The sequence below is a fragment of the Ciconia boyciana genome, chromosome 9 (genome assembly GCF_034638445.1).
Source record: "Ciconia boyciana chromosome 9, ASM3463844v1, whole genome shotgun sequence".
NCBI classification, from domain to species: Eukaryota; Metazoa; Chordata; class Aves; order Ciconiiformes; family Ciconiidae; genus Ciconia; species Ciconia boyciana.
The window spans coordinates 28,768,257-28,912,435 of record NC_132942.1 but is presented as its reverse complement, the minus strand read 5'-3'; the positions used below and the strand labels follow the sequence as shown (position 1 = coordinate 28,912,435).

The window sequence follows — 144,179 nt, the reverse complement described above, 5'->3', positions numbered from 1 at the left end:
CATACCAGTTTGCCATCAGGGAATAGACTGCAGCTGAGTTCCCCATTTCTAAAGACTTTCATTTTGTGGTCCTTTAAGATTAGGGCAGATGACCCACCCACAACAGCTGATAGTACTTAGCAGTATCTCCTCTCCCTCATTTCATCCCATGAGTACGCATTTCAGAAGCTCTAGACTGGACTGAAAAAAACACAGAACTGAAAAGCATCTAACAGGAGTAGCAGAAAGCCTGTAAAATCAATGCAAAAACCACATAAAATAGAATTGCTAACAACTGGGCAGTTGCAGTGGTTACTCCAGTGAAATGTAACTAATGCAGAATATTCTCCAATGCTGTTTAATAAAATGTAGCCCTGTAGTGTTTGCATAAGAGTGGATACGTACAGTGCAACCTCTAAGACTTCTCCTGAGGTTCTCTGAGTCATCTCCTACAATGCTTCCCATAGCCTTTTCCTTAGGTTTGCAAGAGGCAGAACACATTTAATGACCTAAAAATTAGCAAAGAAAAGCTTTAATTATATGATAATTTGACGGCTGGGTTAGGGAGGGCTTGCATTAAGAAACTAGATGTCTTACAGGAGCACCCTGGTGAAGCACACATTTAAAAATTAATCCATTTTTATTTTCTATGTGCTTTTTGGTCTAGATTATCCACAGAGCCCTGCAGAAAGGATGAGCAGTTGCTGTGGCAGCCTCATGATTATAATCAAATAGTATAAGGAAAAGGGACCGTCCTGCTTCTCTGAGCAGCTGCATAAGCCAAGAAGCTTTGTAGTATGGCATATCAATTACCCATTCAGTAATTACCCCCTCAGATTCCACATACTTAAAAAAAATATTAAAATCTTTCCATCTAGTTTTCATATAGAAAAGGTGATGCTAGAGGAAGAGGCCAGCATTTTCATGTGGTTTTTTTCCCCTCAATAATAAAAGGCCAGATTCTGTCATTTTTTGACTTGTATAAGGGTTTGGATTCACTAAAGCTTCTGGAACAGCTCAAAATAAAAGTTGTAGAGCCAGGCACAGTATAGTAGAAAATAACCATAATTCAGAATAAAGAAAATCAGAGATGATACATATATCTCTGTAAGAAGCCACTGCCTGGCATTTTAATACAAAAGTTCATCACGGTGCTATTTTGTGGTATTTTCAAAATCCAATTCTTTTACTCAAATTTAACATTTTTTGCTATAGTACACAGTTCATTATATTTAACTGTGATGTGAGGGAAAGCAGTCATACATGAGTAATACATCATCAATAACAGATGAAAAGACTACTGGTGGTAACTAGCTTTCTAAAAAGATTTTGTGGGTAAGTGAACGTATATTTAATCTCTGTTAACTTTTTTCCCCACAATTTAGAGCAGGAGCTTCACTATCATTGCAACACTAAAGCATCATCTATCATAAGAGGAACAAAAGACCAAAGCACTATTCAAAGATGATAACATGAAAGGCTTTGGGGGCCTTTCATGCTTTCAATCACATAGCTCTGAATCCTCCCTTTCTCAATTATTTCTGTATATTACTATATAAAACCGTGCATCTATCCAATGGCAGATCTCATCTGGAGATCAGGATTTAAAATAATACTCATGCAAACCACAAATTGTTCGGATGCTTTCTCAACTTCAAGCCCTTTTTTTGTACTTTTCATAGCAGTTATACTAAACAGGTGAAAGTACCTGTCATAAAACAATTTATCCTTATGTCAGTGTATTTAGGCCCCATGGCTATTTAGTCATTAAATCTTTATTAAATAATACTTCCTTTCATGTCTTTAGTGCTTTTCTCAGAGGACCTCAAAACATTTCACAAGTTAAATTAACAACATCCTAATCAGACTCATATTTTTATTCTCATCTTACCAATAGAGAATGAGAAACATGGGCAGTTTTTTGCAAGATTTTTTGAAATCTTAAAATAAGCCTGTGGCAGACTTCAGAACAGAACCCATAATTGCAGATGTCCAAATACTGTGCTTTGAACACAAAAGCATTATTTCAGAATGTGTCTTGTTTAGAACAATTTTCTATGCTAGTAATTTTGGAGACAAAATGCAGCAGAGCACTGAAGTCTCTCAGTGTTTTTTGTCTAGACATAGGTACATGAAGTATTTATTCACATATTGACATGAATTGTGTCTATGTAGCCTATGAGAATTCTTTCTTATTCTGTTTTCTTTCTACTACGTCTTCAATTTTTCCACCTCTCATCAATCCTCTAGAAGTACAGCACATGCATTTTAATGGAGAATACATCAAAGGTCCACAATGATGCCTGGCTACTCAACAGAATGCCAAACTGGTGAATCACAGCTCACAGACAAAACAAAGACAGATCTAAACACTTTACATGTGCTCGATTTTTAATCTCTGTAGGCAGGAATATGCTCAATGTATTTTCCTGGGCTCAACAACATTCAGCGGCGCTTCTACCATTCACACACAGTTTTTACAGCCTTCTAGAAATATCAGCAAAATCTCTAACACCTAGATCTGTTAGAACCTTGTCTTTGCCAACCCTCCTGAAAATGTCTTTAAACAACATATTAAAATTCTAGTTGAAGAATTAAAGCAAAAAATGAGGTGGAAGGATTTTTGCAGAACAGTGTATGAGAGATTTAGATTCTTGTACTTGCAAAAGAGCATGTAAAGGGAATACGGTTTATCACACAATAGAGGAAATAAGCTATATCTTAGATGAGGTCAGCTCTATAAAGCATTGTTTGTCTGCTGGAATTAGAGGCAGGGATGAAAGAACAAGATGGCATATAAGACAGTTCAAGAATTTCATCCATATCCAATATGTTCCATCCATTCAGTAATAGTGCTGTTGTTGCACAGTGCCTCTCCCCTCTGCAGAATCATTTCATTTTTAATGGAATAAATACATAAATTTAAAATCTGAAAGCTTGCCTGAAGCCATTAGCTGACTATTGACAATGTCCATATATTTTCCATGAAAAGACCCTTCCTTACATCCCTCAACATTGGCAAGTCAGAAGGCAGAATAAAATTAGCGAAATGGAAGCAAAAGTTGAAAACCAAATTTCTAATCCATGAAAATGTTGGGTTACCCTTATTTTGTGTTGATTATTGTCCCTTTTCACATGATGTCTACTATCAGAGCCTCACAGTACTGAAGACAACAGTTAGCTAAAAATAAGAAGACCCACATCTCCAGAACACAGCACCTGTTTTACACCAGCGTGACTCCCTGGCAGTAGCAGAACAGTTAGCACTGCAAAGCTGTTGTGATGGAGTGATGCTTCAAGCACAAAAATCTACACTTATGGCTGACCAGAAATGCCAGAAATCTAATGGCAGAAACCATTCTACAGCTATTTTTCTTACACCCAGATGTGCTTGGCCCAGGATGAACACATTGACACATAAACACCAATCCCATGCCAGCAGTGACAGTAATCCCAACCCTTCTCTCCTCACCACTGCTGGAGGTACGGAAGAGGGACAGGTCTGTGCCCAGGACAGACCATACGAACAAGGATTCCCATGGCTGGGGGACAAATTCCCCCTTCCTTATGTCTCCTGAGTGCCACTTAATTATCCCTGCTGCTGACCAGATCATCAGAGGGGGCTGCCAGGATCTGATGGTGAACAAACGGAGCATCTTTGCTGGGCAAGTCTTCAAGACATTGCTCACAGGATGCCAAGAGACCTCATCAGAGAAGATCTGATCAATCTTAACAATCTGACTTCATAGCAGCTTTTGTTTTCTTTAGCCAGAGACCCAACATTATCTACAAGCCTAGCAGAGCTCTGATGTTATTTGTGCATCCCATGCTGCAGATACTGTTTCGCATCACAAGCTAAAAGATTCTTCTTTCTAAGGCACATAGCTTGTTAGGAGCTATTTGGACCTGGAGGAATGAGACAAATGTAGAAAAACTAAAACATTCACATGTTTTAAAGTGTTTAGAGTCCAGGCAGACCCACATCCACCCTCCCTGCTTGCAGAGAGCAAAGCAGGCTCACATTCATTCCCATTTTTACCCCGATACATTCCTAAGTTAACTGGGAAGTGAGAGGTGTAACCACAGCTGAGTGGAGGCTACAAAACCAAAGCTTTGGAGTAGAGAATTTTATAAGAACTCATCCTCGTGAGAAGACACACCTAAGTATGATATTGTCATGGAGACCGCATCCAAGCAAACTGAAAGTAAATAATACATTAGAAATAAGATAGCAGGAAAAAAATGATGGGTTGGGGTTTTTTTTTAATTAAATACTCTTGCCTAGTTTTCCTTAGCTAATTAGCATCCCTTCTTAGCGGTTTAAGTAACTGCTCATTTAGATCAGTGAATGATTGCTCTGAGATTAGGGTGTGGGAAAAATCTTTCTGTTGGGAATAATCTACTTATGCTACTGTTTATTTGAAGCAGTGATAAACATAGAGATTTTCCTTCCATATGTGCCAAGTATAAGAGAAGGCAGAATGATTAATGAACCCTTGCATTTTACCAATAAATTACTAACTTCAGACACAAATTTATAGTTTTCATTAGTACAAGGCATCACAAAAAATCATAACTAATTTAAATCAGTTTCATTGCAAGCTATTCTTGGTTTTTTAAGAATGTTTATATTATTTCCATTTGATCTGCTGTGAATGACATTTTGCACACCATTATTTATAATCTACAAAAATTAATTATGCTTCTAATTAACAGCATGCAAATAAATTATTGCTCAAGGAGTTATTTATTCAGTTGTAAAGCAGGAGCTTTAAAACTGTATATATACACATTTCAGTCATGCTTCTAGGGTTTTCTATTTTTTCCTTTCTTTTTACTTATTCATTTCTTCCCAGATTTCTGAGGTCCATTAAAGTTTGGCTTTTGTGAAAGTTTTCAGATGCTCATATTTATTTGTTCTCCAATAAACAAGAACTGGATATACACCTTCATATGCATTTCCTTTCCTATACAAAGGATAAGAACTCTAAGAAAAAATAATAATGGGAAAGAAAAAGTGAAACTATATTGACTGGTTAATATACTCCCTTCTTGTGCCATTTAATGAAATTAGCAGTTGTGGAATATGCCAAAGATAGCTCCAGAGACTGAAGTCTCATTATCTAGAGAGCACATAAACGGGACAACCACAATGTGAGCTACTTTCTTTTGCCCTACTATTTTATTCAGGTGCAATTAGAAGGAATTACCTTGTGATGAAGGTAGGACACCCTGTCCCACTCCATTCTCACCTCCTTTTGTCAGGTTCTCAAAAAGCTGCCATTTAGGGTCAGTTCGTGCTGCGGGTTTGCACTGGACCTCAGCAGCTTGCTTCTGAGGAGTGGGTCTAACACCATCTATCTCTTTTCAGAGAGTCTCCCAATAGCTGTTACATGACAGAAACACCCCATTACAAAAGGGGCTGAGTGAATGCAGCCACACAATTACTCCATTTGTGCCTGTTTTCCATACATTTACAAATTACTGGTAGACACAGTCATAAAAAATATTTTGAACTGATGTTGGAGAACATTCAGAGAAAATGCACTTTGCATCATAAATACTCATGCGCCCAAATTTAAGAAGTAACTACTCCACATAAGGTGTCAGGGAGATTGTAGGTGGTGTTATGTCCAGGCAGAACACCTACAGTTTTGAAATGCAAACAGCCAGAAAATAATTTGAAAACATTTTATGGACTGCACTATGCTCACAGAAATCATTTCAAACAGACAAGCAAACCCACCCTGTCTGCTCATGGGCAAACACAGGATAGAGAAAGAAGGTAACCATCAAATTCATAGAATCATAGAATGGTTTGGGTTGGAAGTGACCTTAAGATCATCTGGTTCCAACCCCCCTGCCATGGGCAGGGACACCTTCCACTAGACCAGGTTGCTCAAAGCCCCATCCAACCTGGCCTTGAACACTTCCAGGGATGGGGCATCCACAACTTCTCTGCGCAACCTGTTCCAGTGCCTCACCACCCTCATAGCGAAGAATTTCTTCCTTATATCTAATCTAAATCTACCCTCTTTCAGTTTAAAGCCATTACCCCTTGTCCTATCACTTAATTGTTAAGCCAGAGATAGCCTAAACATTTTTCTTTTTTAAACTGTCCTGGTTTCAGCTGGGATAGAGTTAATTTTCTTCCTAGTAGCTGGGATAGCGCTCTCCCAGCCAAAACCAGGACTAAAACTAAGATAATAATAAACTACTGAAATAATTTATCAATGAACCATTCATAGCCTTTAAAAATAAAGATTAAGCCATCTAGGACAGTTTTCAATAATATGCTCACTGTGTGTTTTAGGCCATGGTGCACATGCACATCTAAAAAATGAATGCTCCTTCACCATGGGCTGTCTGTATCTCTTTCCTTTTCCCAAGCCCCTAACGTCAGCTGAGGTTTAGTACTTCAGCAAAGATGAGAAAGCACCACCTCTGTTTTCCTGCAGACACTGTCACACCTGCTTCTGCAGAGCTTGCGTCATGCTTTTGCTGTTCATATTCTGTGGCCAGAGCCACCGTACGGCTGTCCACGGCAGCTCCTCTTCTCTCCACCGTGTGAGTCAGAGCCAAAGTGACCAGCTCCACATCTCTGGCAGCCAGTCTGCATTAATCTGCCAGCTATTTTCTAGAGAGCTGCTCTGGCACAGTCCACTTCAAAGGAAGCTGCAGAAGCAGCTGGAGGTTTTTGGATGCAACCACAGACTAAATTAATAAGATGATTAAAATGAAACAGATTTTTAAAAGACACAGCCTCATATTTATAAATAGGGGCAACTGCTGTTGAAAAAGTCTATCACTGTTAGCAATGAGTGTTTTGTGCACAGCAAACACAGTGATGGCCGATGGTGCCTGATCTGTTCCACCGCAAGATCTGTCAGCTTCTACTCTTGCTATCGGTGAAGCCAGAGAGGGCTGTTTTCTCCCTGGGGAAGGGACTTCATTTCTAATATCAAGTTTTTATTAGCTGCCAGTGAGAGTCTTGCTTCAGCCACTCATTAGCTACGTAGCATCTGCCGCGGTGACATGCCGGGGCCCTCAGCAAGAAGGGGAGTGCAGGTTGCTGAAGCATCAAAATAAAGCAGAGCATGATGACAGCTGTGTGAGGGGAATCTGGTGGCAGCAAGAGGGAGAGGAGACTCAGACTTCTGAGGGAAATACTTTGTGAACCTGTTGCATACAAATGTACTTCTGTAGGTCAAAACGATTTCAGGCTTCATGCACCTACCGCAGCCTGGACTTATGGCAGAGATGCTCCTGCTTCATGAGAGACTTCCCACTGCAGAGGTGAACATATGAAAACCCTCACGCAGAGGAGAAGGGAAGGTCCTCGTCCAGGCCCCGCTGCTTGAGGACTGTCTGGATGAGACCCAGCCCAACTGTTTTAACAGAGGGGCAATGTATGGAATAACTGAATATAAAGCACTATCAGGGACCAAATGCATAAAAGAAGGATCTTACTGAACCACTGAATACTATGGCGGTAAGACCATATTGATCTGAAAATTTACAATAATGGTACAGCAATTTTGCTTTAAATATACAGCATGCACAGAAGGGGAAGTCTTCCTTTTCAATACTGGTCCTTGATCATCTGTTTTTCTTGGTAGTTGCCATGTGGGTCATGTTGAAAGTGTAATGAGACTATCAAAAGGTATGTTGGACAGTTTAATAGAGAAGTCTAATAAACAGATGTTAGTAATGAACAGCTACCAAATATATTAACATATCTTCTTTCTAATAAAACATAACGTAAAGTAGATGGATTGTGATACTCAACAACCTCAGTAGTGGAGTTAAAATTGAATTATATAGAAGAAAAAAGAGCTCTGTTCTGATTTCAAAATTATGATGATCTACTATTATGATCCATCACTAGCAGAGCAGTAGGTGAAACAATAATAAATCACTGTTATTTCTAATGCAGCAAATCATAAGAAGTATCAAGAGGAGTTATAATTCATTTTCACTTCAGGTCATAATTAGACATCTACTGCATTGTATTTTTGCATAGGTATATGAGTAGCATGGTAATTCATAATCCATTGCACAGAATCAAAACAAATGCAAACTGAGTAAAAAACTATTTCTCTCCCCAGTGTATGTAATATATGCATTAAGTAACTGGAATAAGTACAGATATGCAGTACACACAAGTGATAAGCAGTATATTTTTTCTATTATGCTAATGTATTTCAATAATTTGTGCAAAATTCCCTAATGGCTTTTGAATTTGAGAACTTACTAAAAAACCTGCATGCTTCCAAACATACATTTACCAGGTTTTTGCCATGCTTTTTGGATAATACAGGTGGTGATTTGCCAGCCAGATAGTGGCTGCTGGTTTCCTTCTTGGTTTCTGAGTGCACAGATGTTCAAGGGAGCTTAGTAGCAAACTGGTATGGATTTGCATTTGAGGGAGGAATTCAGTTATTCTACCTTCTCCCTTTTCTTGTTTTTCTCCCAGTGTGAGAAATTCTGCTCCGTGGATCACGCAGGAAGCGCTGTGCTGCTGAAAAGCAGCAACTGTGATATACACCTGTTCGGATCAGTGGAGTTTATTATAACAGGGATTAGAGAGTCTTAGTTGTATTTACAAAGAATTTCTCTCCAAAGCAGGGTGAAGCCCGTGCAGCTTATTCTTCATAAATACATTTTTTTAAAAAAAAAAGCAGCACAAGATTAGTTTGGACATAAAGACATTGAATTTTTCTTTGAGATACTGTACAAGAAGCCTAGCCTGCTGGAAGCAAAGTGCTAGGTTTCCTAGATGCCAGATCCAAGCATCTAAGGTCCGGGATAAGCATACTTGTTTTTTAATATATATCCAGGTTTGTACGTGCAGGGGTTTCTGATGCACTGGAGCTGTTCATTAAAGATGAAAATAAGACACTACATTGTATATTTCTTAGTGGCATAGGCAGCCTAGGCGGCTCCAAGGCAAATGGATACCCAGCAAATGCAAGGCATAAATTCAGAGACATCTGGAGAAAGTTATAGCAAACTGCTTAAACTTCCTATGGGTTGTGGTATTACTAATGCCCTGTGTTACTCAACCTGTCACCTCTCCATCCTCTCCTGCTACGATCTTTCCCTCTAGCTCTGCCCCTTCACTCAGGCTCCTGACACCCTGACCTATTCCCGGCAGTAACAAGCAGCACATTTCAGTTACAATTTACAGCTGGCCAAGGTCAGACTTTAACACCTCTAAGCATTATTCTACAATGCTGTTGATTATAGAATTATTTCGTAAGAACATCTGTCTTCCACTTAAAATGTATCCTCACATTATTTTTTCACTCCTAAGGCCACAGCTGGAGAAAGAAGCCACCCGGTATCAAAACAAGGCAACTTTTGAAGAACACTGTAGGAAACGTGAAGGTAACCTATACATAAGAAAAGTTACTCGTGCTTCACAAGTCTTTATTCAAGAAAAAGTTATTAGTGTTATGTCTCCTGTGGTGGAAAGGGAATTCTTCGGCAGAGCTCCTTCACCCCACACAGCTTTCGGAGCCAGCAGGGTTAAACACATCCCCTCCCCAGCGGGTTATCGTAAATAAACCCCTGTAGCCAGGAGGGGATCTGCCCCTCCATATCTATGTACTCCAGGTTTGGTAGAGACATCTGCCTGATAAATAGCTCATTTTGCAATCACTATCATATAATTTAGTATTTTGACAGGTGCATAAACTTAACATGAGCTTTATATAAATATTAAACAGTCTTTCTAAAAATGAAAGCTCTGAAATGAACACAGTTCCCTAGGCCTGTGTTAATAATTATTCTGAGGAGCGGTTTTTCTGAAGAAGAAAGGGAACAAGATTTCTCTGCTGAAAGAGTATTGGAGTAATTTGGTTATATTGTATCTGGGTTTTGTGACTATCAGTTTCAGGTGCTATCAGATGGTACCAGTGATGATAGCTTTGTACCAAGCTTTCCTTTCTTCCCTTTGTTTTTAGTTTTTTTGTTGGGTTTTGTTGTTTGGGGTTTTTTTTTTCTTTTACAGTTCAGGCTTATCTCTTTTTCACTATCCTGAAGGGAGATGTTTACTATAAATCTGCAAGGATATCACAGAATGGGATCAAGGATGAGTGAACACACAAGAAGATTTAGGAAAGTAAATACATGATAAAATTAATGAAGATGTTCCCTCCTGATGCTCTTCCTGTTGCGTTACCCCTTTCACCCTGTGATAGCCTTTCTATTGTCCACCTTCTTCCTCCTGGCTTCTGTTCCTGCCCTTGCTGGGCACCGCTTTGTTCCCGGAGAGGCACTTAAAGGATAAATCCTGAAGTCTTTGTGCTGCTTCCTCCCCCCCCCATTGATTTTACATATAATGCACTCTACTCTCAGCACTTACTGCAATCAACATGAAAATAGTGTTGTACCACTTCTGAGGGTATCTTTCTTGTTTTGTCTCCTATTATAAAAGATCATTTAAAGAGAACGATACAGCTGAAACCTGCTGTTTAACTTCTTGTAAAAATGTTATCTGCTTTTTTGTCCTTAAATACAGTATTTAAAGTAAACTTTTAGGAGGCCTTCCTTTTGTCATAATGAAACATCTAAAAACTAGTGGTCGAAACATTCTCTTGCTCTGCCCTAATAATGACAATTAAAAGTTAGACCAAATGTATGCCTTATTTTAAAGATGTTTAATAGTCATCAGTTAAACTATACCATCCAATCTCTTTAAAGATAATTAAATAACCTATTACCAACTTCACACTTACAACAAGGAAAATGGCTCTGAGCAGTTATAAGTTGTCCAACACAACTGAAGGAGCCAGTCTCGGGACTGAAAATTAAGAGCGAGGAGCGCCTGGCCCCTAATTCTCCTCTGTGGTTATATCTAATGGCTCTTCTTGGCCAAACATTGGGTGTGTGCCTCAAAACCCTGACAGGGACACACTATCCAAGACACCACAATCTCAGTGAGAGCCACCACATAAATCACAATCCGACACTTCTGCCTCCGTTACTTTCTTATACATCATTTTTTTAAAACACCATCACATTTACATGTTTATAAGCTATTTTCTTACTCATTACAGCTTTCTGAAATTCTATACATTCCATGCTTCACTAGATTTTTTTGCCTATTTGTTATTTTTGTAGTATAATGAAACACTTTTAGAGTAGATTTAGCTTTGTGATGAGGATTTTCTTTTTTTTTTTTTTTCCCCTATAACATCAGCTGTATTTCAGTCTTTTATGTCCCTACTGAAATCCCTTGCTAATATGCAGATACAAAGAGAAAAGAAATATTCATGCATCATTTCTATTAAGGACTAAGTTCTGCTGGGTATGACATTGAAGGTGAAGTTTTCAAAAGATAAACTTTCCCACAGGCGTGAATCACATAATTCTAAAAATGTTTTCTTAAAATGGCAATTTATTAATAATGGCCTTATGCATACACAATTACTGTGGAGCTGATTTTTGTGACATATCAGAAGTAAAGCGAGCCCATAAAATCCAGAATGTTCTTTTAATTTATTCTTTAGTATTCCGACACTGAATATGTTTTATTGTCTTTTTTTATTTTAGACCGGTGAGTTGATCAGATAAGCTCTGATTCACGATATTGGGCTATAGCAGTCATATTCCTTTAATATGCAGGGCACTGCTTTGTCTCTGAACTGGATACCTGATTCTGCAGTGTGTCATCGTGATGCTAGCAAAGTAGATGAGGAAAGCCAGCCTGAACTGTGCTTTTGAAGTCTGGTCAAATAAATCTGATATTTAATCAGTTTAGTTTATTTTTTAAAGGAAGGTGCTAGTAGCTGCTCACCTCAGGTTTAGGTCTTGTGTGTGCTATTTTTATGCACATGTGTGATCTCATCTATGGAAAAGGGTGAATTAACTATAAATAAATTTCACTGCAATAAGTTAATATGCATAACTGCTCCTAGCATCACATGTAATATTCTAACACCAGAAAATACAGCCATGGGCACACGAGTTGAAAATCTAGATCAACTATAAATATAAGATACTTTGAATTCAAAATCAAGTTGATTAAATGCAAATTCAAAGAACATTTACCAGAAGTTTTCAGGAAACCTAAATCCATTTCTTGTGACTACTATATCAAATCCTTTCTAATTCCTACAAACCTCTATTTGAATATTTCTATACCATGTTATGTTGCCGCCTTCTTTACATGAATAAATCCCCTGAAGTCCCTCATTATTATTTTACCAGAATGACTCCAACTAAACAGAGTATTTACATGTGTTGAAGAAGTGACTTTTAAGGACAGATTTTTCCAGTCAAATACGGACCTCAATAAAGTAAGAGAACTCCCAAAATATTTAGCAGTGGTTATTTTTAAGACCCATCTGAATTTCATGGACAGGTTTTATCATGTGTGATTTCCATTCCATTTTCTTCATCTCTGTTATAGCATAAAATTTCATCAAGTGTAAATGTCAGATCTTTTCTTTATTATTTGCTAATGTCATAAAAAGCTGAATTGTTTGCTTTGTTAAAGGGCTTACTGAGCATTGACTTTTCATTTTACTACCAAAAATGTTTTAAAAAATAAAATAATAAAAAAAAATCCCATCTGACATGGGATTTAAATAACAGAGCGAGGTTTGCCATTATCATAAATGTATAAAGTGCTTTGTGAGTAATAAAATGGATCATGGATTCTGGATAATTCAAACTGAAATGTTATATTCAGTATCAAGATTAGATTACATTAATGTAGTTCATTTTAAATGGTTTAAAGGCCATCAGATGCATGTGAAAAGAATCTGTATCATAACTTATAATAAATAGACTGAGACATTTGTTTATAATGTCAGTGCTAAACAAATCTATTACTACATTTCTGCGTGTAACATAATGTTACCACTGTTATTAAACAAGCAGAACATGAAGATAAATTATAGCTTTAATTATAAACATTACCTTTGCATATTTATTAATTTAAAATGAAACAATGTTCACTAACCTTGGATTATTTATATTTGCTAACATTTTAATTAAATTTGTTTTATTTATGTAACTTCTTTGCTGCTGCTGGTCATACATATCCACTTAACTTGTGTAATCTAATTTATCGTACTACATATTATCCAGGAAATCATACAATGCTGTTATGGCTAGTTTTGCTATAAGATACATAGAAAAAAACCAGAGTTAATGACTGATAGGAACCCCCTTTAAGCTCACTCTTAGATAGAAACTCTAGCCTTGCTTTTTTTTTTTTTAAATTACACCCATCTATCCAAGATGGCAGCCATAATTCAAAGAAAACTCTGCTTACCCTGAAATGATTCCATTTGACAGTATGTCCCTTGATTCAATATTGCTAGCATTCATTCTTAAAGTGATTTGGGGAGAAAAAAGTCCTTGAAGGACTCCATGTTTATTATATCTCAATAATGAGCAGATAATGGGTTATATGGAGGAATTAAGGTCATAATACAGCCTGAAAATTTTCTTTGCCTAGCTGAAGTGTATCAGAGGAAGAGAAACTGCTGAAGTTTCAAATCCCTGGATGAGTTTCAAATCCTTCCAACTTCCAGCTAGAAAATGGGAAAACAAGCTTAACAGTGAAATTCTTACTGCTGCTTTACAGTGAACCTCTTTAGAACTTCCCATCAGCCAAACTTAGCAAAAGCCAAAATAAGACTCAGCTGACTTCAATAGCAATTCTGTTGGGCCCACCTGCAAAAATCAGCTCTCAGGAGCATGGACTTTGTCTGTCTCTAATCTCAATGATCTGGTTATACCAGTATTTGTCTTAGGATAGAGGTTTATGTATGGCTGGTGAAGCGGATAAGAGATGAGGGCATTCCCACATAAATGCTTTTCAAATTCATGTTAAATTCTGTTATTAAATACTGGCTTATACTTATATGGATTCTCTTTGTCCCACATATCTGGGAGAAAATTTGTTTAATGTTGTCTCTAATTTAAATATAAAAGAGAGTAGTAAGAATTTGTCATATTTTGTATAATTAAAGTTTATAAAATAAATTTTATAATGAAAATGCAATAAATATCTTTAATATCAATAAATATCTTTAAATAAGAAACGCCTTTAAATTTAAGTAGATAACATAAATATTTTTATTGTATTCCTCCCTCCATTGCTGTAGTTGCCTTAGTAACCATGAGTCAGAGACGCTAAAGGAAACCAACTAAACAGGCCTTAGAGTGGAAAGAAATACTAATACATTTTTAATATTAAGTAGAAAGCTTAAATTAAGTTTTATAAAGGATTTACAGTCTGTGATACTTCTCTTTATTACACTACAGCATCTTATATTCTGAATAACTGGGAAGCTCAAAATACCCCATCTTCTACATGTTACCACACTCGGACCCAATTCTGCAAAATTTTACTTCCAAAAGTGCTGAAGATGACTTGAAATCAGCATGACCTGTGCTGAGATTTAGCCAACATTCAAAGAGAAGCTACTGGTGTCCTCCCCATCGCAACCAGGTGCACATTATTAGCAAAACAGGGGTTTGTAGGACTCTGGTCAAGACCTATCACATCTGAAATGAAATAACCAGAAGGAAGTCCAGATCACTCCACTCCTTTTAATATTAGAGTAGCAGAACAAAATACGGGTTATTTTTTTAAGCCTTTCTAACTGGCACAAAAGAGTTGGACTTTGTGGACAGTTCCCCAAAATTTCAGTTCCCCAGCCATAACGTAGTTGTCTAACTGACCATATGTCCAAGATTTTCCTGTTGTTTTAGGAAATTAACTTTTTTTTTTTACTATGACCCCCAGAAAGGATTATGCGGTTTTAATAGATGCCTTAATTACAAATAAATGAGCCATTTTCCTACTTTTTACATCCAAAGCCAAAAGTCTACTTCCATCTTTATCTAGGACCATCTAAATTTCTGTGTCCTTAAATGATATGTATCATACTGAGTTGCCATCCTAGCAATGACAAAAAATACCCTTATTAATTGTAAACTGTCCCCTTTTCAAAACCTTATCAGTAATCCCATCTAAAAGCAGTTGAAACTCTTTAGTGAGATCACTTATTAATTTCTGATAGTTATCACTAAAACTGTCTAATTATTCCAACTCATTATTGATTATGATGACTGAAACCTCCTTTATCAGCTCTTTTGACCTCTATAGTTTTATTATTCTTTAAATCATTTACAGCATGTCTCTTGCCATAGCTGAAATTGTAATTAACCTTAGCGATATCATCAAATCTTTTATCAAGTTCTTCATCCAAAACTTTGGAAAAGGTTGAGAGTAGTAGGCAGAACTAAAAATAAAATGTCCTCAGTGGTGGACCTTGTTCATCCAAAATTTGTTGTGAAAAAATGATGTAAAATTAAGGTTATATATGAATGATAAAGTAAGAATCAGCGTTCTTCCTTTAGAAGAACATTGTCTTAGTTCCTGCATAAGAAGACAGTATTTTTAATGATATCCAATTAAACTCAATAAACCAATTAGCATTAGCTCTCAGGGTAATTACATCTCTGGGCTTGACAAAGATCATACTTCAACCAACATGCTAGCAGAGCTTAGAGACTAAATAAATGTGTGGTTTACCTCACAAGGTCATCTCCCTGATGTTATTATCCCTGACAAAGGAGTCAGCACTGCAAGAGCAGAGCAAGATGGCAAATGTGCACACTTGTCTGATCATGCTTTTGGCCAATTTTCTTGATAGGCAAGAAACATCTCCTGGCAAAGCTTAGCAAAACTCTGCACCATTTTCACCCTTCTTAACAAAAATGGAGGAGAAAAACAATCTAGCCATGCAGAAATTAAAATAGGAAGTGCCAAGATAATGCAATTTTACTCTGTATATGCTGGAAAGGGTGGCAGAGCAGAAACAAAAGCCATCCATGCGTGGTGTACCTGGGGAGATGCTGCAACTGTGAGACTCTTGTATCTGCTTTAGAAACAGTGAGTTATGCAATTCTTGGGCTGTATTGCCCAGCAATTCTATTCCTGTGCAAACATCTTACAGAAGAGCAAAAAACCAAATCAAAATCTTTTGCATTCATTCAAAAAAAATTTCTGCAAATCATACAATACCATCTTAAAACATCTCAGAAAATGCTTGAAGACTGAACAACTATTCATTTCACTGAGTCTAGTTAAAATTTCAAACACAAGCATTTTCTTTAGATTTGATTTAATTTAGGTTTTGCAGAATCAGTCTCCTACTAATCCAAATATGCAAAATTTTATTAGGAAATGACAAGGAAAAAGAATAATCTTATTTTGATCCATTTTTTCAGGTGGATGGAAACCCTGCAAGAATTATTTGCTACACAGCGTTATAACTCTTCCTGCCAATGTTAACAGATGTCTCAAAATGCAAAACCGGAAAAAGGTGATGTATATTTATTATTAGAGTGTATAAAATAAATTTATTTCTGATTTAGTTCTAAATTGATGCACAATTTAGTTACATTTTCTTAACTAGTTCACTTTTCCCTAATACCTTCAGTTGTTCACATCAAAAAAACTTAGGAAAAGAATTTGAGAAGAGATAATATTAATTCTGCTGTGACACATTTAATATTGTTCCAGATTTGACAGTTGAAAAAAAAAAACTATTTCCAGCATGAATCTTTCAATTGAATCTTAACTACAGGATTTGATTGAAGATTTTAAAAGTTACATTTGAACTCCAATGGTGAGCGCTTCCTATTTGGGAAAATAGAGAAGAGATGAAGTGGCGCTCATGCTTGTGAACCCCTGAACGTCCAGGGCTAAATCCTGCTCTGAGATATGGCAAGCACTGATTTCAAATGCTGTTGCCTTTTCCCTGACTGCAGTGAGAGCCTACCCAGAGGCACAACCTTTTGATGAGGAAAGGGGGATAACTGCACCTAAGCACCTTCCACCCAGGTCTCCTGCTGTTTCTCTTAGTGGCAGCTGGTACAAATAAATATGAGAAGATGCAGATCGCCTATGTAGGTAGGTAGGACAACTCACAGGACTCGCTCAGACCAGACAGTCCAAAGGTTCAGGGTTTGTATTCAGCACGTGGGAGCCATGTCTGCGTGGCTGGGACTCCAGCAAACTTCTTTTTCAATTTCACAGCACATATCCGAGATGTTGTTCCGCGGATGTTGTGTATATAATCTTAATAACACACCAATTTAATCAGGTCTGCCGCAGTACCTTAGCTATCATTTAATTGACTGTGGTTTATATCTTGCATATTTAATAGTTATGTGATTTATCCACTTAACCAAAAATAGACAAATATTAACAAATGTTATACTGTGAGCTCAAATTAAATCTGATGGTTTTATTTCTCTGGATTTTTCATTGTACTAAGTAAAGCTCACAAGCTGAATCTGTAGAAGAAAAAAGATGTTCCTAATTATACCTTTCCAGTCTCTTACAAGAAAATCGAAGCATCATTGCTGATACAGCTAAAAAAGATCTCATTATCTCCCATTCATCCTTAGCACCGGGTCTTTTTCTAGTAGCAGGTGATCTTTTGATCTCCCCCTTTTTTCCTCCAGGTTAACTGCATTCAGCATTTGTCCGAAAGGCTGCAACACATCTCATGACATTTCATAAGCTTTATAAATTCCATTTTCTTCTTTACTTGTTTCCTCTGGTAGTTTTAAATCAGTTTATCTCTCCCACAGAGCAGAGGTCCTGACCTGACATGGACCTTTGACCGTCACAGTGCTAACACAAGAGCTCACTTATCAGATCTGAATGCCTTGGAAACCCAAAGACAGCTGGCACTTACTGAGAATGGGAGGTTAGTAAAATTAATGATGTACTGAAATGCACAAGGTAAATATTTTGATATGTTAGAAGGACATATATACCCATAAACCTCATCCATATGGACACCGCACATGAGTGGGGGCTGAGCCGGAAAGGGAGAAGCAATACTGAGTGCCAAAAAGTGGTTGCTTCCTCTCCAAAAAAAGTTTGATTTTTTTCTTCCCACATTTCTATTTTCTGTAATTGAGTTTTAAAATAAAAAGGAGGTCACTCTGCTTGTCCTTTGGCTTCCTGGAAAATTATAGAAAGTCAGAGATATGTGGAAGATATCATAACTTCTGCACACCCCATGAAGGGGCAGCCAGGTGAAATTGTTAACTCAATTTGTCATCTAACTTATGACAAACACTTGAATTAAATAAAATATTTTTATTTGGGGGATATTTTTATATGGGGGTAATATCACTAAACTGAAATTTTGATATCAAATGCTAAGCAGAGGTAGATGTTACTTTAGCTGACATATCAGTTTGCTCATTTTCAAGAAATGAGTTAGGAAACAGTTCCATTTTTTGTGCAGAAAAAATAAACAACCTTCAGGAATTTAGAGTTTATTTAAGGGCTTATAAAAGCAAGGAATACATAGCATGAATGATGTTTTCCTCAGAAATTCACTTAATTTTCATCATTGGAGAAAAAAGAACTGGAATATCCGTGGAACAATCCCTGTTTTAATTATAGCTCTATACGGGTTCATGTTTGCTGAAATGTTTTCTGGGTATCTGTCACGAATGAGTGACTTAGCTTAAAAAAATCACCATCAAAGGTATTAGCAAAAGTGGTTTTAATATGATTTCATAAAAGTGTGACTTAAAGTTCAATGTCAGGGTTCACTCTATTAATTACTGCATGGAAGAAACATACAAAAGAAAATTGGGTTACACTCGAGGTAGAATGATTCACAGAGAGACTGGGGACACAAAAGAGTACAGAAGACCCTCCCGTTGAGTCACGAGGTTCAGAGTAGACCCCCTTGCTTTCTAAATTCCTGATGGAGCTTAGGTGTGGCTAGGTCCAATCTTAGTCTCGGACTTGGACAATGGTTTATGTCTAAGGGATTATATATGCAAAATTTATCAATTCAGCATGCAATCAAAGTTACCAAGACAAAATCAAAGTTACCATACTACAAGGTTACGCTTGGTATCAGTCGCTTACCAAGGATCTGCCGTTGGTAAAAGGTCTCTCTGCCTCAAGGAGCAACCTTGAGAGGTGTCCCAGCTCAAGGGGAGATCTCCACCATGCAGCCATGCTGCCTAGTATGGGGAGCTCCAAGAAGGCCCACTTAGGCTGTCATATTTATAGATAAAGTGGTTGGCTCATAGTCAAATTACATGTGATAGGAAAGGCATGCATGAGGCTCCTTGTACCCACAACTTCCTTTGTTCCTTGATAAAAGAGTCTTGCAAAAGCCACCCGCTATTCATGTGTCAGTCGCATGATCGGTGTTCCAAGCTCACGTGCATCAATGCTCTCCGTGACACTTGGCTCCTTTGTGGGTTCTCAGAGAACAGATCAGAGCTAGAGGAGTTCTTGGCCCGGCCATAGCTCAGGTCTTTACCTCCTTTGGAGCCTGTACCAAACTACTGCTGCTTTGGTTAAGAGGTCAAGTGCATCCGTCACAGTATCTGAAGGAAATTCCTGGATAATTATGTAATCTTGAGAAATTTAAGAGGGAGAATTCACCACCTCCAAAATTAGATCACTCTAAGGAAATATATCTGGAATGACCAAAGATAATTCATTTGTAGTTTGATGGAGTAAATTTCAAGGTGTAAGTTAGGTAATCAGTCTTACTCACTGCATTAGCTTGATTTGAAATTTCATATTCCTGCCTTTCTCCACCATCTGTAGGTCTGCGCTGGGGCCAAGACAAGGAAACACCTTTTTGGGTTTGGATTTAGAGCTGGGGAATTGTGGCTATGGTCAGACTCGGCACAGCCCCATCCCAGCAGGGATGCACTGAAAACTGGAATATCCGTTATTCAGCAGGGGAAATGGACCTTGGATATAAGGGTCACACTTCTCTTCATCTTCGTGGGGCTTCCTCACGTACACATATATGAAGAGTGACACAGTTATCTGCGTAGCAAGTAAGCTGCTTCCTGAAAGTTGTGAAATATCTGTAGCTAATGTTTCCACACAAGTTTTGTAATTGTGAGCAGAGCAGAGGCCACCAAATCTCACCCAATAATCCATCCAAGTAGTTTGCATTTGTACCAGCAGATACACTGTGATTTAACATTAAAGAATGGACAGATTACTTATTCCTTGTTAATAATTTCTGTTGTTTAATTGTCCTTATAATATCCTGCTGAGAAGTGGCACCTCAGCTGGATTTGAATTCCACTCACTTCAAGAAGAAAAATTAAACTAAACTTGCACTGCTTAGCAGAAAGGAGGTGGGGGGAATACTGAGGGAGGATCAGCAGTAGTCTTCAAAAGCTTGTAGAAGGCATTGGCACAAAGGAAAGAAATCATGTGTGATGGTTATGGTGGGGAGCACTGGGCTGCCTGTGCAGCAGAGTCTGGGCGGCCCCTTGAGGAGTGGAAGATGCAACGGCTCTCCCTGCTGAGGTTTTTGAGGACAGATTCAAAACATCTGACAAAAAAAGAAAACCTTGGCATAGTGGGTCTGCCCTCAGGAACTGGAGCAGATGACCACTTGAGAAGTTTTTCCAGCACAAACTTATGCCAGTCTTTATTTTGAATCTTGATGGTCATTTTCCACCTATTGCATTATGACTTGGGTTTGTTTGCTGGATTCATGAGCACCGTAGTGTCAGGTCTCCATTTCTAATACATGCCCATAACAACATTTTATTTTAAGATTTTCACTCATAGATGCAGCATGTCTTGCCTTAGGCTAGTCTTACCAAAAATGCAATCTTCATTTTCATGAACACTCCTAGTAATGTTAATGAGAAAATGTATATGAGTAGGAATACGCAAACAGGTTCTTTGTTCTTAAATCTTGATTATTCTAGTGAAAAGTATCTTGGCACATAGTAAAACTGGTGCTATTAACATGTTAACAGCAATATTAATATTATTGGTGCAGTTAAGATCCCAAAGGTTTCAATAGTTTTTTAACAATGGATTATATTTTTTCCACCAAAAGGGTATAATTCAACACAATCACTTGCCATTTACAAGCAAGCTGTGCGTGTACTTTAGTGAGAATTTTCCTTTTCCCTAAGCACAGAAGAAAATCAGGCCCTGATGTTAATAGGTAACCACCTGGCTTTATTAAATATAATGGCAGTTTTGCCATGGGCTTCAGTAAAAATAAATAATTAATCAGGATTTAGTCCAGTCCTTACATGTCCATTTTGCTTTTCCTTCTTGCTTCTGTAATTAAGCATGCTCTAGTTTGCTCGATGCAGTTCATATTATTTCACAAATAAAGCTTTCATTGGCACTATTCTACAGAAATGGACTAATCGCAATTTAAAACATAAATTATGGGAGCATAAATAAGAGAGCATCTCTTTTACCCCCCACTCATTCCATCTTCAGGTTTGACTTTGATTGGAATGGGAATGCCAGTATTGTTGGACAGTTTACAAGCTGTCCCCAAAACCCTGAATGATGTGTTTCTTGCTGAGTCTATGCCCCACAGGATCCACCAAGCAGGCATCACACTAATCCAGTATTGAACTATTCAAGCATGTGGGAGTTCAAGCTGTCAAGAACTGTAAGAATCATATGCGAGAAACTCAGCTTTTCTCATTCTTGCCCATTTCATATATGTAACTACATTTATCAATATGTTATGTGTTCATCTCACCACTAGCCTATTTTGATTTTTTGCTTTGAAGAAGCCACTACAATCAATATAAACAGTTCAAGGAGTCTCATATGTTCATTTCAGAAAGAGCTTCTGTGAAGAAAAGGGTTTTACAATTCACACAAAATGTGAATGCAGGGGTAGGTATCTGAAACAGGACAAATCTCAAAGCAGTCACAGACTTTCACTGAATCCTGAACAGTTCTTCAGAATAGATATCGGAGCCTCTTTTTCCCCTCATCTGCAAACATTCTCAATATGGCCTCAGAAATCAGTGGATAGTTTGACAATCAAGAGTTTACACAAACCATTAACAACCCCAGTTCCGCCCCCCAACCCCAACTTTAGACAGAGAGAAAGAAATGGGCTCATCCAGTGCAGTGGGATTGCTGGGCTGCGTGGTACTCCTGCGCAGGCTTGCTCTGTTGCTGAACGGTTTGCAAATGAAACAGCATGATTTGTTTTAAATGCATGGTTTGGCTTGGCTTTAAGGTTACTATATAAAATTCTGAGCAACTCTTCAGAAATTCCTTGACACAGATTTACTCCTAGGTTACACGGTGTAATTGACCCTGCATTTCTGAGAAATGTCTTCAAGAAGGAAGAAAAAAAACCTCTAAATTTTTGGTCATGCTTAGTGTGGAGATCAACTGTTGCGTATCACACAAAAAAAGGCTAAGAAAAGCAGATCAAGAAGGCAAACATTCCTCAGAGTTGTTATGTGACCACATGAATGGAAAAGATCCCAGCTTGAGCTCTCTGTAGCAAAGTGGGCAATATCTGTTTCAAGAAAATGTTTTTATCATTTATTATGTCATAAGCAAAAGAGTAAAATAAACTGTTTATTATTGTGCATAAAATGCTTCTGACCAGCCAACTGAAAAACTAATTTCATTCTCTCATTACACTGCCTCGGGCATCCTTTAACGTCAATTTTTATTACAGACAAAGAAGGGAAATTAAAATGATCAGTTACAGTGGAAGAAAAACATTTGTTTCAGAATTTTAAAAAGTAAGACTAATAAGCACTGAACCTGCTAATCATTCTTGGTAATTACCATTAATTTAACAAGAAATGGAAGAGAGGTCCTAGGGATCTGTATTTTAATGCCCCAGAAGGAACTCTCCTGTGTGGAAGTATTAAGGTTTCTAAGAAAACTTGAAAGAGTAAAACCAGGAGTCTCTGCAGGGACTGCTAGGTCACGGTGCACTGGAATAGGAAAGTTAGTTATACAGATGCTCCCTAAAGGAGAATTAGAGGCATTTTTCTTGCTTCTAGGTGGAATTTATTAGTCTCCTTTGGGTACGATTAAACCAGCTTCACCAGCACAGTCACATGCCTTAACATCTTTTATACTTCTAAAGTGCATCAGATTGCAACAGGTTTAGGGACTTACCAAACAAGACAAGAAAATGCCCACAAGGGAGGTTACTTGGAGCCCGCCCTGTCCCTCCAATGGGTCATCTCAGCCCTTTTCCTCCACAAAGGAGCCACGCTAGAGCAATCCAGACTGAAAGTGACCCCGTAGTGATCCCTGAGAGAGACACAGGAAAAAATTTTAAAAATAAATCTGCACTTACCAGTGGCCCAGTAACTCATTTTGTAGTCTGGCTTTTCACCAGGTGTGAAGGCCTTTTGGAGATATGTGACCAGGAATTCGATAAGCAGCAAGACTGAAACAGTTGACATAAGATAGGTATTTACCATTTTGTGATTTGTTTGTAATTTATTTTTTTTCTTGAAAGATTCAAAGAGTGCTGTCGAGCTCATCACCATGCAGTACCTGGCAGAGCCTACAGCAAAACATTTAATCACCTGGTTCTTCCAAGTCCTTCCATGTGCTTCAGCTACTGGGGGACTGGCAGCAGGGAGGACCTTCACGGATGTAATGTCAGCTGCACAATGATACCAAAAGTGATGTGCTTCTTACAAGGAGCTTCTGCCATAAACTCTACCAAAGCAGCATGTTCCAACAAGACAGTAACACAGTAAGACACTTCATAAGAAAAGAGAATGTCACATCTTTTTTTGTAACAATTTCATAGGCATTTCCAATCCAATTCCCAAGCTACTCACAGGTGTAGGAGTTCAGGCTATTTGTTTTCCTGGGACAGCTTTAGGAGCCATCCCGTTTCTTTTCCTTCCTTTTCTTTTTTTTCCCCTTTCCTTTTCCATCTTTTTTTTCCTTTTCGCAGAACACCCTGGACTTCAATGGGAATGACAAGTTTCAAATGATGACAGAATACTACCTTAAAAGGCTATCACTGTCTTCCATGGAAAAGACTCCAGGGAAGTATATGTATAAATATATGAAGTTTTAATTTCCCTACATATTGAACAATCATCTTAAGATAATGGAGTTGGTGATGGGTGGAAGAATGACAGCAGAAGTGTGCTCTATGAATGTGGTCAGCTCGGTCATTTTCTGGAGTCAAACTATAGGGAATAGATCCTTACCCATCTGCAAAAATCAAATTAGAAGCCTCTTAAACTCTGCTAAAATGCTAATTCTTAGGGGACGTTTACTTCAAAGCATCCTCCAGGACAGCCCTTCCTGGCACCCAGGTGAGATGGATTGCTATGGCCAGTTCAGGCCTGATCCTCAGCTGTTGTATTTTGGTGGAGTTACTCTAATTTATTCAGTAATTAGGCCATTTGATATCAGTTCAGAATATAGTTTGTACATGCCTGTTTGCAGTGATATATGCAGTGTCAAACATGAGACAAAAATTTCCTAATTTAGATCGAAGCCCTAGACAGGTGTTTTTCTCTTTTGTTTCCTGAAAATTGTTTAAATATTTCAGGCAGGTGCTTGAATGATCACCATTAAAAGCTAACTTACCATCTATCTCCTTTCTAAATGACATGTTGATTTAGGACTGCATGGCACATCAGTTATAACATGACTAAGCCCATCTTAATTATTCTTTTATTTAAGTCTACATGTTATCTTTAGGTGTTTCTCTGCCAGGCTAGCACTGAGATTGTGGCAAGTACCTTTCACTTTAAAGTTATTCTGGCTTGTATCAGGCAAAATTAATGTTATTATTTAGCTGTTGAATCCTAATGTAATTCATCTTAAAAACAGGCAGTAGCAAACAGTTAATGCATAAAGATGATGAGCAAAGCTTGCTCTTAATACGCTCGCAGGAACATACCACTAGCTAACTGTATGCAGTGCATTTTGCTTGGATCTGTAAAACAATCTAGTCTTCCAGGACATAAAAGTAATATAACATTGGATTAAGGGTACAAGAGGTACTACAATAATATTTCCAGAAGGCAGGAAAGACAGTTAAAACAGAATGCAATCACTATACAGAAGTAAATACAGTATTTTGAGAATACCTTCTATTATTCTTATGAATATTCTCAGGGGATAAGGAGGCTTTATATCACAGATGATTAAATGCAGGCTCTTTACTATTATATCTGTTGTATTCCAGAGAGCAGTAGGTTATAGGGCAATAGACTGAAATTAGATTTTAGCAGAACATGTGTCCTGACCTTTCTTTAAAGCAGATCTATTTACTTTATAATGCAGTTCATCTTGTAGGAACTGATGTACTCATAGCCAGTGTAAAGGTTAAGACATATGCGACTCTTAAACTTTCTTGCTTCTAACTCTAACATAATTCTCTTTGTTTATATTGTGCAAAGAGATATTTTAAATAGGCAGTATTGAAAATAATCTTTTTTGTGGTGATGTTAATTTCAGCTGTCCTAACGTTTATACATGCAGTGGAGCAAATGCATTTCTAAATTGCAAATCTAATGGACCTGATCCTCTCAGCGTAAATCAGAGTAGCTCCACTGAATCAAATACTGAAGCCAACAAAATTTCACTGATTTATATCTAGGTACCTAACTCGGAGCTTAAATGGATTAAAGCCAGATTTACATGATTGTAAGTGATAAGATCTTGGCCTCATGTCTTTTGATACATTATGGGCCAGATTGTGAATCCCTCATGTCAGTGGCACAACTTGCATGAGTAAGTGCTCACTGATGTGACTGTGGGCTGCACAATCTGGCTCTGTATTACACAGATGTAAACAAGTAACCAAGAGAAAGTTATTAAGTGGCTTTGATGATCTCATAAATAAACACGTCATGACACTTAAGTAGCTTTAATAGTATCAGAACCACAAGAAATATGTACAGTCCTTTATTACAGATGCCCTGTGTTGTGGTCTTTAAACATAATGGATGAGAGCTGATTCAACTATATCATGCCATGATTCTGGATACCATTTGATTTGCAGAGAAAAAAATAGCATAAAATAAGACAATGTTGCACTATGCAATGCAAATAGGAGGTTTTGCACATTCCTCACTACTCTTAGTGTTGTTGTCTATTGATCACACAAAATCTTTTTCCTTTGGCTTGTGATCTTGGGTTTTTTCCCCCTTGTTCTTATTTTCTCCTCCTTCATGTAATTTATTGTCCTAGCGAGACCTTCACATTTGAGCACTACCCTTTTTTGCAGTAGGTAAATTTATCCATGAATACTGCTAGCAATTGAACACTAATGCATAATAGACATTATACATGTGTGTACATGTTTGTGTGCACATACACATTTTGCAGATATTAATACACATATACATATATTAACAAATGCTGATTCTATGTACATCATGTAGGCTAATTTACAAGAAACAAGTCATAAATTTAAGTGGTGACAGCATACAAAGTCTCAAGGCAGTTACTGTGTAGGGGATCTCTCAAAAACACATGCCCACCCCTGGAGCTGCTGCTATGTCCTAGCAGAACGATGCTTCGTGATGTGAAGTTCTGCTGCCATTTAGGACCTGTACAAACATGTTCCCATAACACATCACTTACTCAGCAGAGGGTGAGAGTAGTGAATTAGCTCATTGACCATGTCTGTAGCTCTTAGCCACTAAACACTACGTAAATTATCACAGCCAAACGCACAGGTCTTTCTCTACTAACAGTACCATGAACAATAAATACAAAAGAAATGGAAGAAAATAACATTTTACTTTCAGACAAATGGTGGTTTGGTTTAGGGAAGCTTCCTTTAAACCTAGTCTGTTTGACCATTTGGATAACGATCAAAATTTGCAACATACAGGGATAATAGTTGAACCTTCAATTGGGTTGGGAGGGTGAAGTGAAGAACAGCACCTCAGAACTTCTCAAACATTGCAGGAAGCAGAACAACAGAAAGCTTTTACAAAAGAAGCATATAGAAACAAAAGAGCAACTAAGAGACTAGCTAAGAGGGCCTGCTGGAGATGCTGTGGGCTTCAAACTCATCCCACCCCAAAGCTGCTTGCTCCTTCCAGTGTGGATTTGTCATGGGCCAGGAATCAGTCACTTCCCAAGGGGCAGTATTCAGCTCATAGCACATTCACCAACAGTAGCACCTCATGGGACTGGAAATACAGTTCCCAAGCAGTACTCTGTCTATCTCAACATTTATTCTGAAAAATGTGTTTCCATTTGGGTCAAAGGAGATTCCCAACAAAGTTAAAGTAATCTGAACAAACAAAATAGAAAGGCAAAAGTATAAAATGTGTTGTGCACCTACACAGCAACACAAAATTTTACCTTAATCTTCTTGAGAAATATAAAAAATTATATGCCTTAGAGAAATAATTAATTTATTTTTTAAAAAAAATAATTTTCCACATGTTAGTTTTTATACTCCTTGCTATTGCCATTCCTCTCATTCATTGTATGGCATTCATATGAATTACAAATTCCAGTTTTAGAAAACATAGTAAAAAGAGCAATAAGTAGTAAAACTAGGAGGTTTCAAGGGTTGACTCTGGACCAATAGCTCTGTTCTGACATGATATGATAAATATCGATTCATCTGTCTGTTAGGCCTTTCTACCAGATTATCTCAAGTCTGGTTTTATTACGGTGTGCACAGACACATGGAGCTATACCGCAGGTTTTAGCAGTTAGCAAATAGTAGCAATGTGGAGTCCCAGCCTGCGCAAAGGGGATGCCTCAGGGTGCGAAGAAGGGTCTGTGGCTTGGGGAGAGGCACACCAGCAGCAACAGACCCAGGAGCCCTCTGAGTAACCTGCCTCCCAAATACACGGCACCTGGGATCATCCAATTTCCTGGTACCAAGTCATATACGTAGAGTACACAGAGAAAAGAAGGGTTGGGGGAGGGTGTTTGGCAGGAATATTTGCTCACTGAACTTTTTGTTCAAGGACCGGGGAGTAAAAGAGGATTTTAAAGGATGACCCAGAGTACGAGTTGCACTACTGCCTGCTCAGCTCTATGGGCAACTGGGCTCTCAACAGGTGCCCCAGTTCCTCTGATACTCCTGTCCTTCATCAAACTTGCTTTGTTTTATGGCCTCTCAAGTGAGGAAGTATGTCTTGCTAATGGCATTCAGGGAAGAGGAAAACAAAATATTCAGGTTTCTATGTGAGAACTAGACTTCAGAGTAGCCCTTATATATTTTGATGGGGCAGCACTCGTTACCAGCAACAGTACCAGGGAAAAAAGTTACAATGGCTAGTAAATACAGCTGCAGCCTAACCACTATGACATCTGCTGTAGAAATGGGAATTTGGAGGGCTGCAACCACTAATGTTGCTGTTGGTACCATGAAGAGCTGAAGAGAGGGGCCCCTCACAGTGAAGCAGCAGCGCGGGGGGGGGGTGTCCCTGCAGCATCCTCTGTGGGTACCCAGAGACTCCAAGGTCTCTGGCAAGACCGTAAACTCTGCCCCTGCCATAAGAAATGGGAGGCAAACTGGCAAAGAGAAGCTCCCTCTTTTCCCCCCTCAAAGTGAAGCTTTCCTGCGCGACCTGGTGGGAAAAAACAGCTTTGAAAGGAGAGCGCCCGTATGGTGGTTGCTCTATGCAGTCCACTTACAGGAGTGAGAAGTAGCTGAGAGGCTGTAACAGAACATACGGCACGCTGCGGTCTGCACTTCCCGGCACTGCTTCAGAGGCAGCCATGAGATTGTCCCTGTGAGCACTAGTATATGCACAAACTGGCTGTGGGGAAGTTCTTGCCCTGGCACGGGCACCTCTCCCCTCTTTTCCCTGCTCTCCCCCTTTCTCTTCTTTTGTGATATTTCCCTTAAGTTTCTAAACTCTCCTTTCTTAGACAAATGCATATAAGGGCTGCATTATGCACAGGAAGATAAGGGAAATGGTGACTCATGAAAAACAGTAATTAATGCTGAAATGCCATATGCGGCACTTTTTTGAATACATTGCATGAGATTAGTGTTTTATATGGATTTTTTTTTTCCAATAAAAGGCTAAGCTTTCTATTACAACTAAATTAAAAGCAAACTACGAAATAGCACCAAAACTACAAGCTTGGTAACTATCCTCAGTAATGTAATTTCAAGTCCCACAAAAATTTACTTATTCTGGCAATCTCAAAATCTGTGGAGCAATTACCACTAGCATAATAAGGGATATCAGCACTGATTTTAATGTGAGTAAAATGGCTTCTGCAGTGTTCTTAGAGGAAAAGTAGATATATTATGGAAAAGGCCTTACATAATAACCTTTTTGTAAAGCTTGGATGGCAAGATGATTCTGTAAGACACTGAAGTCACATGTCATTAATCAGAAATGACAGTCTTTATTCATGTATATTTGACTGAAACCGCATAATTTTAGCCTCCAATAGCCCTGGATGAATGACCTTAAGTATAGCACTTTTTCAAATTGACAGTGATTGATGATGGACCAAAAAATTATGAACACAGAGGAAATAAACGTGAAAAATAGACAAACCCTTTAGCATATCACACAGATTTCTTGTTCTCACTTTTCCAACTTTTTCTCTCATTTTTTATCTCTATAACCTTGCTCACCATGTTTTAATAATTTTTATGCTACCGCATTTGTATACATTTTGCCTGCAGTGCCCCCACACTAAACCCTGAATTTGCTGAAAGATTCATTCAGATAAATGGAATTGATTTCATATTTTCCCATTCGTGAAAAGAGTCTTCAAAGTTAGAAACTCTTTATGCAGTACAAAACTAAAGAAACTGATTACTTCTAGGAAGCATTTATCTACATCTCTTGACAAAACTGCAGAGCACTTACTCATGTGAGCAGCATCCCTTATACAATGAGTGCTTAACCAGCCTCACCGGGGCTGCAGCAGCCTTGCAACTTCCAACTTCCTTCTATAAACACAAACCACCTGACTGACCATGGGATAAATAATGTAAATAATGTTCTCTAAGTAATTAAAACCCCACCCTATTGATGTTTTTACAAACCACTATGTGCTTGCGCTAGTTGATGCCATAGTGAAGAGAAACCAGCACCTAATTAAATTTGTTGTGCATAAACTAGTTCTCGTCTGTAACAGTAACCGCTGCTGGAATTAATTACTGACCCCACCTTGGACCCAGCACAGCTCTGCACTGTGCCTCAGCACCAGCTGATGCTCCCTACGTGGTGATGACACAGGTCTGAGCCTAGAATTAAATACAGTTGATTTTATACCTTCCTCAAAGTGTCTGCTGTATATGAGCTTGAGTTTATGGCAAGACATCTGTACTGGGGACAGCATGAACAAGCACGCTGTGGCAGAGGGGGTTCACCTACTTGCTGACAGGGCAGGTCCGTCTCGCTGTGACCCACCAGGATGGGACCAGCTGGGAGATGGGAGAAAGGCAAGCACTGCCCTGCACCTATTCCCTCCGCCCTGTGCAATCAGTCATATGGCAAGACATGGTTTCTGATTTCAGATGGGCTTTAGATGCTGTAGTCTACAAAACAGATTTCATACCATGAGCAAAATGACTGAGCCAGAGGAAAGGCAGTGGCTTGCAAAATGCGTAAACGTTTGGACTTATGTTGTAATTTATCTTCTTACAAAAAGCTTTAAGATCTGAAGATTAAATTAGAAATAGATGGTGGCCCTATTTTTTTCTCTTCAGATCAAGTGTTGGCCAAGTATGAGCACAGTCCAGAAATCACCATAGCCCTGCTATTTTATTTTGCTACTGAGGCTGATGGTTGAGCTGATCCATCACACACTGTTTGATTTCCCTGTTGCAGTCAGCAGGGCTGAGTGTGTGGCAGTGGTTAGTTGTCCTAGCAACTGAAATGCAGTTCTAGATGCTGCTTTTATCTGGAGCTATACGACAACACAAATCTCTTCTGCCTGTCAGGCTTAAATGAAAAGTTTCGGGGGTTTTGTTTAGTTTTGTGGGGTTTTTTAAACCAAATGATTCTTGATTTTAGCAAGTACTGGCAGTTGTTATGAAGGTAAAAATGCACCTTTAAAACTGTTTCCATTGGTATTAATTCACTGTACTCCAAAGCTTTGAACTGATTCTGGGAGATTAGAATTCTGCATCATTTCATTAAGAACACACTGGTGCATGTGCTGTTAGCCCGTACAAAATTAAAAGCATTTATTGGCACTTTTCTCTATCATGAGAGTGACTTTCATATTGCATTAATAAGGCTAATATTGCCACTGCATTATCACTTTATGAAAATTTGCTAATGAGATTTGAAATTGCTTAGTGAAAATATCCCAGTTCTTCCAAACACCTACCCTGCTGATCACCTGCTGAAAGCTGGACTGCATGGCCGCTGCTGAAATGGGGGGCGAGTAGTCGATGCCAGGAGAGACAAACTTTGATTTTCTCACACACTGCATCATGTAATGTCATTCCACATCAAGGTCCCCTGAGTTACACCATGTCAGCCCAGCTTAGGGCTTCACACAGTGTAACAGAAGGCGACACGGTGTAATCCAAAGCAATAAGCTCGAAAGAGCCTGTTGCCTCATTAAAGAACTTGTGCAAAGGGCTGGGTGCTGCCACAATTGATACTCCCGGTCTGCTGAGCCCTGCACCCCACTTTGAGCAGGGTCAGCACAGGACCCCGCACCGGTCTCCACACTGGGCGGCCAGACCATGCTGCGACCACCTGCCCCCAGCAGTCATGGGCAGAGGGAGTGGCTGGAGTACGTGGGGATATACCCTAGCACAGACCTGCTGACAGTTCCCATATTTCAAAATAAAAAACAACCCAAACCCAACCGCAAAAAAAGTTATTCCCTGCTGTTTACTTTGAACAGCTTCCACTTTTGGGTTGAAAATGAATGGCGCTTTACCAGGCATGTAGTTTTAAGCTTAGGTTGTCCCACTTTGCTATTCCTTGCACTGAGGAGGCAAAGCGATGGTTTGGACACTTGCAGGAAGGAGCTGCAGTTGTGGATTTGCAAGTGGGAAGATCTTGGAGGCATTTACCCTTCCGACACCCCCAGGGAGCACTTTGGGACTAGGAGAACAATCGCAATAGATATGCAGACCAAGTCCACAGAGTTGCAACACATCCATTAGGAGGACCAGTTCTCACTTCTTACAATAATTGCTGAAAGCCATCTGACTAGTCTGGAAAGCAATAAAGCTCAATTTTTTTCCTCACTTCCAGCTGTCACAATTTTCTACTGGGACATGAAGACAACGAGAAGGAAAGCTGGAAAAGTCTCGGTCATAATTCTGCATTCCCTGGCACATTTCTCAGCCATGGAATTATGCAACAGAGGAATCTGTCCTCGAGTGTCTGCTCTTCTCCTGCCATAAGTCATGGCTCGTAACACTGCATTCAATACCCAATAAAACAAGAAGAACCTCTCTCTGTAGGAGGCGTTTGGGTCGACATTAGCTGTGCGAATGGCTCTGTGCAGGGAGCAGTGTGCTGTGCTCCAGGAAGCGCTGAATGCCAGTGTTTATCCAGCAGGAATCTGGAGCATCTGAATTTCTCTTTTCTTTTTCTTTTTTTTTTCTTCTTTACTATCTTTTCATCCAAGTGAAAAGCTTACGGAGAAGAGCCACTGTGCAGTTTAAAAACAGATTAGTGAGCAGATGTTCATCTAATCCGAGCACCCACCATGAATTTTTGTTTATTATTAGATCATGTTTAGACCACAAGAAAAATGAGGCTGCTCCTAGAGTGTGCATGCATGTGTTGCTCATCAGGGCCATCCTACTGCAGGTTTTAATGCAGAAAACCCAATCTTGGAGGCATAGCCACAATAACATTAATAGGTAGCCCTTAGGTCAAGCAGTTTACTTTCACACTGGGCTCCTGGTGCCATCCAGATTTGCACCAGCTGAGAATCACCAACACTACAGAGACATCTGATGTCCAGCTGTGGGCCATTAGGACTCATTTCCAAGCTTATAGCCCAGACCATTTTAGATTTACTGTTCGGTTTCTTTTACTTCTCCACAGGTTGGTATTATTTCACATCACATCTGGGAAATGTGTAGACCTTGATTTGAGCGCTATGCCAAAGGCAGGTGGATCTATTGGTTAGGTCACTAATTAGTCAATCCCCAGCACAAAAGGAATAAGCAAAGTTACATGAATCAATGCTAATAAAATATTAAAACAAGGACTCCCAAACAGTCTACGTGTATTGATCAGACAAGGAAAACCACAGAAACAAGCAAAACCCCAGCCCCTGAGCCAGCTTCCAACATGGCAATTGAGGGACTTGGAGCTCCTCATTCTCATTCACACAAAGGTTACTGAGGCATCACTCTGGCAACATAAAGGTACCTCAAAGGGGATATAAATATTCAAACCTTAAGGCCCATTTATATTGCTAGAAGGGGGTAAAATGGCCTTAGGGTAAATGAGAATTAAAAGAATAGATTTTAAGGCCGGAAGGGATCACTGTGATTACCTAGTCTGACCATAGAGTTTTACTCAATAATTCATTTATGGAGCTGATGTCTTCTGGTAGCAGGAGTGCATCTCAGTACCACAGGTGTCTACTGCACAGTGAACCATAAGGATATTTTGCAATGAATATGCCAAGGCTTCACAGTGCAGTGAAGCACTCTTGCGATATCCTGACGTCCCATTTGTAAGAGCTGGGTCCCTTGTGTTTGGACTAGATCCCACCAGGCTGGGAGTGCTCACGCTAATGGCTTTAGTATTTTGGCTGAGGTACAGCAACAGAAACAGCAGTCAGGACAGCCATCCAGGGAAAGTACTTCTTAAGAGGAACTCTTTCTTCGCTGGTTAAGGCAACTGACTTTACACATGTGCAGAAGTCACAGCCTCAATCCAGAGAATGTATTTATATTAATCCCATCCTTCTGCTGCTTTTGGTCACAGTCATTGGTGGAAAGAAACATGGTGCTGCAAAACACCATATTTTGTGCTGAGAAACATGGTTCTGGCAAAATGTGAGGAGGTGGGAAGACTTCAGCTCCAAGGTGGATGCAGTAGTTCCAGTCTGAAACATGAGAGGATGCAGTCCCTGACCTTGGGGCTCCTCTCCCATCCTTCTGGGTACAGAAGTTCACATGCATGGCGCTGGATCAAGCTCTTTGTGCTCTAGATGACCTACTTGTAAAAAAATTGGGTTCAAATGTAGGCCCTTGCAGAAAAACAGATGCTGCAAGTGAGCTGAACAATCTTGGGTAATTAAATTGTAATAAAAAAATTGCTTCATTCATTAACTATGGTAATTGACCAAAAAGCAATAGGACACCTGCTATTTTCATTATAACTGCCCCAATATGATTCAGGGTGCAATCTCCATGTGGAACGGGTCATTTAGATTTAACATGGCTTCAGATTATGGTATTAAACAGCTCATAAATATCCTCACTTTTTATTTCCAATCACTGCTTTCAACAGAGGTTGACCAAAGATGAATCCTTAGCCCAGGATTTATAACAAACAGTGTTTCATCGGATTTCTAAGAGTGTTCTCATCTTCTTTTGCCCATTTCTGTAGGCCCTATCTAGCATGTAATGTAGTCTTTAGAGATCTCTCAAAGCTCTGTGAGTGTTGTCTCCTATTTTCTGTACTGTCTTATTGTTATTTTTATTATTTACAATGTGCCAATACATGGAAGTGTCTCCCCTGCAGAGTACAGTCTGACAGAAAAATGTACTGGAGATGCAAAAGAGGACTTCTATTTTTCAGTAAAGGGCTTTTTATTTTTTACATCCTGCACAATAAGGATTTATTGTCTAACTGTATGGATGTCAATGCTGAGCCAATTCTGTGTCCTAGTCGGACAGGGTTCTTACTACAGTAATGTATTTAACCAAATAACAAGCGCTGTGGCAATTGGTTGCAAGGATCCAACCAAACACATTTCTCCCGGTTTTAATTTAAGTAGCAATGGAGTAGTGATAACTAACAAGAAAAAGAAAAGATGAATTCATCTGAAGTAACAATTTTGGTGGTTTTTTTGTACTGTCAAAACTACCCAAAGCTCCTAAATCATGTCTTGAGAATTTTAGCTAAGCTGCTTCTTGGCTGTGTTTTGTAAGGGCTCTGCTTATTTTCAGTTTCAGCTGTACAACTTGTACAGCACATTGAATGACTTAACCAAGCAGATTTAGAGTTCAGTAGACAGTGTTCTTTGTTAGATTTTAGTCACATACCAAATTCAATAGACTCTCTGCTGCAGGCGTACGTCAAAATGCCAGGAAGGCATGAGACATTGTTGAATATGTTGGAGTTTATTGTTTAGAAAAAATTAAACTTGGTCTCTCATTCAATCTTTAATTAAATAGTCATACTCTAAACCTCAAGGGACAAAGAAAAAAACAGAATAAAGACAGTTGTTCTGTAAAACACAACAGATATTTCTTTATATCTGTATTGAACAAGTCAGTATATGTCATCTTCTCTGAAAATAAATACAAGTATTTTGGGTAAATGTGTTCCAAGCAATGAATTACCATCACTACTGCTCGCTATTACCTACATAAGATCATTAATGAACAGACAGCTTTTCTGCATAAATAGAGCTGTGTTTGTTTCCTAATAAGAACTGCCATCATATTCTCTGCTGGTGAGTTTTGGAAAACGAGTCTTAGATCTCTCTGTAAAGACCTCAGACAAAAACTGACCAGCCATATGTGATAGCTAGCTAAAAACCAAGTAATTTCTCTGCTCCCTGTCTGCAAATTTGTCCTTAAATATGAACACTGAGCAGACTGTATGTTAGATCCTAGGCATCAGGCATCAGGCATCAGCATTAAATTGCTTAAGCCCAAAGAACTGCCAGGAGTCTGCCGAGCCTCCCATTTCAAGGAATCCTTTCAAAGGCCACTATTAGTGGTCTGACCACAATCCCACCCAACTGGATTCGGAGTGGGAACACTTGAAAAGCGCTCGAAGTGTGGGGAACCACACCACAGAAAACCAGCAGCCATTAACTATGTCACCCCTGCGATGCTGGAAGTATGTGCACTCTCCAGGGATCACTGTGGGAAGCATGCTGCTCTCCAGCAGATTTCTTGCTTAATTTTGTTAAACCATGGAAGCAAGACTTTCACTTCATGCCCTCCATGGGACATGGTCCTTACCACTCTATGCCATGTTTGCCTAGACAATAAAGCATGTCATCCACCTACATTAAAAATAACAATGGTTTTGGCTGCTTTCTGGCATTGACTGTATGATCATCAAAATAACTAACAACAGAAAAGATAAATCTCTTTTACCCTAGTAATTTCTAAATTGTGTGACAGAAGTCCTTTATTCCTGCAAATGTAATGAAAATAGGAAATGGTACAAATTCCAACCCATTTAATTACAATATTGAAATTGTAATCTTGTTTTTCTCCTTGCAGACCTTATTCGCAGTCACTTGCAGCAAATCAACAGTAGCACTTTAAATTGGGCTTCTTAATATTCATATTGTTAATTATCTATTTAATGTGGGTTGTGAAAATTCATTATTCGTCTTCACTCCAAATATTTTTAAATGCAAACTGAAGTTTTACAGGGTTATGAACAAAATATGTACTATTTTCTTACACTGAATAGTGAAGGTCAGTAAAGGCATCTGAGTAGCAGTGATCAAGCAGCAGCCACAGTCTTACAGGCAGGAGCCTCCATCTGTTTCCATCAAAACTGAGACTTACTCGGCCAGTTCAGCAGGGCAGGGTTAGGTCAAAGCTGAGTGGTACTCAACTTTAGTAATACTTGAAAAATAAAATAAGAAAAAACTCCTAATTTACTTACAGTTTGGTTAAAAAAGAAAATTAGGAGTTACTGTTCAGTGCTTGACAATTAGGCTTAAGGCTTGGAAGAGACTAACAACTCAATATAGTAGTTTCCCATTTTCTTAGCCTCCCATTTTCACAGATTTTGCCTGTAGAGTTTGTTCATGAAACTCAGCTTTGCCTTCCCCATTCGGAAACTTCCCAAAGCCGGAGTAAGCTTTGCAGTGTTTTTAAAATTAGTCCTTTAAATACAAGCCCTAAAAATAGGCATAGCAAAGGTTTACCCAGCCCATTCTCCAGGGTCCAAAACCAGCTGCTGTGGGACGAAGGTAAGCACAAGACACACACACAACATAGTATTTTCTCAGCTTGCCTTCCAGTCTCCAACAAATTTTATCTAGGGGGCTTCCCGAACCAGAAACGGCATCTTTGTGTTGAATAAACCTGTATGGATTTTCCTTGATAAGTTTGACCTGTCCATCCTTTGAACCCACATAAACTTTTACCATCCTGTCAGGAGGAGTCCCACAGTTTGATTACATGTTCTGCAAGAGCAATGGGATGGCTGGTACAGGTGCTCTACAGGCAAGGAGTGCAGGATTTAACTTTTTTCATGAATATGTCAGAGCAGGTCTTTAACTGAGAGAACAGTCGCTATGTGGCAGTTTTGTTCTTTTTTTTTTAAGGCAGAAGTTAACTTTTTTATTTAGTTGAACAGGTTTGAAGTAAACTCTACCAACTTTCAAACTACAATAGCCAATAATCACTTACAATCCAGGTGCTGGGGAGGTGTGCAAGAACCTTTTTAAATGTAAAATAACACGATTCTGTGACAAATAGAAAGGAAATAATTTTCAATCTACAAGCAGTTGGAAAATTCATGATGTGTACTCATTAAAAGTGCCTTCAAGATATCAAGACAGGCTTTCTCTATAAGCGCAAGATGAATAAAAATGGTAAGTAGGAGCTATGATGTACAAAACACTTCAGTGAAAACAGTTGGTTTTGGTTTATGCTGCTGTGTTGTTTTTTTTTTTAAAGCAAACCTGTATTGCTTTAAAGAGCTGTATATGGACCAAAAGTGAGAAGAGGAGCAGGGAAGAGAATCTAATCCCACCGCTATATGAAGACAAAAAAACCCAAAAAACTGATTGATTTAGTTTTGTGACCAAATATCGGGACAGTGGAGACAGCATCTGTTTTTATAATGACTAGCTGCTTACTTGCCTAGGTGTGGAAGGCGAGACACCACACTCACAAATATATGAATCAAACTGTACTTCAAGGGGAAACAATATCAACTCTTTCACCACCAACTGCATCCCCAATTTTTCGCCAAGCTCAGTATTGCTCACAATCATTCATGCAGAACTGCAAAGCTAAACAGGGCTGCACTGGGCTCTGAGCCAAAACGGCCTTCACCTTGCTTACAGCAGGCATTTAAGCACAGCTCTGATTTATAATAATTCTTTTACTTAAGAAAAGTATTGAAGCTGCTCTGTCAAGATTTGGTCCAGTAGCACCAAAGCCATTGCAAGCTTTACAATTGATTTCAAGAGGTGATGGCTAAAACCCCACTGGCACTAAACTAAAACCATAGGATGGAAATGCTATATGTGATACTGAAATGGGTTAATGAATCTTTATTCAAGTGCTGTTTAATTCACAGAGGAATCATCTATCTACTCTGCTCCAAGGACTCAGTTTCTTTCAGTACCAGACCAGCAAATCTGAGCCACAGCAATATTTGCCCTGAGCTGCAGACAATCAGCCACTCACCCTGTGCTTTTCCACATAGGAAACCCAGGAGGATATTTTAAAGAAACAGACACAGTTATCAGCATTTAAACATCCCAGACTTTAATTAATCACCAAGAATAATAGCGACCTGGTTCAGCTTTTCATGAAGTCACCTATTTAATCTGCTACTTCAGTTTTAACAAAAACCTCCTTAAGAAACTTTTCTTCTCACTTCACTTTCATAGAATGAAATCCTTAACAGAACCAAAAACTAAAATAAAAGTAAAACACAAATCCATTGGGAATTCTCATTATTTCTATTTCCAAGGCATGGAAAAAAATGAGATGGATTATGAGCAGTTACAGGCTTTTCTACTGCTCTTAAATCTGAATTATGTTTCCTACTCAGGAACATACTTCATAAGGAGCTTAACTTTAAGCATGTGCTTAAGAGTCATTGAATCAAAGAGGAACAAGATAGAGTCAGGATGCTGGCAACCAGAAATGGTCTCTGAGCAGGCCACAGATACCATTAGTTTATCTCCAGGTTCAAAGGGTGACAGAGGCCATTGGTGCCTGTGGGACACTTAGGCTGGTTTGATTTGATTGGAGCTTTCATTAGTGTTTATAATTTTTCTGTAATTAAAATCTTTGAAATTTAAGCAGATTTTTACATCTAAACACATGCCGAATCAGTATCACCTGAATATCAATAGGCTTGAACACATGCTTTTGCACTGAAATACAATTAGGCCAGCCTGCAGGGGTTAGTGCCCCATACTCAATCCCAAACCCAACATCCGTCACAAAATCAGCCAGCTCAACCTGCATTTGGTAATGCCCTTCTCACTAACCAAACTGCACCAACAGGGAGGATGGCAGTGAACTGCCTGGAACTGTTTTCCTTTTGTGGGCATTTCCAGTCAATTACACTGCGTCCCACCTTTCTCCTCATTGTCTTGTTACCAGTTATTTTTCCGTAGCTTACAGTGGCCGCTGGACAGATCAGTGCCACATTACAGTATCTACCATCCCAAGAGCAAACTATCCTTGACCCCAAGACGTTGCAATTTAAACAGCTAATGCTTTGCAACAGAAACAGAAAAACATCAAACAATCGAAAGTGCAGGATTACGGGCTGGAAATCGTCTCTCTCCTGTCCCTCCTTCTCCTCCCCAGGCTTTTAATCTTACAAGGGACACATAATGTTTTCAGCATGTGCATTAAGCTAGTCCTTTCCAATAAATTCGTCTTGGCTGTAGCTTTGGATCCTCTAGTGAAGGTGTTTGAAGGCAAAAAAAATCACCGACTATCACTTGTTTCTTTCTGCATATCTGTTGACGCTGCTGCAAGGTTCACAGCTTGCCCACTTTCTGGTGTTTTGCAGGCAGCCTCCGCTGGGGCTGCCGACAGTGCCTGCGGCTGAGCCAGCGCAGCGGCCACAGCAGGGCCCCCCTGCGCCAGCAGTTCCCTGGAGGCCACCAGCACCCTCGAGCACCAGCACAGTGGACGTAGCTTTCCAATTCAGGCAAGTTTTTCTTTCCTACAACGCCCTGCTCAGGCAGCACCTACAGAAGCAGCTTAAATCAGCAGGACAGAGAGCTTGAAATGACCTCCCAGGTAAGTGCTCAGAGGAGACCTGCAAAGCGGGTGCATCTCTAAGCGCCTGATGCAGCCAGCAGTCAAAATGCCCTTGACCCACAGCAGGGCCAGCACGAGCCTATGCGCCCCGTTTCGCAGGAAAGGTTCCCTCAAGTCTCAGGGGCTACCTCTGATGGTCCTGAAAGTCACTTTACCATCAACTGGCCGGCTGTTGAGAACAGGCTTCAGAGACTAATGATACGGCCTCAAGTCTGCATAAAAATGAGAGTACTGACCCAGTGGTAACAAACAGAAAGTAATATTTGCCCTCAAGAACATAGCATGGATAGTGCCTACATGTGCACTGCGCCCTGCAGGCACTCTGCAAGTCTGTCATCTAATTCCCAGTTGAACATTAGGAGCAACAAATACAATTCTGGAGGAATTTTTACTGCACATAAAAGCTCATGCAGTCCATAATTTGGGGGACTGGCAGGAGGGAATGTTCATTTTTTTGGTACTTTCAAAGAACCTGAAAGCTATTTTATTTCTTCTTTGTATGGTTTCTTGACTTATTCAACTTTTATTTGCCTGTGTTCTCTGTCAAGACAGTACTATGTGAAATGCTTCTGGTTTGCTGAACCAGATGATGCCGATACAGAGTGCTCATGTACCCTTGCATTTCCTTGGCTCCCAGATGTTGGCTGGAGATCTGTGTAGTTAAAATCATGCTTCCCCATACAAATGCTTATTTGGAGTCTCTGCTCTGAGTAGGGCAGCAACTGCTCCTTGTTGAGTTTCTTAAGGGTGCAAATTATCCCAGAATACATAGCATATGTAGTCTATCCCAAGATATGTAGATGAGAAAATATCTAGTAATTTCCTTTTCCTAAGATAACTTCCATTTCATGGCTTTACCAGGAGAGGGGAGGGCTTGTGCAGTCCCCACCCTCTCACCTGGCAGCACCCGAAATTACCCCACATGAGAGCCATGGCCCTGCCATGGACAGGCTCGCACAAGAACTGTATAACTCTCCGAAGAGGTGACCTTCCTTTGCTGCTCAGGTTCGTGTTATCTCGGTCCATCTGTTTGGTCCTCTTGTGCTCCTGGCCCCCTTGGAATGGCCCTGGAGAACTGTGAGTTACTACCTGAGATAAAAAAGATAAGGCCAACAGTCTTGCCAACTGGGACGGAAAGGACTTGAAATCCACCTTTACTACATTTGTATGTTAGCCAAAACTCATGTTCAGTTAGGAATACTACAAGTATTTTGCATTTTTTACAAATAAGGCACCTCATACTGTTAACAGCTATTACCAAGTATAATTGCACTGTAGTTCTATAAAATGTAATATAATACTTACACTTTCCAATTACACAATAGTAATTGTGAATAATTATACAAAATCTCGGGCTTTTTTATGGCTATTTCTAACACTGAGTTTGTGTACACTATATAAACACCATCTGTAGAGAATGTAAGACACAACTTCTGTTTGAGCACAGATATATAAAACTGTATCATCAACTTTTCAGTGAGCATCCAGTTAAACAGCTATTGTCTGTATCTTCCTCTAAACAACATTAATTCAGCAACTTACCCATTTTGGATTCACACTCCCGCTTCATTGCATCCAAGCTTACATACCTCGAGTACTTTCTGTTTATTGCAAGAACATTGATGCATATGCCCCGAATCCCTGACTTCACCTCCATCCAGTCCTCCCTGGGCTCCATCCGGCACGTGTACCACCACATCCTGCCCCAGCCCCTCCATGCGCGGGTATGATTATGCACCAGCGGTTGACACAGAGCAGTGGTTTCCAAATTCTTGCTGTGAAAAGCTTTTGAGGTGTTTCAGTAGAAGGCTGCTAGTTGTGAATACCAAAGCAGGGGCTTTCCCCTCTGCAGAGGCCCCTTCTTAAGTATAAAGTACAAACAATGAAAATGAAAAGCAATAAAAAAAGAGAGATCTGGGCTTTGAATGCTTCTTAGGGTCAAGCACTAAACCCTCTTTTGACAGCTACACAACCCACACTTGTTCTCCTCAAGAGAATTTGACCTCAAGTAAGGAATAGAACAAAGTGCGTATTTTGTCTACAGTGGACAAATACGGTGTTCTAAAGCAACAAACAAACTTCAGATAAAATATACAGATAACGATAGGGAAAAAAACCCACACTCCCAGAAATGAAACCCCACTATAATTTATGCAAATTTAAAAAAAGAACAAAGTATTTCTGATTTCATTGACTTTGTGTTGTATGGCAGAAGGTTAATCAAACTAAAGTGTTACATTTCTCCTCTGTTATTGATTAACCAAAGTCAAATAACATTATCATTTTGCTTAATGCATTTAAATCATGAATATTTTCCCAGATGCTCTGCACAGTCACTTTGCAGATTTCAGTGGAAGTTGTTTACATGCTGAAGCATTGAGCCTGGCTAGAAACACTTTGCTGTGATAGCAACACATACCCAACAGTTTTCATTTTCTCAATTCAGGAGGAAAATTGCTGTTCCTCCCTCTCCTTCAAATTATCTCTCTTTCTGCAAGAATTATTCCTACATCATGTGAAAAAATTACAAGCATGCTCATAATGGCTGCATTTTTGTGCCCATCTTCAGCTAAGCCCTGGCCCAAAGTCCCCTGAAATCACTGGGATTATTTCTACTGGCTTCATGACCTCTTATTTAGCCCTGAGTACACTGTGAAGTTGGTTTTAATTTTTAATAGGTCTGGTGCTCAGTGGAGTTGCTTATGCAGAGAATTTGGCCTAATGGCACAGAAGTGATCTCCTGCCCCGCTAAAGTGACTGCAGTTACACAACCGATCACGACAGGGCCAAGAAGATGCAGTGGTCCACGACTGACTGATCTTCCTCCCGTTGAAATTATCAGTTAGATCTTGCATTGACTTTTAACACTAAAATGACTGAAATGAGATCAGAACGGAGCCCGCGCTAATGGGCTCGCACCCACTGCCTGCCATGTCCATCAGCTGTGCTGTGGGCACCGGCCCTGGCACAGGTTCCCAAGGGGGATCTGCCTGTTGTGCACCCAAACTGGCAGAGATGCAGAATCATGTATCAATTAACTTTTGCTGATCAGCAGCTTTGAAAATTGAAAGAAATAATCAGAACAAACTCAGTCTTGGGTTTAAAGCCAAGTACAGCTTCAGCAGACTTGAACAGAAGTGAATGTGAGAATATTACATTTTTATTACTATTTTTGTTCAAAGATGTTTAATTTGTCCAAGTCGGCTAGCAAGCTCTGCCCATTTTCTGAAGTGATGGATAAGGATTTCATTTGCATTGGGATAAAAAAAAAGGAAGGAAAAAAAGAAAGGCTGCTCATTCCTTATAGAAATGCAAGTATCTCTGAATTGGCACTTGGAATTATGTGTATTCCACCAGGAGCTCAAGATCTGCTGTAATACACTATCTGCTGTAAATGACCAAAACACTTATAGATTTATCTGCCACAATATTGTAAGGGAGAAGGTCTGTTTATACAAGGATGATAATTATCACTAGCTTCATCTATATTCTGCCACTGCCACAGTATGCTAAGCAGTCACCAAATCCTTTGGCAGCCCATGCTGCGAAGCACCTAGAATATTACCCAAAAAGTCCCCAAATGCATGCCTCATTTTAACATATATTTTAGACATTTTCCACATAAAATTAAGTGCATACATCTGGACATCTCTTTATTTAAACAACTATGTATCATGTATGTGGACTATTTATTCATTTCCTTGTGATCATCAGGAACAGGAGGAACAAGAAGGGGGTCTGGAAGAGGAGAAACTTCAGGAGGAGCTTTCCATAGGTGGTGAGCAGGTAGGAGCAGGGTGCAAGAGCTGGCGTGGGCCCAGTAAGCCCTGGCTGCTACTGTGATTAGCAGGGCAGAGAGAAATGCGGAAAGGGACAATAGGAGAAGGGAGAAGAAGCTGGGAGGAACAGGGAATATGATGTGGTTGATGCCACAGTGCAGCTCTACAGCTGTTTGGCCCCGTATCACTGAAGCCAACAGCAAAACGCTGACTACCCTGTGCTAAGGGCACATATGGAAGGGTGCTTTTGTGTAAGGCTGGAGCACATACATGGATTGCTCACTACTACCAATTTACACTTACATATACACACATACATACATACATTGGTGCAGGAGTGAGAATCCCCCGATCAACAGCTGATACGGCATAATTTTCAGAAGTGACCTATAATTTTCGGCACTTCCAAAATTAGGAACAGGAAAGAAATTAAGCAATGGTACAGCTACTTATTTTTTAAATATCCATGCTGTATGGTCAATTCTCATGATTCGTGGAACACCAAAACCAATTCCAAAATTAAGCACCTATAACCACCAGTGAGAAAAGTATAGCACATGGGATTTATTAGTTATGTATTTTATGCTAATGCAATGTATATGTTTGTTATCAGTACACAATGGGATATAGCATTAAAAATAAACCAGCCTGCAGTAACTATACGCTTTAGGTTTCACAAATATTGCCAGTAGGTATAATGGTGCTTTGTTTGCCTGCATTTAGTCTCTGTTTTGTAAATACAAATATTTGGTCAAGGCATCTGCTCAGTCAAGAGCTGTGACTGCTGATCCAGGTACAGGTTTTCCGACCTGTGCGCAGTAGAAACCCATCTAAATGACTGAGTATACAAATCACCAGTCAGGTGGTTAATTCTTTACACATTTATGATGATGCACAGTCACTGAACCAACACAGAGGTTAGATACCTGTACTTGAAAATCAGATCCGTGACTTGTTTAGAATAGAAGTTAATAAAAGAAAATGCAGAAAATGTAAGTTCGGTTATATTACCTTTAGGTTCTGATTATTCTTATTATCGCTACTTGGAATTGTTTGGAAAACAAATACAACACTTTGCAATTAGACCCCTGATCTATGAAAGCACTTGAACAACTGTATAACAGAGCATATGAGTAGTCACTTTAATGAAATTACTACTTATATACATGAATTATCCACTCATTTTAAGTGATTTGCTGGATCAAAGCCTTTCTGTTTCAATTAGAGCAGCAGAGTTAAAAGTAATGTAACAACTCCAGTTTGGAGAAAATAACAGACCAAAGGTGGCTGTATCAATAAAGATATTCCCAGAGGGGAAAGAGAATATACGATACCTGTAGGAAGTGCCCATATAACTACACCACCTCGAGTATAATTATCCGTTCAACCTTGTAAGAAAACTCTGCGCTACTTTGGTTTGTGTAGGGGCTGAAGATGCTAATGGTCCAAGAACTTGGACAAAACCCACTATTTAAAATACCACTTCTACTTTTTAACTGAGGTAAACAGGGTACATTATAAATCTCCAGCACAGCCTATTGAAATGTCAGAACAGCTCATTCAAAGCAATACATTCTCTTCTGAAAGATTTTAGTATTATAATCGAAAATTCTCTCCCTCAGATGCACCTGAGAAGCATTAACTTCTTGGTGACTTTAAGAACCAAATCCTTTAATACAAACTTAGCTTTTCCCACAGGCACTTGAAAATATTTAGCATTTTTTCAGTTGAATGCAATTTTCATAATAAAGTAGCTCACTCGGCTACCTGACACCACAGACAAAGACACCGAGTGAGCAGCTCCTGCCAACTTAGGCAGAGCATGATCGCAACCCCCAGTTACCTACAGAAGTAGGCTTTTAAACATCCAATTGCTGTAACAATTCAAGTAATTTATGTATGTTATTGTTATATATTTTATTCATTATTTGTAACTGTATTTGAAATACAATATGTATTTCATTCCTTAACGTCCAGACACAACTCTTCCATACCCGATGTCTTTCAGTCAACCTTAATGGAGGATACAACAGATCTTAAATTTCTGTAACATTTAAATTCTACCTCTATGGCCAGTTTTAGGATACCAAAGCAGCCCCTTGCTACTCTACACCCAATTTGGATGCCTAATTTTGATTTCTGTGTTTTAGGGGCTGCTAATCAGAATTTACTTAATATAATATCCCTTCTGCTACAAAATAGATTCCTCCACGTCAACACACACCCCTTTCTGAACGGCACTGACTCGTCACTACTGATGCTGCTCCCTACTTTTAGTCAACTGTTCATTTAAATTTCACTGGCAAACCTCTCAGAAAAGTATGGGAATGAGGTATATTTTGTTCTGTGCCAAAATACTCAGTCCAGTCTATCAAATCCAAAATGTTCATATTTAACTGCATCTCTGGCAGTTTCAAGGGTATAATTTTAAAACTACAGTATATTTTGTTAAACCAAGCCCTCCAATGATCCTGTTTTACTTCCATCCACTTAGCCTATTAATGCAGGCTAACACTGCATGTTCTTGTGGCAGCAAAACCTAAAGTGTACCAGGAGACTACAGTGATAGATTACATGTACATGCTGTGTCATATCCAATTAACTCAAATTGACTGTGTACTGCATTATGCTGTTAGTGCATGGAAGATCAATAAATATGGAGAAAATCCAACGAGGCTCTCTCCATTCCCATCCAATTCTAGTAGGTCTGAGACAGATCATGCTCCTATGATGTGTATGCTGCTGCTGAAGAGGGCAGGTGGTGCATAGACACCATTCAAACTTGGCCTATTCAATCTAAACTCCTCTAACTCGCCATTCATGCATAGCAAAACACCATCTGGTCCTATTTTGCCTCTAGCAATCACAGCTGACCAAAAACGATAATAACAGCTGTTGCAAAACAAAAGCCAAACAAAGGGGGGAGGGAAAGGTTAGAATGAAGTCCAGTGCTGCAAAATACTCCATGAAGTGAGAAATGGAAAAGGAGCCATTCAAATAGCCAACCCCATTGAAAAGAGTCAGTGCAAGACTTCTGGTTAAACTTGAGATATTTAATCCATCTGTCCTGCAAACCACAATGGTCAGGTGATAATATAAAATTGAGATTATGTTGCATAGAGGTATTTAAAGCCTTTGTTCTCCAAGTTAGAAACTAATGACCCTGTGTCAGCTAAAAATTAAACCTCCTTATGTTCTTTCATCATGTGTCAACCTGGGTTAATGTGAAAGTAGAATGTGGTTAACCGAGGTGATAAAGCATCTGAAACCTCAGGAAAAGAAGGGAGCAGTTAAGTGCTTGTAAATGATAGGAAGGAAAACATTCTTTAAACCGTGCACGACACTGAAATCATATGGATACTGCATTTTTTTCCAGTATAAATTGCCTATTAAGCAATTTAAATTAACAGTTTTATTTATGACCTACGATAGCAAAGTTATTCACTTAGACTTAGGGAATATGAACACCAACTTGCACAGTTTGAAACACAAGATGTTCTGCAATATGCTATTGTGGGCAATGTAAAATATAATTTTGTAGCAGGCAGGGGGATGCTCCAGTTTTTCAAGATTCAAATTTTGATATTTAAAATGTGCAGTCCTGCTTGACGATTACTTTTTTTTAGCTGCAGTAATTAAAACTATTTTTCCTGGAATTGACCATCAGTAGTTCAGCAGCTCTTAATCAAATGTGATAAAACCCAGGATTTATGAAATCATTTAATGAGTGTAATAACACCTGCTTCTCGCTGCAAATAGTTGAAAACAGACTTCAGTTGCAATTAACTCTTATCACTAGTGACATTTTTCCAACGATACTTCATAGGTCTTCAAAATGACAATTATAGAACTAATACACAATTACTGTCACATGCGGTTTAGCAATTATTTCTGAAGACATTTGTCTAAAGGTTTCAAAATGACTATAAAATGGTTCCCTTTGTTATGTAACATTGGTTAAAACCGACACACACAAAAATCTCTCCCAGCCATTCTCTCTCTGCTGTGCCATTTCTAATGCAGGCAGGCTTCCTGGTGCTTGGAATAAACATCCGCCATCCCAGACATTATTAGATATCATACTAAGGCTATTAAGAGCATGGGTAGCTGTCAACTAACACCTATTATGAAAAGCTTCAATTTATACATGATTTTTTCTGCTCCAAGAAATCTATAAATTTATAATTACAATCTCTTGCTGTTCAATATTTGTACCTAATAAACAGAGTACCTGAGGATTATGAAATATTGAAAGCCGAATTCATTATTAATAAACTCACACAGTATAGTACCTCTTTCCTCAAGTCTGGCTGCAACTTTTTGGGGATCTATATTCCATTATTTTTTGGTTGTGGCCTGCGCATGGTAGCCATGGACACTGCCTCAAACAGGATTAGGATTCTGCTCAGGTTTGACACTTGCTGTTTTTAATTTTCATTTTATCATAAGCAGTTTAAGATTGTTGCCAGTGGTAATTTGCAATTTTTATCAAGACCTCTTCATTATAGCTTCTGACAGGACAGATGCTGTAATTAATCATGCAAGACAACTGGGGATAGTGGTCAGACTGCACTCGCAGTACAGCTATTGCAGGCAAAGAAGGGAAAGAAGAAAATAAAGGATTTCTCCTATCTGTCAGGAGTAAAAATGTATAAACAGCACTAATATCCTGACAACACATTGGATGTGAACGTTTCCAAATCCTTCATGTGAGATACCTGCCCTCTCCACCCCTCCTCTATCACGTCCTACTTCTACGATAAAATACAAGTCAGACAGCTTGGGATCAGTCGAGTTAGGGGCTTATAGATGGGACGCCCATGGTAGTAGCTGCGTTTACATCTGAAACTCAAAGGTACAAAGAAAACTACAATTTGTGCTTATTTGCATCTCTGAACACTGCTGCTGAGAGACAGGTTCGCTGTCCTGGTCCTGCGGATAAATGTAACAGAGGGTACCATGAATGCTTTGTAACGCTACCACCTGCTTTCTTTTTCTGAAGTAAGGCACAGAAACCTCGGAGAAGTTGTACGCGACTCTTCAGCAGCGCATCTTTACGGATACAAGAGCTGATCGCCCACTCTGTTCCGATCGGTACCTATTTACCCAGTATGTTTGATAAAATAAAAATCGAAAAAGTTAAATAAATTTTCCAAGAAAGTGTTTTCATAAGGAAACATTTCTGGTTTTTGTATCAAAGACTTATGCCCATCAGTTTTACTGAAATGTGTTTATTCTATAGCAAGATAAAAGCATTTATTTTAGATAAGCAAAATACAAACAACTTAATTGCTGCTATCATAACTCATAAAAAAGTATAAAACAGCATAAAAACACAATAAGCAATGTAGCAATTAATAATTCATGTTACCAGTGTTTACATTAAAGCCTCATTTATGAAAACTTTACAACACATGATATGAAAACTTACAACTTTTAAAGAAAATATTTACATTGATTATTTGATTGTGGAGTTTCATTTAAATATTCTACTGGTTTTACAGTGTATTAAAAACTCTTGCATTTTTCATCTTAGCTTTCTGTAATAACAGTTTTATTTAAGTGCATTTCCCTTTTAAAAATACAGTGTATTAAATCTGAAACTCATCACTTCGACACAGAATATAATATTCACATTTGTTCTGTAATTGGAATTAACGTAAGAGGGTAAATGTCAATATATATTTTCTTACAAACTATGGTAGGCTTATTTGGAGAAATGAAGTGAAAGGTTGGGTCAAACATTTAAGTTCAGTTACTTGCATTTGTTTTTCTGAAGACAGTTAGGAGAGAAAAAAATTAAGAGCTTTGGCAAAAATCTGTGATTTACTCTATTTTTTCATGACAAAAAATGCCATCAACTAACTCATGTCATACAAGTATGATTGTATGAAATCCAATCATAATTTTACAGGTAGTTACAACTGTGCTTTAAGGGCTTCATGAGTTCATACTGCCTTGAAGTGCACTATTCACTTTTAGAGAAAGATGGGTTATATCATATAACTCTGAAAGGCCATTTTGCAGTCATAAGGTCCAGGTATTTGTTAGGCCATTTGATTCACATATTGTAGGTAAAGCTTAAATAAATTAAAAAGGCATCACATGAAAAAGAGCACAGCTTTTTTTTTTTTTTAAACAAAATGATTTATAGTCAGCTAAAAGATGATACACAGCTACATTGTAGTTCTTTATTGCCTATCTAATAGACACTTTAGAGGATCATTTGACCTGTTATGCATCCCTGCATAACTACCATCAACAATTTACAGTTTTCAGCCAAATATGGTTTACCCCTACCCCCTCCATCAACACAAAGCCATGTTGCAAGATCATTTATCTTCAGAAAATACTGACCTGTGATAATACTTGAGTCTGTGTCTGAGATTGTATTTGTGACTGGTGCTGCTGAGGTGCTGGCTGAGGGCTCCCAATGGCAGGGATGGGAGAAGTGATCTGCGAGGCTACCGGAGAATGCTGCTGAGGAGAAGGCTGTGACTGGTGTTGCATATGCTGCATTTGCTGCTGCTGCATTTGCTGAAGCTGTATGTGCTGCAGTTGCTGTTGCATTTGCTGTTGATTAATTTGCTGCTGAAGATGCTGCTGCTGCTGCTGCTGCAAATGTTGTTGCATGTGGTGCTGAAAATGCTGCTGCTGCATTTGTTGTTGTATTTGCTGATGCATTTGATGCTGATGTAGTTGCTGCTGTTGCATCTGCTGCATCTGTTGCTGCTGGAGCTGCTGTATCTGGTGCTGCTGGCTTTGCATTGAGGGACTTACTTGAGATGAAGATGGTGTTGCCACCATACTTGTTCCCATAGAGCTTATCAAGGGAGCTGCAATGTTTGTTGGCATGTTTGGTGCAATGGTAACAGAAGCTACAATCTGATTCATTGGCAGTCTCATGGTTAAAGGTTTTGGAGCAATTGCTCTGGGAAGGGACTGTTGAAGAGTTTGAGGAGATGCCGATACTGTTGTGTGCTGAGAAAGAGAAGTATTCAGAATAAGGGAGGAAGACAAATTTGTGGATGCCAATGTTTGCTGAACAGAACGAATTGTCTGGGCCTCAGCAGATTCTGCAGCAGCCTGTGTTTGGAAAAGAAATTCATTGTATTTTTAACGGAAAAAATGTTGTTACTGTTTACATGGAAATAAAAGTCACAGCTACTCAGGGAAAGCTTTTTCATCTTTTGTTTTCTATCAGAAAACATCAATCAGCAATCTGAAAAAGATCACTGATTCACCAATCCATTACATCACCTCTTCATCCGTCTCTGTGTACAGTACCTCCAGTTCTTACTTGGACAAAAAACTAACTCGTGCCCTTGTTCAACACCAGAAAGTCACAGAGCTCACGTACATTGTGTGGCTGAAAGAGCTAAAAAGGGCCTAACACTTTCTATGTTTTCAAAACCCCCTGTTCTTTGGGAGACAAATCTGAGCAGAAGCATATCCCCCTGCACCAGTTATCACGGCATAAGAGTAGTGTACAAACAATGAAACTTCTCAAACAACTTTTTTAATTTGCTTGTTGCAGTTCTTCGCATCCAAGGCATCAAGTCCCAGGTATCTACAACAGACAAAAGTCTAAGGGAACATTCTCAAGGCACCCAGCTGAATACTCTGGAAGCACTACAGTTGCATCAGCAGGGTGCCCTGCTCAGGGAATCCTGCCTCCTTCCAGTGTCCTGCAGGTTTCTGATGAGACACACCTGTGGGAAAACTACAGTCCAAAGAGGCCTGTTGCAATAAATGAGGTGTTCTGGTGCCTTTGAAGGCATAGTTTTATTAGGTATATTTAAATATATTGTGTATATTTAAATTAGATATATTTAAGCACCAAAGGTAGGCTTCGTCTCTCAGTTTTACACATCTGCATTGTACACGACATGTAGAACAGTTGTCTAGAATCTGTATATAAAGACAATTGAAAGAAAAAGTCTCTGCCAGCACAATTAACTGACATGTTTTAGACATTTACTTCAGAATGTGTCAAATTATGCTGCAGAAGTGTCTATTCCATCCCTACACTCAGCAACAACTTCAGATGAAAAAGCTACAGCAAGGATGTCTTAAGTTAAGGGAGATGAATTCTGGACTTGAGTGTAATTTCCACTTACAGTCTTTCCACAAGTTACTTGGCAGCCCAGGTCCCATGGATTTGGGGAGAAAACATGATTTCTGATGTTTTTGGAAAGGGAACTTAGGATTGACAAAATAAATTCCCTCAAAGATATTTACAATTCCAGCTGCCATTGAACTTAGCATTGTGATACTAAAGGCTTTGAGAATATTCTTTAAGTCCTAGAGACAACAGAAAAATGCAGCTTTTCAACACAAGGAGAAGAAATTTTCCATCTTTCAAGAATGCATGTGTCTGATTTCTGCTGTTGTATTTCTAAGCATTCATTAAAATACACAGCAACTTTCTGTGTGATTTACTAATGCTCTGCAGTTGTACATTCAAATAAGTATTCTCAGGAGTTAGATATCACTTTCTTCTGTTGCCTTCTTGTGATCAAAGATATTTTTGTAATTGATCTTTATGAAATACTACTGGAGAAATAACCACCTTGATTAATTTTTAGCCACATTTTAGATGGTCATAGGCATATGTCCATTTATGGTATTCAGATGCAACAGATCTACCACCAGTGTAATGCTGCCGGTTAAAAAGGTAAACTCTCAAATAAGACAGCAGAGCTTTATTTTCTTCATGAGTTTTATTTAACTCAGGATCCCCTAAAATACTCCGTGTGGCTCACTGCCAGCTAGTCCATTTGTAAGTACTCTCCAAATTCAGAGCCACCACACTTTTTTTTCCCCTCACCTGCAAGAAATACTTAAGCTTTGTCATACAATAATGGCTCTCCAGCTCCACGCAACACAAGTCTGTCTTTTGAGAAGTAGCACTTGAGGAAAAACAAAACTCTGTGAATAGCTTGCAAATGTTAATGTCAAAAGGTAAGTATATTTTTCATGACTGAATTTTACTTTTGTTGTGAAGTGCATTATTTTGCCTCCATAGATAAAGGAAGATGTACATTTACAAAGTTATTGTTTGGTAATCATTACTGTGCCATTAGAGAGATTAAATTTTTTTTGCAGAGACTAAGCAGGGTTCAAGCAGCAGCACAACATCTTGTAGAGCTGTATTACAGAAATCCTAGGATTCTACTTCTATTTTGCATAACAACCCCCACCCATATTTAAACACCATTGCCAAAAGCTAACTTGCATTATACTGAAGGCATTATTAGGCTTACCTTAGAAACAAGGCTTGCTCTATAGGCAGCAAGTGCCTTTAGGTATTCTTTTTTGGCAGCTTCAGTTTTTCTTTTATACACCTATTAAAAGAGACCACAATTTCACCAACTTCAGTTACTAAGACGTTTCTGCCAGAATGCTCTCAAAATCACTTTACCTCCCCAGGAAGTATTTTAATGACTCTAAGTAACAGGGATATTAGACCACTGAGTATTTTAGATGCTAAAAAGTATCTGCAGTAGCATAAAATAGCAAAAAAATGCCTATGCAATATATTTTTTTAAACAAATATTCGAACTATGTATAAAAAAAAATTTTTATACCTTTAGAAAAGGTGGTTCATAGAGCTTGGACAATTCACTTTCCCCAAAGCCACTATGAGGGAATCTCATTGACTTAAACAAGAACAGTTAGGCAAAAATGAATTAATCTGTATTTTTAATCATCAGTAAATTTAAAGTTCACCTTTAAATCATGGTTCACCATCATCTGTCCGATCAGACTAAAAGTTTCCAAATGTATTTCACAAAGTATCATTCATATCTTGCCAGATGGTGTCCTAGACGGGAATCTACTCTTCCACTGCAGCTTCCATTAACTGTTACTGGGGGCTGCACAGAGTATCAACAGGCATACAGCCTCAAAGAATTTATTTTTTTTTCCTTCAATCCGTGTGTAGGAGTAACGTGTATAGAAAGAAGAATAACCCTCAAGGAAGAACAAAACTCATCATTCTGTACCAAGTTTGAGTTGGAGATAACATTTCACACACAACATTGTAATGAGGCACAGAGGATTGGCTTCAAAGGTTGGAAATCAACATGCTTTGTAACAAATTCATAAGACAGATCAAAGGAAAATGGTAAATGTGCTGTACCTTCCCCTTTTCTCTTCTAACTTGTGATTAATAGCAAACAAGAGCTTTGAAATAGGAATCATCAAAAGATGGTCTAACAGGACTCTAGGACAATATCACCTCAGCTTTTTTACAAACTGCCCTTTAAAATTTAAAGACAAATACAGACGTTTAATACTACCTACTGGCTCTTATAACAAAATGCTTTTTAGATGCCAGGTCTTCAGCAAGTTCAAAAATCATTGTAGCTCTACAGAGTAAGAGGTCTACATCAGCAAGTCGCGTGGTCCACTCAGAGCAGAGGTAGGAGGATTTTTTTACAAAGATTACTATTTTACCTCTTGTGAGACAACCCTGCATCAGTTTTTTACCTGTTTTTGTTCTTCTCCTAGACTGTCCCACATAGATGCCACTATTTTTGAAACGTCTCCAAATGTAGCATTCGGGTTCTGCCCTTTAATTGCAGCTTGTGTATCCCTGAAGAAAAGGGCATATGCCGACACTGGCTTTTGTGGCTCATTGGGATCTTTCTTTTTCTTTTTCTTTGGAGTCTTGGGCTTCTTGCCAGAATCCGGGGCAGCTCTTTTTTCTCCAGTAGCCTAAGAAACAGTAATAACAAGAGCAGTCAATATATGCATAAAATAAGTCAGATTAACTCCAAAAAATTATTGTCAATCTGGCTTAATAATATATGGATAAAGCTACTATGTAGGCAACATTTTGGAGACTCCTGTTGTGCAAGCCTTTCTCCTACCAAGTAGTACTTAGTCTCAGCTTAATCTCATCAGATCTACTGGAACTAAATGCATGAATAGTTACTACTCATTGTAAGCATGGCTCAGAGAGTCAAATCCTGCGAGCTTGACCTGAAAAAGTTCACCCCAATGCTAATTTGTATTAAAAAAAATTAAGATTTAATCTATAGTATATTTTGAATAGGCAATCTGTGTTTTTCCATTAAGATGTAATTTCAGCAGCAGACACTCAAAAGACAAGAACTTGGAGGCATTTCCTGATTCCCAGACTTAGACTGTCAACTTAGACATGGGTCAGGGGTTAAAAAGCCCACCCTCCAGGCAAAAAGCAGTAGCAACTCTGCAGTTTCTATCCACCTGCAGCGAACACCCACTGTGTCCGCCACCCACCTCCACCGCTCCTCGTGCAGGGTCAGGTGCCTGTGCAGTAGTGCTGGAGGCTCTGTGTTATTGCCGGGCACCAGCCCTGCACCTACGTCTCCCTCTTGCCTCTGGGATGGGGAACCCCCAGAGCAGCACGCCCAGGATTACAGGTAACTCTGGTCCCTGTGTGCTCCTCAGGTCCTGTACCCTCTTTTGTTGAGCTATGCAGAGATTCTTGCAACAAGGGGATAAAGGGACTCTAAATATACCTCTATGATAGTCATTTTGCTTTGGTATTTTGAGGATCCTGTACAGTGATCTTTCCATATGCACAATTTCCATTAACTTAATGAGAAAACCTTTCATGGAACAGTCTAAATTAGGCCCTTTAAATATACTGCTACAATAACATTTGTGCTTTATTTTGTTGATACGATTTTCCTTTTATAACAGACTTATTTAAAGCAAAATGTAAATTAACTAAACTTTCAGTTAGAAGAAAGCTTGTTTTATTTCTATCTAAATGCATCTATGCTTTATGACTCCAGAGAATACCGAAATGACAAAACTGTCCAAAGTTGATGAGTAAAGAGATTCGCCAGATCTATATTGGTGAATGAAACAAATTATGAATGTATTAGATCAAATATACGTATATGTATATTCTTACATTTATTATTATGGAGGTATTATGGAAACTTCTTAAGTAGAGAAGCTAAACAGCAAATGAATCATATTCCACTATACTGTAACATTTGTGTTTTATATGACCACATTGCAGCTGAGAAGATACTGCCACGTTCATGAAAATATAGGATATAGACATGTAAAGCTTACTCACTAGAGAGCATGGAATAACTTACTCTGTTTGATTCATCTGCATCTTCTTCATTTATAGAGCTGGATGGGGAAGGAGTGGCTGATTTACTTGCAGGAGGAGAGGGAGAAGTGTGTGGCAAATTAGTGCCTCCTAAATTTAGCCCCAGCTGCGCACTTAGCTGAGACTGGTTAATGGTGGTTAGCTGAGATGGAGGCATAATTCCCGAATGAGCAGCATCAGTCATATGGACAATAGATCTCATAATCAGAGAGTGATCCTGGCGATACTGGGAAACCTGTGTGTGACTCTGATCCTAAAAGAGATTGAAACATTATTTAGTCATTAGCAGTTACCATATAGCATTACCTGGCAAAGTTATTTTCACAGGCTTACAGAACGATACTGTCAACTTGCAGTTTTGTTTAGTTTCTTTTTAATGAATTAAAGGCATTTTTAATAAATTAAATGCAGCAACAGTTACCACACTTGCCCTGGGGTGGGTGGGGTGTTTCTGTGGAATAAAAATTGCATTTCCCCATTTTTAAACGTTTCTTTTCTTGATGCAGTGTGAAATACCCACGTAAACAACAGGGAAACAGGCTGACTGACAATAGAGGGAAAACACTGCAACTGAGAAGACACAAACTGCTGTCAAACGCAGAAAGTAAACAAAACTGGGGCGGGGGGGATATATACATAGAGAGAAAAGCATCTTCCTTTACTGACATTCAATTATTCTTAGCTGTTACTAGTAACAGTAGTAGGTATAAAACAATCTTGTTTCAGTGGGATTTTAAAGTTGTTTTAAACGAAGAACACTGCCCTGCCAGGTCTCGAGTGCAGACACTGCAGCACGCTGGAGAACTGTTCGAGTAATCCTAATCACGCCTAAAAATCCTTGTTCACAAGTACCAGACAAAACTACACATTTTTATCTTTAATCCAACAATCACACACATGTGGAAGTAGCAAGCTATGTACCAATCACCAACTTTATTTTTCTTCTACTTCATGTCTCAGAAACTCAAGTACTTGCCCGGTTTTGTTTCTACTGTTTCTTGAGGGCACAAACTATGTCTTCTTCTACATCTGCACAACACTTCTCACATTTGTAAATAAAAAGAAGCGAGACCCTGAAGGTAAAGTCAACTGGAATCTGCCTATGAACAACTCAGTTTTGTTATTTTTAACCACACACGGATCAATACACAGTGAAAGAACATTTAAACAGAAAATAAGATTTTAAAAACAGTTAATAAGTGAAGAGAATAAATAGCTCACAAATTGATTCAGCAACCTGATTAATCTATAGCCATTGTTTGAACAGACAGATACATGAGACATAAATTAGATTTTGAAAACTCTTTCATTATTAATAACCTACATTGCAATTAGTAGCAGGTGCAATGATTCCTAATGAAATGACACAGAACAAAACAGCAATGCTGGGAGCCCAGCATACAGTCCACCAGACTTCCACAACAGAGTTTGACCTTTCCAGGGCTCTCTTATGAAGTCTGGATAAGCCCAAACCAGTTTTCAAAAATCTGTGTCAGCACGGAGGTAAGTTTAGCCCAAGTGACTTTCCTCTTACTTTCTACGACCCTTCTCTCAACACAGGCACTTGTTCTGTGCTCCTGAAAACCTTTTCTTGGATGGGACAAGTGCAGCCGTACAAAGAAGCAATACATGTGTTAGAGAAGATGCACACCCTGCCTCATCCATCTTATGTACAAGTGCTGCAGCACACTGCTTCCCTATAGCAATAAATCATATTAATTCTGAATTTGGCATTCATGTGTCTTTCTGCTGAAGCCTATACAGAAAAAAGAAATCCTTCTTAGCATAAAGTACATGTAGTGTTGCACCTGGATCCAGTACAGATGAAGTTAACCCCACAAGCTCATGATCCGGATCCGATACACCAGGTCTCACCCTCATTTTCCCCAAACTTTCCAAGCCATTGCCAGCTTGGCTCATCATCCATACTGCACCACGCTGCTTTTCCTACTTCTGAAATTCTTTTAATATTTTCAGTAAAGGAGTGTAGTTCCTTAGAGATGAACGCATGTGCCAAAAGTGGAGCACTTGATACAGAAAGATCAAAACATCAGACTCATTGGCTGAAATACCCATTTGCTTCAGGGCACCTTTCTGTGAAAATTTACTACTGTTAACTACAGGGTCATTTTGATTGTGACTTGTATTGGCAGTGGCATGTGGAAGTCATTCAAAGTCTTTTGTAAAAGGAGATCACTTTCTGCTTATTACTCCGTTCATTTTAGTTTACAGACATTACTTTATTGCATGAAGAAAAACTCTGCTGGTAAAGCAAAAGTGGAGATCATCAGAATGACCTTCTCTCATAGAAATTAACTTTCTTCATTATTTTGCAGGCAGCAGTTTCTTGGAGGTGTTCTACACCTAAAAGGCTAGCTTTTGTTCTCTCTTTATTGTTACACAATACAGGCCTTTCTGGCCTTTACACCAAGGCAACAAAATATGATGACATGGGTTACAAACCACTTACTCCAAGTCTTGTCATTTCGGCTGCATCTATGATTTTGAGACTAAATTCTCTTGACTTGCACTGACCCAGAATCTAATTTTATACACAAGCCCATGAATTCTTAACTGTCCCTTTTTCTACACTATTTGATGCTTGTGTGGTTTTTTACATCCACTTACTTAATTCCAGTTTTTCTTTTCTGTATCTTTTCCTAATTTTTTAAGCTTTTTTTTTTTAATCTTAAAAACTTCAGTAAAAGCTAGAAGTGGAAACAACAATATTTTGTAACTGGCTATCTAGCACCAAACAGATAAGACATATTACATAAAAGAAAATATTTTGTATCATTTCCAATCTCTTACCATTTACATCATATGTGCATATGATAACGACAAACAATATATTTTCTGCACTTTGAATTTAAGTTATATGGCTAATCAATATTAAAAAAAAAAATCACAAAGAAGGGAATGGGAATATTTCATTTTTTACTTTGTGGTACAGTGTTGTGGGTCTCAACAACCTATGATACCTATAGAAGAGCTTTCAGACAAGGAAGTATAAACCATTTTTTATGTTTGTACAGTGGTTTGGCAAGTAGCGAGAAGGTAGGGGAGCTAGTCAACAGCAACAGTAAAGTCCACAGCATTTGTATATAGTTCCTGAGTAAACAAAATCTTCTAAGGAGGAATCTATAATCAAGAAAACAAAATTTCCATCAATTACCTTAACTCTTATTTTTCCCCTTATACTACAAAGGCCAATACTGAACCAAAAGGATCAGTAGCATTTCATTATGCACAAAATGTTTATCAAAGAAACGTTTAACAATGAAAATCATCTTATATCAGGAGCACGCATGGAAATACAAGTGCACTGAAACATCCACATGACATCCTAATTACATTACCACATGAAAACTGAAAAGCTCATGTATTCAAAATAATCCACTGAGAATACTGTGAAAATTTTAGAGACTGTCACAAGCTCTTTTACATAAACTTAACCAGAAATAAAAGTGACACACCAGTATCATGAGCATTCAGGATTTTTGTAACATTATGCAAAAAAGACAAAGATTCATGCACTTCTCAAGCGGATAGAATCAAGTTTTGATTCAGCCTGATCTGCTTTACAGTCTTGGATTGAAGTTAGGCAAAACTTGGTGATTTTAACACAAGTCAGGCAAAACTCAACCACTGGTTTACTCAGCGTGACAATCAAACAAGGACATAATGTGTGAAACGGAAAACCAAAGAGAAATAACTTGTGTGATTCCTCTGCAGACTGAAATGACTTTGCAGTCTGCAGAGTCTCAGATCTCTCTGTTGTTAACCTACATGAGTGCTACAAAAAACCTAAGGTATAGAGACATTTACTGAGGGGAATGCCAGCCACCTCTCTGGTCTCTTCAATTATACGCATGGATAAAAAAAGCAAAATATGGTCCAAAATGTTTCCCCCTTCTCAAAACAACTTTATGGTGACTGTATCTAGGCACATTGGCTTCCTGTCACCACTCTCTTGCACAGCTCCAATAGCACACATTATAAAGACATTCAGCATTTGATGCATAGAAGGCCTAATCAAAGGAACCATAAGGATGTCTGTCCATCAAACTATCGTACTTTCAACTATTCTAATCTATTTAGACAGTCATGCCAAGGAAGTCATGTTTAGTCATATTGCCAAAGGACACAAGTCTCATGGCACATGCCAAATATATAGCTTATTTTACTTTGATTTGTAAAAGTATAAGTTCTCAAAAATTGATAAAATATCAATTCCTCAACAGCCACTGGAAAGCAAACAACAGAGTAATGAGACTTAAAAAAAAGGAATGTGTGAACTCCCACGCTTTAATTTATACAGATTATCAAAGGTGTTTTTCAACAATTACTGTATGTGAGCCAGCGAAAGCAAAACACACCATTGAGTACTAAGGGAAAAATTAAGGTAATAAAAGATTGTTCGTTCTTCTGTTATCAACTTATTAAGCATCCAGTAGTTAATACAGCTAGTAATACAGCTAGTATTTATTTTGACAGATAAATGCATGCACCCATTACATCGAGAGATGCCCTAATTTCCACTTACTCTGCATTTTGAGAATCATTTACATACAGTAGTTTTATCCTAGATTTCTACCCTGATATAATTTTAATCTCTAGGAACATTCAACATGATATTTAAAAATATAACTAGGAAATTACTTTTTAGAACATTTTGAGTAATATTGAAGTCTTGATTAAAATCAATGTCTACAGCCTTCAATCATTTAAATAGGCAACACCTCCAGTAAGACTCTCTCTAGCTATGTCAGGACTGAGCCCATGGAAGTGCCTACAGGAAGATGTAGGGCTGGGATCTGACCCTATACTGCATGAGCTAGTTTTTTAAGGAAAGTGAGAAATCTGCCAACAAAAATAACTATGCAAAACCCAACATTTATGGTTATGCTCACTGTGCCCTAGTTTCAGAAGTTGACTTAAAACATTATATATTCTATTGCCTTAGGAATTCGTCACTGTCAATGTAACATAAGCTGATGTAATATTTTAAAGGATATATTTAAGTTGAAGCAAATGCACTGCAATGTAAAGAGTGAAATCCTCAGTTGTCCCTGTCTGTAAATTACTCCCTTTACTTTTGGGCAAGTCAGCATATCTCTAGAAGAAATCCTCAATACTCTTTTTCTCCACAAGTAAAGTACAGATAAAAGAATCCATTAATCTAAATTTTTACAAGATTGGAATTCAGTGCCAATCAAAACAAATCAAACTAACAGGATGCTTTTCTCTGTCAGAGATTAAATCCTTACTTAATAGAATACAAAACAGTTGCACTTGGTACTGCCACCACTGAAGAAGTGTCCTTCCTCTCCCCTCCTCAGATACTGCCATCAGTAATAGATCTGTCAAACTGCAGTTATCAGAAGATTCACTACAAGCGGCAGCTTCTTTTCTCCAGCAAAGAGAAAACTCCCATGTTTTGCTTCATGTCTCTGTAGAAAAGTAAACCTTAGCTAATTTAATTCCCAAATAAAGGCTACAACAAACAGTACATGTCAGTTCAGAAAAAAATTATGTCTGCAGCTGGATCTAAAAGATCAGTTAGTGACAGCAGGCTTACGCACATTCTGCTGCCTGAAGAACATGAAGAATAAGCAGTTTCTTGGTCTGTGTGCTCCCCCAGTCCAACTACATCAGAAATTACTCTTTTCTGTTCACACAGAGCACATAAGCCAGAGAAGGGACGTGAGAGAAAAAAAAACCAAATCAAAACCAACAAACATGAGGGCCCACTGATTTATTCCTCAAAACTGAGCAACTGTCTCCCTTTGTTCTGGCGATCTCAGATGTCTCTAGAAATTCATCTCCTGCTATATTCTTATACAGCTTTCTGATACGGCTGCAACCTCCAAGTTAGTTTAACATGTTTTATTGGAATCTTTCTGATTTACTGTGCCTTGCTTTTCTTTGCGGTCTGATCTGCAACCACGTTTGCAGTGATCCTTTGGCATGGCTGCTGTTCCTCATACTCCCCTGTGCAGCGCAGAGCTTCCTTCAGAGCAGACAGCCTGACCTGTTACAGGGGTGCTAAGAGTGCTGTGAGACCACCAAATCACAAGTTAAAACCACTTCTTCTATGGAACCACATTCAGGGATTAGGCAGCAGGAGCACACCAGGCAGTGCAGCACCACCTCAGAGATGCGATTCCAAGCAAGAAGGTGCCAAGGGACAGGGCCAACCAGCCTGGGCACCTGCCAGACCAACACAGCTCCAGGTCCCAGGTCTGGGCACCTCTGCAACACTGCTCTGTGGCCTCTACTGGTACCAGCTGATTCACAGCACGCTCAGCTATCTCTAATAAAATCCTGCATTACATGGTGAAGAAATACTAAAAGCTCACAGCTAGGCCAAAATCACACAACTACCAAAGTAAGAGACAAAGACTTCTCTCTGAAATGCTTATAATTCTTACCCAAGGTGCTCCACCACCCTAGCATGGAGCATTTGCTGTTTTGGGAACTTTGTTCTTACCCATTTACTTTCCTGTGACCCCATAGATTCCTCATGCAGTCCCCAAAGTGGGCTGAAGAGGTAATGCTTCTTGGTTGCCTCACTTGCTGTTGAGTCCTTCTGCTCTGGAAAGGCTTCTGCTCTTGCAGACGGATGGCACCATAGGCTTGCTATAGCCCTCCACCCATCCACAGTGGCTGCTACTGATGCTTTAGCATCACCTAATTCACAACTTCTTTATAATTTAATTTTTACACCATTTTGTAGAGGCATTTAAAAACAGATTCTCCACTCTCTTCTCCCTAAACATCTACCATACTTTAGAGCATATTGAATCACACTCCTTTTGGACAAGCTACCCAACAGCATGATCACAATACATGTGTGACTCAGATCACAGATCTGGGCTCTGATCTGATGAGTCTGTTGGCATGAGGAGCTTCTCTCCAAATTAGTACAAGCTTAGGTCTGCTGTATGCAAACAGCGCAGGCACATTGCAAACAAACCCTGGATAGTTAAAATTAAGTCCCAGAATGTCAGATAAATGCTGTTAGCAGTTTTGTTACAACCTCTGCAACTTCAGGTGCTTCAGCTACCAAATCAAAGGCAGACTTCAAAGGTCCTTATTATGCAGTAAGCAACACGGGGAGAGGCTGCAAGGAAGCATGACAACTAACAAACATTATCAAAGGTAACAAAAATTGTGCAAGGAATTGGAGGGGACAGACTTGGGGGTTACATGGCATTTGTTTGTTTAAAAATTGCTACAAATGTTGGTAGCTATGTTCGGGGGGGGGGTATTATTTCTTTGGGGTTTGGGGGTGGTGGGTTTTTTTGTTTGGGTTTTCTTTGTTTGTTTGTTGTTGGATTTAAAGCAAATCAGAAAAGTAGGTCTCATTATCTTTTGTATTACCAGAGACAGGTATTTTTTTTTCCAGCTACCTGACAACATAGAATAATTTAAAACTCTACAGAGACTTAGCATTTCTTTATAGCTTGAGAACTTGAAGTGGAAGCTGAGTATTGGGTAAGCTGTCCAAGGGGAAACACAGGTGGTAACAGCAGAGAATAGCAGGAATTTCAAAGGAAGTTTTCAAATGACCCAAGAACAAGGGTGGCTGGACCCAGCACAGCCTTTGGCCAGGTACAACATATCCAGACCAGCTGCAGCATCTGCCTCATTTGGCTGGCTTAAGAAAGCAGCACCTGATTTTAAACTCAGGAGGCAGAACAGTTTAAAGCCATGGCCAAGGCTTAATGCACAGCTGGTGTCCACGGTCATACACGTCTGCATTCCTTCTGAGCTCAGTTCTTAGGAATATCAGAGATTCAGCTTCCGCTCCAATTCCTGACAGCTTTCCCAGTGGGGTGTATCATTTTCCACATATTCATATGGAACCTCACAATATTTTCTGGAGCTGATAGATCTTGATTTAGGCATTATTAATATAAAATAGTCACAGTCTTTTTTCTCAGACTGTTCTGCCAATGTTACTGTGTGTCTCTTCTTTGGTGCAGAAGTCCCTCACGTATCTCGATAGGTAATAAGCTACTTGCATTTTTTTTTTTAATTTTTTTTTTTTCAGCACCAGCAGTACCTGCTATTCAGATAGGTGTCTCTGGCAACTGCTGCCACTTTGTTTCCTATGGACAGGTCCTTTCTTGCGGTTACTATGAGTTGCTGATTTTTGAAAAGAACACCAGAATACGTTTCCTTCTCCAACCCCAACAGCTCATTAACAGATGGCCCATTGTGTCTGTATCGATGAGAAAGGAAGGAAGAACATGTCTCTCAGAAAAGTGACTATATTATCCACACTGAGTATTACAATGTTACTGAGGACATGAAAATGTACACACTATTAAACCCCTCTTATTTAGTACGTTATCAGGCTAGCACTGTCTTCATATCATGTTAAAGTAGTAGCATGTAGCTTCTGTGCAGAAGCCACTGCTGTCTGTGGCCTCCAGGGTTTTCAGCCCATTGTCCGCCTTCCCCCAGGCCCCATGAGCTGTGCACACACGCTTCTGAAAGGTAACGAAAAAATGCACAAGTACGTCATTAGACGTAAAATAAAACACTTAACTATAGACCAATCAAAAAAAAAAGACTCTGTAAAGACTTGAAAGTTTATCAGCAAAGCACACAGCTCAGATCTGTGGGCAGAAACCAGACTGTCACAGCGCTAAGCTGATAGCGGGCACCGGAGCTGCAAAATCCCAACTGAGTCCTAAAGGTCTAATTTTACAAAGCATCCGCCACCATTTGAAAGGTTCTGTATAATGGACAAATGTCACTGATCTGAGCCACCAGAGCATCATTTAATTTGGTATTACTTAATTTTGAGATTAATTTTTCTTGGGACCACAGATTGTTAAAAACAGCAGCAATAACAGCTAGCATTTCTGCTGGGAAAGTCCACTACAAACCAGACTAACATTGTTGATTTAAAACTTGAGTTTAGTAATCCACCATAGTAATCAAAGAAAAAATAGAAGTAAGAAAACTCTGAAGATAATCTCTCTTTCTAGTAAGAATAGTTGCTACTCCTATAAATGGATAATTATAACCTTCTGGAATTAGTTGTATGTTTTGTTTTAAAGACGACAATAAACATGTTCATAACAATAACAAGGGCTTGTTTTAATAGACCGTTCCAGGCGTTAAACACATTAATGACCCATGAAATAACTGTTTCATCTGCAACACATTAAACAATGTTGTTATAACATTGTATTAATTGAAAACCTACTCCATTCTCTCTAGATAGGAGATTACAGACTGGGTATTAAAAGAGAGATTTACAAGTAAGTTTCTTTGTAAAGGAAAATTGAACACATAAATTAGAGGCATGCAGTCAGGTGAGTAGTGAAATAACTGTCTTTTGCCAATTTTAAAGCAACTTTTTTAGCTTTTATTCTTGCAATCTTCTGTTAATCGATTAATTTAAAGTTAATTAGTAATTTGGGAATTTAAATTACTAAAAAAAAAGATTTAGACCTTTAAGTAAAAGGCACCACTGTTCTGAAACAGTAATAATATTGCTGTTGTGTGCAGCCTTTAATAAGCTCAAATTTGCAACTCAGCCCTTTAAAGCCGCATCATTGAGCTGTTTATTTTAAAAGTCTCTTCTGGAAATAAAAGCAATAGTCACCATCATGTCTTTGATTTGAGCACAATGCCACTCCTTAGTAGTAATGTAATTAAAGATGAGCGTATTCTACTATGAATTAGCCTTATCTGTGCAGAATCCTGAATGCACTGACAGCACTGCAACAATTATAAAATATAAACAGGCTCAAATCTTCATCAAATAGGAAACACGTTTTCTCTAACAGCATAAGTAATATAGGGAGCAATATATGTAAAATTATCAGTCTGTTTTTGTAACATCTGTACTTTTTTGGATAAAAGAAAAATCAGACTGAAAAGAGACAATTATTTTACTGTCTGGTTTTTACATATCAGAAAGAGAATTTTGAAATTCATCAAAGCTAACCTTCTGTTATGTACAACAGGCTAAGCTGAAAAGAATGTTAACAAGTTCAATTTTCATTCAATCAGCACTACTGCTCTCTGAAATGTTTCATTGCAGGAAAGAAATAAAAATAATCTATATGGTAATTATGAGGATGAATCCCCCAGTAACTTTCAGCTACATGAAAGGTCAGTTCTATTCAAGATATTTTATCAGTCCCCTGCACATACTCCTGTCCTGTCATTTTAAATCTGAACAGCATTTTATTTTCCCATTTACAGCTACCTGCAGAATTAAGTACTTAAGCCAAATAAGAAAAAAAAAAAAAAAAAAAAAAAAGAAATGTTGAATGCTGGCAAAGGCTATAATAGCATGGAGATAAATCGTTCAGCTGCTCTCTCTCAAGCCTCTGGGGCTGCAGATTTTTCTTCTCCTGGTGCACTGTGGGTATTCAAAACTTGTTCAACATGATTTCATTTCATTTCAGGCACTGCCTGAGAAAACTAAATTACAGAATCAATCATACAGAAGGTCAGAGTGAGACTTCATTACAAGTATTGCATGCTTGCATGAATATCTTTCATTTATGACTGACCCAATATGTCACAATAGCTGTCTAGTAAAAATAATCCACTTTCTGAAATTGATGTACTACTGATGTCAATGCTACTCAGCAGGCTGGGCAGATTATAGAGAGGTGTTAAAAAAAGGAACCCTCAGCAGCACAAGTTGTAGTTTTATAGAATTGCCACAGTTTGCAGATTAAAATAATTTTTCTATGAGCAGCTCAACAGAAAACAGAGCATTAATATAAAATATTGGGGGTTGATTTTTAATGAGGATATCGCTGTTGATTTCCACTTATTTATATTCAAGTATTTATAGGGATAATATTTACATCATGTAAATCCATGTGTTCTTTGAAGTCAAATGTACATCAACAGTCCATCTTTCAGTGACTCATTTTTGAACATCAGGATTTTATTTGCATATTATTAAAATATTAAAATTAATCATACTGCCTCCATTTTATCTCCTCTTTTTGTTGGTGTTGTCTGTTTTTAAATGAAGAAAAATGCTGTAAGGTAAGATAAATGTGTTGTGTTTGTTGCCAATAATAATGAAGTTAATCAGCATTGTGACAAATTGTCACTCTTTCCATAGCACGTATATCTTAATAGTATGAACAATTGTTAACTCATCAATATGATCTTTTAATAATTGCTAGGTCACATTTATGCTGAGAATAAATATCTTTCTTGCACCATGAATGATTTTTTCAATATAATAATACACAAATAATATGTTAAAAAGATTTTTTTTTTTTTTGTCTTCCTGTGGGAAATATGTGATACTTGCAGAAGTATTACGAGGTAGCTAGCCAACTCCATACCCTAAGGGAGACATAGGAAAACCTTGACATAACCTATTTTTAACCATGCCTCTGGCGATTCTGCATTCAAGTTTATAGGTGAACATGTCAGGTAGTACATAGAAAAAAGCAAAAGACACATAGTATTAATCATAATTGTGTCCAAGCCCATTTTATTTTTTCAACATTTGTGATTTAAAATCTCATGACATTCCTTCAAGGTGAAATTCTTCCACTGGACTTTTCAACAGGGTAGGACTACATTTATCTAAATTAAATATTGCTTACAGTAAAGCTCTCTAATGCTTCACAATATAACCAATAAACTCAATGCAGTTCGTATTAAAACAATTTAAGTTTGTATTCAGCTAAAGAAGCTTTAGTGATTAGCAATACATTATTAATACAGCCTTTAAATAAGACTATCCTAGTATCGCTGGATAAGAACATTGTTCTGTAAGTGTATACGAACATCATAATTATTTTACAACCCCATCTTTAGTTCTTTCAGATATAGTAAATTCAATTGACCATGAAATGAAATTTCATAGTCAAAATGCCTCCTTTACATTTTTTTTATTGCTGCAATAAAGTTTTTATAGCTCCAAGGCAAGGTAATTCATGAAATGTCTAATTTAAAGATGAATTCTAATATTATTAATAAATATTTACCAGTTTAATAAAGTGCACATTTTTCACATAAAATATGATATAATGTTTTCATTTTCTATTTTTGAAATACAGATTAACTGCTGGAAAATTTGAGTACTAGAGAGAACTATGTGAGTTCAGGGGAAACCTATGCAAGGACCCTCTGTTAACGTTTTTAAACTTCCTGAAGCTACCCAGCATTTATGAGCAGAAGAGAAAAAGCCTACTGACTAAAATACAATGGCAGGGGCCACTCCATCTCTCAGTATAAAACAAATCAAGCAGTTGTGGGGAAGTGTCTGACACATGAACCTCCCTATGTGGCTCCTCCATGTCAAATCACGCAATTCCTCATCAATTCTCTGCAGAAAAACTACACACAAGTTCCCAAACCACAGCTTTGAACTGGCAGTCACCCTGGGAAATACCACTGGACTACTGGGATAAGAAGGCACAGCTTCTCTAGATCTTGTCTTTGACCTATACGGGAACAAATTCTTACCACTGCAGTCAATATAAACGATGCCATTAATTTCTACATTGCACAGTCTAGAAAAAAAGGAAAAGATGTAAAGCCTCTCATACATTGCAAGAAGAGGTGAGAGAAGAGATATCTATCCAGGAAGCTGCTTCTGGTTGGAACTGTTAATGTGACAGCATTTACTCATGGAAGAATCACATTCAATGAAAGGATGTAAAATTAAAAGGCAAAACTGGGTCAGGTTACAACCCACCTGGTCACATTGAGGGGATACTCATACACGTAACACAAGACTGATCCAGCCCTTGATATTTATTACATATTTCTGAGCAAGTTTCATTGTATTCAGTGTACACATGCTCCATTACTTTGGTTTTCAGGCATAACATTCCTGACTCTCAGGTTTTATTAATCTGATCTTTCTTTAGTAGTCACCCAACATGTCTAGCGCATACAAAATCCCATGCAAAATGGGATCTGAAAAGAAGTATCATATCCTCCAAGGCCTGTTTTAGGCAGTCCCTGCTTTGTACCTACGGAATTACTGAATTCTGTACCTCCTAAGTAGTGAGCAGTTTGTGCTTAATTCTGTATTAGCGCTAGCTACTTTTCATGACCTCCAAGGAAATAGTAAAATTTGCAATGAAGCCAGCAGCCTGCAGAATTCCACAGAAGTATTTGCTGCGTGTTGATTTGTAAATCTTTAATTAATTTTTGCTTGCCAGAATAATAAAAAAGAAAAAGATTTACATGAAAACATAACACGACAACACAATGACCTTTATTACAGTCCAGCAATAAATCTGTATTTTCACTACACCAAGTTTAGCAAAAGGTCCTATATAAAACAGCTAATCAGAAAAAATATAGTTGATGTAAAATATCTATTCAAGCTAAACATTCACTCTGTCTTCAATATGCAATAGAGAAACTAATTCTAATTGTAACCACTGAGTTTAAAATGCTAAGTATGATAAACCAACTCACAGCTGTGTCTCATCACTATGAGCATGAATGTTACTGCACAAAGCTTAGAGAAACCCAAGCAGGGAGATCCCCCAAAGCTGAAAGTGAAATACAACAAGAAAGTCGAAACTGCCCTGTATACTCTCCCACTGAGATCACTGCTATACAGTGTGTATAGATTCTGGAGAAGACTCCACCCAGCCTTGGTTTTGATTGTTCTAATTAACAGGAATGATCACTGGAATTAGCCTGACAGTCCTCATCACTCAGCCCTTCCCCACACCTGGATCATCCCTCCACATTGCAGAGGGCTTGGAAACAGCCCAGGAACAGAAGAGGACCAACCTGCCCCAGCCTCTACAGTCAACAAGAGCACTGGACGGAACAAAGCCTTTTTATGGCCCTGTACTTCTGAGTATGGTCAAGGTAATACATCCCTATCACTTCTATTATGAGTCTGGGGGAAAAAAAAAAAAATCAATTTCCATTTATAAAGATTTAGCCCACGGAATATACAGAATATAGGGAAATACATGGTTTTTTACTGCTGGCATATTGTGTCTGGCTCCCTTTCTGAGCCACTCTCAATACTGCATTTTCAAAATACCCTGATGGCTGTCAGATGTGGGTCCTATACTTGAAATACAGACAAGCAATTCCTTCTAAATGCTCTAGTTCACCCTGGCCAACACAACTGTCTTTCAACTCTTGATGCCAGTGTCAACTGTATAACACATCTTTGAACTTTAGCAGCACTTGGGATGCACATGATGCCAATGGACATGGGCTTCCAAGTCCATTCCCAAAATTAAAATTCTGTGTTTACAAAGCCTGACTGCTTCTTCACGAGAGATCTGTTCACACACAGTCTAGCATTGCACTGTACCTTAACAGCCATGTTTATCTTCCTGAATCCACCAGTATTAAACCCTTAACCATTTGCCAACTGCCTTAGGGAACTGAATAATAGCATATCATTGTTTGCTGTGTAACACTGACAACACATGTCATCGTTCATACAGAATACACCTGCACGTGATACAGAACATTGGCAAATGCTTGGTCAGGCTACGATACCAAGAAATCATACAGAACTTCTGAGAGGTCAATTAAAACTGATAGATGACACAAATCTACATTACAATGCTTTCACAGACAATATTAGGCAACAGAAACACACAAAGAACTGGACCTACCATATGCAATCCATTGCTGTGGATGACGCCATCTTGCTCCACGAGATTTCGGGATATTGTAATAGAAGGAAGATCCAAGCTCTGGGGGGGAAACTGAGGTGTAAATTCATTCCCTTGTGCAGGCAGCTGGTCACCAAGGCCCTGAAAGGGCAGCAGTATATCTGCCATCCCCAGTGCAGGGTCTGACTCAGGTGGGGGGGTAATGGGTGGGATTTCGAACTCCTCATCCCCAAGGCTCGGCGTATGGAACGTCTGCTAGAAGAGGACAGGACAAGGCAAACCACGTTAGGGCACGGTGCTCTCAGCAACCACCTCCGGACCTGCAGTCCAAATCTTGTTTTGTTCTCACATGCAAACTCTATACGCAAGGAAATTTTTAAGTTTCGTATACTGAAGGGGTTTGTGGATCATTCTGATTAAAGATTTAAGTCTCATTATCATATGGCTTTAATGGAGTATCAGTATTAACAGTTTTTTAATGCGTACTTAATTAGCAACATCTGCCTTTGTTGTTAGTCTGAATATCAGCTACATTGGATTTGGCTGTATAACAAATTGCCACTTTATTGATATGTTGGTAAAATAGCACAAACAGCTTACATTACTCTCATGCTTCATAAAATACTGACAATTTTGTAGCACATACACAACATTAATTCAGCACTGACCATTTTGCATGTTTTGTTTCCTCTTTATCCACTAATATACATGAAATATTATCATTCTGGTCTTTATTTCTTTTCTTTTCCATCCCAAAAGTATAATGCACCCTTTTAAACAAGGGTTGTAATTTGGAGGAGAGACACGTATAAAAGAGTGAGGGTGATTACAGCAGCTTCCAGTGCTTTCTGAAGCAAGCCAGCTTTGTTTGAACAGTAGGTTTGTTACGAACTAAACACCTGTTAAGATGCCTTGAGCAAAACATTACTGCTAGTTATCTTCAGGGTTTGTGCGTGTTTGTACATGCGCATGTGTCTGTCAAAGATAATCTTTATTCAAGTAGAATCTGTTGCTGACTTTTATTTGGGAAACAAATCAGCTATGCTTATTCAAATTTCTTGCAAGTTAAATGAACTTTCATATATTATTTCAGGTCCACTGCTACTTAATAATAGAAATTCAGTGCTTGAAATTAGGCCATTTTAAATGTACCCAAATCAGGACTGTCTTGATCAAATTGGGCAGTTGGCAATCCTAAAATAGGCACTCTTGTCTTGTTCTGGACATGCAAGGCTGCTCTGGGAATTGTTTGTTTGCATTAGTTCAGGATTTGAGTTGGGGGGGAACTGTTTTACGTATTATTTACATTGTTTGCAGAAGTGACTTAATGCCAGTTAATTTAAAAATGATATGTTCAGTGAAAGATCTCATTAACTGCTGCAAATTGTCATCCTTCAAACTGTTAATGATGATATAAATTAATAACCGCTTGAGAGAAGATGGAAACTGAAACACAAGGAGAACCTTTGCTTGCATATAGAACCTGTCAGCTGTCATTATTGGTCTCACACCAGAAATGATGAGGTCCCAGATTGCTGCAGTCTGCAGTACCGTCAGAGTCTGCTGAGACTCTACCCATCTCGCTCGAACTGCAAGACTGTAACTTAATTCTGGATGTGAACGCTGGGCCTGGATTAAGGATACTTTTGACTTCCCCGCTGCTATATTACAAAAGGTGTGCATTTTTCTTTCTGTGGACCCCAGAGTCACAAACACAAAGGATGGATTGGCCAGGAGAAGTGGTTGGCTAATGAACATAACCCTATGGCTGCATTTGCAGTTATTTTGGCACTAATGTGGTCTAGTAACAGATGCAACTGTAATTTGTGACTCATTTGCTACCCCATTACTGCTTAATGAAATCTAACATATCACATTAACAATACGGATAAACACTCATTCTTGATATGTGGCATTTGGCTGTTTTCATTACCACTGTAATTAACACTTGAAATATTATTTCAATAAATATTTAAGGTGCTTTAAAATGGGTCGTGGTAATCATGACATAGAGACAGAAAACATAAAGCAAATGTGTGTCTTCTAAGCTTGAATGTGCTCTAGGATTACACTCTTAAGGCATTATTTACAGGAATAAAATGGGCTTCTAGCTCAGCAGTGCTCAGGCCCAAAATCATAGCGAGAAAGCTACATTCATGTTAATGTAGAAACACTATAATTAAATACATTGTAATGCAGTAATTGCAAAGTTAGGTTCACGCTTTAATGCGAACACTAACACTTAATCATATTTTTATTCCTTGTTCAAGCACAAGGGTTCAGTGAAATCAGTATTATTATAGTACGTTTGAACCTCTCTTTACTTGACATATTTATGACATAGTAGTAATTATAAGCACTGGATCTTTTTTCCCCATCTAACAGAATAACTCTAGGACAGCTGTATAAATATATAACACAGCCAGATAATAATACAATATTTTACTTAGAAAAGTAGCATTCATCTTATTACTTATAGCTTACTACAAATGGGAGAGTAAACTGATGAATACCTCAACATTTTTTAAATGTGAATTTAATTCTCACAATATAACTTGTCCAAATATGTATATATCTTTTTTTAAAAACATATAACAAACCTAAGATTGAGGATAAAATAGATGTATTCTAGGAAGAAAGCCAGCCCCTTAGTGAAGTAGTCTTAAATCCAAATCACTGGGCTATTCAAGTCTGTAAAAAGAGCCTGAATAGTATGCAATTTGGGATTGCAGAAAGGTGCTGTTATGACCAAAAGATGGTATAACATTTGCGGGATTTATCTTACCAATCACATTTTTTAAAGTTATTAACTTTTCAAATATTTATATCTTACACATTTTTAAAAAAACTGTGTGCATGGTTAAATGCCATCTGTACTGAAATGTTCAAAACATTTGTTCCTTTTGATAAAAATGCAAATCTGGAGAACTGTTGTATCAACATATAACAGCCAATGTCTGACACGGTGAATTATCACAGCTGGAATTAAATTGTCTCTGAACAGCTGCTGGCAGCAGAGCTTTCATCAATGTTTGATTCAAATGTAGGAAAGAAATTCTACAGAAAGAAACATCATGTTGTCATTACAGATGGGGTTTGTGTTCATTATCACAAATAACACTGGAGCTAGTGCCAAATAATATTCCCTTATCTAAGCAGTCTTGCTGGGTAAAAAGAGATGGCCACCATTGTATAAATGATTCATAAAATATGACTCTTAATTCTAACCTTCCTATTTATTGTTACACCTTTCTGCTTATTTTCTGTGAGATCACTTTTTAAAAAGTGCACAAGAATACCTGTGACTGAATCACCACTTACAACCTGTAAAATCAAGGCTGCCCAGTTTTCTAGCCTTTCCTCATGTTGGAAATATCATTTATGGCATGCACCCTATATAAATACTTAGTTCTTGTTCTCCATATTGCTATGCACATTACTAGACAGTGCATCTTGCACTCTCCATCCTTCCCTTTGGAATAAGAGCTGTTGGTTTTTAGTGATGAGCAAAAGGTGTTTCTGTCTGGAGCTGGGGTCAGTATTAACATGTTGATAGTCTATTAACTGGCTGTAAGGCCGCACCACTGTAACAAATATATGGAGACTGTAGTTGCCATACCTTTCTCTTGTTTCCATTCTCAAAGGCAGTGGTCAAATACATCACCTCCAGAGCCCAGCCAGCCTCCACCAGCCTGACCCCTGGGTTGTTCTTGATCCTGGTCAGAAGTTTCCTTCATGCAGCACATACGTTTCAGGCAACAAAGTTGGTTTTGGTTTTCTAACTTATATGAGTATTAAGAACCCAAATTAAAGTGTTTGTATCTATAACAGAAATTAGCCATTAGCTAGTAATGACTATTACCAAGCTTGCTTTCAAAGTGTACACCTACTGTGCTTTTTATTTGTTTCCTTCTGTTTATAATTTTTTTCATACATAAAGCAGATTTGTTTCTATTGACATGCTATGTAAGTAACAGCCTTATGGACAGCTAAATTGACTAGTAATAGAGAGCTGTCAGGTTATTTTCTTTCTCATTAAGGTCTTTATTTTGTGCTCCATAAAACACACAGAAATTCGGCACTTCACTCTTCATCCATTCAAAGTCTGTTAAATTATCACAGCAAACAGCAGAATATGAGCATAGATAAAAAAGAAAAACATCTACCTCATTTGCAGCAAGAAATGCATTATTTGCTTCTGCCATGTTCATGTAGTTGTTATTGTTTCCAAACTGGAAGAAAAATAAATATTTGGATTTTAATGCATGCCACGATAAACTTTGCTTTACCCCATCACTGGCATAGAAAAAGTTGAAAAAAACCCAACAAAAACAAAACAACAAACAGATAAGATGTAATTTTGCAGATGTTCTTTGAAGTCAGAACTAGATTGCATTCAACATTATTATTATTACATACTCTGCATCTCCAGATCTGTACATCGAAGATACCCGAGTGTATCTGTTCAACTTTCTTTGTCCATGTAGTAATGCCACCCCACAGACCTAGAGGTGACTTTGGAAATTAAGTGTCCATTAGAAAGAGACTATTCTCCAGAAAAGACATTTCAACTCTACTACATCCTTCCTGACACACATTATAATATTTCTGCAGATGATCCTGATCCGGACGATTGCTGCAGCTAGAAGTAGCTGCTATATTACTATGCCAAGTAGACCTGGTTTTAAAGAGATGAAGGTCAATAAGGGGAAGAATGAGAATCTGCAGCGTTCTTAAAGTCCCATTCTTTCCACAAAATTAAAAAGCCAAACATTCCCCCTTTGTCTATCCTTCATTCCACTTGAGCTCCCACGCCCCCAGCAAACATTAACATCAGAAGATTTTGGAAATCAGAGAAACTGTATCACACTGAGACCTTGAGATCTACCCAAGGTGGAGTGGGCCAAGTGCCCACTTTGCTCCCACTGAGGTGCAACTCCTCTCACACATGAGCGATCTGAAAGGATCCTCTAGGATGCCATAGAGCCATTTCCTCCAAATTCTGCAGTATGAACATTTGTTGAAGAAGATAAGTACTTTTTGTTTTACAGACTGAGCATAGAAAAGAAAGATATTATCAGCATTTGGTTAACTGGCACTTAGCATGCCTTATTCCCTTAAACGGCACTTCCAAAAAACAGGTAGTCTGGTAACTATTTCTGCATGTGTTCCTGGAGCAGGCAGACGTCTAGAGTCTTTGCTTCAAGGAACAGATACCACGCATGTCATGCAGCTACCACTAAAACACTAAATCACAGGCTTTCACATTTTCACATTTCTATTATCAGGCACAATGCACACTGCAAAGTAAGAGTATCAAATGAGGGAAAAGTCCCTGTGCTGTCCCTACAATGCGCTGCCACATCACTGCTGCTGAAGCCACACTAAGCATTCTTCCTTTAACTCCCATTTTTGAGTTCTGTAAAGCAAATTTTTTCAGGAAGGCTTTGTTTTATCCTGCCAGATCTTCGTGGACCTGCCCCCCCTCCCCCCCCCGCCCCCACAACCACAACAGCAAAACACCACCACCACCAGCATAAGCTCTGCAACAAGTGCATGAGGATGGGTAACCATGCGCTTGCACAGATTTTTCTTTCCAAGCAAGAAACTCTGTTGTGCTTTCAGAGCAGCTGAGCCTGTCCTGAAAGGAAAACCACTTTGCTCCAGGTCAATTCGCTACTGCAGTACTTGGCGCCTGACTGCTTTTAGCAGGGATGTGTTTCAGACCCTGACTCCCTCTAGTTCCTCCAGCATCCCAGAGCAGTGGAGGGGCCAGAGTGATCCTCTCAAGAAAGGCTCTTTCCCTGAAAACTCCAAAGTCTATTTCTGAAAATAAGACCAAAAGTTAAAAGGAGGAAGAAAAAAGAAGAGGAGGAAACTATAGTGACAGAGGATGAAAAAAGGAAGATGGACACAAAGAATTGGAGCCTTGTGTACCTGATTAATTGTCTGATTGACAAAACAGGATGTCAACAAAATCAGAAGACAATCATGGGGAGGAGGGAATATGAGATGAGATTCCTCATTCTGAAGTATGAAATTCCATTTGTGTACGTAACATGCTGAATCTTTCAACCTATAACACATGTTAAGCAACAGAGGCCTTAACACAATATGTAGGCTGCCTCATAGCTATTAAAACTCTGTTATCCCCAGCTATGCAGATACTCAAGTAATGTCATCCATTTTTTAAAAGCCCAGATGTCACCCATTTTTGGAGATTAAAAAATTTAAATAAAATTGCACATTAAAATTACTGTTTTGGCACATAAGGATGTGTGTGTGGATTTGTTGCACAAAGACATAGTACACAGCTCAACAGTGAGATCAACAGGATAGTTTTTTTCACATCAGTTAGTGGCAAACTAAGAAGGATTTACATGAAAAACTCAAATGGCTCCAATAGAGCTGTTCTTTCTACAGTAACAAAAAAAAAGAAAAATGAAATCAGGTGTTCAAATTATACCTAAGTGCAAAGGTACAATAGCCAAGCATAGCTCTAAGATGGATAAATAAGTGGGAACAAACCCTATCCTATTTTAATGAGCTTAGCATCCTAGGGGCTCCAGTGCCTGAAAATGGAAATGTAGCTGATTTTTACCTTGAGGATTAAAATTCTACATTGTTTTGATCTACATATATTCCTCACACCACAGCTACTGCTGTTCTGATTGCCAAGTGGTTTTCTTCCTTTTTGTTTTATTGAAGTAAAACAAAGGGGAAAGTGACAACAAAATTTTCCATTTTATAAAGACTGTGGAAGCAAATGATGTAACGAGGAATGTCAAAACTAAAAGTTACAAGTACGTATGCTTAGATTCATTCTGTTCTTGGGCTACAATATTTAAGATCCTATTGTGTATGACTCAGGCACTGACGTAAGAACTTGGCATATTTAGGCTTTTGTTAGTATGGATCATAACTAATATTATTTAAATGTATTTTTTGTCTCTGAATTAGAAATCCATTGAAGGCACACAACAATTATCAGTGAGTACTTCTAAGATTAAACTTCCTTATTATCTAATGGTACCTATAACAACAAAGGAAAATAAAATGGTTATTATCTTAAGGACCCAAACAATTCAAAAAACAAATTAAGCTTAGAGTGAAATAAGAACTGGGTTAGAAATCCTCTTCTGAACAGTTAGTCTGCGAATGTAATTACTGAAGAAACTACAGCTAATCAGCTGTGAATTGTATCCATTAATTAGTATTTGCCCTGGAGAAATGAGAAAAATCAGTAACAATGTTAACACTGCAATGCACTGATGAGTACTGAAACACAGGGCCCTCAGCATTTAGTCAAGCAGGTGGCTCCAATGGTCCAAGTAATTTAAAAAGCTCTCACCTGAAGTGCAGAGCTGGAATTACAAAGCACTTCTTGCATATCTTTGTATCTATATAAGGCTATAATTAATGGCTTTTAATTTAGAAACACTTTGTGATCAGCTGGGAACAGTTATAAATCATTCTAAATAGAACAAGGGGTTCTTGTCTATTTTAGTAAAATAATTTGGGAAAGATGTTTTTTGTGAAATGACTCTTGATGCAGTCAACATTTTTCTCCATTTATTTTCTAAAGGACCCCTTGCTCAGACCCCTCATAAACGTCTCGGAGCATTCCTATAGTGGACAGCAGGCATTCAAATTAAAGGCAAGATCCAGCAATTTGGTCTGCCCAGGTACACTCCTGTGGGGTCCCACCTGTTGGATTTCCCTAGGACAGAAAGAGAGTAAGATGCAGCACCTAGTCCAGCTATCTTTTTGTTCTGTGCTGCCATCAGGACGCTTTGCAAATTACTTAGCCATAGCAATTAGCAAGGTTTTGCATCGACTTTTGCATCTAAAGATCTCAGAGCACCCTCGCTCTGTAACTACGAAAGAATAAAATCTTTTCAGCTTCCTTTGGCAACACATACCATTGCATTACAGACTACTACTTGCTTCCTTTGATTTCAGGAGTTCAAACTCCATCTTAAGTTTTGATACACATATTAAGCATGAGGACCACAACTTACTGCAACAGCAAACCAACGGAAACCACACACATATGCTGATTTCATGAAATGGATTGCAAACAAACAAAACCTCTTCTGAACTTATTGTGAATCACAGCTTTCATTCTTCATGCAAATCATTGCATTAAAACTATGACAGTTCAGTCCTCTACTCTTTTATGTTGCAAGGGCACTTGAATCTTGGCCCTACTGAAATCCGTAAGAACCGACATGAATACTGTAATGAGAGACTGGATGTTTTCTTACTAATACCTTGTATAAAGAATGTCAAGAAAATTGATTATTTCCAAAATAGCTTGTTGAAGCTCTTCTCTTAGCTTTGACTACCAAACCTGCAGCCCAACATCTAGCCTTATTCCTCTTTTCTAGGAAGAGTGTATATTTGCAAAGCTAAGGGAAAATTCATGCCCTCTATTCCTTCCCCAATGCATGTCCTAATGAAGACCAAACCAATTCCTGCCCAGGACTGGGGAGATAAAAACTGTATCACTGCCCCACTTCTACAAACTGCACATTTTCATAGACGAACCTCCTAGGCCAGACCTTACGATACCTGTATGCGAATCAAGGGATTAGCCACTTTGCATCAGCACAGCACAATGCTACTTGGGTTTTCAAGCTACCCTTTGCACTCACCAGTAAACATTGGTTGGTTATGAAAGCTGAGACTAATGAACGGTTGTTTTAAGAAAGAGCTCTGATATGACGAACGTCACAGAAAACCTTTGCCGTTCAGGATAAAAAACAGTGATTAAATGCCCACAGAGTCTGAATTCCTACTGAAAAAATCTTCAGAAAATATCATAAGGTTAAATAGTGGTTACTGTCTGGGCTCCTTCTTTTGCAACTGTGATGAGTCAAAAGCCACAGCAAGAAATAAAACAAGCAAAAGAGAATGTTACACCACAAAACCATAATATTAAAAAAAGCATAAATTGTAAAGCCAATAATTGATTTTGAAGGTGTTTGAACACACAGAATAACATTTTGAACCTATAAAAGGTAATGGGAATTTTGCTACTGATTCTAATGGATAAATTATTTTACTTACAACATTCAGTCATTAGTATTTATTACAACTTTCTACATTTCTGTCTTTAAATCAACTCAATTGTGGTGCAACTCTAATCTGAAAAACATTAGAAGTCACACCCACTATTCATTTCCCAAAAAGTACAAATACAGAAATACATAAGTCACTTAAAACCAGACATAGAGGAGCCAGACCTTTATCTGAGCATTTCAATGGAGCAAAAATGATTTTTTAAAATACTAGTATTTTTATGCTCAAAAGTAAAATTAGATTCATCAGGCAAATACATTAGTTTTTCTAAATAATTCTTTTTATAATATTGCTGCTTAATTTAATAGTGCAACCACAAGGAAGAAGAAACCATTGGAAGGGTTATTATTCCAGCGGAGAATACCACCAAAACCATGGAATGTGAATAAATGTCCCAAATGAAAAATTCAAACAAAATATATCCAGAACAGGAATGAGACACATTTTATCATCTTCTCATAACTGGATTAGTTACATTTTGCTTAAAATGAATGATTGCAATTCTGTACTCAAAGACTACGTACCATATATCTGAGAATAAATAAAAAAATTAATAGAGTTATTACAGAATCCACTCCTCCCCCTTTTTTTTAATTAAAGAAAGCCCTATCCCAACCCTTACTGCAAAACAGAATTCAGACTTAGCTATCATGACACTAACAGTCCTTTCAAAATTATTAGTTAATACACATTTAAAGTTTCTCGGGACAGTATCTCCAGACAAAATTCTCACTGGCTTGATGTTGAACTACTGCCTGCAGAACTAGCTCTGAGCTAGTTCTGTCACAGCACTACATATCTGCTTGCATATGTATTTTAGATAGTTACATATCCAAATTCTATCATTTCTGATGCCAATTTATTGCTTATGGAAAATGGCAGCCTCAACTGATCACACTTCCAGTATTTCTGCAATAAAATTAGAAGCCATATTTTTTAAAATATGGCCATTAATAAAATCATTCTTTTATGGTGTGAGCATGCTCATATTTTTTATATAGAGTAATATCTACTTGCACAAATATATATCATGGCAAGGATCTCAGTTCTATCTTCATATTTGGCAAATTAATTCCTCTGAGGTTACGCTATCCTTATGAGTAAAAAGAAAGATAACGATCCCAAAAGATGTAATTACAGACCAAAACTAAATTACTTTGCAGGTCTAAGTACTGTATCTTAATAATTTCACCGGAGAACATCTTCACTGCATTTGGGCAGATTTGATTTTGCTGCCTGACCAATAATTACAGCTCTGGCAAATACAATGTCTGATAAGGACATCAATTAAGAATGAGCATTGTGTTATTTAAAAAAGAAAAAATTCATCATGTTCACAGCCTGTCTGATTGAATGAAATGCCAAATTAAATTAATGGAGATTGCTAAGTCTAGCTGGCTGGTGGGGAACCATGCAGAAAGTGGGACAGCATAGACAATAAACTGTCTGTAATTAAAAGATGAGAAGCTGGACTAATGCTACTTCAGCCTGATTACTCCAAACAAAACAATATACACTAAAATTATTCTGGCAACAGTAGAAGGAGTAAGAGGAGGGTCGGGAGAGGGAGCTTTTTTTTTTTTTTTTAATAGTATCAACTATCCCCACCTATGAACAGCAGTGTCCTCACCAGATGTTATTAAACTGAATATTGTTTTTTTCTCATCAGGAAACACAATTTATTTTCTCAATGAACGTAAAAATAACAGATGAGAATTCTCCAATAATTTCTGTTCTAGATGGATGTCCAGCTAATCTCTGTAGAGGCTTTACTTTTAAGTATGGTGTGTTCATAGCAGGAGCAGAGTGTTCTTTTCTGGAAGAGCAAGTCCTTCATGACAGTTTCAATACTTCACAAGCAGCAGGTGGTATTCATGTTATTTTATAAAATACAAGTATTCTTTTTATTTTTGCTACTAGAAACAATGAGGCAGATTTTAGTAGCTGGTTCACAGATGCAATACCACTAAAGTTGTTAGGGTTTTATATCGTTACAAGTGAATGAAGCATCTTTTAAAACCTGAATTTTAAAACCTTGTAAATAAAGAAGTAATTTTATCTCAGAATGAATGCAAAAATGCTATCCTCAGATTTTGACACTACATAGCTACCCGTAGAAATTTTTGTACTCCTCTGGCAGGATGCTAACATTTTGGAAGAAATAGCACGTGCTGCCAGATGCAAGACGTATTATTTACCATAGACAACATGCAGCTATTGGAAGTTAAGGGTTGATTCACCGAGTATAAAGGAGATGGAGAATTGGACCAGATGCAGTCAAAAGGCTGTCCATTTGGGTCAGCCTTTGACCAAATGTCAGGAAGCAGATAATATATCCCAGTTACATCAAAGATCAAAGCTCTATGTGCGTGTGTGCAGAAGGGTATGGACACATGCACAGAGACAATGCTTTTGTCAGTAAAAGATACAATTTTTGAAGGATTTCATGAAGTACTGGACGACTAGGTAACATGTATTACATATGCCTCATTTATACTTGAGCCTTTCCATTCATATTCTTACAGCAAATTTATGATTACTGATTATTATAGGATAGTACAATAGAAATCAGCTTTCTGAGACAGATTACAGTATTCTTATTTTCAGTAGACAATATCTTCTGGAAGCAGGTTCATTTCCTGCTAGGTTCTGCCTACAAATTTTCTAGAAAAGATCTTCACGTACCTGTGAAAAACCACCCGGGAAGTGTTAGCCTTGGTGACTTCAGCCACCAGAACTTACTACACGACAGTTATTTCTCTCAGTTTCTTCCACATCAGGATTCTCTAACACACCATATCAGGATCCCGCAATAATCAGGAGGAAATGCAGGCCCCGTTGAAAACAAAAGGAGTTCCTATAGGGGATTTCACACCAGAAAGTTCAATTTGCTTAAGAACACATTGCTGATGAGCAACTAGCCACAGCCACAACAGACAGGAACACAAAATGTTAAAATAAATGTATCTAAGTACCCAGTTTTGCAGTCACATCCCCAATGCTGAATTTTAGGCAAATGAATAATCTCATTAGTGGTTCATTAATTATTGAATCTGTGCATAAGTATCTGTTCAACCATACGTTTGACAGTCTTTTGATATTTAAAAGCCTTTAATTCAGGGGACCATTTAGATTCCAATTTTTGAGTCTTAAACATCTGCCACACTAATTGTTATATATATGTTTATATATGTATGTCTATGCACGTATGTATGTATATACACATTCTCTACTTTTTGCTTAGAGCCAAAAAAATCTCAGTGGGATAAAATACTTGAGCAAGAACCTAAAGAAAAATAGACATTTCTATTTTATTCATATATCCTCAAATCTCCATCAGACACACTGTTTGCAGATAGTACAGATTTAAAAGTTTTAGGAAAGCAATTAGAATGAAAACATTTGAAGTTACTTTAAAAGCTTTCAGCCAACAAATAAAAACTTCGACAATAACAATAAAAAGCACTGACTTAATCTCTCAAATTCCAGCCAAACTCTTTAATATGAACTCCTTCAGTGAATTCCATGGCCAAAAGCAGCAACTGAATGATATTTTGCCAAGTGTGATACTGTGCAAGTCTTAGGAACAGTAATGAAAGGAATATTTAATGGTCTCATGTTAGACATTTTCAGATCTCTTAAGGATACAGTCTATAAACGTTTTTATAAGCAAGAAGTAACTTTGTATGAATATGCACACTATTAGTATTCTGTTGACTGACAGTTAAGGCAATTCAATATATGCCAGATTTTTAATGCTACTTACTCCATATTTAAATGCATAAATATTAAAAGGTGGTCCAAACTGCAGTCCTGGTCCCAATATTTATACAGAATTAAGGTGTTATAAAATTAGTCTGAATCTTGAAAGTTCTCTCCAAGACAAACATACCAAATATTTTGCTGTCACGTGTTCGAAGAGTTTCAATTTACCATTTTGGCTCTTTGTAGACAAGAATGGATTTTTCATTCTGCCCACATTGCCTTCAAAGGTAGTAAAATGGAGAATCAAACATGGATTCTGGGTATATCTCTGCATCCACCTACATAAACTAAGACTACTTTTCCTCTGTACAAGGCTAATACAAATATCAAACTTAGACCAACCCACTAAGTTTCACAGAAAAAAGACTTCACAAGATCTACAGATGTTACTTCAAAGAGTTCTGAAGTACATTCACTATCATCACACCCTGTTGTTGTCTGAAGCTTAAAATATGGGAAGAGACCAAATGTTAAGACAAACACATTCAGTAACAAAGCCAAGGAGAGGCCACTGTAGTTTAAGTATTTGTTTAAAAATATATGAATATTTAAAGAACATGTTTTCTTGCTTTGCTTTCTAACATAGAGATGTTTGTGGTGATGAACTATGAAATTATTTTCGTGATCACTCTCATGAGCACATACTTGTTGCTGGAATAAACCAGATTAGACATAAATGTAATGGAAGGAATATATTGCTAAAATGCAAAAAGAACTTACTTATATGGCTAGGTCTCTTCTTTATATATATTTTTCTACAACTGTGTACCAATTTGGATTCCACATGAGAAAGGTCTTCTCAAATATGCAATTTCACAGCATCCATCCAATGTATGTATTTTACGAGTTACTTTTCTCAAAACAGCTCAAATTATACATAAGATCTTATTTCTGATGACATCAGAGGACAGATGGCGGTTAAATTATGCTTTTTACCACAACTGCTCTAAAGAACTGAAGCAAGGGTAAAGCACAATTGCTCCCTTTCCATGGCCCTGTGAGAGGGTGGAAATGTCTCTATTCTCCATGACATTTACCAAATGGAAGAAGTTGAACAGCCTCTCAGAATAGCCTCAACACGTACATGTGGTACTGCAAAATAACTTGCAAGAAAGACCCAAACCAAATCTGTGGACCTGATTCTGGGGCTGCCCCTCCAATGTACCTTCCCACGCCCTCCAGGTTGTGATAGGAGCACCGATGCCAGCACCTGGTGACATGACTGGAGGCCGCTAGCTTGTGCCCCGTTCGGGGACAGGAGTCCTCCGGCACACATGGGACCTGGAAGCCAGTGAGGTCCTGAGAGAGAGCAGCACCATGCCCCCTCCTGCCCTAATGCACCAAGGTCACTATTAAGGGCCCTTCTTTAACTCCCCCTCAGCAGGGGTATAAGACAACTCTACACCTCTATTTGAGTATCCTTTTACCCCCAACAGTTTATTTTTAACTGCTGTAAGGGATATTTTTATAGGGTTTTTTTCGGAGGAAAATGCATAGAACTCTTCACCATATGAACATTTCTGTTTCACCTTCCTCTTTGAGGCATTAAGTTCATACAACCAAGGTGTTAATCATGTCTATCCCCCCATTTATTTTATATAAACTGTCTAAGCATTTCTTAATGTAATGACAGCATTTTATTCTTAGAATCCCAAGAAATAGTTTTATATCACTATATTCACGATTACTGTAACATTTTCTCACACAAATTTAAAGTGATGTGATTATACTGCAATTGGGCTGTAAGTAGCTTTTCTTAGAATCTTATATCAAATTTCACTCACTCCAGCAAAAATTGTAAATTCCATTCTAGACTGTGATTCAGCTCTACTACACTAGCAAATTATATCAAGTTTTAAATATAAAATTGATAGAGAAAGGGTGAAGCAGATGTATAATAATCATAATGGAGGATCAGTCAAGACACTTTCAGGCTAAAATCAGTACCTGCATAAAATCTTAAATATCTCAACTCTCAGTCAGGTTGATACCATGGGTTCCTGTGATTTTTTTCTGAAATTAAATACTTTCTACTCTAGAAATACTAATCATAATCAAATAGAAAGATAGCATTTTTTTAAAGTCTATATTAACTCTACTTCATTATATGCAAGGCTGTACACAGCAAGCCGTCTATTGCAAAGACAGCCTGTAGGATGTAACTCTGCTCTTATTACACACATATCCGAATGAGAAACAAAGAAAAGCCACCCAGAAATACACCAACTCGAGCACTAGAGTCAGTGATAGTTACCCTCAACCAAAGCTCTATGCTGCTGCATGCAATAAGCAATGCCCTTCTATGTGGGAAGAAGAGGAAAGCACAGATGAGGCTCAAGGATATCCTAACCTTGTAAGAACAGGGGTTGTACAAGAAAATGACTGACAGGCACAAGATTTGGGAATTTTCCTCAGGTGAAGACATTTTCCAATTTGGAAAAATTACGTGTGTCAATATAATATAGATTATAAATGCATTTTGGAAACAGGCACATAACACATCGCTTCCTCCTGTTTCTTTATCTTACATCAACCTTAAACCTGGAGCATTTCTCCACTATTTTTAGTTGGGGCTGGATTACAAATCCCACAGCAGGGAGGCCTCTGGAGAGTCTTCAGCAGCAACTAACTTTATTTAAACATGCGAGATTGAATTGGATGCAATGCTCTGCAATAACAGTAGAGGAGAATTAAATTTAAGAGTGGAATAATCCCTCATGCTAGTTTGTATTCCTAATTTATGCCACTGAGACTAATCAGGCTTAATTTATCTATCTTTAGCTTCCCACTGTTTCATTCCAACCTAAAGGCAACATTTTGGGCAGCAGAAACTTTATTTTGTAGGTGAGTAACCTACTTTAATTGCATTTTCATCCATTACTACGGTCTAGCATTTTCTTCACTTAATTGGGTCACTGTATTTCTTCTTGTAAGTGGGCACAGAAATTACTTCTGATATTGATTGCAGCCCCTGAGGTTCTGCCGAGAGTTGAGGACACATAAAGGGTACATGGCAAATTCCATTTATCACAAGTGAAATGAATAAAGTTTCACTCAAAACCTTCACTCCCAGTAATAAAAAAACCCCATGAAAATCCTAATGTTAAAGTACTGAAATCTCATATTAAGCAAATTAATGCCAGTTAAGAAAAATCAGGTTGCTCTGTTTATAATCCTATTTCAAATGCAACCTGACCAATAGCCTCACACTTGCAGGGCTGGAAATGTCTAGCACCATATGAAAGCCAGACCTCTCAAGTCTTCAGGTGATCTTCAGCGCTGATGTTTCAAAATATTAACAACTAATTAGCGTTAGAATTAAGTGCGTATTAGAAAGCACACCAGGCATCTCAGTAATGTAATTTCTCCTCATAATTTTCAGATGCCATAGAAAAAACAAGGGGTTTTAATATAAGACTAAAAATGGTAATAAAAGCTCTCTTGAATAGTCAAGTGCTATCCTTCATGTCTTGATGTAAGCAAGCCTGAGCTTTGATGCATGCAAATTCTTGAGTTTCTTTTCTTGAAGTATAAGAGACACCAGATCCTAGTGGCATTTCTGCTGCCAAGCTGTTCCACAGCTCACAACTCACACTCTGAAAATATTCTCCTAATTTAGTGGACTGAGACAATTCAGTGTCTTATGCTATTCACACCAAAGATGTGCAAGAAGTTGAATACTTCTTAGTTGAATTTAAAAGAATCAGATTTAGCTTTAGTATGAATTCAAACTAGATGTATGAATTAGCTGTAATCTCTTCATGAACTTTCTTTGTCTGAATGTTCAGAAACTATGCAAGATATTCCTAGGAATAGCTGTTAATTACAAGCCAGGTTAATAATTGGAGGTCAGATGGGAAAAGTCACAAACTTATATTCATGTAGCACTCTTAAGTTTTCCTTATCAGCTGATGGCATGATGGTGATGCTCTACAGAAACATTTCTTCAGGTGTCTCTGAGACAGTATTTTTGATACAGAAACCATTCTGATGGAACCAAATAATACTTTGTACCATAACCTTGTGCTTCTGGCAGGCAGATGCCTGCTGCAACTAGCTGCAAACTACTGGGAGTTCTCTCATTTTTATTTTATATCTTGAACCTTATCATTCCATCCCACTTTTAGAATAGAAAATTTCCCACAGATCAGAAATCTTTGCATCGTGGAAGTGAGACCTGGACTCAGCGCACTCTCAGAAAATCCTGTATATTTGGGCTTTTTTTTCCAAATACCCAGGGCTAAAGCTGTCTTATTACTGTATTATATTTTGGATAATAACTTTAGCCAAGATTTACGACACAGACAGGTTATTTCTGTGTGATATCAAAGTTGCATAAGAGTTGAGAACTACTAATCCCACATCCAGTTTTGGTGAGCAAGCGAAATGATGCAAAACCATGCGAGGGAGCATGAAACATGAAAATTGCTTTATATGTTCACAGTAAGAACAAATCACCAGAAATCCACGAGGCTGGTTGCTTCATTGTCTGCAAAACTGGGAAGATTTTGCTCTACCATAAAATTTCTCAGTCATTTTTTCTACCTGAACTGGGAGACACTGCACACTGTTAGTGTGAACACAACAAAGAAGGCAGGAATAGAGGAATAGCACGTGATGTTCTGGCAGCTCTCTTGCCACCAAAAGAGGAAAATACCAACCAAGGGTGGGGAAATAACTAATTGGTCACAGTAAAGACTAAATGGTATTCTAAATCATGACCGTCTCTTCATTTGTGTGAGCATCTAGAATCGCTTCTGATAATATTTTATTGTCCAGTGATTTTTAGACTTAAAAAACTCCAAATCCAAACCAAACCATCCTCAAGATAATGGTTTTGCCTGTCATTGCTTGCCTGATCTGCCCTGGAATTATTACAACAGTTCTCCAGTGTAAGAGATTTCCTTTGCTAATCAAAACAAGGTTGTGCAATGGTATTTTCAAAACTTGTTAAGAACAACATTAAAAATATATATGTATTTTAATGGGAGAACTGAGTTGTCAGATATGATATACATAGTCTGGTTTTGAGAGGAATAAAATGATATACGAGTGCTATAAAGTGATGTACAAGTGCTGGGTACTAGGAGGCAGAGAAAGGATGGAAGAAAGGCCCATAGAAAGGGATAGCAAGACAATGATTATCAGAGCAGGATAATAAAAATCAGTTTATCAGATAGATAAGGAAAAGATAAACTGGAAACTGGTAAGAGAAAAGGGATGGAAATAAACTTTGAGGAAAGATTAACACATAGCAAAGGAGAGGTATTCAAAATTAAAAGAAAAAATATTTTGAAGTTTGTGATATCTTGTAAAACATGATTTTGAGAGTATCTAGAAGCAATTCAAAGCATACGTATTTACATACACTTTCACATAAATGTCATTTTTTCATATTTTGAGAAAACGTACAGCTTGTAACAGTGAATATGAAATTTAAGTTAATCTCATAATTTCAGACCACTAATAGTTCTAGATAAAAAGGTCTTTTTCCTTTGTCTCCCATAGAATCTTATGTTTTTGCCTTCCCAACAGCATGGAACAGTTGTCCTTGTCCAAGCTCACATACATCCATGGGAAACTCTGGGTAACATGCCATGATGAACCTTCACACATCTATGTGCAGGACCTTCCTTACCACCACTGAAACCAACAACGGCCGATTACAAGTGACAGAGGAATCTCTTCCAGTGCTATAATCTCACCTTCATCCAACTGTATATACAAACCACCGGTTATAAGAAACACCTCTGCTTCTATATATATGTATATACCAAAACCCCCGCATCTCTCATAAAATCAAAATGCAAAGAATAATTTGTGTAAGGGTCATCTAGGAAAACCAGAAATCTGCAGTGGTACTTACCAGGGAGAAAAATGGTGAAGGCTTATTTGCCAACATAAATCAGGCTGAACCATTTGATTCCGACGGTGGTGGTGGTTGTGTGCTATATTCCAGTAACTGGAATATCATCTGTAGCTAAACTAGGTACTATAAAAAAAATAAAAGGGCTATCAATTTTCATGTCAACATATAAATATATCAACTTCTGAGATAAGAAAAAAGTTTCTGCCATGTTGTAATACTTAACCATGCATGTTTGAAAAGGGGATGAGGAGTGAGTGAGAGTGCACATATTGATTACATTCCTTACAGAGATGTATACACTAAATGCTTCATAAATGAAACACTAAATTGAAAGAATACCCAATCTCTGTAAATATGGCAAGTCTCTATAAACCCTTCACTATTCTCAAATGCAAATTCTCTTTCTACTGCGTTCACTCCTCCTACATTTTGCTCTGTAAACGTAACTTTGGGGAAAGTCAGGCCCCTTTCTGGTCTCTTCATCCCCTCCTCGGAAGCACAACCCATGCTGCTGGCTCAGTAACCTCAGAGATACAGAATGGTGTTCAGCTTGGGAATATCACAGCTCTTCAATCTCATTAACGGATTTTTTTATTATCAGAATCTAAAAACGGCAATTTCACACACTCCCCTCACATCAGAAGCTCACGGGTCATGTAAACAGAATTATCAACATTTAGAATGATCATCAACAACAATGAAGGAGATTTACAGCATCTCCAGCTTCCATAAAATGGTTATATGCAGGATTCAATTTCAGCTACTAGCAGCAGTGGGAACCAAACTAAAGGACATTTCAGTGACTCAAAGTCATGATGTCAGCACTGCCACCTGCAACCACATCATTAAGTGACCTCAAGTTCCAGAAAAGATCTCGTTGTGCATCATGCTTCAAACCTCCGCCCTCTTGTTCATTTAGTTATTCACTCTACAATTCAGTATCCCTTTGCTTATGCTGATACAACTGGTTTTGAGGTCCCACTGCAAAAATGAAACACTGAACTCGTTAGGATTTGGGGAGGTAAATGCAATTAAAGTTTCTTTTTCATCTGGGGCAGGAATGAAGAATGGAAGAAGGAACTCCTTAAGCTAGCTATAATGACAAACCTGACACATTATGAAGCCACACATTTATTTACCAATAGAAATGGTCAAATTTTCAGTAATCATCTTGCTAGCTACAGGGGACTTTTTTTTGAAAAAGTCAGCTTTTACACAGAAACTGAATTATTAGAAAACTGGCCTGGAAGGGACATGCTGGACATTTACAAATCTTATTTACTCATTGAAGTATGTCAGATATTCTGTACACAATTCACTTCTGACTAAGGAATAAAATGCACAAGACCTAATGGAAGCAGTGATGATTAAGATTTATATAACCAGTAGATAAATCATGCTTTGATGTCGTGCACTACCGAGAAGCTTATGGGACAGAAGCAGGATTAGTTCAGGACAAGGGAAATTATACATGTAAGAGTTAAAGCTTAAGAAGAGAGATCTGGCTTACATCAAGTTGACATTTCAGATAAGAGATTGCATTATAACAGGTTATAGTTGCAAAAATAATTTTGATTGGCATATCATTTATACTAACTACTGCTTGGAACCCACCCAGAGTATGCAGCGTACTATAAACTGTTAGGAAATATATCTGTGTATTGTTCAATATTTACAATGTGCTTTATTTTGTAAATATAAGACCTGGCAGAAGAATGTAGCATATTAAAAATAGTTCTGCTTAAAAAGAATCCCCTTTTCCCTATAAAAAGAAGTATTTCACTAACAGCAGTTTATAATTTTGTTCAAAAATGTTCACAGTGAAGCTAAATAAACTTTCAATGGGAAAAATTTGATTGCTTTGTTCAGCTGCTCAAACAGATTTCTATCTCTACTTATTTGCATATTTCTGAATATTCTCTTTCAGGCCTACACCATTTTTGTTAGCAAAATCAATTTTCTGTTGGACAAGAAGTGAGATTTGGTCTAATGATTTTAAGCTTTTAAATAAACATGAACCAAATGGTGTAAAGAGCTCTCCTTTAAGAAAAGATCCTTGCCGTTTGGAAAGAAAAGAATTCTTTGCATTCACAGATACCAATTGACAGCAACAGATTTTAACATGAAGTGAGAAAAAAATATAGAAGGGCAAAACAAAAAGAGCTGCAACCTAGTTATGTAGCTACAACACGGGCTGATGCTAAGTTTAATTTTTAAGGAACATTGTGTACATGCATCCATATAAAAAACTGAAGAAACATTAAACTATGATATAAAAGCTTTATTATTGATTTTCCAAAGCTCAAACAATACTCATGTTTATGAAATTGTTTCCTCTGCACCTGAAGAGAAGGATTGTTCTAAAATCCCACAGTTCTGCAGAATCCTTAGCAAACACCAACCAAACACAATTTTTTCGAGGTCTGTTCAGCTCTGCTAATAGTTATTGTTTGCACAACTGTAACTAAGTACATTACCAACTAGTTGTTCAATCTATATAAATTTAAGAAACACACATTGCCAAGGAGTGACTCATATATCAGTCTATTATATGCTACAGAGCTGACTGTATTAAACAAATCACTTTCCCTACAGCTGAAGAATAGAAGCTATATACAGAGCAGAGGTTATTGTCTAATTTAAATCTTGGCTCCCTTCCCAGAGCTGTACAAGATTCCAATTTGTGGAAATGTTACTCTCTGCTACTGCCAGAAAGGCTACAGAAAATGGTATTGGGTGCCTTCCAGAAATATGTCTGCAAAATGCCAATCAACAAGTCACTAAAGATTAACAGTATGACTGTACCAAATTAATTTAAATTATAGAAACATATGGCTAGGATGTTTGCACTGCACTTAACACAACACCTGCTTCACAAACAGCTAAGTTTCCTTTCACAGTATAAAATAATATATGTCAAACACCTTGAACCTGATTGCTATAAATGGGGAAAAAAAAAACAGTTAATAAACAGTAACCAGGGGTTACCACTATTAGCTACAAGCCACTGTTTTGTAATGGTTAGATCCCTTATTTATTTCAAATTTTACATCAACCCAGATTAAGTGGTCTTTTCCCATCATAGAAAAAGTAATCAGCGATGACAGAAATAAAGAAAAAAAGATGACAGAAACAAACATCTTTATATTCCATTTTAGAAATCCAAAATTGTAAGCTGATTTTGCTAAAATACTTCCAGTCTTATAACAGTCCTTCAAACACAGTGTTATTGTGTCTTCTCTCTCTCTCTCTCTCTCAAGCTGACATTCTTAAGCAAAAGCCACCCCTGAAAGGCACTATAGCTCATGAAAAGTTAAAAGATTAACAATCACACACCAAAAGTCAAATATTTTATATTTTGGTGATGTGTTTTTTCCATTATTTTTACAAAACTCCTTAATATATATGATCATGTCATCAAATAAAAAAAAAAAATTAAAAAGTCAGTGACAGTCTTAGAAATATTTACACATTAGTGTATGCCATACTTCAGCTGAAGAGGAAGGGAGCTGTTTTATGTTTCTCTCCACTGCTTTTCTATTATTGCCTAGCTAATGGAAATACATCAAACAAATGTTCTACAAGAACAATAAATATTAAAGTTGACCTATCCATCTGGAAGAAATGAGAACAATGCTGCTCACTTTTACCCCAAATATGACACTGATAAATGAAGCCGTGAGATTCCATCACACTTTCAGCAACCTGGGCTAAGCGCCCACCACGTGATTCTTGTACTAGCAATTTTCTCCATTCATCTTCATTAGGCAGTCACTTGACCTGCCTCCTAACATCCCTGTCAAATTTGAACCTTCAGGGGGCTTGGTGTACTTTCTAGCAATGTACTCTAAAAGCTCTATTCCCTTTTGGAAAAAAGCTCAGATGAACATAAAAGAATATATGAGCCATTCCTTCTGGAGAGAGAACCATCAGATGCTACTCATGATTAAAAAGGAGATCACAGCACCGTATGTGTGACAGTAGGAACAGTGGCGATCTTACAGTCCAGAACCAACACCACAGCCTTGCAGAAAGAACAAGCGGGCACAGCAATCACCCTTTCGGCCATCAAAAGACAATTACACATTCAAATGAGAATGTACGTAACCTCTTGCCACAAACAAAACGCCCTCCATTTCCTCCCTCAATCACTGCTTGAAGCAAGCTGGAACAAGCAGCCATAGCATTCTTAACCTAACATAACAAGAGCGCTTCATCACATTAGCAGTTTTACATTACATCCTCATTATTTTATTTTTCAACAGTATAATAATAACAGCACTGATTTGATTATTCTGTAATAGTGAAAATGAATACCAATTCAATATGAATTTGCCAGTATGATGAAAAGCTCCTAACAGGATTCCTAGAGACCTCCTAGAAAGACTGTTTATAACTTTATGATCACTTAGGGAAATCAGAAAAGCTAAAGGCACCAAAAGGCATTAAGCTTTTGACATTAAAACTATCTCAGACATTCATGCAATTGCAATACCTTCGTTAGGGTAGATCTACAATGTTTATCTGACAAACATCTGATGTATTGACTCTGTTTTTCTATTACACACAAGCCACTTATCTTTCTTTTTTCAAAGAAGTCTCTAGAATTATAAATATTGTAGACTGTCATGGTAACGTAGCAATTAAAATACACCCACATAGCTTTCTTTTAGGCAGTAAGTTCTTCAACCCTTTTTCATGTTGATCAGGTCTTACATGAGTAGTTCCATACAGCTGCTAAGCACACCAGGGACTTACTCATCCAGGAAAACATTGCTGAAAGCAAGTAAAGACTGCAGAATCAAATGGAAAATATGTACATATGATACAGAGGTAAGATGGATTTCACTGTGATGACCAGAAAATGACCAGAGACTTCTTTTACACAAACCAAATAGAGTCCTTTCATGAACAGATACTTCAGTCATGCTAAGTTGAATTTATAGCACTACAATTTTTACTTTTCTTTTTAAAAGCATTCAACAGTATCTGACTTCAAGGGAAAACATAGAACATCTTATTTTCTGTCATTATTTTACAGGGTTCTACAAGTATCAGAAACTATGCTGAAATACTGAAAACATTTCCAAAAGTGTGGACATTAACAGATGTGCAATTTAAAATCAAGACCTGGCATAGGTGTACTTATGGTAGGTACATTAATTTCTTGACTACAGAACACATTACAGGGAGTAACTAAGGAATCACTGACAAGGTGGTGCGCTTCCCTGCACAACATAAGGAATCACAGAATCACAGAATCGTATAGGCTGGAAAAGGCCTTTAAGATCATCGAGTCCAACCGTAAACCTAACACTACAAAGTCCACCACTATACCATGTCCCTAAGCACCTCATCCAAACGTCTTTTAAATACCTCCAGGGATGGCAACTCAACCACTTCACTGGGCAGCCTGTTCCAATGCTTGATAACCCTTTCAGTGAAGTAAAATTTCCTAATATCCAGTCTAAACCTCCCCTGGTGCAACTTGACGCCATTTCCTCTTGTCCTATCACTTGTTACCTGGGAGAAGAGACCGACCCCCACCTCGCTACAACCTCCTTTCAGGTAGTTGTAGAGAGCGATAAGGTCTCCCCTCAGCCTCCTTTTCTCCACGCTAAACAACCCCAGTTCCCTCAGCCGCTCCTCATAAGACTTGTGCTCTAGACCCTTCACCAGCTTCGTTGCCCTTCTCTGGACATGCTCCAGCACCTCAATGTCTCTCTCGTAGTGAGGGGCCCAAAACTGAACACAGTATTCGAGGTGTGGCCTCACCAGTGCCGAGTACAGGGGGATGATCACTTCCCTAGTCCTGCTGGCCACACTAGTTCTGATACAAGCCAGGATGCCATTGGCTTTCTTGGCCACCTGCACACACTGCTGGCTCATATTCAGGCGGCTGTCAACCAACACCCCCAGGTCCTTCTCTGCCTGGCAGCTTTCCAGCCACTCTTCCCCAAGCCTGTAGCGTTGCATGGGGTTGCTGTGGCCCAAGTGCAGGACCTTGCACTTGGCCTTGTTGAACCTCACACAATTGGCCCCGGCCCATCGATCCAGCCTGTCCAGGTCCCTCTGTTAGAGCCTTCCTCCCCTCAAGCAGATCAACACTCCCGCACAACTTGGTGTCGTCTGCAAACTTATTGAGGGTGCACTTGATCCCTTCATCTAGATCATTGATAAAGATATTAAACAGAACTGGCCCCAACACAGAGCGCTGGGGAACACCACTTGTGACCGGCCGCCAACTGGAGTAAACTCCATTCACCACCACTCTTTGGGCCCAGCCATCCAGCCTGTTCTTTACCCAGCAAAGAGTACACCCGCCCAAGCCATGAGCAGCCAGTTTCTCCAGCAGAATGCTGTGGGATACTGTGTCAAAGGCTTTAATGAAGTCTAGATAGACAACATCCACAGCCTTTCCCTCATCTACTAGGCAGGTCACCTTGTAGAAGGAGATCAGGTTGGTCAAGCAGGACCTGCCTTTCCTGAACCCATGCTGGCTGGGCTTGGTCCCTTGGTTATCCTCTACATGCCGTGTGAATGCTTGTCTATGAACTGGAATGCTGATCTGAGCTTCTTTTTAATCATATGTTCTGACGTCAGCATTAGAGCAATCACACAACAATTCCTGGGAACATTTTCATCACGGTTTTACAAGACAACAGACAATTCACAAGAAAGCCATCAGTGACATTAGGTTTCACCTGAGCCAATCCAGCATTACACCGTATTAGTATTATCTGCATTAGTATCTGTGACTGCAAATGCCTTTACCAATACACACTGAGCCTCTCTTTGGAAGGAAAAAAATGGGTTCTCTCTTACTTGCTTGTCTGAGATTCTGAAGATTTAATGCCCTCTGTATTGATTCCAAGTTCAAAGTTTGTCACATTTCCTTCACTGATGACATAGGCCTTGGCCATTTTCTTTGTGTGAACAGATCCGTCTCAAGAATGAACGAATGTCTCTGTGATGACAGAGAGATTAAAAAACTTTGCAAGTGGTTTTCATGTGTGGTTCAGTCTACGTCTGCTGCAGACAGTTGATTCTCAACATAAAGCAACTTGGAAAGACTAGCTTGTTGATCTGGTGGTTCTAAAAATCAGCCACATGTCCGTTATCTACCAATTCTCTTTGTCTGAGGTGACTTCCTCCAAAAGATTAATATCAGTTAATAATGAAACAAACTGCTCTAAATGGAGTCTCTGGTTACAAGATGACAATGACTTTTCAATATTTTACTGAATCCAGTTCCTGAATGAAGCCTGATTCCAACAAGATTAAAACAATTGTTTTGCCAAGGTTGGGAGCTAGAAAAATCAAAACACTAAACAAGGAAAAAGAGAGGCCTGAGGCAGTTTTCAAGGAACTTGTTGAAAAAATCAAAAGTGATAGAGAGATCTCAGCACAGCCCCAAAGATGATCCTATGTATAGCAAGAGATACAATGTTACATGAAAATCTAAGAAGGCATATCAGAGAAACTACCCTTAGGTCTCAAAAGACCTGCTTAAGGAAAAAAAACAATCATTTAATCTGCTTCCAAGAAGCAGCACATATATATATATATAGGGAGAATCCCTCTATGCTAGAGCTAAGAGGGGAAAAAAAACCAAGCAAACAACAGATATTCCAAAAGTGGAGATGAACAAGAAGCGAAGCAGATTTTCACCTCAGCTACCTGATGTTTGCTGTGGAACATTTCATCAAAAGTGGTGACATTATCGTAACACGTCATCATCTTTACCATCACCATCATCTGTCATGCCAGAATTATTCTATGGCTCTTGATGATGAAGTGGCTCTTCAATCCTTCAAGACTGAGTGACACTGAAGCAACCTGTAAAAGTATTTGCTAAACACCTTCAGAAAAAAGAAACAAAAGTATTCTATATTGCTTGAGTTAGGCTATGCATACATTAGTGCAATATTCCAGTTGGAATTAGCCTTTCTCTGAGTTGAAACTTCAGTAAGTTGTTGTACCTTGACAGCAGGCAACCCATCTTAAATTTCATTAACTTTTCTTCTACATTACTTTCTTAACTTTATTCAGAATGACATTTCAAATGCAGTTCAGCCATGAAGTCTATCATTTATAGTGCAGCATTGTTTGTGTTGAGTCTTTGCAGCAGGGTTATCGCTACAGGGTAATGGATTTGTGTTCTGAGAAGCCATGATTAGAATAGGTTTACCAATAGTGACCTGTGTTCTGCATTATACAGTGAAAAACATCTAGCAGCATGATTGTTATCAACCGTCAAAAGACACACTGAGAGCTGTGTGTACAGACAGCACTAAACTCAGATGTTTTTATTACTCTATATAGGTATTGTGCAGTGGTTAAGTTTCACATGTACAAATTGCTGAAGTGCAGATTTGCACAATATCTATCAATGCTAATGGCTTAGTTTAGGAAATGATGTGCAGGATTTCAAGCACAGCATGAATATGTATTTAAAATATTCGTGGCACTTTAATGGACATTTTCATTAGCAGAGGTTATAACAATGGCAAAAATCTGAAATTTTATACAAAGTGCGAAGTTATTACAATAATTTCACAAAATTCAAAGGGATACATTCTTACTGTTGGAGAAGACATTAAAAATTAAGACCTTTGAACTCCCCTCCCCATACAGCTATTCCAGTAGAAAAATCAAGGACAAATAAAGGAATAAGTTTTCATAAAGGCTTTGTAAGTATTCTGGTCCTTCTGTAAAACTTTTTAAGCACTGTTCAGTACAAAGTAGTAGAAAACTTAAGCTGTCATGGCTTTTCTCTTCCTCATTTTCATTACGATATATGAGCTGACATCAAGGAGAAAAAACACAGAAAACTCGTTTATATATTAAGTGGACTATAGAGCTGCTTGCTATACTAGCAGGGCATCAGAAATAGTGATTAGGAGAGTATTTAATAGTAACTATAACATTAAAAAGAGTAAGTAGTACATTCAAGGTAGAAGGCCAACTAATCACCTAATGAACAATAATGCTTGCTGTCAGAACAGACTGCACATACAATGCAGGCTTGGACTTTCAAACCATTATGTATGCACAGCTACAGCCTTCCCTTGTTCAAAACTGGACTTTTACACATTGATTCTTTCAACAAATACAGTGATACTGCATTGTGATACTAAACCCATTCAGTTATGAAATGTGCATCAATAAAAAAAGCTTGCAAGGAAAGCCTTCAATGCACAGGTTCAAAATTTAGCACTTCATAGCATCGTGCCTAGAAAGTCATTGACTTTCATGAGAGCTTTACCTAGCATGTTTCCAGTTCCTGCAAAGAAAATAATTCTTTCGAAGTTCAGTATGCTTGGAACAACCTGGGCTATGGGGAAGAGTGATTTCAGATGGTCTGCATCAGTCTCATTCACAGGTATGGCTGAGAGAAGCCCAGATTTTGACAACTGTTTGTCCACTATTGCAACTACTTGCAGGCGGCATTGCTGCACTCCCCAAGAGCAGCAATGACTATGTATTCCATGTACTCAGATTCTGTGGTCTACGCAGCTGAGTTCCAACCATAATACTTTAAAATTCAAGTTCCTTTTTTTTTCTCCCCAATAATCAACCCTGAATCGTCAAACCAGTTAGTTATACCGTTTATTACACTCAAACAAAATTTAAAAAAACCCCACACTGCTTTTGTTTAGAGGCAGTAATATATTTGCATCTGACACATGTTGTCCTCAGGATATAATTCATTGAGCATCTCTTCCTCATTTAGTGTAGTAGCTTAATCTGCCTTAGTTCTTGTTACAGCTTGTTTAAACTGTTCTCAGATAGATTTTTTTTCTACCTGACACCTCTTACGCTGGCTATAATACTTCTGACATAACATGCTGTGCCAGGAGTTGCTGATGATCATTTCCAGGACAGTGCCACTGACATACTGTTTTCAGTAATACTCGTAACAGCACTTCTCTTTATAGGGAGCTGATCAAAAGGTGCTAGAAAAGGCCCTTTGTCCCTGGAATATTCTGTTAACATGGAATTTGACTGGTGTCTCCACACAGCACACTCACCAGCTTTGAGATAAAACATCTGTTTATGACTTGCCAAGACAATAACTCCTTGAAGTGCCGTCTTCCAGATTTTCTGATGTGAACCTCCGTTACAATGAAATAATGATCTCTGGGATAATAATAATGACTGCAAAATAATAACCTCTGTGAAATACTGAAAGACTGACCTTTTAGATAACTGTCCTAACTTCTGCTGTTACCACAGTTAGATAAACTGCCCTAAAGGCTGTATTTTCAAAGCCTGAAAGTTGTCACACCACTGGGCAATGTACTAACTGTAACTTGCTCAACATGATAGGACAATTCAGCCCATTCTGCTCAAATAAGCACTTTCAGGATTCTGTTCCAAAGAACATTAAACTCATTTCTGTAGTGAAGACGGTAAGTACTGTCTACAGAAGAGCATCTTCTTACATGGAACCATACTATGTTAAAAAAAAAAAAAAATGAATAACAGAGAATTCTGGCATTTGCTGAACTGAAGCACCAACCGTACCAAGCTTTTGTTACCCAGACATCTAGAGGCTGAAAAGGCTTGAGATGCTATTGACTATGAAACGTGGATTCTTTATTGTCAAAAATCCAGATCCTACAAATAAGCCGCCTTGAAAAAAGCAGTATTTTGAATGCCAAGAAAAGAATTTAATGCAATGTGATGCAGAACACACACTTCAGTATTTTTCAGGAAAACATTCAGAAACATTACCTTTTTTATAGGGCTTAGTGCATTTTGAAGTCTATATAAGAAAAACAGATAAGCAGATTTGATTTTTCAAAGGGTAATGCCTTTGTCTTTTACTGCTTAAGCAAATAGCTGGTAGTTCAGATATCTTTTTATTTTGGAGGAAATTAATTTGCACCTTATTGGATGGTAAGGTCTGTTCTTGAAAGCAGAAGAGAAAAAGAAAATTAAGAGCACCTAAACAATGTCCAGTCCAAGTAAAAGCAATTTACCAAAAATACAAATACCCTATGAAAAACTCTACGTAACTTTGCTAACTTAAATCTGTATGTCTATGTATGCTCATTTTGAGCTTTTTTTAAACAATGCTATGTGTCATTTAAGTTAGAATCAAATCTGAAAGTGTCTCTATCCCTGAGCAATAACCAACAGGAACATATTCCTGTGAATTTTTTATTTTTCTGGCACAAGAAGTTATTCTCACATCTGTTAGGGCTGATTTGGAATCACTAGTCTTGGAAGACAGATTCTTTTATTTATTTCTTGAACATGATTCCCTGAAGAATTAGAGAGGCCTCAGACACACAAATAGGGTAACCTAGGAAAACCCAACCTGTGCCAAGGGGCAGGGGGAAATAGTTTTAATGCTACAGTGCAATCTCCTGAGCCCAGGGAACTGTAACCAGCCTGGGGACTTTTACTGATTACAGCCCAATGCGGCTTTTTAATTTCTTCCCTGGAACCCACGGATACACATGTAACAGTCTCAAGGGAGTTACCCATAGGGAGGTTTCTGCATCTTACTAGGAAACACTCACTAGGAAAGGAAGGATAGAATTACAGCTGAGAAAAGATATGTACAATTCCTAATTCTGCCACCTGAGTCTGCATGACCTTGATCAAGTTACTTAACTTCTCTGTAACTCTTGGCCCTGAGTGTCTAATGAAAATAATAAAACTTCTAACATCACAGGGTATAGATTTTAGCTAACACTGAAATGTAAGTAGGAAAACTTAAAGGACCATTGTTCCAAAGGCAAAAAGAATAAGCCAAAAGCTCTAAAATCGATAAGGATAAAGGATAAGTCAGGCTCCAAACTGTAATCACCAGCTTGTATGTTAATATCCAGCTGGGTATCAAATTAAGGAGACAAAAGAAGTGGTAATATTCATACAGCCTCTATTTACAGAAAATTGCTGATTAGAAACTAATTCTTTCTATTTGCTTCTACTTCTGTTATGTAACATTTGTTAGACAACCAAAAACAACAACAGAAAGCCACATGCTTACAGGTTGAGTTAAGATGTAGTAGTCTTTCTTTGGAGGTACCCTGGCATTCGTTTGCTCCTTAAGTGTAACAGTGCCACATTTAAAACACAAAGTCTCCTTCTGTTGGCTTAGGGCTAGATCTGCAAAACACTGTCTCATTCTTGCCTGCACATAACTTGTAGGCATCCGAGTTCCAGAACAGAGCCTACAGCCCCGAATGAAAGCAGGATTCACAATCGCAAAGTTTCTCTTTGATCTAGGTCTTATCAAGCTGTGGTCTTCTCTCTACCAGGCTTTCTGCAAAATGGTGGCATTGTTGGCTACCTGTAGAAACACAGGAACTTTTTCTAGGTATAAATACTTTTGAGAAAAATTGCAGGCTCCTATGGGCTTTAGGGAAAAGAACACTGAAGCAGAGAGCTCATAGTATTGGATTTAGACACTTTCTGTTTAGACCTCAGCACTACGCACTAGGGTATAAACTTCTAAACGATTTAGGTTTCTAAATGACAGCAATATTATTTGGTGAATTAGTTCTTGGCACTACAGAATCACAGAATGAAACAACCACTCACAAGAAGCGTCTGATGGATTTTATTCTGGTAACTCATCTGGCTGACTCAAATAATTTAAGACTTCTTTTTTTTCCCCCTTAGTACGAGGATGACTGTACAATGCAGTATATTAGTGATATGAAGCTATTTCAGCTGTACATGTAGTATTCATGTGTAACTCAATACCTCCCCCTACACACGCATATAACTGCACAGAGCAGCAACTGCTGCTGCTGCCTACGGTAGCACTGGAGAAAGCCAAGACTGAAGATTTATGTTCTTTAAATATTTGCTTAATTCTCTTGCAGAGACTTTTTTCCATTATTCACCTTGATGATTTAAAATATAAGTGATACTGCCTCTGCACTTTGAGTTTGTGAATTTTATAAATGGTTTATAGAGCTTAAGAATGGCTGCTCCCTCCGAGACAGCAAATAATGATTGTTAACGCTGGTGTGAGATCACAGTCAATGGCCAGAGCCATTCCTTCATGCAGGTAAGAATTCAGAACCCACTTCACTACCATTTAATCTAGTTTTACTCTGTTGTGAAGTTGTTGGTTTCATTTTAATCTAGGAAGTACATAAAGGTATATTTCCACTGCATAGCCCTGCATGGACAACACATAAAAAGTCATGAACGTTCAATGTGAGATAATCTCTGTATCTTAAACTATGACACTTGCATTATATGTGTTATTTATTCGTATTACTCATGGCACAAGTGGCAGACCGATCTCACTGAGCCTGAAGCCAGCGCTGACATGCAGCCTTCCTGTGCTTTCCAGAGCTAGAAGCTTTTGCTTCACTCCTGTGAGCTAGATAAGGTGACACTGAAACTTCCGAAAGGTTGCCGAGGCCAGAGGAAGGAATGGTAGAAACTGCCGTGCTGGAAAATTGCACTGCAACAGAATAAATCATAGGAGAGCCACAGGAGTTGCATTTTTCTCCTCTCCATTTTTGCTAAGAGAATGAGACGGAGGTTGGCCCAGGAGACAGACTCCAGATCGCCACATAAACTGTAGGCACTAATACTTAAGACTTTTATCAATTACCTTGCTTACACTGTGCACCATTATCTAAAAATGAAGCATCTAACAGGTAAAAACAACTTCCTTATTTTAAAGATGTCAGAGTTTTGCATTTTGTTTCTCTTCTAAACTGTGACTTTAAATACATTTGTTTTGACACAATCTTTGCAACTGCATTTGGAACTAATACTCAATGCAGAACCATTTATACTGTTCTAAATCATTGGCTTACAATGCCTGTTCTCTTATCGAACTACCTTTGCTGCAAAAGGAACATTGCACAAAGAAGTCTTCCCCAGAAAAAGAAAATCAGAAAGCACAAAAGATGCTACCTTTGCAAAAATACAGCATTCAGATACTAGATTATCATCAGGTTTCTATTCCAACTATTTCAATGCACACTGTTAACCTCAGACAACTGTGCATGAACCTTTTAATTAGCATGTTATCTTCGGTACAATTAATATCTTGTACCTCATATGTTATCGTCAAATTAAAACTTTTACTATCTGAGCATTATTAATTAATCAATGCAATTCTAAGAGGAAATAGACATCATTCAAGAGAAAGTCAGTGTTTTTAGAATGTCACGGCCACTGACATTTTAGAACAATTGAAGGGCCTGTTAGGGCCTGTGATAAAGCATATAGACAGTAGAACCAATTCAAAGTAAGAAGCGATGTGATTGTTTGACCCTGAAGATACCAATATAGATGATGATCTTTTATAAGCCACTGTGCCAACTTGATTTACTGTGATGAATGAATAAATTCATAGCCTAATAGCTTGTCGCAATACGTTTGATTTGAGACATTAAAAGAGGAAATCATTTCAAAAGATGGTTATCCTTATGAAATACTTAAAAACCCCGGAAGATTTACAATTTTTCTATCACATATCAGATTTAATAAAAGTAAACACAAACCAGCATAATGCGGCTAGTCTCCATCAACAAATAAAGCTACCTTTTTTAACAATAAATTTCCTGTGCTTAAACTAGAAACTGTCTTATGTCTGTTTATAAGCAAAGCACTCCTTAATCTGTATTGCACCAAAGGAAATTAGTGTATTCCCAATAAAACACAACAGGAATCAGTTGCAAAACATTGTGTTTTCTTTAATTGGCTTAGAAAATGAAAAGCATGACCTAGAAATATTTAACAGATGAGATGAAGATTTTCTTAGAACTGCAGCACATCAGATTCCCAGTTTTATTCCACAACTACTTGATTCCATACAGCCTTAAACATGAAAATTTAGGACAATTGGGCAGCTGCCTACCATACAGTATTGCTATCTGCATAATGATGTAAGCAGACTGCTATTCTAATGATTTGACTTTGCAATTCCTCTTTTTAGCATAATGATTCAGTTTTTATTAACCCCATATAAATTACAATCCACGTGTATATTGTTAAAGCGTACATACTTTAAAAAAAAAAAAAGAATCCTGACCCCCACAGAAATAGACATTCTGAGTCAAAACACCTGTGGATTTAAGACAAAGAATTTGCTCCTACTTCTTACTTCTTTATTCTACTATAACCACAAATGGAAACAAAAATGTCACTAGTGTCACAAGATGACTCATTAATATAAACTATAATTATACAGGATGGTAGTCAAACATGCCAGACATTATATATACATATATACTTCATATATAACAACATATATTACACACAGTCATAATATGCATGAATGTATAGGAACATCTGCAGCAGTGCCTAGGCAGGTCTCCCAGAGTCCTCCACAGATAGCAATGAATTAAGCTTCAGAGCACTACCAGGAGGTCCCTATATATTATAATCTCTATTTTCACAGAAAAAGTCAGTGAGGGACAGGCACAATAAACAGCTTGCCCAAGGTCATACAGCAATGTAATAACTGAAACGGGATTGGAACCCAAATGCCCTGACTTTTATTTTAACAAATACACAGTGTTTCTTCTCTTATAATAAAGGACAGAAACAGAACATATGTTATTTTAAGAGAATACACTTGCGAGCTTGAAGTAATCATGTTTCATTAGTTTATTTAGAAAAATCTTGAACTATGTTTGGAACCACAGGATGATAGAAGAATAATAGGACAAAAGACTAATAAAAGAACCACCACCAATTTGATAAGGAGTGAACTACATTTGTATCACATCCATATCAACATGAATCAGTGAATTTTTTAAAAAGGATACAACTGTTTAAGCATAAAGACTTTTACCAAAATTAATATCTTTAACTTTTCTTACCAAGCAACTAGACAGCTTTCAGTAGATATTGATAATAAAAAGCAGAGGTATTCTGATGGTACTAGTTTTAAATCAAATATAATCTCCATCTAAATGCATTTTCTTTAAAAAGTCACTTTCTTAATACAATAAGCCCTAAGAAATACATTTCCTGCTGAAATTACTCCATTCCTCTCATGCCACAGGGAGAAATGCAAGTAGAATAGTCCAAATGAAGTCCTACTTGCTTAAACCATGTCTAGCAAAGCCCAGAATCCAAAGGTCACGTTAGTGCCGAATCACACTCATGCACATACATAGTCTATTTGGATACTGCTAACTTTCAAACATCCCTAACCCATAAAAATAATGATAATGGCTTATTACAAATCACTACAACACAAAAATTACAGATTTTTAACTACTGCTTCAAAACCAAATCTATTTTAGATTGAAATAATCAGTAGAGAAGACTGATGGAAAAGAAGGTAGCAAACTCCATATGTAACTGAAGGAACCAGCATGGTCTCTGAAGAGACCTCTTTTTTGACCTTTCAAAGAAAATTTGTTTGGAAGATCCAAACCATGAAAGACCCACAACTACCCAACTGTCTCTGCTATGTTCCCTGAGAGCACAGGACAACCTCCACAAGATTCACAAACTTGAATGCATTCCTCCAAATCCTCCTGTCTTAACAGGTAACCATGAATCTTTTTGCCGGGAGCAGTGAAGACTGGGATAGGATATATGTTGTTTCTCCCCACCTACCCATTGATGGTTTGTTTGTCTTTTTTTTCCATGTTTAGTGACAAAATTACCATTTTTACATGTCTCAAGCTTTGAAATTCCAAAGAATTGTATCACAAAATACAGAAGCTTCATCCGAACCACAACTATGCCAAAAGTTACTGTTTTTACTGACCCACCTATCAATTTTTCAATTGTTACGCTAGTGAAATTACCACATACAATAATTTAAAAGGTTAAAGTATCTAATCTTAAACAGACCATTGCTGAACTTTGGATGAATGACAGACATTATATAACATATTTTTAACTTTAAAAAAATTATTTGGTTAATCTGCAACCATTATTTTGGATTTTCCTTTCCAAGGACACAACGATTCTGATTAAGAAAATAAATTTACAAAACTTTGTAACAAACATAGTTTTCAATTACATTTAATAAATCTTTGCTATAACTGTGAATAGCTGCTTATGCAGATGAAGAGCACTAAACAATTAATTTAATGCTTCTGAGCAAATGTCATTAACATTTTTTGAAGACTGAATGAGTATTAGCTTTGTTGGTAAATGACATTTTGAATATTTAGGGTTTTATTAGGATGGTTCATTTCTTTATACAGCAACAAATCTTCAGACAGTACCTCTGTCTGGTTGTAGAAAACTACAATTGATATCTTTTCCATATATACTTAACCTCCTACAGATTTATTTGACTCTCAATAATTACTATTCTCTGGTAAGAGGCATATGTTATTACAGCACACTGCACTCCCACAAGCTGTCCACTCAGTGTATTTTAATAAATCTCTGCCAAAGCTGTATAAATTTGATCCTGTTTAAATTTAATAAGGATCAGAATATATCAAAGCATAGATTCCCTTGGGAGAAATAGATATTTTGCATAGTTATTGAGTGCCCTATTCATAAATACAATGTGTAAGACCTAGACCATCAACCTTGAATTAAAAAGAAAAAGAGATTAATGTGTGCAAAGCCAGCTACTTCTTAAATAACTAGTGAAATTAGTGTTTAATAAAACATTTTTCCCTATACTACTGTTAAAGACAGCAGCACTGCTACAGTTTTAACATTAGCATTCTAATATGTAACTATTGAACATCTGCAGTATAGAAATACCTTTTCAGGTATCTTTTGAAATTCTTTAAAGATTTACCTACATAAGGACACAGATTGCTAAACATATCACCAGGTGTTTCTCTTTGGGTTATGCCTTATCATTTTTTATTCAGTGGGACCACTGCCTTAAGCAGAAAGCAGATCAGCAACCAAGAGCCACAACTATTGCAGAACCTGAACTAGTTTAGGACAACGAATAGCATGAACATATATTTGACATCCATTTTCTTCCTTTTTCTGGAAGGATGTCTAGAAGAGGAAGAAATTCTTCAATGCTCTATTAACTCTAGGTAAATTTTGGTGATTTTACATAATACCCTACAAAATTTTATGTTCTATTAAGTAGATCATTTCAGTGCTCGCTGTGGCAAAATACCAGGAGACATAACTATGCAAAAAGATGCTGATCTAGCATCTTATGAAGAATTTTGAGGATCACCATCATAAACACAAATACTGTATGTCTTCCAAATACAAATACATTCATATAATTAGTTCTTCAGATTCCAATGGTTTCTTTTTTGTTGTTGTTGTAAAGAAAATCTGTTTGCATATAAGGGGAAAAAAAACCCGAACACCTAAATCACATTTCCACCAACACATATAGAGACCACACCTGACAGCTGCTAGTTACAGAAATGATTCATTAGTCTTCCGTAGGAAAGCTGCATTCCTTATCATTGGTTTCTACTAGTAGTTGCATATATAACTGTGTATACAACCTGCCACTTTCAAAATAGCTCTACTTTCTCCCATCATCTTTGATGTTTACATGATAACAGGTATGGGAAAGAAATCAGACTATATTTATCTTGAATTAAAATTCATATTTTCAGAGTAAGACCATGAAAGTCAAAAGGCAAATCATTTTACATGGAGTAGAGTTCTTTCCCAAGGGGGGGGAGTACTAAATCAATTTGCCATTGTTTTACAAGTCAGCCACTAAGAATGACTAAGAATCACAGACAGCTGAAATTAATGGGAGTTTTGCCATTGACTTCAACAGGCCAAAGATGTCATCCTCGGTATTTTACGATACACAGAAGCCTGATGTCAGAATTAGTACAGCTTTATGAAGTACAGTACAACATAATTCAATCCATCAAAGTGAAGCCAATCATATCATCACTCAATCATTGTTCCCACTCACATCTACAGTAAGATTCTTCTTGTTTTCTTTTCCCTTTACCATCATATAGGTGTTGGAGCTGGGAAAAACCTCAGCCATGTTTGTCAGCAAAATTCCTTATCCACTGTCAATATTATGTTGTTATGGTGAAAGTACAGATATAAAAATGAAGTTGAAAATTCAAATTATATCAGTGGAAATGTGTGGAAGCCACAATACAGGCAACATAGCTTTGCCAGAATATTGCCATTGAAATCATAGTACTTAAAACACAATTACTTTGAATTAAGATCAAACAATATCATGATATAACTATTCATCCTGGGTAAACACATGGCTAGGTCTTTTATGTGCCACCTGTAGCACAGGGTTACAATCTGTCTTTGTTTTCAAGAATTTTAGAAAATATTGCACATCGAATGGTGATAATGTTGGATCCAGTCATTTAAGAGATTCAGTGCTTAAGCACAAAGAGGCTGAGTTAAGAGTACAGTGACTTAATTTCCTTGCTTTTACGAGTTTGTGTCTTTCAACTTTAATGTTATTTCAACGAAGTGCTTTGTGTTTATTAGAGATATTCTGCTGTATTTCCCTTTTCTCAGTTCATGAAATTTTCAATATAACAAGAAAAAAACCAGCTCAAATTCCTATTTTGAAAACCATATTGCCGTTTTTATTCAGCCCGTATTTTAATATAGCATCAATATTTAACTACTTCATTAAATGAAGTGTGACTTTTATAGTGAAAATGTCAGTCTTTGCAGTTCATTAAATTCATTTAAAGTATAGCTGCTTGATTTTTTTTTCCTGAAGGAATAAAGGACTATTAACTGAAGGCATAAACTTAGCATTAGCATGTACTTTTTCCTTCAAATTAACATTCAAGATTTGTAACAGTCTTTACAAATTTAAGGGATTGTTTGTATCCTTTTGCATTACCCTTATTTTTATAATAGATGTCACTTTTATAGCATATACAACTGTTTATCACAGTTGGATATGACCAGTAGGATGTCACAGAGGATATTAACATGTCACGTGCTGTTATGAATCTGCAGAATTCTACAAGTAGTATTAAAAATACATTATTCTGAACTCTGGCATCTGGAAAAATAAACTGTATATGATGTAAAATGTAATAACTCTTGGAATCCAACAGGGTTTATGAGTACTGTTTTTCTGTTTCATAAAACATTCTTTGATGAGTATCCTTTTCCAAGGAGGGTTTCTATTAACTAGTACAAAAGAACACAGGGAAAGCTCCATTTCCAGAAAGGTAGCACCATGTTTTTCCCAGATGTAAGAAATCCTGGTCCATATTCTCTAGGACTTCTGTGACTAATGTCTCTAAAGCTGGAAAAGCTAATTATTTCTGATTAATAAAGTGATGCAATTATAAAATACTTTAATAAGAATAAAAAAGCTGCTTTGAAATGTACTAAGATATAAGAGTCATGATACTTTCTTTTCAACCTACTACTATCAATGTTTGGAGTAGATCTCAATGACAGTGAAATCTTTGGTTTTGGAAAACAATCATGAGTGTTTAGGTCCCATCCCACCCCCACCCAAGCAATTTGGTTAGGCTGCTCTCTTGTAGTAATGATCTGAATCACTACCATGATGATTCTCACACTTCCTATTCTCAAGATTGCACTAAACAGTCAACGCTTAATTTACTACAACACAGATGGTGACTGGGGGGGGTGGGGTGGTGGTGGTGGACATGGACATGTGACATTTTAAAGGGCTTCATTTTCATATCTATAATATCCATCCCCTGAAAATCAGATACATTTCTAGTGTCTTAAATGTAGAATCCAAAATACCCTACCGCACGCAAACATTTTGGGTACCAAGATATACCACGAAGATTCTAGGTTGGAACTAGGACTTTAAAAAGTATCAAAATTATTCAATCTATGATTTTAAAGTTCACCATATTCCCCATTCCTCTCACAGATGGGCATTTTAGCCTCCACGCAATCAGCAATTGGCATCAAACTAGAGAGGAAGAAGAAATGAAGAATGCAGTAATTAATGCCTACTCAAGTTAAAAGCTTCCTTCAAGAAACATTCTTCCATGAATGTTGTGCCCAACAAAGTTTTATTTTCTAGGAAAACTACTTTACGTCTCCAAATTTGTGCTAAACTATTGTGCTTTGTTTTTCTGTGTCAAAAGTAACAGGGTTTACAGGAAATTCTGGTGCTTGAACTATCTTCCTCTGGATGAATTTTTCTAAAGAGTACTATAGGGAATAAAAATTGAATTATCATGTGACTATAATTCTGAAGAAAGAAAGAAGAAACTCTAAAGCTTAATTATAGAAGCAACAGCCCAGTCACATATATAAAAAGCTAACAGGTACCAGTGACACATATTCCACATTGGAGTTTGAAAGAAACAGTCTTTATACACTGTTATTTTCTACACTGTTCCATCTGCCAAACCAAACTGGTGGGCTCTAACTAGTAATCCCTTACAGCAAGATTACATAGAGCTAAACAAAAATAATTTATTTTAGGATGTCATGAGTTAACGTGCAACTACGAAGGGAGAGGTATCCAGCTGGCTGTATTAAATCCATATGCTCTAGACAGGTCACAGTTATCAGCTCACTCACACCAGTACACACATGCATACCCTGCAGGACTGGGATTCCCATCCTAGTTCTTCAACTTGAAAGCAAACTCTTCACCAACAGAGCTAAGACAGCTATCTGGAATATGAAACAAGTACTTGGTTCTCCCACTGCATAGACCTTTCAGGCAAAGGGTGAAACAACGCCACTCTTCCAGATCCATGTTTTTCTAAAACAGTACAGGCAGGATCAAATTAATCTTTGCTACCTATTCACCTTGTGCAATCATAGGATCGTTCAGGTTGGAAGGGACAACAGGAGATCTCTAATCCAACCTCTGCTCGAAGCACAGGCCACACTGAATTCAGGAACTGCTTGCTTGGGGCTTTTCTTCAGTCAGGTCTTAAAAACCATCAAGGATAGAGACAACCCTTTTGGGCAACCTGTTCCAATACCCTGTTAACCTCAAAGTGATTTTTTTTTTCCTTTATATGCAGTCTGAACCTCTTATTTCAATTTGTGCCTGTTGCCTCTCATCCTCCCGCCACGTACCCCTGTGAAGAGCCTGGCTCCATCTCCTCACAGGTACTGGGGCTGCTGTCAAGTCCCCTGAAGTCTTCCCTTCTCCAGGCTGGACAAGTCCCACTCCCTGGGCCTCTGCTCCCAGGGCAAGTGTGCCAGGGACTGACCATCTTGCTGGCCCTCCATGAATGCGCTTCAGGTTGTTGATTTATGTTACTATCCAGCAGGACCCACTGGTCCTTTTCAACAGATCTGCTTCCCAGCCAGTCAGACCCCAGCCCATATCTCTCAAACCAGTACACCATAAAAAGTTTCTGATATATTAGGCCAAGGATAAATGCACTGACATTGAGCTTCAGGGTTCTGTGATACTAAAAGAGCCTTACAGATCTCCCAACCCCTTTTTTAAACTCCACTTTACAAGAAAAAGAATTATTTTTTTCATTTTTTCATCCAGATAAAATACTTAATTACCAATTTGATGCACAAGCATAAACAAATAAAATCCTGTTGTTAGCATTAAGCAGCTGAAGTAGGAAGAAAAATTACTTTGGATAATTGAGGCTTTGAAGAAAACTTTTACATCAGCTATAGCCACCTGCTTCAAAGTTTAACTCCAAATGAACCCACACTTCAAAAAAAGACAAAGCTAGAATCCTCCTTAAAAAATTTTATACTGGTTTTTAATCACACTTTAATTGCACAAAATTATGTACCTGTCCCAGGACATATTAAGAAATAGCAGCAATGAAACTCAACAATAAGATTTTTGCACTCAAACTGCCTTATAACCAGCCAGCAAGTCTTCACAGTACAATTCAGAATTCAGTAATTCCCAGGAAATCAGGCTGCAAAAGCAAACAATCAGACCTCTAAAAATGAGGCTACTGGTGTCCAGAAAGAGCCACCCAATTCTTAAAACCTCAGAACTAGCAGATATTTGCTACTTTTTACATTTTTCTGGACTTCTGAAATTAATCTACAGATTTCTTGAGTTTGAGACTCAAAACCAGTTCGACCAAATGATCGCTTCCAAAAACTACCATGTTCAGTGCTACAAATGAGAGGCTTTCAAAAAGACCTATGATTTACCAGGTCTTTGACTATTGTACCACTCATTTGGGCCAGCTCTTTCGTAAACAATAACTAAACTGATTCCACCCCAGTTGAAGAATTCTCAAGATACTGTTTGAGCAGAGGTTGTACGTCAACAAACAGTTTTCAAAGAAACTGAATTGGAAGAAGTTTCAATTTTGTATACCCCAACCAGAGGACCATCTCAGGAAGTAACCAGATAATCTTTGTTTAAAATGAACAAACATGCCACCTACACTTTTCTATCATATAATAGGTCACGAAAAGGAAATAAAAAAAAAATCGTAAGAGCAATTAGAAAGAGGTAGTAATTAATAATAATCATCATCATCATCATAAAGGACAGTAGAAGTTTCCCTGTATGAGTAGGTAAGAAATTATGTTGTTATTTTTGTACACTGGACTAAAAAACAGATACAAGTGAACATCACAGGATAAAGCATAAAGCATATTTTCTGGGAATGTTGCATTCTCAAAAACCTATAATTTGCTTACAGAAAATTGATACAAGAGCTCTTTTAGAACTTAAATCCTTTTAAATTAATTTACTGACTTAGTAAAGTTAAGCTAAGCTAGAAGTATCCTTGCAACTCTAGCCAAAAATATCTATTTCATCACTATGTCTGCAAGCATGGATACTGTATAAAATGATATAAGGAGTTGCATAAAATGCATCAATTTGCTACCTAAATAGGATTATAAACTGAACTTTACAAGTTAAGATTGAAAGAATGGAATTATGCTGTACCTCTGTACCTTTGATATTAACTAGTAATCCGTAATTTAATCTTCAATCTACTCTACTGTAATTCCACTTTTATCATATATATAAAAACAACTGGTACTGTCAACAGTTTTGCTTAAATTTAAAAATGAAGAGGCTATGTTCTACAATGGCAGAAAATACCAACTGTATAAGGAAATCGGAGTTTCCCTTTGCCACACAAACCAATCAGGTCAGGCTATGAGTGTCCAAACTTGGGGTGGAGGAGTAGATCTCCAAAGAACCGCGTAGTTGTAGAAGCTGCTCTTGCTAGGCTGAATATTTACAATGGCGCTGGCAGATGGCACTTTTTACACAAACAAGACAACATACTCTGTCTTCATGGATTAAAGGCAAAATAAAGATATCCACTATCATAATTTTAAATTTTGATGACCAATTTTGATTTTTATCTAGAGAAGAGAAACAGACTTGCATTGCTCATGAACACAAATGGACACTAAGACAGGCTGCAAATTTTTGCATGTGTTTCATATCCCTCTCTGAAGGGCTGCATAGTTCCACTGTCCAAATGCTTTTTGAAAATGAAGTTCTCATTCAGATCCCTGAGACCAGATTATTTTTAGAAACGTGGAACTGAGGCAGTTACCAGTTAGCAGAGCATGGAGGTAAGGAAGCAGATGATTATCTGATGTGCACTGTCAAAACACCCACATCAAGACAAACCATCTAATAATTTGATACCACGCTTCTACAGACTGTCAAACTTCTACAAGACGTGGGTTTTTCCATCACCTCTTTCAGACACTTAAAGGCCTTTCCCTCCCCACCACCACCAAGGAAAAGCATGCCATTTCTGAAGGAAGAACTAAGTAATTTCTCCATGTGCACAGATACTGGGTAACTCCAGCATCTATAAGTCTCATTTATAATAGTTTTCCACTATAAAATTATACTTCAGACACAAATTGTCTTTACTAGCTGTTATGCATAACTCCAAAATTGTTGTTGAGTCTGTAAGTAGCTATCACATCTATGGCTGCCTTGTCCAAATCAAAGACTCACTTGGGATCACAGAGTGCATACCAAAACTTCAGTATCATATGTTTAGGAATGTAAACATGGAGCCTAAAAGAATCACGGTAAACAAGATTAAAAGTACAATCAACCCCATGGCCCCTGTTTCAGCCAACCACAGTATATGATATTTAGCATAAACTCAGAGTCTTAAAAGTGATTACTGCTCCTTTGTCCCCACTATTACAGGAAGGCTGCCGCAGCACCTTACTCCTCTGGAAGCAAAAGGCTTTCTTCTCATTCCCAGTCTAAGCTCATAGCCAGCGTTTATACAGCCATGCTTGTAACAACACTGTCTTCTCTCTCACCCTGCTGTTTCCAGTATTACTGTTAAAGCATAGATACTTCAGGTCTCTTATGTCTTCTTTTCTTAAGAAAAATCAATTCTCCAACTGCAAGGTACTTATTTAAAAAAAAAAAAAAAAAAAGTCTTTGCTGCCAGACCTGCAATTTTATGTGTCAGTTCTTTCACACTTCAGAGATGAAGATTATCTAGACCTTCCCAACTTGAAGCAGCTGAATGTAGCATTTTGCTTTGTTTTCGTTTGCTATCTAAGCTGGAGAAAACATAATAATGATTCATTTATTTAGTAAAAGTGGGACAAAACCAATTGGAGACCATTTTTATGATTTCCAGTGAGGCAGGTGTGTTGCTTCTGGTAAGGACGAGAGGCCAGATAGATCTGGTGCTTTTCAGCAGCCAGAGTAATGCTTACTAACATTACAGCCTGTCCCCATGTAACATATTATCAGTACTGACTCCTTTGTTTTGTCAGCAGGTACAAAGCAGTGGCTTTATCCTTTCAGGAAATTAACGGTTCGGTGCCCAAGAAACTACTACTACAAAATACATCCTCCAAGCTGAATTTTTTCCAGCAAGTTTATGAAGCCCAATTCAAAAAGCAGAAACATCTCTTCTTCAAAGAGGATATATTCCTATGTGCAAGAGCAGGATTGCACCCATTTCTTTTGAAATCACAGAAGATTTTAGAAAATAAGGATGAGAAAGAAAAAGTTGAGTATGTTTTAAATCAGTTCTTACACGAAGTTCAGTTTGTTTGTCTCATTGATTTTTTTTTTTTTTTTAGATAAACATAAATCATCTTCACAGGGAAAACTTCAGTAGTTGGGATCAATAAAGCAACTGGCCTTGCTCTAGCATACATACTGAGATTCATCATCTAAAATCTTGTTATTTCTTATTTCTACATTCACAGATCCCTGGCAACTAGACTTTCAGAAGAAGGCTGCAGATCGGAGCTCCTTTGCTTAGGTGCCATAAGCCAACTAAATGGAGAAGCAAAGATGAACCTGTCTCTTTTGATCAAATGAGAACCAAAGATCAGCTCTCCAAAATGTATGGGGAATCTTTAAATGTGAATAACATGTATTCTCACCCTCTTCTCTGCCCTCCCCCTTCCAAAAAAAAACCCAAACAAAAAACCAAACACCACCCAGAACTGCAGGGAGTTTAGGAACTCAGGCAGACTGAAAATACTTGATCCCCAAATTGTAAATGTTTAGCAATGTTCCCTAGCCACCATTCCCTCTTTCTCATTAAGGTGTTTCACAGACACTTCTTTATTCTTTTTCTGAATTAACAAATGGCCATTTCCTTTGGCAACAGAGAATGTAATGACTGCTTCCTACCACGCATCTTCCAGCAGTGTGGAAGATGAAGTAAAACAGTAAGACTCAACAAAATAAGAAGAAAAGGAAAAACCGTAGTTAAAAAGAAGTAGGAGATCGAAGATTTCTCACTGTCAAAATTCTGTGCCAGATTTGTGGTTCATTGCTTGTACTCACTGTAGCTGCAAAGTATCAGTCTGAGTTCATGATTCTGAAGGACCAGAATTGATTTTCCTCCATGGAAATTGCTCCTTCTTTTTTACTTTCACACTTATTTTAAAAGAAAAAGGTTACATCTGGGGGGCAGAAAGCAAGGTGTATGCTTGGTATCAGTTCTCACCCATGCAGAGAATAAATGAAACTCAGAAGATCTGCAAATACTTTATATAGTCTAAAATTATATGGATAGCTATTATATTCTTATGATTTCTAGAGTTTATCCTTTCATATGCATTTTAGATACTCACTCTATTGATGTAATAGTATTTTAATGGAGTTTATTATCACTTTTGAGTCACAGAAACACTGAGAATGAGGCATAACAACATAATGTTCACCTGCAGTTAGTCATAATATGAATCAAGCTCTTTATCATCACTGTCTCTCACTTATGCCTCATGATGGAGTAACCTTAAACACGTTTTTTTTTAGAAATAATTCTGCATAAACACACAAATAACATGGAATATGATGCAGAGAGCACTATAGTGGAATTCAGTTATTTAGCAATCCAAAAGTTACAAGCAATGATAAGGAGCCCCATGATCTCCAAAGACGATGTACGTATCCTGATGTACGTGCCCTGTACAGCAGCAAATAGCCTCTCCCCACATTTTCCAAGCAGTGGAAGATTGTTACAACTGATGCAGACCAATACACACTGTGTTTTAAAAATGTGTGACTGTACAAGAGTCACGTTTTTGATTCAACATTTATTAGTGACATGTATTACAAGTAACAGCTGCCAATTTTTCTTTACAAAAACCAACACAAAGCTCAAAAAAAACCCCTTTAATACATTATCAAGTGAAGAATCGGGCTTCTTTTCTGGTATGTAAACTCTCTGCCAGACTATTAACAAAAGGGCAAATTCTGAGACCTTCCTTGAAAAAAATGCTATTTACTAGAGACAAGAATACAGGAAGATAGGCAGCATACTTGTATGATATGTTATCGCCAGCAATATATTTGTGCTGATAGAAGTCAAAGCCAATCTTCACCATCTTTACTCAAACACTTTCTAACAGAAGACAGAAAAAGGCTGCTATCCTATCACAAGTTGTTTGCCGACTAAATTTAGAAAAACAGTTTGCTACTTAAACTGGGCAAGCTATAGTTGCAGATTGAAGCAAAATAAGCAGAGAAGCTCACAATACAATTTTATAGCTGTTTTTTGAGAAGAATTACAGGTAGAAGACCAAGATTGGTCTCTAAGCTGTACACTGGACACACCACAAATCTGTGTATGCAAAATACTGAAGTGCTATTGGTTTGCCTACTTGAGTAGGTATTTGAGGAACAGAACTATGTTTTCCTTTCATATGATCTTTGATTAATCTCTCTGCGTTATATTTAGCCCTAGATTACACTGCCTGCCTTTCACCTTTTTCAGTCAGAGCTACAAGTCAACTGAAATTCTGTCCCAGTTGTGGGTGGCTCCAAGAATTTCAGGTTTTTGCTGTGTGCTCTCAGCCAGCAAGTCCAAGCCAAAGCAGGCAGCAGAGCCAAGGGGACATAGGAAAGTCACCCACGGAATGTGCTGACACAGAGCACGCTCCAAGGGTCCTCTCACAGAAAAGGCACCCACAAAGCTGATTCCACATAGGCAAAATCTCAGAAGCAAGTCATCATCTCCATAAGGCATGACGACTAGGAGAGCATGGGGTACTGAAACACTTCACTGAAGCCACTGATGCACACGTCTGATTCAAACATTACTTTTAAAAGACCAAGGTAAGACAACCATCAGAACTGAGAATGCACATGTGTATGGCTTGTCAAATACTTGAAGCAATAATTACATATTTTCAACAAGCCATACAATAGCCTATGCACCTTACAAACATCATCCAAGATCCCAGCGCAAAGCTATTATGTTAAAATTCACTTAGACAAAGTTACGAGAACAAAACAAAGGCAGCTTTCCTTACCAGCACTTCTGCTATGTCATAAACAACAGGTAGGTCTCTATCATGGAAGCAATGATGCAAGCCACCGTTTAGGAAGCCAGGCTGACTTGTATGGCATAATGTCTGATTTACCACTCCACATGCGCTCCTTGGGTCTCAGCTGCACCACCACGGGAGCATGAAGATAACTTTAAGTAGGTTTTAAAAATGTCAGAAGGACAGGACAGCAGAAGCATCTGTTAAATCTCTTTATTTAATAATATCTTGCACTCCTAAATTATTTGGCAGGAAAAATAAATTGATACAAATTACTTCATTTTATCATTTGAAATACAGTTACTAAACTCTCAGAAAACCACAAACAGAAAGTCACATACGTATAAACATATTATTTACTTTAATTATTACTTTGTAGCGCAAATCTAAATTACGCTCTCATGTTTGCACCTCACAATGTATTTACAGTTGTGGTACGTCCAGTGTACGGTCTTGAGATCAGTCGTGTTTTTACTTACAGTTCTGCTGTGAAAAAGAGCAGAAAATGCATTGTAAAATTCTGTTTATTTTGCCACATGTATAGAGTAGGCTTTTTTTTTTTTTAATGTAAAGTTAATGTATTTCAAACCATATCAAGCAAAACAATAGGAGAAAAAAGAACCATGTTGGGTTGTGGTAGGAAACCACAACTATCAAGTTTTTCACTAGAACAAATCAATACCATGATATCCCCATATTTACATGACTGCCTATTATTATCATCATTTCATCCACATGCTTACAAGAACCCACAAAAGTAACAGCATTAACCTACTAAAGCAAACAGAATGACTATTTTTCCATGCCTAATCAAATTCTTATTTATTTAAGAAAGCAAATTGTTTAAAAAATAGAGGACTGCTAATCCTCTATCAGTAAAAGAGTTTACTGATAAAAGTAGTTTAACAAAAGCACTTTTATTAATAACAAAGTAATACTGAAATACAGTATCCTAAACCATTCAAAATTCAACTATTTGTATAAGCCATATGACTATAAAGAGAGTAGCATAAAAAGAACAGCAGATAAATATGATCTGCTCTGAAAATAAGCTACTCCACTATGCAGCAATTGGTTTTTGCATGGTTTTAACACAATTTTTCATATCAAAATTAGACAGTTAATCAATATTGAGAGACAGTTAATCAATACTGAGGTGTTTAAATATGTCCTGAACCTACAAACCTTTATATAATTCAGTGACTTTAAAACAGGAGTTGCCCCATTGGGATAGAAAGGATGACTCATACAGCTCAGGTTGTTTCCATGCATGGGTTCCTTGGGGAAAAATAAAAAACAAAACAAAAAAACACACACCAAAAACCTAATAATTTATTAATTTGCATATCTAAAACTATTTAGGTTTTAGATCCCTATCTTATGTCGCTCATATTAACCGTTTACAGAATTACAATGTAAACTATATCCACTTTGAGTGCTAAACACAGAAGAGTTTCTCTTGAAAAATTTTCTTAAGAAAACCAAATGGAGAGATGAATACAACTCGCTTCAAGTGAACAAAACCATCTGCATGTAGACTTCATTTTCCACAAATCCTACCACACTAGTAATTTCACATATTTACAACCTTTTGTTAGGTTGCCCAGTTGATCAGAACTCTTCAGAATATTAAATACAGAGAAAAGAAAATCCAAATGTAAATGCGTCTGTTCAAGCAATATTCTGCTTTAACATAATGATTTTACATAATCAAATACATGCTTTGTAAAGTAGATGAGGAAAGTGAGGAGATACCCATGGTATTGCCTCTGCAGCTCTCTCCTCAGCCAGCAGCAAATAAAGTCATGCCAACACAACCAAAAAAAAAAATTAACAAAAAGCAGAGACAAACAGATCCCTTACTTCAGAGGTTGCCAGTCCAAACCCTAGCGTTTCATTCCAACACAACCTTCATTTTTAACTTCACTATGTCAAAACCCACTCTCTTCCATAAGATTTAGTCTTAGCTCTCACAAGTCTTTGGCCAGGAATGATAATATATGGTCGTAGTGACCCAGACAGTAGAAGGGCTGTAACTTTACAACAGCAAAAATAAAACATTGAGTTGATAACAATTTCTCACATGAAATGCCAAGGGCAGGCCTGATCTAATGCCCATATAAGTAAGTGAAAGATACTCACATTGAATCAGTCTCCAATGAGCATTAACAAAGCTGAGATACAAGTGCCAGGGGAAAGAAAAAAAAAAAGTAGATTTGTATCCATGATTTTTGTATTTTTTTTAATCAAGCTTAAAGGGATATTACGGGATACTTTCAACTTGCAGTTTTTGACAATGGACTGCTTTTCTTTTCCCTCTTGATACTTACACAGGGCTTTTCAACAAAACACGGACTGCTGGGCAAACTGGCCATGCAGGAGTAAACTGAGAACACTGGTGCCAATAGCTGGCACATGAACTATACAAACAAACTGAAAACTAGATTAACTGTTTAAAACATTTTTTCATTTTTAATAATAAACTAATATTGTCTAGTTTTAATAGCACACCTTTTCCAATAGAATTGAGTCTGCAGCACTGGTCAATCATATCTCCAGCACTCTGCTCATAAAACTCAGTTACTTTTAACGTGATGAAAATAGTATTTTCAGCCTGTCTGCCTATTACCATGAAGTGTCTGAAAAAGTTCATGAGAACATCTGTTCGGATATCCGAGGCACCTGTGGCAGAAGCAGTTGTATAACGACAGTCTCCCCTTTTGGTTTTGCTAGTTCAGCAGCCCTATAATACCTGTATTTTTCAATATATTGTTTCAGGTACAAACAGAAAGAATACATTCAAAACAGAATTTGGATTGGTTTGACAGGTGCTAACATGCAGTGGAAAAGATATGAAATAGAAATCTTGTTACAAAAATAAATAATGAATAACACGGCAGCAAGCATGATCTCATCAAAGTCTTCATCTGAACGGAGCATAGTGGCAAAGACCAGAAGGCTCTTGTGTGACATTGTTATCTAAAGTCCTGATTAGATTTTCACCTCGGAGTTCTCAATTTTGGTAGCAATCATCGCAAAGATACTATGGTGACTGGCACTCTATAAATACATCACACAGACAGGTAACAGTATAGAAGACGGCTATCAGATAACAGTTTGAAGCGTTTGAAAATTCAACCCTGCCATTAGGTCTGTATAACAGTACTCAATTTTACAGCAGTAGAAATGTGATTACAGATAAAAAGGCAGGATTAGTGCTGTACAAATTCTTCTCCTCTTAAATGAGATTATCATCATTCAATAGCGTTAGTTAGGTTTTTAGGGAGTGTCAGAATTCAACAAATATATAGGCATGTATTAACTGTAAATTTAATAAAAGCCTGCAGCACAACCCAAGGGTCACGGTTTGATTGGCCTCGCTTTGCCAGGCGCTGCACAAAACTGCAACAAAGGAGTCACACAACTTACAGTCGACGCAAGCTACCCTCATCTCAAGTATCTGCCAAAGAATATAAACTGTTATTTCCTGTGATTCTATTTTAGATTTTATTAGAAATTCATAATAATTCATAATAATTCATTATAGGGTTAGGCTGGACTTGGTACCTCTGCATGAAGTACGTTTGATGCAGACAATGCTATGGGAATGAGGCTCTTGTCATCCCAGTGGATTTAGTCAATATTTCCTCACTCTAGAGCCAGATGTGTGAGTGGGTGTCCATGTCCATGGCATGCACACATCGGAGTTGTGATTGCTACAAATTATTGTTTTGAAAACACACCCACTAGTCATTTCCACACATACCATAAGTACTCCAGATTACCTCTAAGCATTAAACTCAAACTCTTCATATATTACTGTACATTATTACAAGTATCTTACTAATACAATTGTAACCCATTGTAATGAAAACATCGAAAAGATATTTCAAAAAATTGACTTCTACTAAGTATGCTTTGTATACAACCAACTCCTTATGTCTTGATAACAAATGGTACATTCAGTATAGGAGCTGCATTATTTGAGCAACAGAAAAATTGTACACTGCACAATCCAATTAGTATCACCATTATACATGCTCGTGCTGAGCAACGTAGGCTCTCGCACAGTTGCTGCCTTTAGCGTACAGGGGTTTCCTTTCACAGCCAGCTCTTCAAGCACGTCACGAAACCTGTGAGATGATTGCTCCTGAAAAACAGCATAACGCAAGCCATGGTGATGATACAAATCATAATTTGTATTCTTGTGGACATACTCATCTGATCATTGCACTTCCTCTACCAAGCACTGGGAATCATACATCCAACATTTTTAGTGCTGGACTGGACAGCCAAATATTTTGGGAACTTTTTTGCTCCTCAGCAGTAGTTGCCTGCATAGTCCTGAGGTTTTGAGATATCAGAGACAGGGGAGGGCTGTTCTGGGAAAGCAGCAGTTCAGCACACTTGCCACATGTGCCAGAAGATCAATGGAAAATACTGAAGATAAAATGGCATTCACCAAGTTGATACTGCAACAGAAAGCTCCAAATCTCTTACTTAAATTGCCTCCAGCAAGACCCATATTTGTGTCTCTGCTTATGCATCTCTACTCTCTACTTTGTGGGAGCTCCTTGGTACTTTCTGGCACTATCCCATCACCTGGGGCCACCTTCGTCATGGTCAGACTGTAGGTACACGCATAACCACAGCACGCAGGAACTTCCAGTCACCAGAGACGACTACGTCTGCATCAGAGCAGAGCCCAGATGTAAAATAGCATATATGCAGGGCAGATGATGAGTGAGCATAAAGCTTTCTATCTTAACAGCATACATGCACCCATTGTCTCTCACCATCTGCTATATGAAAGAAAAACTTATGCATATATAGCCACACTAAATTTGCAAGAAGAGTAATTTTCAATCGTTTGCATAACTGTAATCCATTTTTTCCTAACAACACACACTAATAGGAATGACTTATAGCCCCAGTTTAGCATGCTACTAAACTACTGCTGTCTTCGCTTCACCTCTGGAAGAACAAGATAACCTTCCTGAGCTTCCTTTGTAAAATGCAAAATATTTCAGCCAAAAACATCGAGCTCTGACATTCACATATGTATGCTAGTGCCTAAATTAAGGTATGTATGTTTGAAATTTGTATCCTTCAAGGACAATCTGTGTAGAAGAGATAAACATTATAAAATGTAGACAGCTAAATAATGAAGTAAGGATTCTGGAATTTAATATAATGATAACTCAAGCACTGAGCTGTACGTGCTTAGGTTTTGGAGTTTTCTTTTCCCTTTTCCAAATTGCATTATAAGAATTATGGTTCCTTTAATAAAAAAAATGCATTTGCTATGATGAATAGTAGTTCCCTAAATATTTTTAGTACATGTAATTTACTCAATAAGTGAAAAAGTTTGTTTAGAAAAAACTACTCAACTATAGCAAATGTCCAAAATCATTCTCCACCTGCAGAACCATAAAAGGGCTCAAAATGGAAGAAGAAGGTTTTACAACAGCTGGTCTCTTTCAACTTTCTGTAATTTTTATAGCTATTTTTTGGTGAATTTTTTTTAGTACACCGCAGCAGGACTCTTCTAGAAACAAGCAGACCATGATTTCACTCATGCAATTCCATGAAGCAGAGGTAGATCGCTGTTATCCCGAACCACCAGCAGTCAGACACATGCGGGGTCAAGTTATGTACTCTCACACCAGCACTGAAAACTTATCAAATATGGCCCTGATCCAGCAAAGCACTTAAGCACATGCTTTACTTTAAACATGTAAGTAATCCTATTAGAGCAAATGAGATTCAGCATAAACCACTGGACTGAATCTCAGAATACCTTGGTTGTGGTCCTGATTATGTCAGTGACCGACTGCGTAACCTTGGACAAATCACTGTATTTCTGTGTCTTTATTTCCTCTTTTGCCCTTTACATGTGTTTACCATGTTGCACACCATCTCAACAAAAATAATCCCAATCTGGAATCTTCTAGAAACTGCTGTACTGCAAATAATGGCAGGGATACTCATGTACTTTAGTCCCTTTTCAAATGCCTGTCATATACTCAAAACTAACACTCACCAAAAAACACCCCAAGATGACATCCCTTACCCTTAGGTCTACTTATCCAGTATTGACAACCAATTTCAAAAGCACAACATTGCTCTTAAAAAGCAGTTGTGGAGAAGGCATCCAACTGAAGTGTACCTGCAGGTATGGGCCAGGACAGCTCCCAAGCACGTGTGGCTACAAGCCCAGGACTCATGCTGCAATTCCCCTCCCACTGCTAGTCCCTTGCTCACTGGGAAACGTGAGATCCCAAGCCCTGCCTGGGGATCCATGGGTCAGTCTGCCACGCTTCTGCCAGTGCTGTACCCACAAAAGGAAAAAACTGTACAGTCCTGGGAAAACCTGCCTAAAGCATGCAGGTGGAAGACAGCATTGTCTCGCAGGGTGCAATGCATTTACACTAAAAGGCTTTATGTTCAGTATTTTTAGACATTGCGATGCAAGATACAGTTTTCCACAGGTAGGCCATATGCCATCAACTCTATGTCTTAATGATCCTGAGAATATTTCCACATAAATAATTCTGCTTTTGCACAGATATACAACCATGCAACGTGTTTACTCTTGCCATCACACTTCTTGCTTCCCGGCAGTTGTCACAGGCAATGTCACTGTCACAAGGAGAATATGGATTCAGCTCCTAACAATGAAGCAGGCACGGATGAGTGGGCAGGATACTCAAATGAGTTTCAGAAAGACTTGAGGTGAAATACTGTCCCCAGTGAAATCAATAACACTTCTCCCATTTACTTCAGCAGAGTAAATATTTCAACTCTTTTTTTCTATGCCTTCTGGTCATCTCAGTGCCTAGCAGAGTAGTCATTTATTTTCCTTAGGAACAGATAGAAAGCGAGGGAGGGAAGAAAGATTTCAAAATAAATGTACTCTTTTTCCAGAATAGTTAAAAAAAAAAAAACCAAACAAACTTACAATGATTCCTGTAGTTATAGATTATAAACAATGCAGAAAATGAGATTAGATTAACACAGTTAAGATCCTCCTTTCTAGGAACTCATTCACAAATTCCTCTTCTGTCCTTGAAACACCTGTACACCACGTTGCTGCTTTCCCAGCTGAGCCAAAGAAGAGCTCACAGCAACAGCAACACAGCTTCGCCTGTGGCAGTCTGCTCCGGATCAGGCCTTCTGCATACAAAGATATCTATTATAAGACACATGCATCATGAGCTGTACTCTGTTAATTAAAATATTTTCTGCTGCAGATTGGAAGCCTGGCCTATAAGATACTTGCCAAAAATCATGTTCAAGAGCACAGCAACTGAAATGCATTTTTGAATAGGTCAAAAGTTAGTTACTTTTGACTTTTTCTGAATGTGTGCTCTGTTCTCATTGTATGATGAAGCGAAATACAGTCAAAAGGTTATATATAACTGTCCATTTGCAGCAACTTAATGGACACAATAAACTACTGGTTTTCAGAAGCCATTCAAGATTTTGGACATTAAAAAAAAATTAAAAAGAAGCCATACAGTAACCTGTAACAGAGCCTGAAAAAATGCATACCGTGCATAACACAATAAAGTTACTGAATAAGTGAAATTTACAGTAAGCATGCTGTCAGTAAGTGTTGCAAGTTTCCAAAATTAGTTGGCATATCAGACAACAGTCAACATTTACGATGCATTTTAGAGCTCTTGAAGTCCTTAGCAGCATTCAAAGTTAAGGTTGATGTTTCATCTTTAATTCATGCTCCTGTGTCTTTCTATATTAACTACTAACAAAGCAGCATGCTAATAGCCTCAGCACAGAGAGCATGCGCGAGGCAGGGGCTGTGCACGGTCCACGGGAACGCTGGTCTGCATCTCCAGTGAAAGTAGATCTGTGCCTTTTGACAAGGGAGGCAGCCACCAAATCAGTACTGACAAACTTGAACATCGGAGCAGCTGAGATGGAGCTACCGTCAAGAGCAGCAGCAAAGTATGCTCATGAGATCTATTCAGAAGCACTTTCTCTAGGAGAAAGTTTTCTGCAGCTACCGAACCTCCTTATTTGAGCCCACATTATTTCTCTCTCCTAAAGTGATCTTTGTAGTTCATCAAACTTTCTCCACTCATTTGGAAAGGATTCTAAAAAACACAGGTTTAACATAAGTTTAGACTTGTGCAGCACCCTTCTTTTCCCCAGCATCTCATACAGTGCCTCACAAAAGGCCCCAGAGGTTGGACAAACATAGCACCAGGAAAAACACAGTGTGAAAGGGATCTTTATGTGCATGTGTGAGGGCCCAGTGCTAATAGCTCAATGTGCTATTGACACATCACAGTGCAAACAGCTAAGTCTTTTTCAAAATAGCATGAGTCACAGTGTCATTCTTAACTTTGCCTTTCCCAGATTTGGGTAATTTGTGAAACAAATCATCCCCGTATTACTAAAACATATTTTTGTAAACGAAGGTGGCCACTGGGAAACGACTATCGCTTCTGACTAACGTTTACTCCGTAAACTACACATGCCGCAGGGAAGGCGTGAACAGATAGAAGCGGTACTGCAACTTCTCTGACAATCCCCCTCAAATCAAAACGTTTGTTATCTTCCCGTGCTAGCAGCTGATGTACTTTCAGATAATCCTCCGGTTTGGTGTAAGGCTTTAGTTAGAGACTGGCCATAGCAGAGCCGGAATCATCCGAAAGAGCGGCGCGGAGCGGAGGGAGGTGTCCCTTCCCCTCCCTCGCAGGGACGCCCGAGCTCCCTCAGGGCTCTGCCCGACCCGCCGGGGGAGCCGCCGCGGCTCCAGCCCGGGGAAAAGTTCAGCAAGTCCCGGCCCGGGCCACCAACGGCTGCGCGCCCGGGCAAGCCGCCTTTTGTTCCCTGGCCGCGGGGGCGAGGGACTCGCACCCTGGCGTTACTCGCGGCTCTGTCTGGCTTTCGGACCGAACCGAAACGCCCCAGCGCCGGGCCGAGGCAGCGACCGGCTGCGGCCTGGCGGGCGGGTCCCCCCGGGGCGAGCCCCGCCGCGGCCGCCGGCAGGAGGAGGAAGGCGGCGAGCCCGGCCCGGCGCCTGCCGGCCCGGCTGCTCCCGGCCCCGCGGACGCTCGCCCGCCTCCAACTTTCCGGGGACGGGCGTCCCACGGCCCCGCAGAGCCCCGCGGGCGTACCCCGGCGCCTGGGGCTTTCGGGCATCCCCCAGCCCCGAGCCTCCCCGCCCCGACGGAGCCCAGACTCCCGCTCTCGGGGAACCGGCCGCCGGCAGCAGCACGAGGAATTAACACACGCGGGAATAATCACCTTGTTGTAGTTGTAGTAACCCAAACACTGGGCAAAGTCCAGGTTGGAGGGGTCTCCGGGAAGCGAGCTGCCCGCCGCAGCCGGGTAAAATCTTACATCCATGCCGGTGCTTTGGTCCAAGAAGTGCACTTGGAGAAACCGCCGGGAGGTTTAATAGATCCACCTTCAGGTGCCTTCCCCGGGGCTGGGGCGCGGGGAAACCGCCGAGGGGCCGGAGCTGCGGAGCGCCGAGCCTTCCCGAGGAGCGGGGACGAACGAGGGCCGGGAGGCGGCGGGGGGCAGCGAGGGAAAGAGGCGGCGGAAAAGTGCAGGTAAACAAGGAGGAGAGGAGCGGAGAGGAGAGGAGAGGTGGGCGGCGGAGCCCAGGTGGGTGCCCGTCCGCCTCGGCGGGAGGAGGGGAGGGAAGGAGGGAGGGCAGGAGGGAGGGAGGGAGGGAGGGCTGTTGTTTTTTAAAAGCTCGGTGCCAAGCCACGGGCTTTGCCTCCGCATTCACGAGCAGCTGCTGTACACAAAGGAGCCACGCGCCCGGACGGACGGACCGACCGCCGCTGCCCGCCGCAGCCTGCCCGCGCCGCCGACAAAGGCGGGGGGCCCGTCACCGCCGCCTGCCCGCCGGGCCGGGGGGAGCAGGGCACCGCGATGTCACGGCCGCCCCGCGTCTGCCGCGGAGGGGGCAGCTGCCCCGGAGTTGGTGCAACAGGGCTGCGCCGGCCGGGGCGGGCGGAGCAGAGCGGCGCGGGGCGAAGTGCCGAAAGAGCCGGCGCCGCGCTGGCACCGCTCCCCGGGAGGAGCGACCGGGGCCCGCGCCCCTCCCCGCCCCGCCGCCGCCCCTCCCGCCGCCCGCCCGCTGCCGCCCCCGGCGGCCGGTGCGGGGGCCGCGCCGCCGCTCGCCCGCCCGGGCCGGAATCGGGGCCGGGAGCGGCAGCGGGCGGGCGGGCGGGCGGCAGGCGGCGCTTCCCGTGGCAGTCCTCCGTCCGGGAAGGGTCAGGTGAGTAACTTTCACCGCTTCCAGGCAGTTTTCTGCCTTTTTTTTGTGGTAATGCACTTTATTGATTGACACCGCTGCCTTGCGGCGTGAGGTTGGCGGCAGAAGCAAGGAGATTTTTCTAACGTACTGTCAAGAGCGGGACTTGAAAACACGGTAGCCTGCCCCAGGGAAACCTTCTTGAACTCTCAAAATCACTGGATGCTGATTCAAAGCAATCCACTGATAATCCAAATTTGTTTACTCAGTCATAGGCGCTGCACAGCTGTATCTGCTACTGTGCGTGGAGCTTTCCTCACCCAAAATCTTGCTCCAGAACTTTTGGAGGAAAGACTAAAGTGGTACAAAGGCCGTTTAATCTCACGACTTGTGCCCTGCAGACAAGGTGTGAGGAAGAAGATGGTTGAAAATGTGCCCGTGACTCAAGGCTTCTGTGACAGGGAGAGAATTGCCCTTCAGGTCTAGGGCTGAGTCCTGTGCGGTTGTAACACAACTGGAAATACACTCCAGACTGTGTTTAGTTTACTCCATTTGGTTGCAAAAGAGCAATGACAACACAAGTATACAAGGTTTAGCTGTACAACAGCAGCAAGGCCTTCTCTAAAGGTCTGTGCATCTCTGCTGTGGCTGCTGAGGACAGATATCCTGGGCCTATGCCACAGTCCCAATTCTGACTGAAGCCTGCACCTCAGGGGCTTAATGCCTCCCGCTTCGTGGCCAGGCATGATTTTGCACTGCCTAGATAGATTGGGAGCAAACCGAAAAACAGTCAACAGCTACAACATGTAGAAAGGGAACATCTTCCCAACTCCATTCCTAGAAATCTTATTTTCTATATTTATGGTGGCACAAGTAGCTCCTGCTAGCACAGGAGACACCAGATCACCCTTATTCAGGGTATTGATCCTGAAGTGTTACAGTTTGAAGCGAAGAAAGATCTCTAAAGTGACGTTTTGCACTAAGAGCAGAATTAAACATAGCACAGATAGACATCGGTATTTATATGGAATATTTAGAATTTAACTTTCTAGAAAAAATGTGTGTGAACTGGTAAATGCCTTGGTAGAAAAGAAAACAGGCATATTCCGTCAAATACTTAATCCAATTTCATATTCATTGTGTTAACCATTTTTAACCAAAGGGAAAAACCTGCAAAATCTACTCTGTTGCTAGAAGAGAAATGGTTGAGGAACATAGAGCACAGAGTGTTCACACAGGCGCACCCCATACCTCTGGCAAAAATTATTTATGCTCCTGAGAGAAACAAATTGTTCAGAAATAAAAAGACATTGAATCTGTTTCAGAATGCAACATTGCATTAGAGCGTTCCTCCGAAGCAGTGACGGAAAAGTGGTAGTGTATAAGCACAGCAAACTCATTTCCACATTTCAGCTGAGGTTAATAAAGTAATACCTGCTTTGTTTTATTAACCGGTGACAAACATTTCTGTAAACCCAAGTGTAAAAGTTAGAATAAGCAGATTCTCAGGTTTAGGAACAGATCATTGGCACCAAGTCCTGAGGTGCTCTGCTATGTAAATACGGGTATTTCCAGACTGCCTTGCTCTGGTTCTCTACACTTTTAATGAAATCTGAAAGCATATTCCCATTGAATTCAGAGGGAGACTGCTTCAGTGAGGACTGAACGGCAAATGATTCCAAGTTTAGGATTTGGTCCTGTTGTCATGTTGAAAGGAGCCTCTGAAAGGCTGCAGACCTATACAATGTATGGCTTCTGGGCAGCGCATGGCCCGCGAAGCACTTTGGCTGCTGCACAATTCCTGCCTTGGCTGGCGCGGGGCGGATCGGCTGCCCGACAGGGCACACCCCGGGCTGACCAGCCCAACTCATCTCTCCTGCCCCACGGCCTCGGCAGCCGCCTCCGCTCCCGAGCCAGAAACGCAAGCCTGCAGAGCAGGAGGTGGCAGGCGGGAAGCACGCAAGGTGCTGTGGTGGGCGGGCAACTACCACTTCTGGGTTAGGAGTCTTAAATTCAGAAGGTAAGCAAATAATGGTGATGTAAATAATGATGATTTTAAGTACTCTGACGGAATGTGCTGTTTCCAACACAGTCTCTTCTGAAAACAGAAGAACAGGCATAACAGGAAAACCCCAAGATATTCCATCTTGATGTCACTGGCACAAGAAGTTAATAGAAAATTGAGATGGACTAAATCAGAATTAAAAAAAAAATAAATTCCAGCCAGGCAAAACACTTATCCCCAAAATATTACTTGGTGAAAAGTTTTGAAATACTGTCTATTTATACAATTATGAAACTAAAATATAGAAATTTGGTGATATTTCCAACCAAAAAGATTCTAGTTCCTGACTATAGTCTAGCTTTGGCATCTCTACCAAGTGCCCAAATTAAGTCTTTTGCAGAACTAATAAGACTGCAGTGAAATTAATGAGTGATTTAAAGAAAAACAGAAGAGAAACTGGGATATATATGCTAGTTTTTCTTTTTAAACAAAATATTAGGTTTTATGTGATATTGTGCCAGAGATAATTTTACAAACTAAAAAATCAGGCAAGAGTGTGTTTTCCTTTCTCAATACCTCTTCAGTGTAGTTTAGTAAATAAGAAAACTTGAATAATTTCTACTACACTTTAAATCCATATACATGATGTCAAATCTGTTTGTTAGTAACAATGTATTTATCTCAGGAGTACATTAAAGATGGCATATGAGCCAAAGTATTTATATGTTTCTGTACATATCACTTGAAAGGAATCCAACAAATTCTTCTCTCAAGCTATTCTCTTTAAGGGCCTTCCATGAAACTATGGCTTTGGAATTCTACTTTTAATTTTTTTTTTCTTTCAGAGCAGTTGGAAGTATGAAGTATTTGCAATTTTGAGTAAGTATTCCCTTCTTTTCTGCTTGTTTAATAAAAGTAAGCATTTACCTACAGTAAATGGAGTACTCCAGTAGTTTCCCTGGTCCTGGGTAGCCTTGATTTCGAAGAAACTTTTTGAAAAGCACTGTTCTACAAAGATTTGAATGTATGCCTACCGATGCCAACAATTATGATTCAGGCAGTAACACACAAACTGTGACTTTGTTCCATCTTCAGCTATACTTTTTTCTGACTCATCATCACAATTCAATTTTAAAAGCCATTAAGAACACTCAAACTGCTTTTCTGATGTAAGAACAGAAATTGTATTGGAGTGAATCACTCATATACAAACTTGAAAGTGTGCATGCACAAATTCTCACTGCTGCCCAGAAACCTTTCAACTTGCACAGGTAAATACTAATGTTCCAGGCCTAGCTGATTCCCACACAAGCCTGGCGAGTCCTTTTCTTTGTACCAGGACATAGCAAGGGAACGTGTTTAATGGTTACAGCTTATTTGCTTTATCTTGAACTGGTACCCTTAGAGCCTCTGCAAACTACTTTGCAAACTACAAACTAGCCTCTGCAAACTACAAACCCTGTGTCAGTCTCCCAGTCTGTAACATGGGTACAGTACCAGAGGCTCAGTAACGTTTTCTTTCTTTTTACTATACAGAAGTCAAAGGCACTGGGAGGAGACTTAGTCCAACAAATAGCAGAGTCGGGAAGAAACCTCCGAGATAAGAGCAGACACACCAGCTCCCTAACATCCAAATGTTCAGCCAGCCAGCCAAGTCTTCCACAAGTACTGCAACTCAACACCCCCCATGTCTCTGGCATGACAGTCCCCTCACTGGCAAACACAACAAACATGAGAGGGGGCAGGAAAATGAGGAGTAAGGAAAGAAGGGGTGGAATGAACCAAGGCTGGGCCAAGACTCTTCGCTCCAATTTCACAATGCGGAATCAACATTAAAAGAGACCTGACATTCATTTTCACAGAGCAGGGTGCACATCTATTGGCTCCTATAAGAACTGGGAGGAACAAGAGGAGATGGGAGAATACAACATCCTCGATGTCACCTGTTAAGGAACAGTGACTTAGCCCCTTTCCTCCAGAGCACATGTGGAGGATGAAAGGGCACAAAACAAAAAGGATGGAATACAGGAAGAGAAAAGGAAGACAGAGTGCCAACCAGGTCTGGTCTAGAAAATAATCTAAAGCCTCCTAGAATCAATAGGAAATTCCTTTAATTGATTGCAATGGGCTTTGAATTAGACCTATGTTCTACTTATCAAGTACAGCTGCTGAGAATCAATAATATTTTGACTTACCCCTCAAAGCAACAACTACACTAGTAACTTTTGGCTAAGAAAAAGTACAATAAACAGCATATGAATTCATTAGAGTTTATCTCACTGAAGTCCCCTTCTCATCAGATTGTAGAGTCAGCTGGCATTTATAAGTGATCATGCAGGCACGAATATCCTATATAAATGAGGCAGTAAAGAAAAAACTTTTGTTCTTAGCATTAATTCAGATCAAATATGCATTGATATCTACATTTCTCAGGAAGTATCTCAAGCAGAGATCAATAAACACTTATTAGTCACTGACCATGTTTCCTGCAGTAAAGGATGGAATGTCAGCCAGCAGATGGGAGCAGCCAAATAATCGGGGGACCTGGAGTCTAGTGCTTGTCTGCCAGATGATCATTTACCTTCTCTTTGTCTCATTTGCTGCATCTAGAAAACTATAGATCAAAGGATTAACAAAAAAAAAAGAAGTATTTTTAATAGTAATTCCTTAAAAATACAAATCGTTATTTCAAAATACAAGTATGGAGTCTTGCAGGAAAAAAAAATCACAACTGAAAGTTTTTGGTTTGCAAAAATTCTATTTCTTTCAGGCCCAAGTCAGGAAATGCATTGCTTTGTGAAATTGGGAAAAACAAAATTATTGAACTTTTCAAACATTTACATGTGCCTGCTTTGATGTTTCTGTGGATTGCTGAAGTCTGTTATCTCACCTGAAGTATTTTACCACCTCAACTCACATATGACAATTTTGACCATATTCTAGCAGAAAAGCAAGTATTTGAGTTGTCTACAGAGCAGAGACAACCACTAATACTGTTGAACTATGTTATAGCAAAAAGGTTTCTGCCACTTTAAAGAAAGTATTCCACAACCCTCCAAAATAACGGGTGTGTAAGGGACAATATAGGATTACTTTTTGGCAGAGTGGATATCCTGTTGCTATTGACTGCGGTGTTACAGTATCCTGACATAGTAGTATACAGTTATTGCGAGATAAAGACCACGTTGAAAAACAAACTGATTGCAGTACTGAAAACAGAAAAGGAACTGTCCAGTAATATAAAAATTAACTTCTTTAAGAGAACAATGACTGGAACAGTGTCATTTCTAGATTAGCATTGAAGAATAAAAGCTTTAACTGAAACTAAGAAACTATTGCAATGTATTCCTTTCTTCCAGGGATGCCATTTTAAAGCAAGACAGGAAAACTTGGTTAGAGATGGCTCTGAGTGTGCGTGTGTGTATGTGTGTGTGTATATATATCTCTCATTTATATTATCTGTTGATATAAAGCTGTGGAAGCTGTGTGGTATGTTTCTGTTTGTTTGTTTGTTTTTCCCCTCCGTCCCTCTCTACATTCATACATTTGTTGGATTTAAACTAAATTATTAAAAGAAGGGGAAAAAAAGCTGCTGGCATCTACTTTTTAAAGGGAATTTACAAGGACAATGTCTACAGAAAGAAAAACATGCTCATCGTGAGCAATCCAAATTCTTCTTTAAATTTCTGTGTTAGTCGAGGAATTTGTCAGGCAGAAACTTTCATTTTACAGTAGAATCAAATCTAATTACTGAAAGAATTATTTTAATGAAACGTATCCAAAAAGTCTTAGTGAGATATGGTGAAGAGTATTTCCAGGTGAGAAAGGTTACATTTAATCCTTGTATCTGCACCAGATTCACTCATACATGTTTTTCAGTTTTAATTTCATCCAATGTTCTATCAGGTAACTATCTGAAATGTACAGCGTCTAGCTATATGACCTCTGATATATTTCAGGTGCACACATTTCATTATAAAGCATCTAAACAAGGATATGGTGATGTTCCTGGAGTGATCAAGAAAATACCTTTCTGTGATTTTGTGGGTTTAATGTAATAATACTGTATTTCCCCAAAGAGAGGGCACACTCACCCTTGAGAGCCTGCATGGTACCCTGGGGAGATGTGAGCAGCAGTGCCCTGGCTGTCCCCAGGAGCCATGGAAGTGGTTGTATGTACTCTCAGTGACCACAATGCACTGCTTTTGGTGGTGGGTGTGGAAGGGATGGGCTTTTGGTCATTGCTTGGAAGCTGCTGAAGGACTTGACAAGACACTGCCAAGATTTAAGGTAAAGCGCCATGTATAGTTTTACAGTCATGCCTTAAAAATAAAAGTCATTATTTAAGAATGCTGCTGTTCTCACGTCCCTTTCAAATGGTTGCAGAGCCTTATTGTGATATTAACGTCACCTTCTACCAGCACAGGTTATAACATAACATAATTAGTGATCAATGCTAGAGAATACGTGAAGATATACAAAAATTGACCCACATTTGATAGGACTGTAGACATACAGCTTTATTTGGATAGATCAGATCCATACAATAACTGGAAGCAGTATTCCAAAGGACCCATTACTTATCCTTTAGGTCTCCTAATTAATGATGTAGTCTTCTGAGAGCATATTAATAACTTCAGTATTAATAGCAGCATAATTCTAGCTGAGAATTAAAAAAATAAAGCACTTTTTATAAGTACTTGTACAATAGAGTTTGGGACTTAGTAACAGACACATACATAAATTCATCAGATTAAAAATTAACAAACAGATTTCTAGAAGTGTGATCTAGGGACCACAATAACATCTCCAAAACGAACTGCTGTACTTTCATTCAGGAGACTTACGTTCAGTTTATAGAGTTGAGCTCTCTTTTTTGATGCTTCAATGGGCTGGGTTTTCAACATTGAAAAGCTGAAGACAGATTTCATCCAGTTCTCTAGACTATTTCCCCAAGCTCATAAACAGTATGTGCAAGCTGTTCTTAAAGAATCAGCCCTCATTTCCATGAATGGCTAATATTTAATAAAACATCTGATCACAAAACCAAATCTAAAAAGTCAGTACTAAAATAACACTCCGACTTGCTACTAAATGCAATGTTCCTTGATATAAGTCCATTTCAACTCCATTTATTCCAGGGTTCTACAGCAGTCAAAATAATCAATGCAGAATTTTCCATGTGATTTACACATTGTTTTTTAAAATGAATTGACTGAAACAAAAAATGCTTATTTCTGCTGCCTGGCTTGTTTTCTAAAACATATTCTCTTTCTTTTAAAGTGAGAGAACGACCTCTGCTTCAAGAACAATTTTCTGAGACAGTGTGTTTATCAAATGGCTTCTCTGCTTTCATGAAAACAATTTATTTTCACTGAACTCTTCAAGATAAGCATTGAAGTCAGGAAGAATGTGCAATGACATTTATAATTACATTCAAGAAACAAATATTTTCCTACAGAAAGGTTTTGGATTTTTATCTTTTTTAGAGATACAAAATATTTTCTTTCCTCCAACATACCATTTAAAGTTATTTTCTCCCTGAAATTACAAAGTGTATTTTCATATGCATGGAAAGAGAAGCCCAGGACAGTAATCTTCTCATAGAAAGGCTACAGTATGCATCCTAAACAATGAAAGCTGTAGCATAATCCTTACAACCAAATTGCCTTCCCTGCCCCACTCTTAGGAAACAATCTGCAGATAAATGACAGGGAGAACAGGGGGATTCATGACCTTGCAGAGCCTCCTCCAAACACTCCCCATATGCCCAATCTTAGAACATGGACAAAACAATTGTCCCTTGGAATGGCACGTCCGTCTCTCCAGCTTTCCTCCCACATTTTCCCCTTGCTCAGACAGTTTCTTAAGCCCCAGAGCTCTCCACAGAGCCCATGGACATAGGGCATGGTGCCTCCCATTCTTTGGGGAAACAGAGGATCTTGCTAAAAAAGCTCCCTCTCTTTCCCTTATGGATTCAGCCCCAGACCCATTCTCACCTATCAACAACAAAAACTCAGTCATGCCAGACAATTACTGCTTCCTGCTATATTCTGAACTGCCCCTAAAATCAAGGTTTATACACCTTGATAATACCTTCCTAATGTATCTCATCTTTCAGAACAAAGCAGCCACAGATTTAGCTATATAGTGCCTGTATTTTCAAATGTAAATTCAATAACTACCTATGCAAAAGCTGCCCATGAATATATTTAGCAGTTCTGTTTGGGCTGCCTGAAAATGTGGATCTTAGTGGACTAAAAAGACATATTACAATCACTCCAATGAATGCCCTTTAATTTGTGGGAATTCATTTTAGAATTAAAAATTTAAGATCTGGTTTATTCTTTGCCAGTCAAACATCCTAGCTTTTAATTATTCCATTTTTTTCAGTGCATGGAGGTAGTTCTCATCATAAAGATTTTCTGATAAAGTTCTCCTCTGGAGACATACTCTTTTTGTAGGCTCAGCTAGTGAAGAAATATCATTCATTTGTAATACTCATCAAAGAGAAGTGGAAAAAATCAAAAGCAGATGAAAAGAGATTGTATTTCACTAATATACACCAAGGCTTTATTTAAAATATACAATGTTAAATTTGATCAAATATCAACCCACCATTCAGAGTGAAATAATCTCTTTTAATTTGCATGTATCTGTGTGTGCCAAAGAGAAGCGTGTTTGCTTTCAAGCAGGTGCACATCCTGCTATGACTAAATCTCTAACTCATCAAATTGCTTTACCAGTGTGGGACATGCCCTTTTTTCTGGAACAGCTTCAAGCATTTTCCCCAGCATTTCAGCCACCTGTTTACTGAGTTCATACTCCAAAGGAGATGCATGCAATTAGAAACAAGGAAATGAAAATAAATGACCTTGTTTGTTATAAATAACAAAGAGACTCAGCAAAATTAATGCAGTGAAGCCTGACCTTCTGACCTGAAAGAAAGAATCACCTCATTCCTTTGTAGGAGGCTCACAATGCTCCAGCACTAGGCATTGTTATGCAGCTTTGCCTCTTTTGATGGATCTTAAAGGAGTATATTCTAAATATTAAATGTTTTACAAGTTAGATTAGGAAATTTGCATTAAAAAGCATGTTGAAACAAAGTCAAGAGAGCAATGATAAAGTTTATCACTGCTTTATTTAAAGAGCACAGGTAAGCCGTGTGTATATTAGTTCACTATACTACGACTTTTCAACTGAAAAAAAATATGGAATTCCAGGTATTAAAGAGCCACGGAATGTCTCCTTCTATGTTTGGTGAATTGATCAGGGAGAAAGTTTTTAATTACCCAACTCCAGGAAAAGGAAACTTTTTTCTCTTGTAAATTGTTTGTGCTATGATGATATGACTTTTGAGAAAAAACCAATGTACTTCCACAACTACTGCCAAAAACATACCATTTTTTTTCATTATCCTTTAATTAGGTGAGTAGAAATGCTTTCTTTTGTACAAAGTCTACTGAATCACATTTCTATGGGTTACATTTTCACTTTTGAATGATTCATGTCATTCTGGAACAGTGTCCAGCTGTAACAGAGGGCAGGCAAGGTGTTGGAAATTTTTGTCGCTGCTTGTCGTTGGAGGTAATGAGAACGCACAGTTGTTTTTATGGCGGTCCTCACAAAAAGAGCAGTGTGTAATTCCAGTGCTGGTTCCCATCTTGTCACTCTCCAAAACAAGTCTGTTATTAATGAAGCAACTCAGAACCATTGTGGAAATGAAAGGTTTATGCGTTTGTATCTTGTTGAAAGCAGTTCCTACAAGAGGTATTGTTTGACAAGGTTTTTTCCCAAACTTCACTTGGTTTTGGTTTTTTTTTTTCTTTCTCTGACTTTCAATGACATCCATCCAGCTGCTGAGGTAACTGCAAGGCCCTTCATGCCAATCGAGGCCTCACCTCTGCAAGTTTCTCTTTGGCCCATAGTGAATTGAGTGGGACACAGGGGATGGAGAGGCAGCTCTACCTGCAATGCCCGCAGGGTGAAGGGCACGTCCCCTATGACACTGAGGGCCACCAATGCCATGGGACAGGGGAGGGAAGGCAGGCAAAACAGTCACGGAGAGGTACGGTGAAATCAGTCTCCTACATGGGAGGCATTGGGGCTGGGCCAGCAACAGGAGCACATGAATGCAGACCCCGTGCCATACCACGGCATGGAGGATCCATGACCGATGCAGTGCTTTGGGGATTAGGAGCATGAGGGTGCAGCAGCTCTTTTCCTCACCACCCTCTCACCCATTCTTCCACATTCTGTATGCGATGGAGCAACTCCACCCCCTTAAGGACTCAGCATGACTCACTCCTGCTCCCCTACTTTTACAGTAAAAGGGTGACCTGAATGAATAATTTCCAGCAGAAAAAAAGTTGATGAACACAGCCTCCCTTTCTGTTCATGAAGTGTCATGAACAGCTTGTGTTTTTCCCAAAGGTATGTATCACTAAAAACTAAATGGCTTACATGGCTGAAGGTAGGGATATGCTTAAGTGTTTGATTGAATCAGACCCCTTAACAGTATTGTCTTCTCAATAAATCCGCATTTGCTCACACAGATTGAAACCAGACCACTCACATTTCCAGATACTGATCTGTGAGGCCCTGTATGACAAGCCACATTTGAGGAAGACCTGCACAACAGCCTTCTGAGAGCTGAGTCCAACCAGAAGAAATTCTGCTTTTGTGGAGCATGAAGTCATGATCTCTACGCTGCTCTGGGGCTCCACACACCATGCATGGGCCAGCAAGTACCCAGGCTGGAGAGGGGCTGCGGTTCTGTGAGCCACCTTCGCATGATATGCAAGGGCTGCAACAGGGAGAGCAAAGCTGGGGATCCATTAACATGCCTCATGCTCCAAGCATGAGACCCTACTGGCCTATAAATTGTGAATATTTATGTGAATAACTATTGTGAAATGCCTAGACTGGGTTTCTTTTGTTGGCCTTTACTAGCTTCAGCAGTCAGCATGTATAGTTCCTGTTCTTTGTGAGGGATAAGTGGAAATAATTGATCGTCTTCTGCAAAATCTCATTTTTATCCACTCAGAATAAATTCTAGATTAATATTCTTCAACAAGTAACTTAAAATTCACATGTTTAATATTTGTCCTGAAACTCACTCATTGAAGGATTTGTGGTAAAAAGCGTATCATTCCAGGCAGAGCAAATTCAGGGCTCTCAGGAGAAGTCTATTAGCTCCCCCACATTTGCTTTATTACAACCTCAATATACGATGTCTTAAATGGTGAAAATCGTATTGCAAATATTCTATTGTTATGTATTTATTCAAGACAAAGCTCCCAGACACCTGCAAGCTGCCTGAACAATCAGTGAGCAGAAATATTAGAAAAATTGGAATGGAGAATTTTCCTTTTTTTTTTAATTTGTATTTAAATAATTATCAGAAAACTAGCACTGAAGAAAGGCACTCAGTGCCCCTTATTAATAATGCACACTAAGACCCCGGCAGCTCCAAAGCAGTTACTGTAGGTAGCTAGTGACTTCCATAAACTCTTTCCTGTCCCTTAAGGAATCGTCCTCTCAGGTCTTTCCAGATTTTTTGCATTTTGCCATCATATTCCAGCCATTTCTGCCCATGGTGTGCCTTTGTGTCCTGCCAGTTGCACGCTGCTGGTGCCTGCATAGCATATCATGCATATGACTGTTGTGGTTTAACCCCAGCTGGCAACTAAGCCCCACTCAGCCGCTTGCTCACTCCCCCCCGGTGGGATGTGGGAGGGAATGGGAAGAGCAAAAGTGAGAAAACTCGTGGGTTGAGATAAAGACAGTTTAATAGGTAAAGCAAAAGCTGTGTGCACAAGCAAAGCAAAACAAGGAATTCATTCACTCCTTCCCATCGGCAGGCAGGTGTTCAACTATCTCCAGGAAAGCAGGGCTCCATCACACGTAATGGTTACTTGGGAAGACAAACACCATCACTTCGAACGTCCCCCCCTTCCCTCTTCCCCCAGCTTTCTATGCTGAGCATGACGCCATATGGTCTGGAATATCCCTTTGGGCAGTTGGGGTCAGCTGTCCTGGCTGTGTCCCCTCCCAGCTTCTTGTGCACCCACAGCCCACTCGCTGGTGGGGTGGGGTGAGCAGCAGAGAAGGCCTTGACTCTGTGTAAGCACTGCTCAGCAGTAATTAACACCCCCGTGTGTTACCATTTCCAGCACCAATCCAAAACATAGCCCCATACTGGCTACTATGAGGAAAATTGACTCTACCCCAGCCAAAACCAGCACGTTCTCCACCCCTTATTCCATACCATTTACGCCATGCTCAGGTCCCACACCATCCAATACACCATCATTAACCACCACCCCCCTTCCCATCCTTTGCTACAATACAGAGATATCATTCCCCTAGTCTATGGACCACCCCTGTAAAATGCCTGTAAAATGTCCACAAATGGCCACAAAATGTCCACTGAGTTCATTTAGTCCATGACTTTGGGCTCCATCGGTTATGGTGGTCACTCAGGACAGGAGAGGTGGTGTGTTGTGTGGAGTTATTGGGCACCAAAGCCTGCTCAGGTCAGGTCACTGCTGCACTTGCACTGCTTCTTGTAAGGCTTGTTCTCCATTGGTTCAGGTGGTTCCTGCTATAGTAATTCCTATAACATGCAACTCGAATCATGGGTTACAACAATTTAAAGGTATTTCCATTACAATGTCCACCCCTGGTCCCTTTGGGCCAGGTTATAGGGTTTAACATTGCAGTGAACTCCTCCCCTTGCTCCTAGCCTGGCTAGCAACAAGGGGTTCCTGCTATAGTAATTCCCATAACATGCAACTCAAATCCCAGGTTACAACCATTTAAAGGTGTTTCCATTACAGCCTCCACCCCGGTCCCTTTGGACCAGACCGTAGGGTTTACCATTGCAATGAACTCCTCCCCTTGCCCCTGCTCTGGCTTGGACTTATCCACAGACTGCAGTCCCTTAGGGGTGTACCTGCTCCACGTGGAGCCTTATCTGTGAGTCACAGTCTCTCCAGGAGTATACCTGCTGTGGCATAGACTTATCCACAGCCACAGTTGCTTTGAGGTGCACCTGTTCCAGCATGGCCTTATCCATGGGCCACAATGCCTTCAGAGATATACCTGCTCCAGCGTGGCCTTACCCACAGCCACAAGTCCCTTCAGAAGTAAACCTGCTCCAGCATGGCTTTACCCATGGCTGCAGTCCCTCCAGGGGTGTATGTGCTCTGTCGTGGGCTTATCCATAGCCACACGCTTTGAGGTGCTCCAGCGTGACCTCAAGCACAGCCACTGGTGCTTCAGGGTGTACCTGCTGCAGCATAGATTTATCAATGGCCACAGATGCTTCGAGGTGTGCCTTCTCCAGCATGGCCTTATCCTTGGGCCACAGTCCCTTCAGAGGTATACCTGCTGTGGTACAGACATAACTACGGCCACAGACACTTTGAGATGTACCTGCTCTGGCATGGGCTTATCCATGGCCACAGATGCTTCGGGGTGTCCTGCTCCTGCGTGGACTCATCCACAGGTCACAGTCCCTTCCACTCGAGTTCACACTGGAGTTCCTGCCTGTCCAGTGCAAGCAGCACAGCAACAGCAGCGATGCCCTGGCCATCTGCCAGCCCAGGCGCGTGGCCATTGCTGTTATCAAATGTTCCCAGGCACAGCAGAGTAAGGTGATAAGCAGTACAGCAAGCAGCAGAAGCAAAAAGCAGCCACTAATGAACATTAGACTCTAATATACAGTAAGGCAAGCAAGCCCCAGGGCAAGCGCAGGAGCCTGCTGATTAATGCTAAACAGCAATAACAGCTATAAATTCTATCTAGCACATTCCAATCAAACCTGTCATCATCTCGAACCCTTTGAGCCCCACATTGGGCACCAAAAAGGACTGTTGTGGTTTAACCCCAGCCAGCAACTAAGCACCATGCAGCTGCTCGCTCACTCCCCCCTCACTGGGATGGGGGAGAGAATCAGAAGAGTAAAAGTGAGAAAACTCATGGATTGAGACAAAGACAGTTTAATAGGTAAAGCAAAAGCTGTGCATGCAAGCAAAGCAAGGAATTTATTCACTCCTTGCCATCGGCAGGCAGGTGTTCAACCATGTCCAGGAAAGCAGGGCTCCATCACGCATAACACTTACTTGGGAAGACAAACGCCAGCACTCCGAACGTCCCCCCCTTCCTTCTTCTTCCCCCAGCTTTCTATGCTGAGCATGACGCCATATGGTCTGGAATATCCCTTTGGGCAGTTGGGGTCAGCTGTCCCGGCTGTGTCCCCTCCCAGCTTCTTGTGCACCCACAGCCCACTCGCTGGTGGGATGGGGTGAGGAGCAGAAAAGGCCTTGACTCTGTGTGAGCACTGCTCAGCAATAACTAAAACATTCCTGTGTTATCAACACTGTTTTCAGCACTAATCCAAAACATAGCCCCATACTGGCTACTATGAGGAAAATTAACTCTACCCCAGCCAAAACCAGCACAGTGACAAAAAACCAATTCAGAGTCTCATAAAGGCTGAGCATTAGCCTGTGCTCAAGGCTGCACACTAAGAGAAACTGCAGGGCATTCGGGAATGAAACTCTGCCTCCAGCTACCTCCATCAGAAACCCAACATTTACCTACGTACAGCATGCTGCTACCATAAAGCCAAAGTGCCCGTGCAGGGGTACCGTGTGGCCACCCATGGGCAGATACACTGCTCCTGGAGTTCTGTCGCATTGGCCACGGAGCTAAGCTCAGGATGCACTTGCAATTCAGAGATGAGCCACACTGCCTGCAACATCCAAGGCTGTGCATCTGCTCAGCAAGCTTTGGTAAGCTTTGTTTAACTCACACTGTGTCTCAGGTTCCTAGAGTATTCTAAAAACTATACTGTCTGCTGCAGACTAAGGAGAGCGACTTGAGTGTCCCTGATGACAACAGCATAGGACAAAAGTGATTTCCATTGTTTTCAGGCCATATAGATCTCAAAGATTAAAAGCTGTAATTTCAGTGCCACCTTGGTGTTATTTACAGACAGAAGAATAATAATACTAGTCCAACTAAATAAATTTCCCCCACTAATGGAAAACCTGCACGGGCTATTCAGAGATGGCAGGCAGCAGAACAGAGCAAAATCATTGTCTATATCACGTGAGAAGTCTGATCTTCTGGCTCAGCAGTTCTAGCCCCTTTTGGACTGGTCTCCACTCTAGCATGCGCTCTATAACCAAGCTTCACCTAAGACAACTAAATACATGCATTTTTTTCCCTTCTTCTGCAAGCTTCCTGGACTTATGCTGCCTCCTTCAGCTGATCACCTTTATTTTAGAGCAATTACTCCCATCCTACACTCCCAGCCAAGTTTACTGCAAGTTGTACAAGCACCAAAACCAGGCTAACGTGCAGTTCAACCATGCAAGCTAGTTGTGCAAGCACAACCGTTTGGTCTGCATCACATGCTTGAATGCCCTTGCATTACATTGGTGAGACACACCTCATTGCTGGGAAGAGCGATCTTGCTTTTTCATAACGATAACCTAGACCGAATAGTAAGAAAGGCAAAGAGCGCAGCAGTGTTACATCCAAGAATCAGTGCTAGAGATATGCAAATAAAAACAGTATTCCAAAAGGCTGGAAATGAGTAGCATCCAAAATGAGTGATATTATAAACTGAGTTTAAAAAGCAGCAATTTTCAGGAGCATTAGTTTACATGAATTAGATGCATAAATGGCTTTCAAATTCAGCTGAAGGCAGGTCCCGCTGGAAAGCAAATCATGTACTTTTATTACTTGGCTGTTTCAACTATTCACGAAGGATAGCTACCCACACTGGAACAGAAGAGCACGTTTCACAAGAATACAGGAGGCACACACTGACCAAGAAAATAGTTGTGGAGAACAGAATTCCTACACACAAACTAGGGCTCACTCAATTGCAGCCCTTGCAATTAACTATTAAAGGTGCCATACGGTCAAAGTTATTGTCACTAGCATTGGGGAAATGCTACGAGTTAACAAAAGTTGCCTTCTTTCTTCCTCTGGTTCCCATCCGAGGAGAGGGTAAGCAATACCACAAACAGTTCAAGAGGACAAAGACAGTGTCAGGGCCTGTGTCCCCTGTCTCAGCACGACAGCCGTTACTGGCCACAGCCCTGTGAGCTACTGCTGAGCACATAATGATTTTGCATTGAAACACTAAACCAGCCAT

At 38.9% G+C, this 144,179-nt stretch overlaps 1 protein-coding gene and 1 long non-coding RNA gene across 7 annotated transcripts; one reads left to right on the top strand and one right to left on the bottom strand.

Annotated features, from left to right (window-relative positions):
- Window positions 1-49,022: 49,022 nt before the first annotated feature.
- TOX3 (TOX high mobility group box family member 3) lies at window positions 49,023-127,837 on the bottom strand. 6 transcript variants are annotated; one of them, XM_072873108.1, is made up of 9 exons: window positions 127,032-127,837; window positions 124,717-124,931; window positions 89,148-89,273; window positions 74,599-74,664; window positions 70,433-70,687; window positions 55,798-56,067; window positions 54,188-54,415; window positions 52,960-53,040; window positions 49,023-50,779 (listed from the first exon to the last, which is right to left on the bottom strand). In XM_072873108.1, the coding sequence occupies exons 3-9, from the start codon at window positions 89,181-89,183 to the stop codon at window positions 50,036-50,038; spliced, it is 1,680 nt and encodes a 559-aa protein (XP_072729209.1). In that variant the 5' UTR covers window positions 89,184-89,273; window positions 124,717-124,931; window positions 127,032-127,837; the 3' UTR covers window positions 49,023-50,035. The 6 variants fall into 6 exon arrangements, with proteins under 6 accessions (XP_072729209.1, XP_072729212.1, XP_072729210.1 ...); XM_072873111.1 differs by having other exon boundaries at window positions 70,433-70,684; XM_072873109.1 differs by lacking the exon at window positions 124,717-124,931.
- Window positions 127,838-127,882: 45 nt separating this feature from the next.
- On the top strand, window positions 127,883-133,501 carry LOC140656879 (uncharacterized). The gene is made up of 3 exons (XR_012044164.1): window positions 127,883-128,019; window positions 130,846-130,879; window positions 131,537-133,501. It is a non-coding gene; the product is annotated as an uncharacterized lncRNA (long non-coding RNA).
- The last annotated feature ends 10,678 nt before the right edge of the window (window positions 133,502-144,179 follow it).

Excerpts from the sequence above, each read along its gene's own strand:
- TOX3 (XM_072873106.1), bottom strand. The coding sequence starts at position 127,133 with ATGGATGTAAGATTTTACCCGGCTGCGGCGGGCAGCTCGCTTCCCGGA. Across the intron at positions 53,041-54,187 it reads TAGGAGAAGAACAAAAACAG|GTGTATAAAAGAAAAACTGA; the intron begins GTAAAAAACTGA and ends CTCTTTTAATAG. Across the intron at positions 50,780-52,959 it reads GAGCAAGCCTTGTTTCTAAG|GCTGCTGCAGAATCTGCTGA; the intron begins GTAAGCCTAATA and ends TTCCAAACACAG.